The sequence below is a fragment of the Atractosteus spatula genome, chromosome 4 (assembly GCF_055471065.1).
Source record: "Atractosteus spatula isolate fAtrSpa1 chromosome 4, fAtrSpa1.hap1, whole genome shotgun sequence".
Classification (NCBI taxonomy): Eukaryota; Metazoa; Chordata; class Actinopteri; order Semionotiformes; family Lepisosteidae; genus Atractosteus; species Atractosteus spatula.
Genome location: NC_142709.1, coordinates 47,060,767 through 47,200,941, shown reverse-complemented (window position 1 = coordinate 47,200,941; position 140,175 = coordinate 47,060,767). Strand labels below are relative to the sequence as shown.

Genomic DNA, 140,175 nt, shown 5'->3' with positions numbered 1-140,175 from the left:
GTTCTACGTCCTGATGAGGCACCTGATCCAGTGGTCAAACACTGGACCAAAAGCAGAAAAGCAACCAGAGACCTACACCCACGCTGTCAACTGGAGCCAGAGGTACGAGGCTACGAGACAGCCAGAGCTCTACACCAACCACAGGGCCCTGTACAAAGAGGTGAAAGAGCAACAGGTCACGGGAGAAACACTGCAGGTTCCCAGAGAAATCTGGAAAAGGACGCTGTCAAAGAAACTGGATAACAAACTAAAGGACCTGATGGATGGCTGTGCACCAGAGGCTGGCGACCAGAGAGGTCCTTTACATGCACTCGATCATCAGGAACCCACATTGCCCCAGGGACACGTGTTTCATCGAGGAGACACAGGAGCACGCGTTCTGGAGCTGCTCCTTCACAAGGAGGTGTGGGGCAAGACTACTGTATGCAACACCTGGGAGTAGAAACAGTACTAAACTACTGCTGAGGCTGGCACTAACCGGATTGGACAGAGGGACACAGTACCTTCCATGGGTGCTGGTGTCCCTCACCTCTTTCTCACAGAGTGACACCAGGACTCTACCCACTTCTACCCTCACAGAGTGACCCCAGGACTGTACCACCTCTCTGGTCACAGAGTGACCCCAGGACTGTACCACATCTCCCCTCACAGAGTGACCGCAGGACTGTACCTACCTCTCCCCTCACAGAGTGACCCCAAGACTGTACCACCTCTCCCCCTCACAGCAGCAGCCACACTGCAGAGCAGGAGCACAGAGAGGACTCCCAGCACTGCCCACAGGACTGGACACTGACAGCAGGGCTGGACCACAGCTGCACTGCCTGAGGACAGACCGGGACAGAATCTGTGCTGAGCAGTATTGCGGACAGTGGGAATGGGAGAGACTGGAGTGACTCTGGAAGATTTTAGACAATCAGACTGAGGGACAGAAAGATAATCTACCAGTCATCTGAGAGGAATTCCAGAGGTTTAAACCATCAAACCAGAGAGAGAGAATAATTTCACAATAATTTTGTAGACACACAAATGGACTGAAGGACAGAAATGTAAGGTTTCTGCAACAGTTGCTTTAGAGTACAAGTTTTTAACCAGCATGGCAGAGAGACAGAGTACACCTAAGTGCAATAATTTCTTTTTAAAGCAAAATGTTTTTTGGCTACTAGATTTCAAACTTTAACACCGTTTTCTGTCTAAAATCAAACCTGAATTAACTGAATTAAATTAAAAAATAAAAGCGTTCAAAAAAATAGTTGAATACTAAGGCCTGTCGAGCATGAACTTTACTGTCTCCCTTTCGCAGACTGATGATCTGAAATCAAACTGATTTCCTGCAGAGTTAGAGGTTTTGAAACTAAAACCAAAGATTTAGACTGTTAATTAGGCAGAAGGAAAAGATCAGAGCAGCAGGGAAGGTGTCAAGATGAAAGAATAAGAAATCTAGATAATATTTTTAGAAATTACATTCAAAACTGTAAAACAGTTATTTTTATTACTCAAACTTGTATTTTAATGACTTTCATGAGAGATTTGAATCTTTTATATCTGTGTAATGTTTCCTTCACTTCTGACTTTTGCTTAGATTTCGGTCAAATTAATGTTTCATTAAGATTAATTAAATTGAGATTAATTAAAATAGTGTTATCCCCACTGATACTCACATCACTATGTATCAGTATTCTGGTGCTATTTCAAGGGCCAGAGAGAAACCCTTCATTTAAGATATATACAGTACCAGCTGTAGTGATCTTGTTGCCTGTTGTTGAACAGTGACATTTCAAATTCTTTCTGCTTTTCTTTCACCTGCTTTGTACCACAACTGGATTAATGCCTCAGTGAAGAAATTAACACAAAATTAAGTGTGAAATTAAGTTAAATTTACTGCACTGTGCAAAAAGAAATGCTCATTATCTGTAATCCAGAACATCTGAAAACATAAGATCGTCTTTTCAGGTCTGTCTCATACACAGACATACCAGACATGAATGTATCCATAGTCTATGAAGAAATATTTGTTTTAAAAGGTTTCATCCTTTTTCCATCAAATACTTCTTCTTTTGGTTGTTTGAGTTGCATAACAAATGACCTGTCCTTTATATCGTAACAAGTTGTGCTAGATTTGGGGATGTTATGCATTCTTAGGGATGTGCTGTAAAACATTCTCAAAATCTCACATCAAGGAAGAGATCTTCTGTTTGCAGAATACTCTGAAATTAATAGGTATAATGAAGCTTGTTTGAAGAATCATTCAAACCAGCCTCTATAGCCTGCACCAACACAATATACCTGTGGGCCTGTATTGGTGTGTTAAGTATAAGGCTGGCATCAAAAAGGGGGAAAATAATTACTTTTGGGTTTCTTTTTGCTATCTTGGAATTTCAATAAATCAATAACATAGTTATTTACAGATTATTCTGTGCATATAAAACTAGAGGACTGCAGAAAACAAATGTTTTACTTTTGTTTCTATCATAATTTGTCTGTACAGATGTTTCTATCTGTACTCTGTACAGAAGACAGAGTACAGTCCTGTAGTACATCACTACAGCAGTGATGCAGTCTTTGGAAACCTTTGATAACTAATTTATCTGGACATTTAGAAAAAATATAAAACAGAAATATGCTCATTTTAAATTAAAGACATGTCAAATTTTCAGAAAAAAAGGGAAATGATCTTTATTGTTTGGATTTAAAAATACAACTTTTGTTTTCTGTTAAAAATTATTTTGTTAAAAAAAGTTACAAAGCAAACTGGTTAAATATAGTATCTTATATAGTATAGTATAGTACCATCTTTTTTATGAATTACGAATTATGAAATGTCTCTTATTTTACATGATTAATTCAGAAGATGAATTATTAATCCAACTGAGGCTTTAATTACACATACCGTAAATATAAACCCTAACTGATTAAAGTTTCGTGAGAAGACAGAGGGTGATCTTACCGGTACTACTGATACTCAGTGTGGTGCTGTTGCTGATCACAAGAGCTCTGTTTGGAGCGTCGATCTCTCTCCTAGCACAGTAGTACATTCCTGAATCCTCATGGGAGACATTATGGATGGACAGGCTGCTGTCTGGCCTCAGTGAATGTCGTATTCCAAACCCGTTGTAGTAGATGACTGTTTGAGATTCAGGTCTCAGAACCTGCAGTATGACCAGTGGGGACTGGTCTGGCTGCTGTCTGAGCCAGTAGGTGTGAATCCCTTTGAAAGGACACTGGAGAGTCACAGTCTCCCCAGTGTGAGGAGTCAGTGACACACAGTTAACAAACAGGCTGCAGAAAAACAAACCTGCAACCGAAATCAAACCGTTTCATTTTCCAAGTTGTCAAACAAAACATTTCTTAAAAAGACAAAGATCAATGTTTACACTTCTGGAAATCAGAAATGAAATGTAAAAATTGATTTGTAGGTTCTGTAGTCTTGTAGGATTTTGTAAACACCTAACTCTCTATGCTATTTGTTTTACAAAACCTTTAGTAACACCCTGCTTTTTCCTTGCACAACATAATTCAGTTTTTATTATGCAAGGGTCAGGAAGAGCGCCCCTTGCTGTGTGTACATGGCAGATCTCCTTCCTTCTCCCTGCAGCAGAAACGAGTGAAGCCCAGTAAAGAATTTTCCCCCATACTCACATGTGAAGACCAGAGTAATTTTCATCTTCTTGCAGGGATTAGTAAACATTTTTAAATGACGTCTGCTTTCAGTGTGTAAAGAGAGCACTCCTCTCGGTGCTGATCGGTACCGACTCCGCCTGCAGTAGAAATTGCCTTTCTGTGAAACGGGCAAAGGAAGTTTAGATACACTGTCGACACACTTCTGCTCTGGCAGTGAGCACACAGGCTCTGCTCTTGTTCAGATCAGTACTTCTCCATCGGAGATACTTAATATACAAGCATTTCTCCCACTGATGGACACTCAGATCTCTAAGTATAACGAGTGTGTGACAAACTGAACTTCTGGATGACCTAGTGTCTTGAAGTTTTTTTTTTATTTGAACTCTGTTACATGACTGCTGTAATTATTTCATTAACAGAATAATCTAACGAGACCTGAAGGTGTTTTATAACAAACTGTACTCTACTGAGTTGTATTTTTAGAAAAAATGTTTATGTTTATGTGTAAAATATGTTTATGTCTGATAAAGAAATTAATTAGATTAATTGCTTAGTGGACTACTATGGTTGGATCAAAAACCACCAGACACCAGGCCCTCAACAAACTGAGCTGGACACCTCTGGTATAAATGAGTAGTTCTGTTCTGTTAGGTGTGCTTGAAGAATCTTACCAGACCAGGAATCCCTGCCTCTCCCTCAGGAATTGAGTCTTGATCCTTCAGCCTGTCAGGAAGAGACTTTCTGATTCTTCTGAGCCCAGGAGAGTATCTGCTGCTCTTCTCTGGACTGATTCCAGAGCAGCAATGTTTTTTCTATTACTTGGCGTCCCAAAATTGTGCACTGTTCTGAATCAGAAAAAGAAAAGGTTTATTCCGTGCTGAAAAGAGAAGAAAAAAAACACAACATTTTGACTGTGGAGCCTTCTTCGGACGTGTCCTCCACAGCCAAAACGTGTTTTTCTTCTCTTTTCAGCCATGAATAAACCTGTACTTGCTCCTTTGCGGCCTACGCATGCTGACACAGCCATCTGCTTGCACTATTCTAAATGACCCCTAGCCAGTGTATTATACAACATTAACATAACATCCCTTGTTTTAGAATATACGCTGTTAACTATATATCATAACTTTTGGGGTGCCTTTTTAATTGCTTTCCCAGATTGTCTGCAAGAAGTAAACAATCTCATGTAAATGTCTATTTTGCTCTAGATATGTGATATCTTTATGATGAGCAGACATATACTAGAATGACAATGTGTCAGAGACTCCACCACAGCTGTCATTTCTGCTGGTTTCATCTTAGGTAACACATGTGTTAGTAGCAGCAAACCCTTTGCATTCAATTCATGATGAAATCAAGCAGAAAATTTTACAAATACACAAGCATTTGATGTGTTGTTTTTTTGTCACTGCGACATTTTGACCATGCCCTTGTGATATCTGAAACACAAGTTCAATCCAATCCCTGAATCTGGCGTCTTCATACAATTGATACATGAATCACTTCTCCTGTCTACGTGAAAAGCTGTCTTGAGAAAAGCCGTGGTTTGAGAGTAACAGATAAGAGGAGACAGTGCTGTGATTGAGTGGTAGGTGTTTAATATCAGCAGTTAAAAACACTCCATTCAGCTAATAAAAAAACAGCGCCCTCTAGAGACGGCTGTGCTCAAAGGTTCAGTTTGTGAGGTGAATTCTTCGGTTGCCATGAAGGAAGAATAATAATAATTACTTACACGCTTTACAGGTAATGGACTCCCCTCCACCACCAACAATGTGCAGAATCCACCTGACTCTGTGGATCCTGACAAGTTCATCATTGCGGCCTGTTTCTGCTACATTTTGATTATAAATAATGCCACATATATAAAACAAGTATAGATTTTTTTAAAGTTTGTCTGTTAAGGGTATAAGTACACTATAAAAATCATTTCAAAAGTACTGTAGAAATAATGGAAAATAATTTGTGCCGCAGTTGTATATCAATGAACAAACAGAAGTGTGATAAAGTTCAAAAGTGCGCATTGTCACTCCAAAGCTTCGATAGCCCTGTCAGTATCGGTGAAATAGCATGGCCGTTTTTCCCTACTCCCACAATCCCTTATGCCTCACGCTTTTAATTTCAGACGCGAAGTTTTCACTTTTGGCCTGTTTCTGTCTCTTTTTAATTTGCGTCTTTCAGAAGACATCAGCTTGAGTTAACAGTGTTGGTATCTCCTGAGGATTTAAAATCCCTTGATTTAAATTGTACACTTTTAGCTACATATCCTAACATTATTGTTTACCTTTCCCGATATTTCCTATAAGATGTAAATGAAATACATATTTATTTTTTCCTCTGGATATGTGATATCTTTTCGATGAGCAGACACCACACACACAGGTGGATGCTGCACATTGGTGGTGGTGGAGGGGAGTCCGCATTACCTGTAAAGCGTTTTGAGTGGAGTGTCCAGAAAAGCGCTATATAAGTGTAAGCAATTATTATTAATTATTACACGGAACGTTTTTTTTTTCTTTCTGCCGAGGTTCTCCTGGTTACATCTCGGGTATCTCATCTGAAAGAGTTGTCATACAGCTTCACGCCACTAGAGGGCTGTCTAGTGTTGTTGAGTGACAACGCAGGACTGAAGACTGGATAGCAAGACCGAACTGGTAATATAAGAACATTGCTCTGTGACGTAATGCTGTAAGTTACAAAACGGTGATTACGACTGTGCATTCAAGAAATGCACAGTTAATAATAAATGGAGATAAATACTAATAAAAATAATTAACATAAGTTGCTAGAAAGCTCCGTTAAATAGGATGGTTAATATTTTATTAATGTTCATTTGGCTGTTTGTTTATTTTCATCTATGAAGCTGAAAAGCTCAGCTCTCAGACTTGAAGCCAGCAACATATTTTCTGACACTGTGCTCGCGTGATTCCTATAGTAGTTTTCTGGAATAATAATTTTATTGCAATTGAAATTGAAAGGTGGGAGGTGTGGTGGTGCAGTGGTTAGCTTTGCTGTCTTACAACTCTAGGGCCCTGGGTTCAATTCCAGATGTGGGGTGCTATCTGTGTGGAGTTTGCATGCTCTCCTTGTGTTCATGTGGGGTTTCCTCTGGGTGCTTCAGTTTTCTTCCTCAGTGCAATGAACTTCTGGCAGGTTAATTGACTTCTGGGAAAACTGGGCCTGGTGTGAGTGTGTCTGTGTCTGGATCTGTGTCTGCCCTGCAGTGGACTAGCATCCTGTACAGGGTGTGTCCTGCCTTGTGCCTGTTGCTTGCTGGGATAGGCTCCTGTGACCCTGCACATCTGTACTGGATAAAGCAGTAAGAAAATGAATGGATGGATGTTAATTAGAACTGGCAGCCTAGAGGGGATCCAGCATTTAATTTTAATATTAATACATTTCAGTAGAGTGTTAGAATACCGTTCCTTGATTTTAATTTGACTCAGTTCATTATCTATCCCAGCATTCTGTTATCTTTTCTACCACCCCTCTCTCCTGGGGGAGGATAACGATGAGGCTACCTGATCACTCATGTTCCCTTTCACAGCCACAAGACCTGTGTCACCCATCTTATAATGTGTATTTCTGCTGCTTGGCACTGGTCTGCATCAGGTCCTGCCCAAATTTCCCATTGGCCTTTACAAATCATGGCCTCCTAATAATCTCCATCTATGAATTGGCTTCATTACTCCATTCTCCTCCCCAGTAGCTGGTGTGTGGTGAGCGTACTGGAGCACTATGGCTGCCGTCACATCATCCAGGTGGATGCTGCACACTGGTGGTGGTGGAGGGGAGTCCCCATTACCTGTAGAGCGCTTTGACTGGGGTGTCCAGAAAAGTGCTATATAAGTGTAAGCAATTATTATTATTATCACATTTTATTGGACCTGTATGAGCTGAGCCTGGTTCTGAGGAGTATCCAGTTCTATTCTGATTTGCATTTGCCTTTCCGGGTTCTACAGTATTTGCAGTAGTTCCCAACTTCTTGTATTTGTGAATCCTGAAAAACAAAAACTTACAGGTCTGTTAGGTAAATGTAAATGTAAATGTAAATTATTTATGTAAATTAAGAAAAGCACGGATTTAAACTCACATCTCTGAGGTACCCCACAAATTGGGACAGGCCTGTTTTAATTGTCTCCCCTGATAGTTATTCTGTATCCTTTTATTTATTACCAGTCCATGTGCACATATCTTGCTCAATTTAAGAGCTATTCTTTAATGTGAAACTTAATACATAAAAAAAAACTAAATGTACTACATCATACACTCTAATGGCATCCATTTCTGATGCAAGTCAAAGAAGTGAAATAAGTGAGTTCAACAAGATCTGCCCTTTCTGACTAACCTCTGTAAAACAATTCCTTTTCACTATCAATGGCTCTGGAAAACTTGATGCGAACGTCAAAGGCCTCGCCAACCCGGTGTAAAACTAGCGTGGGCGCTGGACGGACAGTGACACCGAAAGAAACGAGCACGAAGGAAAACTAGGTGGTTTTTTGACAAGAGGTCGCCAGAAACAAAGGAGTTCACCCCCAATCCCAGCAGTAAGTTAAATCAAGAGATGCAAACCCGAAAAGGTGCGATTTATTTTTAGCTTTTTTTGTTCTCTAAAAAAATAGCAATAACAGTTATATTTGGTAATGTGAATGTATGTTTGTAGCGAGGGTCCTGATTCTGAGCAACTCCTGCAAACGAGGGTCCCGTTGTTAGTGTTGGGTCACTATTCTGGTAGATTACATTAATGATGCCAGGACACTTTAGAATATAGAACATCTCAGTACTATAGTCAGCACTGCACATTTAAATAACGTGTTATGGACTGTGTTATGGTTTCTAATACCTGACGCTGTACTCTGCCACGCCCTTCCAGTGAGCTCACATCAGTTTACTTCGAATTACTATGTTTTCACTACAGTGCCCCGTACAGCGGCACAGCGGGTACCGCAAACCAGAATGTGTCCCCAGTGACTCCGCAGGTCTAGCAGGAAGAGTTTTGGCTCTGGTCGCAAGCTGTTAAAGGTTCTGAGGTTTGCATGCCAATAGCGCCGTTTTTAGCATTAATTCATATGCACACAGGGCATTGCACAGTTTAATTTATTCGGAATAATTCGTAAGTTTTTTTTACCGATTTATTTCGTAGGTGCTGTGGCGAAAACGGAAGGAATATTTCAACCCAACAGAATATGACTTTAAAAGAAGAAGCACAACACCAAGCCACCAAAATCGTCGCTGTTACCGGGCAGACTGACGGAGCATGGCTAGGGAGGTGTGACAGGAAGTTCGTGAGGCGCTGCATCAACGCAACTGGGAAACGAAATTGGACGTCATCAGCATGACGGAAAGAGCTGTTGACGGATTTTGGCTAAGGGTCTAACCGAGCTCCCCGTCAGATCTACTTAACACGGCCTTACAGTTGCATATGTCTTTAAGAAAACTGGTCCTGACAGACTACGGTTATTTTTTTCTTTCACGCTGAGTTCCGTTGCAAGCAGAAAGAAAGTGCGACGGGCTCATTCGGGTTGCGCTGTATGTGTTGAGCATCTGGAGGAAGCAGGGGCGGCTCTTGTCGCGGCGGCTCGCTGGGTGGGGAACTGTGCACAGCCTGTGGGGGACGCGTCTGTCCATCCGCCTGCCCGTCATGCTACAGCAGGAGAAGAGCGAGGAGGAGGCCACGGTGGATGTCCATTTCACTGATCTGCCCGACGCGCTGATCGCCTGCAAGGTGGACCAGGACGTCTTTCTGGACCATCAGTTCAGGGTGAGGATGAAACAGCGGTTTTCCTTTTCTGTGCGTCTTATCGTGGTGGTGGGGGTGCACCAACACAAACACGTCTGCGCCTTTGACAGAGACCGGTAAGAGCAGCTGCAGCCAGGAGTGTCACTTAATAACACAACATTCAGTTTCATGCACCACAAAAGGGAGGGGTTAGCCTCCGTTTACAGGGTGTTCTAAGTTATCTACGCATGATAAACCTGAGCTGATCTGCCTGTTGTGCACATTCCTAATAGGTAATCATGCGCTCTCTAATTTTCCAGGGAAAACGCAACTCGTCTGTTTTTTTTTTGTTGGAAAATTGCAGACCCTGAGGTGACGCGCGACTATTTTGAAGGACGAGCACATTTTGCTGTGTCCGGGTTAAGGATAGTGAAACGGCTAACGGTGAAAATAAATGCCTTTATACTGAATGGTTGCACTGAGTGATTCAGGTTCTTAAATATATCTCGCTGTGTGTCAACTTTTTCTGTGCCTGAGTTTTATCTTCCTTTTATATTTTAAAGGACATAGGTGTCACCACACCTACCTTTGACATGGTTTATGACTCAATTCAAGTGCGCATTATCAGAAAGGGTACAAACGAGCAGTGCCTGCCTGTTCCATGTTGTAGTTAGTGCTTAATTGATCCACGAATCTCATCTGCCTGTTTTTTGCAAGAAACCAGGTGATCAGCTTGAACCACATGGGTGGGCAGCTTGTTCCACACTCCCACAACACTTTGTGTAAAGACGTACCCCCTGTTTTCAGTTTTAAGTGCAATTCCACATACGTTCCACTTGTGTCCCCTGTTATGTGCTGTCACTTTCTTAAGACGTCCGCTGGGTTGATCCTGTCAGTGACTCTGAGGATTATGAATACTTGAAGCAGGTCCCCTTGTAGTCTTCTCTGTTCAAGACTAAAAAGGTTCAGTTCCTTCAGCCTGTCAGTGCAGGACACTCCCTTCAGCCCCAGCGTGTATCTGGCAGCTCTTCTCAGGACTGATTCCAGAGTAGCAATATCATTTTTCATAACTTTATAGAAATAGATTTGCTGTCTTTTCTGAACCAGCCGGTGGGGTGGGGGTGGGGGGTAATTTAATCAATTAAGACTCTGTGGCCCCCAGGCAGGATGTGAGCCCCCCCACCCCTGTCTTCAAATCTGGAAGCTCTCTGTCATGCTGTGCCACAGAGGAGCCCTGGGTTAGTGTGTGTCTAGTAGTCTAGTAGTGTGGAGCAGTGATTAGGACTATGGACTCAGGACCAGAGGGTTGTGGGTTCAAGTCCCAGGTTGGACAAAGCTATTGTTCCCTCGAGCAAGGTTATCAAGCCCTGTACCAGTGTAAGATTTCTTTGGATAGAAAAATCAGATGAATACAGTGACATAACCGATGCTTGGTTCTGACACGACACTCAGTGTTTTAACCATATAGGACTACCTGGACTGATTCTTCGTCCTTGGTATACATTGTGTTGGGAGGACCTTCTGTAAATCCTGGAGAACAGATCTGGGCATAAGCTTTGTCCTTTAAACAAAGTTCTGCGGTCCGTGTGCTACCGGGTGCATGCCTTGGGCTACCTGAGGTTTTGTTGGGGGTTTCTCAGTGGTTCTCAAATCGTGTGTGTCACGTGAGCAAACATGTCTCCAAAAAGACCCAGTGAAGTATGTCAGACTCGACCCCAGCACCTGGGCAGAGCTCTGGGTGGGAACTATAAGAAATGGACAACCAACCTTCTGAGCTGCCTGAAAACTCACAGCGTCTGTGGGGAGGAGAGGTGCCGGGCGAGTCGTGTGCTTTCCCTGGGTGAGGCGCGGGAGCAGGGTGCTGAACTGAGGTAGGAAGGGAAAGGATCCACCAGCTCTAGCCCAGAAAGAGCTCCAGAGCCCGGCTTGGATTCTGCATTTCTCCCCTTGCGGGCTCGGGGTGCGAGACGAGTGGTGGCCAGCTATTAATGATAATGTGATAATGATAATGTTTCTTTATTAGCCCTATACAATTTCTTGCATTAGGAATTCGTCTTTTCGCATACCCCAGCTTTTCTCCATGAGACACAGACACACAGACAAGGAGAGAAGCTTGGGGTCAGAGCGCAGGGTCACCCATTGTACGGCGCCCCTGGAGCACTTGGGGTTAAGGGCCTTGCTCAGGGGCCCAACGGTGTAAGATTCCTCTGCCGGCTGCGGGATTACAGACTGGTGCTCTGGGTTCGAGCCTGCCCCTTAACTGAGCAGTCGGTCACCTGCAGCAGCTCCTGCTCTGCCCCTGCTGGGCTCTGTCCCTGGAGCGTGACTACGTCAGGGCAGTGTGGCAGCAGGGCTAGGGTACGAGTAACGGGTACGACCCAGTGTTCAATGTGGTGAAGCAGTGCTTTCCAGTTCCTGACGGAAAACCGAGCCGTGATGACTCAGGAATGGAATGTACTGTGCGGGAGATGGGGGTGCTATCAGTAGACTATCTGCAGAATGGTGGTGACAGCCTGGGATCTGGACTAATTGTTTACAGCAGGATGTTTCAACTCTGAGCCAGGAGGCTCTGGTTGTGATTTCTTCGTCTCTTGAAAGCAGCAGCACCTGAAGAGATGGTGGCAGTTGATCCATTTTTCCAGTTCCAGGTCACTGATTGATTGAGGTCATTAAGAGCTGGGCTGGAATGTAAACCGACAGACACACTGGCCCAGAGGTGGCCTCTCCTGGGTTAAAAGGGGAAAAAGAGAAAGTTCAAGATCACTTACAAGAAAGCTACCAGTGATGTAGTTCTTCATTTGCTGTGCTGGAAATACCGTCATTGAAAAAGTATTATTTGTTGCGTATGCGCACTTAAAACAGAAACACTGAAAGCCAAAACAAGCCCAGGTTAAGTTGTTGTTTCCGCCGTTACTTAATCAGCCGTCTTTTCACAGGTGTCTTCAGTTGTTTTGGCCATTCTTCACGGTTGGACCGTCAAAAGTGTCGGTCTGCGTGCAGCACATTCATTTCTATCCATCAGTTGCTAGTCTGTGCTGTAATCCAGGCGTCGGTATTCAGAGCAAGTGACGTCTCTTCTTCCCGTGTGCGCTGTTCGATTCCGAGCCCACCTGAACCGGCATCGCGGCAGATGTCTTTCAGACTGGTTTAGAATCCGTTACTTAGTTAAATATTGGCTGGCGAAAGAAACGGAGAAGGAGGATGAAACCTTGCAGGAAAACGTGTTTTGTAGGCCGAAGATTTCAGTGGTGCAGGTGAAGAACGTTTATTTCTGTTCCCTTTGACGTTCCCGAATCTGCAGCTGGGACTCCTGATGGAGACGTGTCGGCTATCATTGCTCTTGGAGGGTACAGATCTCTGTCCTGCTGTCTTTAAAAGCGGGTGCCCTTTCAGCACCTCTACACGGTCACAGGGCCACACGTATTTGTGTCTGTCAAGGCAGAGGAAACCAGGTGCCTGCAGTGTTTTCTGGCTGTGCAATGTCTTTAGAAATCCCCAGAAGCTCTATTGGAAAGTTGCTGTGAGCTCGGTTCCTGTGTGGTCGCCGCTGGTCCGATCCCCCTTTTTCGAAAAACACAGTGTTTGCGGTCTCACAGTTTCTGTGCACGGGTCACGTTGTCGGCGCAGTAAACACTTCATCATCTTGCATCTCGCTTGGAGAGACGTGACTCACAGATCCTTATTCCAGGCGGCAAACATCTTTATTTGTCTTTCCAGCAGAGCTGAGGAATCTCATGACCGCGCGGTGAATTGGCCTTTGTTTGTGGAGGGTGTTTTAATCTGGAGTTTCCGGCTGCGCAAGCCGAGACAGAGCGGATCGTTGGCTCACTGGAAGGCACCCTTCCTCCCAGGAACGGGGATCGGGGATGGGGCTGGATGGCCTGGAAACACTAACAGCTGGAATTGGGAATTTTCGCTTGACTATGAGCGAACATGAAATCCTGCACATGCAGCAGGGGGGGTGCAGTATAACCCCTTCTAGCAGGGCGTGCCCCTCGATTCCTCCTCAGAACCTCTCCGGCTCTTGCCACAATCGTCTAGCTCACACCTAGAGAGCCACGGCCCAGCGTCCTTCCTAAAAAACGAAAGGAAGTATAATAATGAAGCAGGTCAATCTTCTTGTGAACTCACAGTGCCTTCTAGCAGTTATGACTTGCTAAATGTTTCAACAACGTGCCACCTCTTACATTTATTGAATAATTTAGCACTATTACACCGGTAAGTGGTGGTGATCTGTAAAATGAACTGGACACCGCATCTGTGTCTCTCCAGGATCTGATAGGTGAACAACGCTGGTAGTTATACTGCCCATTTCCCCTTTTAGCCCCCAGGCAGATATTTATTTATGATGTACATATGAGCGGTGGTATAGTGGTTAAAGTGGCTACCTCACCGGCTGGGGCCCCGGGTTCAGTTCCTAGGGTGCTGTCTGTATAGAGTTTATATTTTCTTCTCGTGTTCACATGGGTTTCCTCCCAGTGCTCAGGTTTCCTCCCAAAGTCCGAAAACATTCTAGTATATTTGCTAGGTTAATTGGATTCTGGGAACAATTGGCCCTGGAAGTGTGTGTAATTGTGTCTGTGAGTGCCCCACCTTGGGCCTGTTGCTTGCTGGGATAGGTTTTTCTTCCCACAACCCTGAATTGAAAGAAACGGTTAGAAAATGGATGGATGGATGGCAGAAAAATAATATGTTAAACACAAGAGGAGGCCATTTTATTTAGTTGGGATGCCAAGTGGTTAATCGACTCCAGAGCGTGGCTGGGTAGTTTGTTCCACACACTTGTGACTCTTTGTGTAAAGCGTAGGCTGACAAAATCCATTTTCTGATGTCCATTTCAGGAGAATTCAGGCAGAAAAAAGTTACGGCCTATGGTGACCTGTCCGTGGAAGAGACAGACTGGGTTTCATGATCGAATGGCTTGGAAAAACATGAGTCAGAGTTACAAGTCACCGGGATCGTGCCAACTTTCTCCACCTCAGCTCATGACTGCTGAGAAGTCCTGAGGCAGAAAGCCCCTAAGATTCCAGCTGCTTAGTTTTCGGAAAATGTTTCAAAGCTGTCTCTTGGACAGAGTTCAGAAGATCATAAAAAGAAGTTGACATCCCTGTTTGCTGAGCACCGGAGATAGGCCGGTGCCCTTTGACCTCGCAGGCGTTGAGGTTGCAAACTGTCTGACACGTGGCCAGACCCGCCAGTGTATGGAAAATCAAAGTGTAAAGTTCAGGATTCAGGTTGTTTGTTACCATTTACTGCCTTCTGTCAATACTGTCTTTGAAGCTGTTTTTTTTAAGTTACATTTTTCAGATGTAATTGTGAATTGAATTTGATTCACTTTCCTGGTTTTTTTTATTCCACATGGGTGTATTGAGGGAGCCTTGTGTATCTGAACTGCAGAGACGTTTTACACAGCACAGGCGTCAACACTCCCAGTATCTCCTGTTAGCTCCCAAAACATGTTTTCTAATTCTAATTCACATAAGAACACAAGAGAGGGTGGCACAGGGGGGCTCAGTTAGCTTTGCTGCCTCACACCACTGGGGCCCGGAGTTACATTCCTGGGGTGCTGTCTGCATGGAGTTTGAATGCTCTCCTCATGTTGATGTGTAACACACAGTCCAAAGACACATTGGGAGGTAAACTGGCTTCTGAGAAAATTGTCTCTGCTGCGAGTGTGTGCATGTTTGTGTCAGTGTCTGTCCTGCGATGGACTGGTGTCCCATCCAGGGTGTATCCTGACTTGTGCCCGGTTGCTTGCTGGGATAGGCTCTGGCTCCCCAACAACCCTGTCAAGAATAAGGTGTCTTAGAAAATGGATGGATAAGAACACAAGGAAGATTATAGATCATTCAGCTTTTTGGTGGAACAAGTTTTATTAGTTATGAGTGAATCAGTTCCAGAAAGTCTTGTAGCTCTTTCTCCAATGATCTCGGCTTCAACAAAACAGCTAGGTGGTTTGTTCCACTCTCCCAACATTCTTTGTGTAAAGCAATAGCATTGGCTGTACAGACCTCTGGCAGTACGGCTCTGTGAGTGGGAACGAGCTGACAGCTCTGCAGCAGAGACAGCATGGTAGGCTCCCCCATAATAAACACAGGCACACATGACCTGTTCTTTCCACTGTGCTGAGTCACGTGCTCCTCGCTCATTTCGGCTCGAAAGCAAATTTGCCGGCGTGCATTGTTGTTGTCTTAAAGAAGCTGTTAAAAGTTCTCCGGGCGATAGGCAGGGCTGGGTCTTTGTTTCTGTGTCTCAGTACCTGTGGTGGAGCTGAGCTCTCGAGATCAGCAAAGAAGGGCCTCTCTGTTTCCACACACACAAAAAAAAATGCAAAACAGTACCCCCTTGTCAAGGTGTCAATAAGCTTTTTCAGTCTGGTTTTGCATTAGGCTGGAATTTTCCACTGCAAGCTCACCTTGCCTAATTATAGCACATGGTTTAAGGTGGTGCTTTAAAAGGTGCATTATAAAATGCAATCTGATGTAATGAGCTGTTGATGGGATTCTTCCACTCGCTCTGTTGTCTTGTGACTCTTCAGTCATTGGCAGTAGTAGAATTGTTTTCCCTTGGAGGTGAACAGGAGCGCCCCAGAGCGCAGCTCCTACAATTGGTTGTAATATTGAGGTTCAGACAGGAGAAAGGGAGGTTTGCCTATAACTGAGTAGCAGCCGGTGTCCGCTCTCAGTCAGAGCTGAACAGTACGGCCAAGAAGTAGCAGGCTGCCAAGATGGGGTTAATCCTGAGTGTTCTTGGTAGGCAAGGTCTTGTAAATCTTTCCCTGGAAACTGCGGGTAGGAAGGAGTGATACAGGAGAGGCAGGCTGGAATGCCTTCCCTCTGAGGACGGGAATCTTGTCTGCCTCCAGTGGATGGTCAGGCGGACTCGCTGAGCTGTCTGGGAATTCTGACACCTCTGATCTGACCTTCTGCTGACATCTTGTAGCTCTGGACCCGGGGGTGCTGTCTGGGTGAAGTTTGCATGTTCTCCCCGTGTTCATACGGGTTTCCTCTGGGGGCACCGGTTTCCTCCCACAGTCCAAAGACGTATTGCTGTGTTAATTGGCTTCTCGGAAAAATTGGCCCTGGTGTGAGTATGTGTGTGTCTGTGTGCCCTGTGATGGACTGGTGTCCTGTCTGGGGTGTATCCTGCCTTTTGCTTGTTTCTTGCCAGGATAGGCTCTGGCTCGCCCACAACCCAGAATTGGATAAAGCAGTTAGAAGATGGATTAAATAGTTATCAGCACATTTCTGCTTTGGCGTGGACCAGAAGGTTCTAGATCTCAGCTTTGTGATTCCAGCCTCAGAGACACGCTGGCAGTTCCATCTCCATTGTTTATGATGCCATATTCACCAGTTTGTTTGCGTTTTCCCTACTAGTGTAACATTTTTCCCAACTTGGAAAAGGCTGAATCCCAGAGCTCAGTTCCCCAAGACTCTGACTGGGAAACGCTTTTCTAGAACAGCTCTGTGCCAGATTAGCATGGCTATAGAATAAACAGCCTCTGCTCTAGAGCAGCAGTGTTACTGGCGTCCTCGGTTAACACTAAATTAAAGTTTGACAAATAAAACCCGTAATTGGTGTCGGTGAGTACCTTAAAAATGGATGTAGTGAAAAGCAGAACATTCTGTCCCTTTATGGAACCTTGGCTGAAAACCTGATTTCTGGAAAGCGTGAGTCCACTGTTTCAGAGCGGTGAGCCGGAAAAAAAAAAAAAAACACCTCAGATTGCTATCCCCTGAGCTGAAGAGTGGACGTCGCTGTTTAAATATATTGTTCACAGTAACCCAATACCACAGAGCTTGATTACCTAGTGGAAAATATTGTTACTGTAAACCGGTCCCTGTGACTCACAGAGGAATTTGGCTCAACATGCCCCAGGGCCAGAGAGAAATGTGCATAGTAATATCCTGACCCGCGGTTTTCACAAATACAGTACTCACGTCTGAGCGAAATCTGAGTGTTGTTTTTGTCAGAGCAGCAGCTCGTGTGGTGACCTGTCTGTGTCGGGGCCCGTTCAGGCTGTATCCCAGCATTCCCCTGCAGCTGAGGCTGATGGGAGCTCCTTCCAGCGCTCCCTCAAGGCAGATGAGATCCTAACTTGGGGAGCCTTAAACAGCGCCCTTAAAAAATGAGTTCATTGTCCTGTGGGAGCTGTGGTAGGGGCAGGGGTGATCATGAGGGGTGTACGTGCGGAGAGCGGCCCATGTTGCGGGATGACACAAGAACAGTCTTCACTCAGTAAAACAGTTATCAGGGCAGCTCAGTTCAGTTTATTTGTCATAAGCACAAGTGCAGTGAAATGTTTATTTGCATATATGCTCCGATACAAAGACATTAAAGGAATCGCCCAAAACATCAACACAGAACAGCAGCAGCAGCAGCAACAACATGTTAAATAACATACAACTTAAAAAAAAAGACAGACAAGCAGTATGAGAAAAAAAAACACATCAGTGTGAGCATGTGGTAGGAGTAGAGTTCAGTAATCTGACTGATTCGTTTTAGGTCTTCCAGTCTACCCGCCCTAAAAAGCAGAAAAGGGCCACATTACTTCAATTTCCCTTGTTGGTCTGTGCAAATTCGCTGAGGAGCACCAGTCAGAACGGCTCTGTGCTCAACTTCTTGCAGCAGGTAGTGATTTGAGCTGCGGTGCTGTGCTGTGAGTCTCCAGAGATCTTTGCCAGCGATGCTTTCCGAACTCTGCCTGGCCAATCCAGCCGAATTGGTTATTCATGCTTGGGGCGAATTCTCCAGCTCAGGAGCGAAGGGTTGAGCTGTTCTTCAGCGGCTCAGATGGATCTGGATGCAGACTGAGAGGAGCGTTGTCGCAGTGGACTAGAAAGGAACGGCAACACTAAACAGGCCCCAGACTTCCTAGGGGCTCCTGGAAAAAAAAAATGGAAAATTTCAAAAGAATTTCCGTGCTTGGAAACGGTACAGAAAATGGAACAAGCCACTCTGGAAAAGTATATGGCAAGTGGTGACAGAAAGCGAGGTATAGCTCGTTAACAGCGGCTGGGGTTGACAGTGCAGACAGGGCTGATAAGGGCTATTTGCTGAGCAGCTGAATATACTTACTGTACTGAAATAGGTGATAAATTAAATAAAATGAAAAGGTGTGATGGGGACCTTATGGAAAACTAAACTTGGAGGGACTAGGAAACCACAGACCCAGGTTATTCATAAATAGAAATAGGTGTACACCGGTATATATTCACATACATACAGTAAATACAGACAGACCTGTCGTTGTGATGGAAATACCCACAGCTTAGGTGCAGCACAAAGGAGGAACAGGCTGTAGACTGAGGAAGTTGAAAACACCTGGACGCTTGCCTGTTGTGAAAACACAAACAGTGGAAAAGAACATTCCTTAGACGGAAGAGGGAAGTGACCTGCGTGTTAGAGCCCAGGTGGAGGCTCCGAGACCGTCGGGTGACAAAGGAAGAAGGAGTGAAGAGATTTGGAGAGGTCATTCTCGGGTTCCGCAGGTCGCCCTGTCCTGTAAGGCTCTGGCCTGCCTGCTCCCTGAGACTGTGGCAGTGGGCAAAGCGGTGATGCCTACAGACTGGCCTGCAAGCTGACCAGTGCCTCACCAGGTCAGTGCTGACCAGTTTAACAACCTCAGAACAGTTGCAAACAAGAAGAGGCCTATCCAGCCCTTTTGGTCATTAGTAGGTAATTGATCCAGGATGTCATCCGGTATTTTCCTGATCAGCTTTAACAGCAAGGTTGAGTAGCTTGTTCCAGATTCCCGCAACCCTTTGGGTACAGGAGGGCCTCCTTGGTTCTTGGTTTCACCTGTAGTTTTCACTCTTGCCCTCCGTCAGGGCCTCTATGCTCATTCTGTTGACTCTGTCCTTGTCTTGGAGGATTTTGAACACTTTTTTGAACAGATTCCCTCGTAATCATCCCCATTGAAGACTCGGTGTGGTTTGTTAAAGGCTTCACAAAGCCTGCAGGCCTGGCCAGGACTGTACAGGAGTGCTGTGTGTTTTGTGTGCTGTGATTTGGCTCAGCCACACGTGTACCAGCAACAGTAATCCGGTTGTCGCCAGCTCCCGGTGATGAGTAAGAGGAGTAATTGTGATAGCACTACAGTGCAGAAGCACTGTGATTTGTGGAAACCTAGAGATAATGGGTCTCAGTACAGTAGGCTGCGCATAGCAAGTTTGGACAGGTTATTCGTTTTTTTGGGGCTGTTTTTATGTTGGTTTTTGCATTTTGCTCATTTTTTCTGTTTTGATGTAGATTTTGTGTTGCGTTCATTTTTTTCCTTGGCTATGTTATCTCACCTGGAGCTGTGCAGTCCTGCTCCACTCTGAACACCACACGAGTCTCGCCCCAAGTCACTGCAGTTTCACTGCACATCACAGTGGTCCTGCCACCAAACTAATCCCACATCACAGGGGTCTCGCTGCACACTGCTGAAGCTAGTCCTGTGCCGCAGGGTCACCCCAGCCGTCTCACTCCCACACCACAGACATCTCACCCCACACCACAGACATCTCACCCCACACCCCAGCCATCTCACCCTACCTCTCAGCCATCTCACCCCACATCCCAGCCATCTCACCCCACACCACAGGGCTCTCACCCCACACCCCAGCCATCTCACCCCACATCCCAGCTGTCTCACCCTACCTCTCAGCCGTCTCACCCCACACCGCAGACATCTCACCCCACACCCCAGCCGTCTCACCCCACACCCCAGCCATCTCACCCCACACCACAGGGCTCTCACCCCACACCCCAGCCATCTCACCCCACCTCTCAGCCATCTCACCTCACGCTACAGACATCTCACCCCACATCCCAGCTGTCTCACCCTACCTCTCAGCCATCTCACCCCACACCACAGACATCTCACCCCACATCCCAGCTGTCTCACCCCACACCCCAGCCATCTCACCACACACCACAGACATCTCACTCCACATCCCAGCTGTCTCACCCTACCTCTCAGCCATCTCACCCCACATCCCAGCCATCTCACCCCACACCACAGGGCTCTCACCCCACATCCCAGCTGTCTCGCCCCACACCACAGCCATCTCACCCCACACCACAGGGCTCTCACCCCACACCCCAGCCATCTCACCCCACATCCCAGCTGTCTCACCCTACCTCTCAGCCGTCTCACCCCACACCCCAGCCATCTCACCCCACACCACAGGGCTCTCACCCCACACCCCAGCCATCTCACTCCACATCCCAGCTGTCTCACCCTACCTCTCAGCCATCTCACCCCACACCGCAGACATCTCACCCCACACCCCAGCCGTCTCACCCCACACCCCAGCCATCTCACCCCACACCACAGGGCTCTCACCCCACACCCCAGCCATCTCACCCCACCTCTCAGCCATCTCACCTCACGCTACAGACATCTCACCCCACATCCCAGCTGTCTCACCCCACACCCCAGCCATCTCACCCCACACCACAGACATCTCACTCCACATCCCAGCTGTCTCACCCTACCTCTCAGCCATCTCACCCCACATCCCAGCCATCTCACCCCACACCACAGGGCTCTCACCCCACATCCCAGCTGTCTCGCCCCACACCACAGCCATCTCACCCCACACCACAGGGCTCTCACCCCACACCCCAGCCATCTCACCCCACATCCCAGCTGTCTCACCCTACCTCTCAGCCGTCTCACCCCACACCCCAGCCATCTCACCCCACACCACAGGGCTCTCACCCCACACCCCAGCCATCTCACTCCACATCCCAGCTGTCTCACCCTACCTCTCAGCCATCTCACCCCACACCGCAGACATCTCACCCCACACCCCAGCCGTCTCACCCCACACCCCAGCCATCTCACCCCACACCACAGGGCTCTCACCCCACACCCCAGCCATCTCACCCCACCTCTCAGCCATCTCACCTCACGCTACAGACATCTCACCCCACATCCCAGCTGTCTCACCCTACCTCTCAGCCATCTCACCCCACACCCCAGCCATCTCACCCCACACCACAGACATCTCACCCCACATCCCAGCTGTCTCACCCCACACCCCAGCCATCTCACCCCACACCCCAGCCATCTCACTCCACATCCCAGCTGTCTCACCCTACCTCTCAGCCATCTCACCCCACATCCCAGCCATCTCACCCCACACCACAGGGCTCTCACCCCACATCCCAGCTATCTCGCCCCACACCACAGCCGTCTCACCCCACACCACAGGGCTCTCACCCCACACCCCAGCCATCTCACCCCACATCCCAGCTGTCTCACCCTACCTCTCAGCCGTCTCACCCCACACCCCAGCCATCTCACCCCACACCACAGGGCTCTCACCCCACACCCCAGCCATCTCACTCCACATCCCAGCTGTCTCACCCTACCTCTCAGCCATCTCACCCCACACCTCAGCCATCTCACCCCACACCACAGACATCTCACTCCACATCCCAGCCATCTCACCCTACCTCTCAGCCATCTCACCCTACCTCTCAGCCATCTCACCCTACCTCTCAGCCGTCTCACCCCACATCCCAGCTGTCTCACCCTACCTCTCAGACATCTCACCCCACACCCCAGCCATCTCACCCCACACCCCAGCCATCTCACCCCACCTCTCAGCCATCTCACCCCACACCACAGCCATCTCACCCCACATCCCAGCTGTCTCACCCTACCTCTCAGCCATCTCACCCCACATCCCAGCTGTCTCACCCCACACCACAGGGCTCTCACCCCACATCCCAGCTGTCTCACCCCACACCACAGGGCTCTCACCCCACATCCCAGCTGTCTCACCCCACACCACAGGGCTCTCACCCATTCTGGGCTTTCTGAGGTTTTGTACCACAACAGCGACACGGTGCTGTCTTGTTCAACCCAGGGGCACAGGGTTTATTTTCTCACCAGAGCAGATGTCCCTTTCCCTCTGTGTTCTTGCTGTGGCAGGGAGCTCGGCTGTTCAGTGAGGAAGAGTTCCAGCACGGGAGCACAGAGACACTGGAGACCATGGAATTTATCTCTCTGTCCGGGAATGGTTAAGGGTCATTGGAACAATGTGCATTCTCTCAGTGGAGATGGTGGCAATCGCTATTTCCTGCTGAGGGAAACAAAGGGCTCTTTGAACGAGAGAGGAGCTGGGCAACGCCTTCTCCTGGCACCTGCCAGCCACAGGGCTTGTGGAGTGTGTGGAAAAGACAGTTGCATTCCTCTCTGGCAGCAGAAAGACCAGGGTGGCTGAAATAGCCCAAGCATGACTGCAGCCCCCTGGAGACTGGATGCCACGAGCTCCTTCTCTCTGTGTGTTTCTTTATTTAGAGCCTAGACCCAGTTCAATCAAAACTTCAGCCCAGCTGCCAATTGCAAACAGCAAAACTCCGAAGCCTGTTTTCTAGAGGCCTTAACCCAAAAGAAATCAAGCAAGGGGATTGCAGTTAACCACTGGGAGGGGGGTTGGAGATTTGGTGGGGTCCCAGTTTTAAGGTTGGGTCAGGAACAGCGATGGTGCAGCAGGACAGTGTCTGAGAGATCTCGGTGGAATTTAGCCATTTATCGCCGTCAGTTTTTCTCTTTGGCAGGTGCTGTCTGCTTCAACTCTGTTGCAGTTTGATGGTATCTTAAAGGAAAACATGCAAAGGAAAAGGTGGTGCCAACAGGGAAAACATGCAGATGGGCAGATTTTCCCATCAGAGAGCTGGTGGCTTGGTGGCGCAGTGGTGAGCATTGCTGCCTCACAGTGCTGGGGTCCTGGGTTCAATTTCGGACCTTGGGCACTGTCTAGATGGAGTTTCTGCATGTTTGCGTGGGTTTCCTCTGGGTGCTCCGGTTTCCTCCTGCAGTCCAAAGCGAAAATTAAATTGGCTTCAGGGAAAATAGGCCCTGGCACAAGTGTGTGTTTATTGTCCCTGCAATGGACTGGTGTCCTGTCCATGGTGTAACCTGCCTTGCACTTTGTTGCTTACTGGGATAGGCTTCCCTCCCTTGGATGGATGGATGAACTTGGAGTCATGCAACTGAAAACGCAGACGATAACTTTAAATAAAAGTTTAATAATGAATAGAATAAGTAACAATAAATATCCCTCATCTGTACTCACAGCAGTATTTTAGTTAATATTGCTCACTGTTATACTTTTAAACTCATCTGCTAAGTACATATGCAATTCCTTCAGAATTTTCTTTGTAAATAAACCCTAATATTGGACTGCTATGAAGATTTCGCACAATCAGGGTGTTGTGTAAGCAGATGTTTGCTTGTTATTTAGAAAACAGTGCCTTTTTCCACAAAGATGTGCTGGATGCAGCTTTCTTCTGTTAGCATTTAAAAACAGACAAGTCCACTGTGCAGAATCTGTGAAAGACCTGCTCTAGGAAGTGCGCATCACTAGTACGTGGGGATCACCAATAAATGTGGATCCCTAGTAAGTGCGGGTCACTAGTAAGTGTGGATCACCAGTAACTGTGGATCACTAGTAAGTGGAGCCCATCAGCCCAGTTCTGCATCAGTGCCCCTGCAGCGGAATGTGTTTTCCTAAGCCTTGGGCTTGAGGTTATGTAACAGAGTGTGTAGTAAGCTGGTTAATCTTCAGCTGCTGCTGGTTTCAGGTCACTGGTGTGCTGAGAGCTGGGAGTCTGGAGCCTAGCAGTGGGTTGAGTTGTGTTACTCTGTGGCTTGACTTGTCCGACTCCATTGTGCAACTCTGTTCTGACACTGCCGTTTGTAGTGGCCACCTCCTTTTACATCTGACAGTGTTCACCATCTCCATTTTTTTTTTTTGGTTGTAACCTTGCTCGGAATGCCTCTGCTTCTTCTAAATCCGTGTGCAACCGGTTTCATCTTCAAGCCAATGACAGGCGGACCGTGGGGGTTTTTACGTGGGCGTTCCAGTTCGCGTCCCAGCCAGATGGCGGGCAGTGCCACTTTGCGATTGCAGATTCCTTCGGAGAGACCCAATAAGTCTCTGAAAACAACCCTGCATGCTTCAACACCGCCTGTGTGCACTTGCGTGACAATCACATCCTCCTCTGAATCTTCGTATCTTCACACAGCCAATGGAGAGCGGCAGCTGCTTGTGCCAGTGCCAAGCGATTGGGGCAGACAGATGTCAACACTCAGGAGATTGAGGATCCCTTGAAATCTGTTGATGTTTAGGCCTTTAAGGGTTTTTCAAACAACAGCCGTGAATATGATGAAGAGACGTGCTAGTTGTGCCCAGGAACCCAAAGGATCTTGGCTGTTTTCCGAAGTCCACTTTCCTCTTCGGGCCTGGAGTCTGGCCACAGGGCAGACAGGATAATTACCATTTACGCTCCTTCGCTGACCCACGGGGTCCTCTGGTGTGTTGTCAAATTTTCCATCTGAAGGAGCCTGGCTTCTCCATCAGTGCTATATCCAGCCTCACCACCTCTTACAGGGGCAAAATGGAGAAAGGAGCAGGATGAAGTTCCCAAACGGGGCACCGCCCTTGTCCAGAATTGCCACACCAGCACTTTTTCCAGACCACCAGTTTCCTCAGATACTACCTCCTGGCGAAAGAACGTGACAGTGCCTCAGAGAGGAAGACTGCTCTCACCCCCTTGGACAGCTGTCTTGGAGAAGGGCTAATGTTAATGAACAAATCTCCCCTCCGAGAGTGTTTTAGAGGTTTGGAAAAAAAACAGTTGGGGACAGAAATAACCCCGGCTTTGACAGATATTGACAGCGTTGGAGCTGGTTTTAAAAGTAGCCGTGGCCTGGCAGTGGGGGGTCTGGACCACACGTTGACACACACACACACACTCTGTCTTCGAGAGGAGAGAGAAGAGATTGTGTAGCAGGCAGGCACACGCAGAGGGAGAGAGAGAGATGAATGGAAACTATGCTGGCGAGCCAGTTGATAACACAGCTGCTGCTCTGCCCAGCTCAGCTGATTTAGATTTTCCACTTCAGCAGCAAAAAATGCAGAGAGGAGGTGAGCAGCGCTGTGATTAGCGGGCGAGGAAGTGGGCCGCGGAGGGGGTGATGTCACCATTTTCCAGTCCTTGTTTTTCTCTCGGGGTGTGTGTGTGTGTGAGAGAAAGTGTGTCAATGTTTGTGAGCGAATGTTACAGGCAGGCTTGCTGGGATTGGGAGAGAGGAAGGCCCCGCCCACTGGGGGGGTGGTCTCCTGTTGCCAGGCAACAAGCAAGGGGGGCGTGGAGTAGGGCAGTGCTAACAGCCTGTCCTATAAAACAGCAGTGCCTGAGAGCCGGCCTGTGTGTAGCTCTGTCAGAGACACTCATCTCATCCCCGGTGGAGGAGCTGGGGGTTCTGGAACGTTCCGCACACAAAGCCTCGAGATTTGTGTAATCCAAAGCAGCCGGAGACCGCCTGTACTGAGCTTGCAGGAGTTTCATCCGCTGCTGAGACGCATTCTAGCTCTTAATTCCCACACCTCTGTGCCAGCAGGTTTGCGTAAAGCAGGGAAAGAGGCATCTTTTAGACAGGGAAGCCTTTGCTTCTTGCTGTCCTGCCTTTCGAGACGAGAGATTGGACAGTGAAAGATCCGACTGTGCCCTGCCCATACAGGATTATTTTCCAGTGGGTTTCTGGTGTTTATGAGCGAGGCGGCCGATTGCCTGAGAACGGCTGTCCTGTAGCGTAGAGACCACAGGTGGACTTTGTCGAGCAGCTTTTTAGAGACACGGGTCGACCGGGATCTCTCACTGGGGGCATCGCAAGCGGACATCCGCCTTCTCTCGGCCGCGGTTTCAGAAAAGGCTCTGCCCTGCGGTGGCTGTGGGCTCTCCGCTGTTGCGCCATGCACCTGAAGATGCTGAAGTGCAACCCCTTCTCCCTGATCGCCTCGCTCGAGGACCGGGATGTGTTCTGCAGGCTGGAGGCCCGGGTAAGAGCACCTACCTGCCTGGGAACGGCCCTGCGGCACGTTACTGTGATCAATTTGCATGGCTCGGTCTTTCTCTTCTTCTGCAGTGTATGTGGACCTGCCTTGCTTTTACAGCAGGCTAGAACAGGTTTTCTGTCTGAATGCACTGCACTTAATCACAGTATTTCACACGGCAACCGTTTCTCAATCTAATGCTGCAGACCTCACACTCTTTACTCTTTTAATGTGCAAACTGAGACCTTAGATAGTCAGTAGGTCGGTCTGGCAGTACAGAGGGAGAGGGAGCACCAGGGGTGAATTAGCCCTGCTCTATTGGAATAGCGGACTGCAGAGAGTCAGCGTGGAGAGGAACCAGAGCAGGAATGACTACAAACCAGTGTAACCATATTTTGAAGAGCAGCCAGCCTGTGCAGGGAAGGACAGCTGTCACTCCAGGTACTTTAGGAGAGAGTCCACACGGCTGTATGATTTATCGCAGAAGGACTCTTCTCCCTGAGTCCTGGGCTGAGGTTTAACAGCAGGTCACCCCTGTGCTCTGGGGCTCGTTTTAACTGGCAACGCAGTCTCGGGCTTTGACGTGGTTGGTTTTCCTTTTAGCACTTTAAAATACCTAATCCGTGAGTCGCGAAGGCCTGGAGAGATTACTGCACTGCCGCGACGACTGTGCTGGAATAACGCCTCACTCTTGACCCACCTTACGGGTTTGGGTTTTTTCTGAAGAGCTCTCTCTGCTTGCGATTTGGTAAAGTGTTTCTAGAGAGCCGTTGGCTCCGGGTACCAGGGGCAGACTTGAGCTCCGGCAGGGAGGAACTGTGCTGTAGGGCTGTGGACAGGCAGGGAAAGCTGAACACCGCGATAGGTTTTGAATCCAGGGATTGCAGCCCTATAAACCTGTAGGTGTAACTTTAGTATAGACAAGACTGGAGTCATTCTACTTTAAAAAGTACGCGCTTGTCTGTCTTTTGGGATCGACACTTCACAACGCACGGCTTCGTTAAAATGTGCGGTGAGGCGTATTGCTGGTCTTATGCTTAATGTAGTTTTAAAATGAATGACGTCTGGTTGGCCCAAATCCCTTGAGTTGAGTAAAGACTATTATTTACGCAGAGAGTAGTCATACCTCACGGAAATCTTTTGCATCGCCCGCTGTCGCAACAGAGATACAACGCCTGGATATGAGTCAAGTGCCAAGTGTATTGGAGTTTCTGAGCGAGGTCAGGAGAAAATCCGGGTTGAATCTCTTCTCTCCAGACGGAGTGTGTATCGACACGATCTTTTTGTTTTCCTCCTAGCGAAATGGCAGTGTAAGGCAGTCAGGATGTTTGACCCTATTCCTTTCTGTGTTCAGTATTGTTCAGTCATGAATCATTCGCCATCAATGGTGAAATCACTGGAAACGAGAGCCCGTGAACGCGCTGCTCAGGTCCTGTTAGACCTGGAGCCTCACCGCAGCGCTTGAAGCTATGCTAGGGAAACTCGTAGGCAGGACAGTCGATTTCCTTACTCGGGCTGTTCTTGTTTATCACGTCGGTACGCGTAAGAAGAGGTGTGCCAGGTGAAAGTACATTGTATTTTTAGTCAATAAATCATTTTCAAGCAGCCTCAGTGAAACACCCACATAAACCCCAGTAGTCCCAGTTTGTAAGGGATAGACAACACATTTTAGAGGAGGTCGCAAGGATGTTGAGGATGTTTAACCAAGATAAAAAAAATATTGATTCGAAACCATTTAAATCCCGTAGTCCTCCTTTGACACATGAATGTACACATCGCAGAAGACATGGTTACCTCATGAGCACGCCCGATTTCACAAATTATTTTAAAGATCTTTGTGATGTACAGCGCCATCTAGGGGCCGCGCTGTGTTTGGAACACAGCGGGAGCGCTGCACACAACAGAAACGTGTTTTTTTTTCCTTTCGCACACCCTCTTTTAGAGTTTGATGCTGGGTTTTAATTTAAAACAGATTTAGACTATCACGGGGGCAGGACAACAGCGGTTCCATTTAGGAAGTGAACCTGCTTCCTCACAGTAATTGGCCGAGAATGAGTCTGTGCCTCCTATTTTTTGGCATGACAGACCGCCCTTCGCTCTCCGTCTTCTTCTTCGGAGTCATAAACCGCCTCTGCCCCTCTTTCTCGCAGGCCGGTTTTGAGGCCCTGTTCCGCTCCTTCGACAGCGATGCCACCTTCCAGTATTTCAAGAGCTTCCGCCGCGTCCGAATCAACTTCACCGACACCGTGGCTGCGGCTGAGGCCCGGGTGAGGCTTCACAAGAGCGACTTCAACGGAAAGGAGATACGCCTGTACTTCGCTCAGGTAAGGCAGGAGCCTGTAGATCTCCACTGCAGTACAGTCCTGTAGATCTCCACTGCAGGGCCTGGTGCCCCAGTACAGTTCTATAGGTCTCTACTGCAGGGTCTGCTCCCCAGTACGGTCCTGTAGATCTCCACTGCAGGGCCTGCTCTCCAGTACAGTCCTATAGATCTCCACTGCAGGGCCTGCTCTCCAGTACAGTCCTATAGATCTCCACTGCAGGGCCTGCTCTCCAGTACAGTCCTATAGATCTCCAGTGCAGGGCCTGGTGCACCAGTACAGTCCTGTAGATCTCCACTGCAGGGCCTGGGGAGTTTGACTGCGTGGTTGGCACAGTAAGCGGTACTCACAGCCGAGTTCAGTGTCATTGGCAATGAACAGCAGTAGTGATCTTTAATTATTATAAGTTGTTTGGAAAATTTGAACAAAAAATACAAAAAAACAGCCAGACAGCGAACGAATGCCTTTGAAGTTTTCTTTTGAGACAAGAATAATGACAAAATCTGTGATGTGACCTCAAAATGATTGGATGTATAGAACAATCAGGGATGAAACGGCAGTGGTGATCTTACCTGGCTAAAATGGTTTCGAGCTTATTTGAACAGAACACTGCCTCTCAGCTCCATTGTGAGGAATACAGGTCTGTGCATTGCCAGCCATTGCTCTCCTGGGGTTTCTAAGGACTCTGGTGTCTAGGATGTTAGGGAACTGATGGGTGTTCCTCCCTTTACCTCTCTCTGCAGTCTCTGCACATTGGCAGCCCCCGCCTGGAGCCCCCCAAACCGGAGAAGCAATACCTAATCTCCCCGCCTGCCTCTCCCCCAGTGGGCTGGAGTCAGTCGTCAGACGCCACCCCCGTCATCAACTACGACCTGCTGTGCGCCATCTCCAAGCTGGGGCCAGGTGAGACTCCGTCTCCTCTGTGCTGGGATCCGATGATCTGGACTCCACTGTCCACAAGATTCACTCAGGGACGCATGAGAGCACAAAAAAGTTTAGATCAGGCCAGTCAGCACCCATCTAGCCCATTTGGTAGCAAGGAGTTAATTCATCTAAAGATCTCCTCCAGTAGTTTCTTGAAAGAAACCAGGGTAGCAGCTTCAACAGCACAGCTGGGTTGTTTGTTCCATGCTACTACCACTCTCCGTGTAAACACTGGACCCAATCACAGCAAGCGCACCAGAAGTGAGATAGTGTAGTCAAAAGCCAGCAGTACCCATATTTGGTCCTTTCTTTACACCTCAACATGGTGACAAACTGGTTGCAACAGGCCAACCTCTCGGCAGGCCTGAGCTCATGGAAATCAGAACAGAAAGCCAAGGTCTTTGTACCAGGAGGATTTCTTTAACCACAACCTTTCAGTATACTCAAAAGGAAAAATCGACTTGTCAACAACCCAATACCAGCTACCCCCCTGTGTCCTTTAATATACCAAGCTACTAAAATAAAATCCATGTGACAGTGTGACTCTACTACTGGCCTGCCACACTGGTCACTAGCAATCTGATTATTGGGTTAATTAGTGCTGCTCATTAAGGATCTGGTGGTTTAAGGAAACCTTGCTGTCCAGGACTGTGTGTGTGACACCTGACCTCTGACCTCTGACCTCTTACCTCTCATCAGGTGAGAAGTACGAGCTGCACGCCGGCACCTCCACCACCCCCAGCGTGGTGGTGCACGTGTGCGAAAGCGACCACGACAGCTCGGGCTCCGAAGAGGAGGAGCCGCGCCGGGCCCGCCCCCGCATCATCCAGACGCGCCGCCCCGAGTACGCCCCCCCGCCCCTGCACTGAGCCGTGTGTGCGCGCCACGCATTTTGCCAAGGGCAGGGGGGGCCTCTCCTGCTGCCGCCTCCTCCCCCTCCCCCCCTCATTCAGTACTTCTTTCGCCCCAGAGGGAAGGGAACCCAGCCCTGGCAGCTGGGACTGACCGACTGACTGGGACAGCGGCGTCGAGCCGGGGTTCGAGGTACCCGCCCGGAGGCGGGACGGACGAGCGGAAAAGGAAAGGGGTGGGGAGGGTGGGATCTTCGTTTTTTGTGACGTTTTCCGGTTCTTGCATGTGGAGCTGTCTGTCCGGAGAGGAGGCGGACGTTTGGATGGTGGGGCGAGGGCTTCTTTTTCTACACTGCTGACGACCACAAAACTGTTCGCCTTTTCGTTGTAGATCTTCATTGCCTCGAAACGGCTTTTCGGGAGGGGGCTTGTATGAGATAGTGTGTCCTCTCCCCACCCCCCCGCCTTAGCCAGCACTCACCTCTCAGTCTGTTGCTGTGGGAGTTGGGCCAGGGCTTTCAGAGACAGAAGAGGGGCGGGCAGGGCAGTGAGTGCTGGCACGGAGCTGGTTTTGGGGGCAATGTGGAACCTGGGGGCTTTGTACTGTAATACTATGTTGTGCGTGACTATGTATTTTTGTAAATATTTCTCCGGGATGCGGTCGGATTCCCCGTGTTTGCAGTGCCTGCGCTGCCTGTGTCAGGTTCAAGGTCTCCCCAGTCCCGTTCACAGCCCCCCCCAGATCCAAAACTACGGTCTGCGCCTGCTTCGCTCTGCCCCAGGGTGGCTGAGGGCTCCGGCTTTTCCACTGGTGTGAAGGAGAGACTCGTGCAGCCCTGAGTGTTGAACAAACCTCCTTGTGTCGCCATCCTCAACACCTGCCGCACTGCGTCCTTCCCCTACTCCAGCAGCAGGCACTTAGTACGAATATACACAGTGTGCTGTGCAGGTTCAGATCCATTCACGGTTTTGAACCTCCCCCAGTCCCCCAAAAATGCCCTTGTTCTTTTGGTGCTGTCTGAGGAGCAGTCAAAGCTGTTGTCACAAAGAGGCCTTAGTGCCACCGCCTCTATCCCAGCAGCCCCTGGGGCTCTCGCTTGCTCGCCCTCAGCGGTCTCGAGATGTATGGTAGAGGGGAAGGGCTTCTCATGTGTCAACAGTGGGCATGTATTTTGCAGTTACCGGGGGCTCAGGGGAGGGGGGATGGAGGGGGGGGAGCTGACCGTTTTTTGCTAGAAAGTATTTAACAGCAATTCCTGGGAGCAGCAAATGCTCGAGTTTAATCACCCCAAGAATCCTCGAAGCGGTAAAGTCTCGCTCTGCAAAATATCGTCCTGGCCCTGCTGAAGTGTCGTTCCTCAACAAGCATTGCCACATATCAGACCTGACAATTCACGTTACTTTGGTTAATCGTGGTATTAACTGTTAATGCATTCAGTTGTAATTAAGTTATAGTTAAGGGGCTGGCTGCACCAGAGGCCTGTACTGAAACAGACGGGAAGACCCTGGAATTTCACATCCCGTGGCTCCAGAACAAGGAAGTCCCCATTTGCTTCTTCTAGAAGCAGGTGGTCCGGTCCTGGTTCCGGAGGGTTGGTCTGTAGGTTTTCACTTCAACTCGGCTCTTAATACCATAAACCGAGTCTCAGTTGGCTTCACTGGAGCAATATCCCAACTTCCTCCAGCTTGGAAAAGAGACGGAGGAAACCCACGGATACTCCAGCACTCTGGGACTGGGATGGGTCCGTCCTGTCCTGCAGTGGTGAGATTCTAGCGGTCTAGCACACTGGAGTGAAATCTCTGTCCGATCACTGTAAGCCACGATGTAGCAATTTCTTTGTTTTCTTTCCTGGCCTTTTTCTGCAAGTGGACACCAGCTGACCTTTCCTGCAGCCTGCAGTCTGTGAAACGGTGTGTTTTGTAAATGTGTCATTGTGAGGTACCGCGGCGTGACACGGCCATTAGTCCAGTGACAGCCCAGATCGGCCGGGGCCCCGGGACGAGCCGTGACTGTGCGGAGAGCCTTTTTGTTTCGAAAAAGCTCCCCTGCTCCCCTCCTCCACACTTATTTGGAAGAGGGGCCCAGCCTCGTTGTCTTGGACGTGCGCATGTCCTTTTTTGCGGATGAAGACTAAAACCAAAGGCGACGGACCAGTGGCTGTAGCCACAGGTGTGACTGAGAGACGGGGGTCCGCCGTCTCCTTCGACGACGCTCTGCCGAGAGACAGCGTGGCCAGGAGCTGTTGCCTTTGAGCAACACAGCGGGACGCCTGCAGCTCCTGGCTCCTGCGCCAGGCTGAAGCCTTCAGGACCTCCTCTGGAATGGGGAACTGGGCGTTCATCCTGTGCTGTGACCCCCGGAGTCTGTCCGCCGCAGCGCAGGAGAGTGGCTCTCTGTACCGCTACAGCAGAGCGTCGCTGTAAGGCCTCCGCCTACATGCAGCTCGTATCCGATTTTATCTGCAGAGTGGTTTTTTTTCAAGATCTTAGTCTGTAAAATGATGTCAATAAACCCAAACTTTCCGTTAACCATTCTTCTTTTTGTCATTTTTTTTTTAATCAGACTTGAAGTGTTTAGTTGCCTCCTGTTCTCGGTGTTAAATACACTGCCACACAATTTGCACTTGTGTCCTCTGGTTCTTGTTTCACTGTTGATTCGGAAGAAATATGCTGACTTCAGATGTAAATCTGAAAGGCGTGTTGAAGTGACAGTCGAGCAAGCTCCAGTCTGTGAGCCCTGACTGCTGTGTGCGGTGCAGATAGGGGGTGACGTGAGTCCACCTTGCACTACTCGGGTCTGCCACTAGAGGGCGATATAGGTTGATTTTGCGTCAGCCTGTGCAGCCTTTGAGGCCGGGCGTGTACATTCATTATAACAGCGGCTCCCTGTCTGGGTCCTGCAGGTTAACCGTGTTATTTGTTCAAGCTGAGCTTCAAGTTTTTTCCCATCAGACTTTACATAATACATGATTGGACCTTTTAAGAGCTCCCTATTCAGATGTTAGATATGAAACTTTTTATGTTAAAAGGCAACACGTTTAAGAGCTGAAAACAATTGAAGAGTTTAAATTAATACTAAATTAAGAATTAAATTCTATTACAAAACTCAAGTGGAACAAAAACCCAGCTCTCCCAGAGATTGGGAACCCCCTGTTTAAGGGACACAAAAACGTACAAATATACATAGATTCAGAAATAGGATTCAATGCATTTAAGAACCAAATTTTGAGGAGGGTGGAACAAGTACTGTACTCCTGAACACTGAAATCTGAAATAAGAAGAGAAACAAGTCTGTAGAAGCAGGAAAAGAGAAAGAAAGAGCCCCGCTATCTTAAAGTTGGCCGACTTGACTCTGAGGTATGTATAAGCGACACAACACTGAGCACAAAAACGGAGCAGGCATAAACACCACGTGTCTGGCACCTCGGCATTGCGAATTTTAATGTGGAAAGAAGCTCTCTGCTGACACACATCACACGCTGCTGTTTACCTCACTGGAGACAGAAAAAAACTGAAACATCCTCTTTATAACCTCCAGTGACGCAATGCAGAACCCAGCTGTCAGCCAGTGCCCTCCCTGACTCCACCATTGGAGCCTGCATCTGGATCTGGAACACTTGACAGGCTAATGGGAGCTCTCAACTTCTGACCTTTCCTGCCACAGCCAGACTCCTCTGCTCCGTTCTATCTGTTATATTCTTAATCTTACTGTAAAGGAGCGACGGCCATTTTTTGCATTTAGGGATTTAAAAATACGTAAAACTAAAATTTATCCAGATAAATATTTTAATAAAGGCACTGCAAAACCCCGTTCTGCCTGAAAATGGAACATTTCCTTGTCTTCGGACAAGCACTGTAATTTTTCTTAGCTGCTGTTGTACCATGAATCTTTATAGACGTTTTGCTGTTTTCTTAAGCTACATCTAACCACGACTGACGAAGATGTGCTTCCCTTGCCATGTCCTATTACTGAAGTGGCACTGTAGCTTGTACCACTGTCTCACTATTCCAGGGTCCTGGGTTCGAGTCTGGCCCTCAGGTTGACTCTGTTCTCCTGGTGTTCATGTAGGTTTTCAGCAAAGTGTTCCAGTTTCCACCTGAGCGTTGGTACTAGCTCTGTTGGTAGAGCATAAGACTCATGATCTCAGGGTAGTGGGTCCGTGTCCCACGTCGGGCGCCAGGTCCTTCATGTTGTAGGTTGGGCACAAAATAATGTTACGGAAACAGCAACGGGATGTTGCTGCCCCTACATGCAGGAAGGCATAACTGGGGAAAAAACAACAACAACCTCAGTGTTGGTTCCTGGTACCTATTCGGAAAGTGGCTGCGCTCTGGCTACTGGCCTATGAGGTGAGTTGAGTGGCTTCGGTGCTTATTCTGTTTATGGGACTGTGTGCAAGATGTGCCCCTACGAGATTCACTACAGTGAAATTCCCCGAGAGCAGTTCCCCAGAGAAACCTGCTCCTTGGCTCATCTTTCCACTAGATGTCACCTGAGTACCCAGGACAGCCTTTCCCCTGCTGATTTCTGTATGTTTCGCACGCCACTTTACTCCATTCCAAGCAGCAGACCATAATGCAGCTTTAATGTATTTAGCGCAATGTATTCGGGAGACGTCAGTTTTCTCCAGAAGGATTTCGTGAAGGTGAATGATTTTTCCTGGCACTGCAGTGTGGCCGCGCTGTTGACTAACTTCTCTGGGCCTGCCCGTCTGTCTGCTTTAATCCCTTCCTCAATGGCTGGGCTGTTATCTCAGGCCCTTTGCCATCAGCACAGGGAGATGGATTGCTGGGAACAAAGCCAATCTCTTAATGCAAAAACGTCTCCTCGAGATCTCTTCGAGATAAGAGCCTTGCTGTCAGCAACTGCAATTTAGCTCTGTTTCCAGAGCTCTCCTTGCTGCCTCTGCCTCCTCCTCTGTTTCTTGGCTTTGAGGGCTCCCACTAATGTGCAGAGGTCAGACAGGCTGCAGTGTGCCTCTCTTTGCTGAGGAAATGTCCCGGGAGTTAGATCTCACCCCAGTTCTGACTGGCTGCGTCCGAGGATGAGCTTTCTGGGAAGGGAGACAGCAGGTTTAGCCTGCTGCATGGGTAACTTACAGTACTTTGTGAGTAAGACCTGTACGGTTAAGGATAATTGTAGCCAGCTATTTTCCAACTCAAGTTACAGAGCTTAGGTTCATCCCTCTGTTTTCAATAACCACAATAGTCCAGTACTGGGTCATGTGAGCCAGAGTCTAACCCAGCCGATAAGGCGCCCAAGACATGACACTCTGGGTACTGGGGATAATTTAGAGACGCCAAGTACCCCAGCCAGCATGTTTTTGGACTATGGGAGGAAACCGGAGCACCTGGGGAAAATCCATACAGCGTAGGAAAAGAACATGCAAGCTCCACACAGAAGGGCCAAAACATCACAATTGAATCCAGAAGTGAAGAGCAGTGAGGCAGCCCCCCCTTAGTTCAATGCCATTATGCTGCTCCATGGAAGTTACCATTAACTCATTTTTTAAAAATAAAACAAATCTTGGTTTGCTGGTGCAGTCTGGGTAAATTACCTTGGTCAAGACTACAGCTGCTGTGTCCCCACCTAGGATTTCAACCCTTGACCCTAACCATCATTCCACACTGTCAGTCCCTCGACTACTCCCATTACAGAGATCCTCAACACATACTCGCCCACTGTTCCCCTGTATAATCAGTGACTTCCTGGGGTCTGAGCAGTGTCGGAGTCTCACCTCCTGCACAGAACAGGGTACTTTTGCAGCCAAACACACAGCAATTTCCACACACAAATTCATTAAAATGTGAAGGGCTTGTGGGCCTGCACTTTTTAATGCTTTGTTATTCACCAAATAAAATGTAAAGGGTTAAGGAATGCCAGACATCTGTCACGGACGTCCAAAGGGACTAACCGTGGGGAGCAGGAGAGCGGAAAAAGACCCATATGCGTAGCGGCGAGACGGGAAAAAGGCCCGGGCTCATAGTGCAAAGAGTTCAGGAATGCCGTATAGAAACCAATGCCCTCAGGGAGCGGCCGTGGGGCACCCTGGTGCTAGGCGGGTCTCAGGACATCCGAACGTCAATGCTGAGCGAGGACAGAGTGCAAGACCTGGAAATATATAGCCCAAGGGAAAGAGAGGGACAGGAAGGACAGCAGACCGGAAACTAGGGACAGGACAGAGAAGGAGCGCCCTCTGGCTGCAGAGGGCGTGACAACATCAGGAACTCCACAGTCACTCAAAACATTTCTCTCCTTTGTTGTAGCAACAGAACTTCCCTTTTCCTCTTTTCAGAAAAGAGTAGAACAATTAGTGTTGCACGCAAAGCTCATTCCCAACCCGGACTCAATCCCCATTTCTCCCAGCCCTGAGCTACACGGCAGCTCCAGCAGCAGAAAAGCCCACTATGCAAAAAGGCCAGCCCACCGCTACATGGGAGTGTGATGTCACTGAGTATCCCAGGGGTCACCTCACTAGAACAGGCTCTCCTAATAAACTCTGTTACTTTAACAGGGGTAAGAATGCTGCCCACGATGTCCTGTCCCATAGGATAACCAACCCAGAGCAGGGTGCTTAGCTTAGCCCCACCAGCCTGTGACTCTGGGAAGCAGGAATAGGTGTGCAAGCACTGCCAATCCCTCATTGGGAGAGTGTGCCAAACTGCTTGTCCTCTGTCAGGCCAGGCGACCTTGGTCTGTCATCTCCTGCTCATTAAACAGGCAGAATGTGGAGGTCACAGGAGAGGCTGTGATTTACTCTGTGAGAGTGAGAGTTGTACAGTCATGGCTCGGGCAAGAGTCTTGCTTTTCCGCAGATGAAAATTGGGCAATCTGGAGGCAATGACTCCCACTCCCACCAAAAACAAACTGTTACTGGTCAGACTGACTTGATCTGGGTCCAGTAAGAAAAATGAGATCGTTTCTTGTTAAGATGAGGTAAAAGTAGCCCAGGAAAAACAAACTCCAATAGAAAATTAGCACAGAGCTCAAGGTTAACCATTCTGGATCTACATTACATGGTCTAAACTATCATACAATATTCCAAACTGCACTTATCCCACCTACGTTTTGTATTTGTTTTTTTAAAGAGGTTCCACGCTGTAGGGGTTAACATGAAAAGTCATTTCTTTGAACAGAGCGCGAACAGGAGCAAGGTGAGGTTCCAACAAGGAAATTTACACCCTCGGTCTTGTCTGCATCGATTTTAAACTCGTTTAAAAAGGTCACTCGATTCGTAACTCTGCTCGTACACCGCTGAATGTACACCTTCAGAATGATGTCGCGGACCTTGTCGTGGCTGAAATTTCGAGGGAGATGGTGTGGGGTGTCTACAAGCGTTCACAGCTGGGGTAGTTACGGCGAAGTCTGGATGTTCAGAACTAACAAAAACAATTCCGAGCAGCCGGGCGAAGCAGATGGACAACAGCTCTTTAGCATAGCGTGTGAAACCGGCGAAAGTGGTCGGCTCCACATCCTGTCACAGTCCGGACAATGTGCGAAATATACTGTAGAAGAAGCTTGCGTGTCAACGCCTACGGGTTATTTCAATTAGAAATGAATTGAGTTCTACCCAAAACCAGACTCGCTGTTAGCACATAAATCTTATTTGAATGTTCTAAACGAGACCCTTCAGAGCTGGAGGCATGCCCCACACTAACTACGTCATAGGCCATCAGTTGCAAAGTTATTGCGGCGTAACTACTGTAAACTAGCTTGGAAAAAAAGTTAGCCGGTGGAAAAAATGGCGAACACAAGCTGAGACAGGGACAAATTTCGAAAATACTACAGTGGGTGCAAGAAAAGAAGAAGGAAGCAGAAAAGGGGGGGGGTGCAAATGTGGCACTTAAAGGCTCTTTGGAAAGGTTCGTTGTAAAAAACCAGGAGCGAAGAAGAAACGGACTCGGGTGGTGATCTCGACGACGACAAGGATGCTAGCATTGAGACACCTGAAGGTGCCGATAGCATTAGCAACAACGGCGATTCGTAGTTCTGTTCGGTTCTGTGTCTGTTTGCGCAGGCCCATTAGGTAGCTACTTCATCACCTCAATGCGGCTCCCTGCAGCCACCACTACACACAAGAACCCCCCACCCCCACCACCACCCTGGGCCCCGCGCCCCGCCCACCCCTTGAGACGGCCCTGTCTGGAGAAGCAGCGCATCTCTCTCTACTGTCCCCGCAAGCGCCCAGGAAGTTCAAAGGCGTTCTGCATCACTGCCGGTGTGATCTCCGTCACAGTCGGCTAGTAGCATGAGCCAAGCTCGAACCCGTGGCATCCGGGCTGCATGCCCGCACTCGATCTGCGAGAGCGCGCTTTTATTGCCTGATTCACTCCGCATTGCTCAAAACCGGATTGTGGGAGCCCTGCTTCAGCTGGCATTACTGGTAGAATTTAAATAAAATTTGTATTATTTCAGTTTTTCAAATTTAAAAGACCAATTACCGGTCTTCAGTTAAGTTACGTCGAGAACATCCATCAGTTTTATCCAATACAGGGCTGCCGGTGGTGGTGGGGGAGGTGCCCAGCCTATCCCAGCAAGCAAAGGGCACAGGGCACCAGCTCTTCGCAGGGCAGACACACACACAAACACACTTACACCAGGGCCAATATTCCCAGAAGACAATTAACCTGCCCACCTACCATGTTTGTGGACTGTGGGAGGAAATCCACATGAACACACGGAGAACATACAAACTCCTCACAGACAGCACCCCGGGAATTGAATCCAGGGCCCCGGCATCGTGAGGCAGCAATGCAAACCGCTGCTCCCAAATATAGGAAACACTCGGAACAAACCTATTATAAACCTTAAATATTTTTCAGCCTACATGGAACACTGGTTCCCTTCACTGAAACACTACATGCGTAACTGGTCAATTGCTTAAGCAAGTGAATTTAATATTTTTTAAGTAACAGCTAATTCATTGCGACCTATAAGAAAGACTGAATCTGGGGCCATTAACGATCATTTCGGAAGAGCTGTACACGGCGTTTGTGCGTAGGCGGTGCCCTGCACCCGGTCAGGTTATATGACGGAACAACTGCGGCAGAAATCAAATTTCAAGCTGATAATCAACCCGGCGAACTGCTGGAATCATCCCAGGGTGCCTTAAAAGCGTGGTACTGTCTGGACAAGTAGCTCTCCTCCTTGCTAGTTTTTCTTTCTGCTTTGCGTCATTGGGCCGATTGAGGAAGGGAAAGAGCTGAACGACAAAGCCTGGCTTGAATAAAATCCATTTCGGGTGGAGGTGGGCCGACAGACGGGGCAGAGGAGGAGCCCCAAGACGGCCTGTGGGGAGGCGGGGGTCACACAGAGTCAGATCACCCTAAGGCCTGCCTTATCTTCCTTCTGACCCCCCCTACAGGACTGGCTGTTCTGTCCTCCCACAGCTCGGTTCAATAAAAGCGGAGGGGATACATTTCAGAAGAAGCAAGAGAAGGGAGACGTTGAAACAATCGTTTAGCCAGAGATAATTTGCACTCCTGCATGAAGTTTGCAGGAAAAAAAAACAACGAAAACGACTTCTCTGATCCCAACTGATTAAGGCTCACTAAGCAAAGGACAGTCTTCTGTATGAAAACTGACCGCTAGAAAACTCTTTGCCACATCTCGGATCACGTCAATGGTGTAACTTCCAAATTTGTCTCCGCCGGAATGTGATTTCCATCTTACATTTGGAAACGTTGTTTAGAAATTACAGCTCCCCGTCTTCCCAGCTAGACGCGGTGTAACGCGAAGGAACTGATCGCCTTACATCGGGACAACTGAAAGAAACAAAGCGGGGGGCTTCACTCTGCGGGGAAAAGACGAACAGGCTGGAACAAGCCAGTCCGGGCGTACACGTGGACTTGAAGCCCAGGCGAGCGGTGTACAAAGAGAGAGGCACTGATGCCGAACTATCGGTGAGCGGACGGCGGTAACATCCTGTACAGCCATTGCTCATTACAGCCATCAGCCTCGCCGGGAGAAGATGCGGGACACGGCAAGTTGCGCCCGGTTTCTGAGCCGTCTGTGACGCGGGGCGGTCTGCTACAGAAGGCAGGTCTGTAAAAGAGTTTTTAAAGAGTTTTTTTCGATGTTTTTCTCTCTCGACGTTTTGATTCTCGGTTTTACTAAAAGGCGTTGGAATTGTTGAAAGATGTAGCCGGGTATGCCAGGTTATCGTTATTTTCCCTGCCCTCCGATTTTCCCTGCCCTCCGATTTTGGAACCCGGGTACGAGCGACTCGTACCCGGGTTCCAAACGGCCTGACGGAAGGACGGATGGAGATCCTAAGTGAGTGAAGCAAAACACATTATACCTCGAAGCCAATTCGTTTTGAGTGCAAGGTTTCACCTATGTATGGAATGTGTTACCTATGCGTTACATGTAGGATTGTAAATCAAGGATAATAAAATGTCTGGACTGTTTAAAAATCTTAATTACTATGTTCGGCTGCACACTCGTCTCGACTCTCACAGCGAAGCGCAGGTCTCATTTCTTTCTAAACAAGTGCTGACAGGTACGTAGATTAACTGCGCTCAGAAGAATTCACACCTGGAGGCGGTTTAGACTACATTATGAGAATCCTCTCATCTATCAAAAATCTTTACAAATTAAACAACATCAACGTGGTACCTGGTAGAATATGGAAACGTTTACGAAAAACAGATGGAATCTAAACTGAACAGAGCAGCATTCCTCTACTTTAACGTGATAACAGCGGAGCTCATAAATCCTGGAACACATCTGGTTTCCTGCTCATTGCTGCGCGGTTTTTTTTATCTCTGTTTTTCAGAAGCGGCGCTGGTTTCATCTGCACGCTACCAAGCCACCGAACCCATTTCCTCTGAGCTCAGTCGGCAAAGAGCTCGCCGCTCGGCGCCCAGGGGACCGCCAGAGAGCGGTGGGGTGAGCTGTGATTATGTTTTGACACCATTTCTGGACGTTTTTCTGGGCTCTGTTCCAACCCGAGCGACTCAAGTTACTCCCATTATCTGAGACCCGCTTAACCCTGCTCTCCAAGCTTTGGGACTTACACAGTGTAGAAGTTCCTTCGCCTTTGTGACTTGTCCGCTGGGGGATACAGTTAACCGAGACGTTTTAGCCCAGTCTTAAGACCCTGCCGCTCAGTTTTCTAGACCTGTACTGTGCACCCCTGCTGGAGAAACACCCACTTTGGGAACACTCGCAGCCCTCTCCCCTCCCTGTAGGAGGTGCTATGCCGTGGGGAAATAGCACTCAGTTGCAGCCCCTGCTGGTCTCCCTGCTCCAGCAGTGCCTGAACCGGACAGCAGGGGAGAGAGAGGCCGCGGCGCCCCGCAGTCCCCCCGCGGACGACAGCCACGGTATCATCTACATCCTGCTGATGGTGGGCCTGTTCAGCGCCTTCACCTTCGCCATCATGCTCAGTTACATCCGGTCCAAGAAGCTGGAGAACTCCGAGGACCCCTACCACCGCTACATCGCACACGACTGGCCGCAGTCCCGACTGGTCGACTCCCCCGGACACGCAAACCCTCTGGAACCTGGGCCAGACGCTCCAGAGGATTCCTGCGTCATTCCCAATCCCAGGGTGCTGGATCGTCCCAAGCAGCACATCCCAGGCTGAGCGTCCGGGACCTCTTTCCGTGCCCATACCCAACCCATCACTGTGGACCATGATCAGTAATATCACAGCGCTACGGTCGCAGAGGGTACCTCCTTTAATAAGAATCCGACACGAGGGAGAACAAGATCCACACCTCATCATCTCGGATCGGTGAATTCCTTCCTCCTCTTTCGGGCCAGTCGATGGCTCCGTCGCCCCCGAACCCCCGACTGTCACCTAGGGGTGCAGTCCGGTTGACGGTGGTGAGGCCAGATTTCTGTCTCTCCGATCTGCTTACATCATTGTCTTTAGGAGTTATTTTATATACTGTAATCCCCAAAACGTCAGTCTCCGAAAACTGGATCGGAACAATAGGAGGAGATGATGTCTGTTCATTTCGAAAGATGTGTCACGATCGTAAACCCCTCTTCTTAAGGGCGCTCCAGCCCTTCCTTGTTTTTTACTCATCCCTTGCACCTGTTCCCTGTTCCAGCCCCCTTTTCAGTTTCCCTTAAAAGCCAGACGCTGGCTCTGTTCTGGGCTCTGCTCTGGGCTCTGCTCTGGGCTCTGCTCTGGTTTCCATACCAGGCGAGTCCGGGACCTGGAAGCGCCTGGTCCCGTTAAGGTCTTAGTTCCTGTATTTGTTCCTGTTCCCGTTCCCGTGCCGGTCCCGACCCGGTTCTTGTTTTTATCTCGTCTGTCTTGGATGGATCGCCTGGCTTTGGACTTTTGCCCCATTTTTGGATTCCCCTTTTGGACTCAGCTCCGGACTGTTTGCCTTGGCCACACCTCCCCCGAACACCAGCGCACCATGGACACATCATTCCCGACTCCCGCATGCTGTTTTCCCCGCGTTTCCTCACTCTACCCCGGATTGTGTCGTCTGCATAGGGTCCGGAAAGAGCACCTTCCTGACAATATGGTTTTACAATCGAGGACAGGGAGAAAAAGAGCAGATCCTGCAACTCGAGGCTCAGAGCTGTCAGCATTCATTCATCCTTTCGGACATTTATGATCTGCCTCCCTAAGACCAGTCTCCTGTTACCAGGAGATAAAGGAGAAATAATGTCCCGGGCAAAGCTTTGCTTCCTTTACCCTGCTTTCAGTTTCACAATAGGGGTTCATAAGAGGACACTGAGAATTAAATTCACCAACCTTGTTTTTGGGAAAGAGGGTTGCACCTCCACATGGACAAATGCGAAAACGTGATCGCTTTGGAAGCAGATCTGGTTTCTTGAAATACAGCTGTATAGGGAAAGGAGCAGTAAATATCTGTTTATTCTGGATTGAATACGTTACGCTGTTTTCCAGAAACATGAACTGTTGCAATGCGCACGGATACTTGCCTCTGACTGAGCGCTCACGTCAGATTCTTAGGCAATGACCTGAAGCCAGCTGATGTTGTCAAGCGTCATTCGGTGGGAGTCGGTTTCCCAGTTTGAAAGGGATTTGTGCTACACTGCTAATGAGTATTTCCTCTCAGGTGCGTTGATATTACCCGATATGTGTTTTTGTTTTTAAAAAAGGGTTTAATTAAGGACCTAATCACTTAATAAGTTTGGTAATTCAGTAAGATCACTTCATTAGCCACACACAATTTCTTGCATTAGGAACTTGTCTTTTCACATACCCCAGCTTGCTCTCCATGAGACACACAGACAGGGAGAGAAGCTTGGGGTCAGAGCACAGAATCAGCTATTTATACGGCGCCCCTGGAGCAGTTGGGGTGAAGGGCCTTGATCAGGGGCCCAATGGAGTAGGATTCCTCTGCCAGCCACAGGATACGAACTGGCAACCTTCCAGTCACAGGCGCAGATCCTTAGCCACAGAGCCACCGCACTGTCCCATAATTAACAGATGGATAACAAAATGTGAGCTACAGTGTTGTGTTCTAAGCACAGATCCGGCATGCTGAGAGGCAGAGACATTTTCCTTTTCTGTGATGGAGGGGCAGACGAGCTGGCAAGCAAGGAAGGCCTGTGCAGGAATTGTTCCCGCATTGTCTCCTGGCACTGCACCTCAGAGGACGGGAGATTTAACCGCCGACCGACACGACCGCCAGTTTTCATTCCTTTTAATTAATTCGCAAGACCCAGAAATTGCACAATCCTTTTTTTTTTATCCTTCCTTGCCGAGGCAAGAGGAGGGAGGGAGCACCACAGCGACGATGTTAGATCTGCGATGTGTGAATTTTGCAAGTGCAATCGGAGCTTGGGGGGGCCCAGCTGAAACTGCAGGAAGCAGGAAATGGGGAAATCTGCCTCCCAGTGTTTTGTTTTCTCAATTCAGGCCAGACTCAAGAAGAATGTGAAACCTGTGCCGGTGTCAGAATGCCTGTTGCTCGAGATATGCCCTGGGTGCCTGGGCCCTGCCAGCTTCTGAGGCACTCTCTCTACAGCCTCTGCCGAATCTGATCAGTTGCGTGAGCGTTGCTAGGGAACACTCCCTTAATCACTTGGGTGTTCGCAGGACATTAGAGCACAGATGCAAAGAGAATTCAAGGTCTTGGAGGCTCACGGCAGGGCAATGGGGGGGGGGGGCGGGGCATGTTGGTGCCGTGGTTAACCTTGCTGGGACTCTGGGTTCAGTTCCTGGGCTGCTATCTGTGTGGAGTTTGCAAGTTCTCGCCGTTGGCATGGGTTTCCCCCATACTTCAGCGACGTACTGGCAGGCTAATCAGCTTCTGGGAAAACTGGCCCTGGTATGGGGGGTTTGTGTGCCCTGAAATGGACTGGTGTCCCATCCAGGATCTTGTGCTCGTTGCTTGCCAAGATACGTTCTGGCTCCCCTGGAAACCTGAATTGGATTCGAAAATGGACAGACAGTGCAATGATCTGGCTTTCCAGCAGCACAGTTTTCCCACCAAACCCTTATTAAAAGGTTCAGGCCGCAAATATGTGCTCCATACTGCACCTTCCAACTTCTAAACCTTTTGTATTAGAGCATTATTTACTGTGTAATAAATGTGTCATATGCATGGTGTTCTACACACAAAAAAAAAAGTGATTTAAGGTCCAGCATTATTATTTATCTGTAGAACTGTAACACTAGTATTTAAAAAAGCAAACTTAGTCATTTCTGTCCTCTGTTAAAAATGAAATACTGCATGAAATATTTTAAATAAAAAGTAGCATCATTGCACAAGCACATTGCTGTGATTTTTCCTTATGCAGCCGCAGCAGTTCCTTGGGTATCTCATTGTAGAGGAAGCAAGGTCTTGTGAACAAAGCCTGTGAAATACGAGTGCTCGCAGAAAAGGTATCTGATGTGCTTCAGGGCTGAACCCTGAGCATCCACCATCAAGTCTGTGCAGCCAGCGTTCAGCCTTTACAGGGACATAGTGAGAGCCTGGGCAGAGAAAACCCAGGACCAGTCACCTGTATGACTGACAGCACAGCTCAGCCAGGTCAAAGGTAAGAAACTGCAGGTGGCCGTGACCGCAGACAAGACATAATAAAATTACGCAGCACTGCCATCTAGCGGCAACTATATGCCTTACAACATCATCTATATCGGGTCTTGGAGCAGAAGGGGAGGGCGGTAGTGACGAAAGGATTTTGTTCCACAGTGAGCACTTAACTATCGAACGATTTTCATCAACCTATCAGGTTTTCCCGTTCTTCCTGGTTTTAGCTGAAGAAATAAACAGACTCAGAACTAAGACACGATGGATTCTATTCCTCTAGGTTTTGGTGTTGCATGTCCTCTCATTTTCAGGGTTTATTTCTGAACACCTTTACACACCTCGTGAGTAATGTGCAGCCACATATATCATCGAAACTGCATGAAAATGCAGTCTAGAACTCGAAACATTTCAGTAAGGGCTGATCGAGTATTCTTCTGTAAAACCTTCAAACACACATGAGCCCACCCCAAACACTACAGAGCTAGGTGAAGGGAAAGGTGCAAAAAAAATTGTAAAAAATAACTTTATTTAAAAACATTGAGGAAAAATAAAGTTGCTAAAAAAAAAATCACAGTTCCCCCCCCAACAATCGACCCACAGCCAGCGGTCCGGTCCAGCCCAGGGCCCGTCTGTCTCTGCGGACCCTCATGCGACTCCTCGGCCAGCACTGTCCACTACAGTCCAGCAGGAGCGGCGCCTTCACTGACCGCTCGCGCCCACGTCTGCCAGGGAGAGAAGACGGGCAGCGTGAGACCCGCGCTGCCCAGAGGATGTGGCCTCCACGCTCTCTCAAGCCACAGACCCCTGGGGGACCGTTCCTTTCGTAGAGCAGGGATGCAAGATTCTCTGGCCAGACATACTGACACTTTGGTCAAGAACCCACCCCTGATATCCTGGTCTACTGGCTCATTTTTAACCCTAAAGGCAGGATACCTTCCAATAGCACAAAACCGTTGTGTAAACCAGAGCTCTCCATCCTGGACAGTCACACTCCAGCAAGTCCCACGGGTTATGTATTTTTTAAGGAGCTGTAATATTATTGATCAATTAAGCAGGTCATTTGTTCCATTAAAGGCAAGAGCTGAAGGTAATTCACAGTTTGGTGCCAAATCCCTAAACAGGCAGCATGGTGGACTGGCAGTTAACACAGGAGCTGGGTTACCAAGTTTGATTCTGGTCAAGGGCTTGTCAGTCTGTGAGGAGACTGCATGTTCTCAAGGCTTGCATGGGTTTTCACGGGTGCTGTGGTGCCCTTCTCCCCCTGCCGAAGACATGCTCTCTAGCTGGATTGGCAGTGTATGCGCGCTCTGATGTACTAGTGTTCAGTCCAGGGTGGAGATTGTTCCAGAAGCATACAATGTAAGCTTAAACTCAGGGGAGCAGTGACCATGACCATAATTCATATACTCTGTGCTCAGAAATGAGTGTTGTGTACAGTTTTTGGTTTTTATTTATAATTTCAGAAACTATAATTACATAATATAAATTTAATTTACAATTTTCATTAAAATATTTTAAGACAGCAGTTACCAAATAGCCAAGAGGACACTGGATGAAGAGCCAGTACTGTGATACAGGAGCTGTAATATTCACTCTCAGCACAGGGACAGAAATGTCTCCATACTGCATTGGCTAAGTCACTGTGTTTGTGTCCCGCAGTGGGCTGGTGTCCTGCACAGGAGGGAGTCACACCTCCTGCCCTGGATAGACTCCAGACTGCCTCAAGCCTGAAATAATATCTCCTCGACAGTATCGTTTCAAAATTCACCATTGAATGGTTACTTATAAAAAATGTTGGACTGGTTTTCTACAGGACTAGAACTGGAGGCCACAGGTTTGGACTATAGGCACGTAGCGACAGGCTGAAGAGATGGCTTTCTCCTTGCTCATGCAGATGGTGTGAGCAGGGAGCGTCCAGCACAGCTCCTGGTCGGCCAGTGGGTCTGTAGGCTTTCCTTCCAGCTCTGCTCTTACTCCAGGGCAGCTCCTCCAGAGCTCTATATTATACACCTAGATCTCTCTCTGTTTTATACCCCTTTGCTCCTCCCATATTCTGTGGTGCTGCTGCTTCGCAGGGTCCAGGAAAACCTGGTCTGTCCGGAAAACCCAGACACGCCAGCCCTCCAGAACCAGGACTGGACACCTCTGGGCTGTAGAGGCTCTACTGTGTTTAAAAGGCCCTCCCTACCTCTCTCGCCCCCCGGACTCTCTCCCTCAGTCCTCCTTTTTGTCTGGCTCGGCTCTGGCTGCCTCCTCCTGCTGCTGCTGCTGCTGCTGCTGCTGCTGCTGCTGCTGCCTCTCGAGTTCCCGCTGCTTCTTGAGGGCTGCCTCGGCTCGCTTGCTCTGGTAGATCTTGACCCCAGCAAACCCCAGGCACAGGAGCAGGGTCTTGGCGGCCAGGATGTACAGCAGCAGGGGGAAGTTCTCCAGGGCCTGCAGAGAGAGGTCAGAGGTCAGCTAGCAAGGACCGAGCCAGTGAAAGACTCCAAGAGGTAGTCACACAATCCATGCGCCGATAGGTTCCATTTCCCAGAAAAAGAATCCAGCTGCATAGCACTCGGATCCAGTTCGGGTTTTACCAGGAAAAAAACTCAAATTAAAATCTTAACCTCCGATTTCTTTATCCAAAGGGTTGTAGGAGTACTGTATGTAACAAGCTCCCCAGCTGTGTGGCTGAAGCCGATACCCTGGTTTCATTCAAGAAACAGCTGGATAATACACCAAATCCTATAAAAAATACCAATCGGGCTACATCGTTTGGATCGACTTTTGATTACAACGGTTCTTATGTTGTTCAAGAGTCAGATATTCCCCCTACATGCCTCTTCACAACTCACTCCCCTCAGTGAAGCTGGGATACAGGTCCACTCGTGCACTGAAGTCTCCAGCACGAAAGTTACTGCAGTAAACCCACACAGTACTTCAGCACTGGGTACTAAGCAGTGGTTCCGTATGCCTCTAAAGTTGCCATCAGTCATAGTTTGAGCTGGCAGACAAACTCCCTAAACACCCCGTTTTAAAAATGAGTGTCACTATCTGTGTCTGTGACAGAACTGACCACAAGATGACCCCACCGGGTGATCCAACTACCACCACCTCACCATGGCGACATGCAATACACTCACACTAAGCAAGATATGTTTGTCCAGGTCTTGTGTGTGGCGAACATACCGCCCCTGCCCGTTTGCACCAAGTCAGTATTTTACTTTGTGCTGAGTAAACCACAGCAAGCCTTCAGAAAGGCCGCTGTCGCAGTTCACTTCAGCCCCTGCACTCACTCAGCTCTCCGTCCCCCCCGCCTTCCACAGCCCGGAGCAGCTGCTGTTGACCCGAGGCTAGGTGGAGCGGAGTCAAGCCTCTGGGCCTGTCGGTGTCACTCACCAGTCCAACAGGACACAGGGCACAGGGCAGACCCCCCCTCCCCCCAGACCGACACGCTGGTGCCCGCGGCGGCCAGGAAGACCCGATTTGATCAAGTCATACAAAAATATCACACATGGGCCACCGGCAGAACCTGATGTAGAATTAAAGTCCTGCACAGAATTGGACAGTTGTCATGAACTGATCTGGTTAAACAGAAAAAAAAAATGTCCCTCTACAAGCAACTGGCCACCCCAACAGCTCTCTGGAATGGGGGGGCTTACAGTCCATCGCTGTCTGGTTTCTATTTTAAAATCACAGGAGACACGACGTGCTCGCTTTACGATGCTGTAGGAAAAATCGCGATCAGTGCGCCTTTTATCTTTAACGTGTAAAAGCCCAGTAAAAGAGACGACACATCTACAGTTACAACAAAGTGCATTTCTAAATATAAAGCACCACAGACACAGACAGCGCCGGGGGTCTGTCACACGCCCGCAGTATACCAACTGCCCATGCGGCTTAGTAAACAATTTTACAAAGGGCTAATAGAGCTACTTTACTAAAGCCAAGTACTGATCCCGTAATGGCAAATTCAGCGTGTGCCCATTGCTAACGGAGGTGTGTGACATAAAAATGACAGCGGCGCTCACTCACCCTCCAGTTCACTTCCATCTTTGCCTCGAATCAGACGTCACTTGTCTCGTCTCAAGTTAGCCCTGCCTAGAGGCAGGAGGTTTAAGTGCTGGGAGGCGGAAACAGAGGAGTGCAGGCCAATCCGAAAGCAAGTTAAGATTGAGTGGCAGAGACCTTGGCCACTCGAAATTTAAAGAATCCTTCCTGAATCTTCTGGTGAACGGTGGATTGGCTTCCCTGAACCTGAAGGCATGCTTATAGTCGTTTGTTTTGGCACGGATAGATAGCGAATGAGTCTTATTTTAAAGCACCTTCCAGAAAAATCTAGATCAGAAGTGTTGTGTACACAAGCATGTCAGGGAACAGGCTACACTCGTCCCAGTAAGTCGTCCTAAAGCACTTGCCTTTTGAGACTGGGAACACCGGTAAATTAGTTAACCAGAGCATCTGTTTAAGAGAACTCCGATCCTTGAAGGGTGAAAGAAATTCAGTTTTGTTCCAAATGGAATTTAATTTATTTTGCTTATTTAATTTAAAAACTGGATTATTTTTTTTTAAATCATAATATGCTTAGCCGGTCATAAAATAGAGTGAAGTAGTTCACGTAGGCTGCAAAGGAACATATAAGGGTTTATTGCATGCTGAAAAGGAAAAAAAAAACAAAGTTTCGGCTGTTTAGAATGTTATTCTATCATTAAATTCTAACATCATTTTTAAAATGTGGCTCTGGTATGCTCTGATCCAGGACAACCAACAAAATATGGAGTAATGTAAAGAAATAAGTCATTCACGAAAAAGGAACAATACAAGTGACAAGAAAAACAATTATGTAAACAACTCTATGTGTATGCATATATCCTCAAATTTGGAGTCCCAGGGAGTTAAGAAGGAAGTCTTCCGTCTCAGAAAGACAAGCAAAACAAATTTCACTCTTTCCTGCAAAAACAAAGACACAGACTTACAATTTTAACCAGAGAATTCACTGGGGAAAAAACACATGATGCTCCCATTATACACCATTCCCCTCAAGACAGCAGACATCCAGAGCTGACATTCCTGTCCAGGAGACATAGGACCTATAGCAAACCATACGTGGAGCACAATTGCCTAAAAGTGAGTATTATTTTTGGTAGTGTTAGAAGTTATATATTTAAATTAAATTTGAAATACAAAATAAAGAGGGTGGGCAAATCCCAGGGCTGAGCAATCTGCTGTGACAAGCTTTATAGATTTCTTCATAGCACCAGCAACTGAAGAACTGGCAACAGTTAATAATAATTGCTTACACTTATATAGCACTTTTCTGGACACTCCACTCAAAGCGCTTTACAGGTAATGGAGACTCCCCTCCACCACCACCAGTGTGCAGCCCCACTGGGATGATGCAACGGCAGCCATAGTGCGCCAGAACGCTCACCACACATCAGCTATCAGTGGGAGGGAGAGCAGAGTAATGAAGCCAATTCATAGATGGGGATTATTAGGAGGCCATGACTGGTAAGGGCCAATGGGTAATTTGGCCAGGACACCGGGGTTACACCCCTACTCTTTTCGAGAAATGCCCTGGGATTTTTAATGACCACGGAGAGTCAGGACCTCAGTTTTACGTCTCATCCGAAGGACGGCGCCTTTTGACAGGGGACGCTCTACTGTAACTATACTGGGGCATTAGGACCCACGCAGACCGCAGGGTGAGCACCCCCTACTGGCCCCACTAACACCTCTTCCAGCAGCAACCTTAGTTTTTCCCAGGAGGTCTCCCATCCAGGTACTGACCAGGCTCACACCTGCTTAGCTTCAGTGGGTTGCCAGTTGTGGCTGCTGGCAATTGTGCACTTGGTCCTGTTCAGCCTCTAATGAGATAACTGAGCTCATTCAGTCCCAGCTGGACTGAAAACCTGGCTGCTGGGGTTTATTCCCATAAGCCAGGGGTATCAGTCTTGCTTCTTGGAGGGCTGTAGTGTCCCCTAACTTTCAGGCCACACTCGCAGCAACTGAATCAGTCTAATCACCTAATTAAATGGATTAATTTAATTCTCCCCTCCAGGCTCCAAAATATTCCGTAGACTGTATTCTCACTCAACCACATTATTTCTGCCCTCCAATATAAAAATGGCTAAAAGTCTAGAAACAGTCTTGATCTAGTGCTATAGTTTTTGTTCCGTGTCTCAGCGGAAAAGCAGCTGATACTGAGGGCCGGCAGCCCACATCAGTGGAAGACTAAAATTGCCCCTGACCTCAAGAGTATTGGCCACAGTAGACATGCCCATAATATCCCATCTCATTAGAATCGTTCTGCCGTGTGACCTACACAGAATTAATTTACTGATTTTCTTTCAAGTAGTACCAGGCGAAGTGTGAAACAGCATTTTTAAGAACACAAATAAGTCTCCTTCTGGGGTGGATTATTTTGCTCTCATCTCGAAAAAATGCCACATAAAACCTGGTCACAAAAAGCCAGTTTTAAGTGGCCACCATCACATCTGTAAGTTTGGGAGAGTGTTTCTTATTTATGCATGAAAAAGAACTTGGTCAATGAGTACTATACACATAATACAGTATGTGTTTTCATATACAGTATTTCACCAGTTCCAGTTTGGTTTACTTGGAAAAGGTTTATCAAAGTGGGGGTTCCAGTCCTGGTTCGGTTAAGGTCACTACATCCACAGGATCACTAAGTGTATTTAATTAAAACACCAGCTGATGTACAGTTAAGCAACTTCAGTGATTAAGACCCAAGATTGCTAAAAAATTTGCAGACACACCAGTCTTCCAAGGACTGTAAGAAAACAGGATTCGCTATTGACTAGCCATCTTTAGTCACAACACTTATTTTAATTAAGATCTGACAAGCTTGACTTCTAGCTTTTAATGCACTTTGTATAAAATCTGACCTGGCAGTCAAAAGCAACACAGCATTAGGGGAGAGTAAAGAATCGATAAAATCAGGGTGTGCTTTGATTGCTCATTAACAACCAATCTAGTTTTTAAATCCATGGGGGGAAAGCAGAGATTTGGATTTCAGGTCTATTAATAATGTTTCTGTAAATCGAGTTATTTGGGTCTATTAATAATAAGAATTCTCAGATTCCTGTTCACTGTCAAATTCCTGCTTATTCACTTTCCGTTGTTTCTGAAAAGTGTCCGAATTTTCACACGTTAATGGCTGAAAACCTGTCTCTCCACTACAAGGGTGTCCTAGACCAGCTAGTTACTGGTTTAACTGGAACCCTTCAAGGGCTTCGCCCATCTCTTCGGGCACTTTAAAGACCTCTTGAAAACCTTGAACAGGATAGGTTACCCTCGCTCTACAAGGCCCACGAAACCCGCACAGAATAATGTTGTGAAGTACATAAAAAACAGCTTGACCCTCCTTTCCCATTTTTTTTTAATACAATGTATTAGAAAGCCAAAAACAAACCAACGCACAAAAAATATACAGAACACAGTATTGAAGATGCTGTGTTGTTTGGGATAGGGGACCTTTGTTTGCCCCAGAGAGGTGTGCACAAGTACAGCACCCAGAAACTGGAACTGACTGCCTCCAGCACTGCAGACTGTCTGTGAAACCCGGAGAGCAGGCCCTGACTGCAGACGCTCCAGCACAGAGACCATCTGAGCCCAAGTGCTAGGGCACAGGGTCCCCCACTGACACAGCGGGGCAGCTGGCTGAGCTACACCTCAGGTGCAGGCGTGGGCGCCTGGGGGGGTGTGGCACTGGGCACTGGGGGTACCTCCACCTACGGAGAGAGAGCGACAGACCAAGAGAGTTAGAAAAGGTTTCACGCGAGAAGGAAAAAGGTCAAATGTTGTGACACTATCTATAAAAAAGGCCAACGGAGACTCTTCTTTCTTAGATAACTCAGGTACTTTAAAGTGGATAAAACTATTCTTACACTTTTCTACAAATCATTTATTGAAAGTGTCTTAACATACTGCTTCACTTGTTGGTTTGGCAACATAAGTACCGGTAACTGTAATAGGCTGGGTAAATTAGTGAATATAAGTGGCAAAATAATCGGGATTAATCAAATCAACTTAAGCATTCTTTACAAACAGAGAGTGACTAAGAAAGCCAAAAGCATCAGGGAGTGTGTGTCTCACCCCCTCCATTGTGAATTCACACTTCTCCCAACTGGGAGACGCCTCTGTGTCCCCAGGTGTAAAACCAACAGACTCAGGAAATCTTTCATCCCCACTGCAATCACACTCTTAAACAATGCAAAGTAACTACCTTGTCTCTTGCTTCTTTTCTCCTGTTACACCTCTGTATTCTCTTCCCTTTTGATAGTATTGTCATTGTGTTGTGTTTGACTGTGCCGTAAAACAAATGTCCCCTCGGGGACAATAAAGCTTGAATTGAATTGAATTGAAACGTGGACCGCGACATGAGTGAGGGAGGGAAGGAGGGAGATATGGCGAAGGAACTTCAGAAAGATTACACACGCGAGAAGACCCACTGCTGGCTGCTAATCCCCACAATGCAATGCAACAAAAGAATCTGCACGACTCCACCTTAACAAGATAAATGGGTTTGCCCGAGACTTGTACAACTTACAGCACAATTTTTGTACCGTCTTTGCTACTGCTAAAGTGTTTTTTAACCCATATATTCTAGTTTAATCTCTAAATGTGTGCTGAGAAACAATTTATTTTGGAGTACTGCAAGTGCACTGAAGTTGAACAGACATAACAGGTAAAGCCAATAAACGGATTAACACGTGACATGAAATTCACAGGCTAGTGGCGTGTTTAGCCACTGGTAGAAGCAGTGCCAGCTGTATATCCAACGATGGCTTACGCCAGGTTACAGATGTTGCCTTGTAGGATTCTGTCTCATTCCTCTTGTGGGCCTGAAGCCTAGCCAAGCACATGCCTTTTTACTGACCCCTGTATACTACTGTCATCACAGCTCATGGGACTCAGGTCTGCAGAAAAGTGCATGTCACATTCACCCCTTTCAGCAAGTGAGGTCCTAGGAAGGGATGAATGTAGCACCTTGCAGTAAGGTTGACATCACAGATCTGAAGGCACCAGACACACTTGTGTCCAGATCATCACACTTGGACCTCCACTTTGACTGGCCTGTTGTCCACAACAATATCACATCTGCCCCACATTCACCTTTCACAGAGGTCTCCACAAAACTCTGATTCGTCAATAAAAAGTACTTGGTTCTACTGCAGGCAAATCCACCTGAGGGGTTTTTCCATATATGGCACAAACCTGTTGTTCTCTTGATAAGCAGGGTTTGACTGCTGACTTCTGCTAACTTCCCTTTGTCTTCCTTGATTTTCACCAGCCTTGAGAATCGGCAGGCTAAATCACCTCGTTATTTGTGCCTTCCATCCAACTCTCTGACTAATGAGGTGATTTAGTGCTTATTCAACAGTCAGTCAGTTGCGTAGGTCGCAGTCAACCATGAATGACCAAAAGCGTTTTATCAATATCCAAAATCTGTATACTCTATTTCTCTAAATTTAGATCATGTATACTGTATATAAAATGATATATTAGCGTGGCAGAAAAGCTACAGCCAGGGCTAGATTTAAATATTCTAATTGTTCTTGAGCAGTTTTCTTGTTTTGGAAGTAAATCCAGGAAGTGGTTGGGTTCTCTGAGCCAGCTTTTTAGGATATTTTTCCAAGATACTGGTCTCTGATAACTACGAGGCCCAGGCGTTCCAATATCCAAGCAAGGACAGCATAAACTGTGATATTAATCCAGTGATACAATGACAAATCCGATTCCATTTCATTCTGTACTCACACCCTGACTGGACATCACCAGTCATAAACCCTGAGATACAGCTGGAACGGCTTGCCAATTGGAAATGGGAGACAAGAGTTTTGCCACTACACCTATAGTGTAATCAACAGCTTTCAATCTGAGGCTCAATGCATGATGAACTTTATCAGAAGACTTGCATAAAAACCTTGTCCAAATAAACCCTATCACAGTACTAAAATTACTTACATTATACAGATATCCGACTTCTGCTTGTTCAAAGGAACCTCAATAATATCTGAGGAACCTCAGTAGCACACTATCCCCACAGAGAGAGTGTCATTTGCCTTTCCATTCACAAAGAAAACATTCTTATTTCTGTAGGCTAATTCTGATATAATAAGCTGCGCTGCCTAATGTTGTTTTCCAGTGGCATCTAGCTCTAGCTAGATCTTCTGGTACTGTGATAAAGGCATCTAAGCAGGTTTGCTCATGATTCAATTTCCTTGAAAGCTGTCACTCCTCTCTCTCCCACGGCCCAGTCAGGTTTACTTACGTGTGTACCTCTTCAATTTTTACTGACTTTCCTCTAGGATGACCGGTATTAGCAGTGATTTAGAGCTGTGGCATAGAGACTGATGCCCCTTTAACTCTATGTAATTAATGCAGCAGAAAGAGAAGGAAGAGGCAGTTATTTCTTACCAGTCGTTCTGCTCTCTTCTTCAGCCTCCTCCAGATAGTGTGGTGAGCCTGAGAGAAACAGAGAGCACTGATAACACTGCAATGTCAAGACACACTGCACCAGGCCATCAGAGTGGCGGCCCGTCGCAGGGTCTCGGCGCGGCAGAGCGCTAGTAGCGGCCTGTAGCGGCACGTCAGACCGCTAGAGGCGGCCTGTTGTAGCATCTGAGTGCGCCAAGCAGACAGTCTGGTCGTCGGTAATACCTGTAGCTGCAGTGGCAGAGACAGACCCTGCGCTCGGCGGTGTAGGCCCCAAGGCCCTGGTCCCAGATTGTGCAGCGCTGTCACCTCATACTGAGAGCACAGCCCTGTCCTGGCCACCAGGGGGCCTCCGCTCACATCCACATGGTCCCCACACCTGGGAGAGACAGAGAGAGGGGGGCTGACCCTCCTGACAGACTGCAGGACTCACAGGAGGACAATCTCTCATGCAGAGCCGACTCATGTAGTATAGTCTGCTAACAGCATTAACAGTGGCAATGAAAACAGTAAACAGAGGAAAAACTGAACTAAAACAAGGAATGATAAGCCAGGAGGGAAACAAGTACACTGGAACCCGCAATGTCAGACATCAGCCGTGTCTGTACAGGGACACACAGGAAAGATACGGCCCTGTTCCCGTCTTCTGGTACCCAGCTTGAGGAGAAGAGAACACAAGCTCTGTTTTTAAGAGTATAAGAAAAGAAAGACTACAATCAAAAAGACACCATTCAGCCCATCTAGCCTCTGTTGACAGACGTCTGGAACCAACAGCTAGACTAAAACCCTCTTCTTTGTTCTTTGTTTCAAATGATCTTCCACTTATGTCCTCTGGTTTGTGCTAAAAACCAAGAAATATCACAGGCCTAGCATGGAGACAAGGTCATAGGCAACTTCTATCTATTCTATCCAGTTGTTCCTGACTGTGAAGAGTATTTACAGTTTCCTACCTGCCTTGTTTAATGTTATCCGTGCATGTTTAGTTGTTCATGGATTTACACTATTAGATTGTGTTTGTCTTTTTATCTGTCTGCAAAGCACATTTCCCCATCTGGGACAGTACGGGAAGGAAAGGAAAGGGTAAAAGGAAAATCTAAAGGCAAAGCAGAGATTGGAATTGTAAGAGTAATATCTGAAATAAAAGATTTCAAGGGCTTGCGGTCTGAACTGCTGTTGCACATACCGGGTGAGAGTGTGGGACAGAGAGGGACTGTCTTCTCACCTGTACAGTGTCACTATGCCTCTGGGGCTCTCAGCTGCCCTCTGCTCCACCTCCTCCTGTTTAGTCCTGAAACACACAGTCCTGAATTCAGCACAGGGCTGGCGCCCACGATGCACATCTCACAGAGCAGCACCAAGGTCTTAAAGCAGGCAGGAAACAGGAAGCAGAAAGGAAGAGGGGCGGGCGGAGAGGACAGCTTTACCTGCTGTGAGTGAAGATCTCCATGGCGACGGCAGGCTGTACTTCCAGCGGCTCCCAGGGCAGGTCCTGCTGGATGAGCCGCTGGGCGTCGCAGCCGAGAGAACGCAGGTCCTCCTGACAGAGGGATCGACAAGCGCTTGTGAGTGACACCGGAACAAACTACCTGCACCCCCCCCGAACGCGGCTGCAGAACGAGACGGGGAGACCGACCGACCTCTGAGGGCGTCCAGGAGTCCAGCCGAGAGTCCAGGACCACGTCGCAGCAGAAAGCCCCCGAGATCACTGGCCACACAGAAGAGGAAAAGGGGTCTTAAATCGGACTGCATAGCTGACCTCTGCCCCGAGACACAGACGCCCAATGTTGTGTACCTGGCAGCTCCGGGCTCCTCAGCAGCTCCACCAGGAATTCCTCCTTGAAGGCAGCCTGCAGGACCTGTCCCAGCAGCATAGCACACGACCGCCAGTAAGCCTGCACGCACACACACACAGACGCACAAGGTCAAGGCACGGAGCCCGGCTGGGGGTCGACAAGAGTCGAGGAACACGGACGGGCCCGGAAGGCCCACGGGGTACCTGGTTGACCTCCTGGGGGTCCTGGTCCTTGAAGGAGAGCAGGGAGAGGGTGCAGGACTGGGTGAGGGGCCGGTGCAGGGGCCAAGGCTGCCCGTCGACCAGGGCCAAGGCAGCAGTGCTGACGTGCCACTCGGTCAGATCTGAGAGGGAGGGGCAATTCAGTGTCACTCAGGGATCACATCAGTTAACAGTGCTGCAGTGCAGAAGAGCCTGTGACATTCCTGGTGCTCATTCTGTGTGATCCCACTGTGTGGCATTTAACTACCCTGATCTCACCGTACATGTTGGTCAATTGTACATGTGAAACTTTACCCTGTGAGGGAACTGGTGTGTTAAGAAAGCATCTGTTTTATAATAATAATAATAATAATAATAAACTGTGTCCGGACGGGCAGAGGGAAATACCACTGTGTGGCCAACAACGGTGTGGGGGATCCCAAAAGCTGCACTGGGAAACACATGCAGATCGGTGAGCCCCCGTCTGCGGTGTGTGTTTGTGTAGTCGTGTGTGAGGACCCAATCTTCTATTCAGTGTAAAAAACTGATAGTGGGCAACCTTTAAGATAAGATCACTTTATTGGCCATATACAATTTCTTGCATTAGGAATTTGTCTTTTCAAATACCCCAACTTGCTCTCCATGAGACACACAGACAGGGAGAGAAGCTTGGGGTCAGAGCACAGGGCCAGCCATTTATACGGCACCCCTGGAGCAGGTGGGGTTAAGGGCCTTGCTCAGGGGCCCAACGGAGTAGGATTCCTCTGCCGGCTGCGGGATTTGAACTGGCAACAGATCCTTAGCCACAGAGCCACCACACCGCCCAGTCCTTTGCAGTCAATAGCAATAATAATAATCATCATCATCATCATCTTTATTTTATATGGCACCTTTAAAGGTGGTTTCTCAAAGCGCTTTACAGAACAACAATAAAAAAGAAATGACAATACACAATAAGAGGAGACAGTAGATGGTGCTACTGAATACATTTGGAGCACAGAGGTCAAGAACAGAACAAGTTAAGTAAAGGCTCTTCTACAGAAGAAGGTTTTGAGTCTGAATTTGAAGGTGTGTAGAGAAGGTGACTCTCTCATATCCTTGTGGAGAGAGTTCCAAAGCTTGGGGGGTAGCAGGAGAAGGCCCTGTCACCCACAGAGCGTAGACGGGCACGGGTTACTCACGCCGGGCACAGCTGTAGGGAGTGGACACGCCTCGGTTCATGATGAGCAGTGTGCCCTGAAGCCCCGGCCCCTCCAGCGTCACCTCGATCTTCTCCGTGCGCGGGTACAGCGCCCGCTGCTTCGCCTGCTCCCGGGAAAAGAGCTGGCTGCGCCACCCCAGCAGCTCCGCGACCGACGGCCGGGACACCGCCGCGTTGGACGCCAACCCTGACCGGACAGGGACAAGGGGGGCAGAGTCCGTGTGAGGGAAGACGAGTGAGTGAGGAGATGAGGATGAAGAAGGGGAAAGGAGGGAGAGAATGGAGAATGAAAGGGTGAATTCCTGCGAGATACCTAAACTGTTACTGTCTGTAGCTCCATCTGACAGATCATATTGTTCCTTCAGTACTACTCACACAGCAGTGGTATAGAAACGTCTAAACGATAACCTACTAAACAAGACCAAAATATGCTTTTTCCAAACCTCGCTTGCACGTTCTGTGAATATTTGACGAGCCTCATTAAAGTTGATAAAGAGAGATAGGGGAATATCAAGGTCAGAGCAGCTGGTCTCATTAGATTTATGCTACAGTATGATAGCGGCTGGTAACACAGCGGTACTCACTGACTGGAAAGACTCGGCACACAGAGCGACAAGCCATGCTGGGTCCGAGGTCCAGTGAGTATTCGGATTCAGCTCAACTCCAGTGCGTTTCTACTACGCTATACACTTGCTTTGGTTAGCGTGAACTGTACCACCTCTCTCATCTGTAGAGTACGGCCATGCTTATTTTCCGTCGTGGTGCAGCGGTGAAATAAGTCCTTCACACTCCTATGGAAACTCGGCATCGTACAGAAAGGTTCCCAGTTGTATTCTTGCGGTGCTTTCCAGTAAAACGTACCTTTCGGGTTGTTCTTGATGTGATTTGATTCCCACTGGTTCTATAGAATCTGTTAAATTATTAATAGACTAAATCACTAATTACAACTTAGAGAAAATGATAATATTGGCTAATTAAATAAATAATTAGATTAATGAAGCTAAGCTATTAAAGCCAGTTCTAGGTTTAGTAGATGACTTCGCTGTGATTCCCTAGGTGAAATAGACGGTTCTAGTTTAGCTCGTTAGTTACTAAGTAACTTTGTAAATACTATCTAAAAATGTAGTATACCACAGTGATTCTGCACAAAACAACAGTTATGGTTACATAATTGTTTACCATAGCCTTCTCATTAAAATTACTGTAGTACTATTGTCCTGCCTTTGCTATTGTGTTTGTGCTCACGTGTGAAGTGTTATCTTATTATTCTTTATCTGCTGAGCAGACAGCTTCACACATCTTATAAAAATGCAAAACGGTTATCGGCAAGTTACTTATGTGTCAGAAATACACCACAAGAAATGAAATATATTTCTCCCAAATTCAAAACTCTCAGAAACTGACATTTCTGCTCTATTGCAGAATTCGAATATCCTGAAAAAACTGATGCTCAGGGACATGCTCAGGAATGCTCAGGAAAATCAACACGTCCAGTTAACTGTCAGTTGAGAGTGCTTTTTTATCTCCTCCTGGCCAGCCAGACACTGCTAATTGAGTAACCGTGTTGCTAAGGGCCTCCCTGTCTGTTTCTGACATGCTGTGCAGTAGGGCTGCCATTCATTCCCCAGGGAGACCAGAGCCTGGCTCAGACAAAGGCAGCAGCTGTGAGGGCCCCCGACAGAGGGGACACAGCTGTTGGTGGGGGGGCTCCTGAGACAGGTGCAGGGTGGGGTGTGTGAGAGGGCAGGGCATAAGCTGTGTGTCCTCTCAGAGTTAGGGTTACAGCAGGGACAGCTTGTGATCTGGCAGAGTGTATAGACCAACTGGGCTCCTTCCACTGGCATGGTGCTCGCGTTCTCTGTTCCCTGCTGCAGCCTGCGACCCCAGCTGTACAGCACACACTGAGCTGAGCACATTAACCTTTTCAGAACACAAGGAAGATGTTTTTTCTTGCTCTCTTGTTGCACTGAATGTGCACATTATCTGCTGCTACACACATTATCTGCTGCTACACACTGTACTGCATCACACTGGACTGTACTACACTGGACTGTACTACATCACACTGTACTGTACTACACTGTACTACTGCACTGGACTGTACTGCACTACGCTGTACTGCATCACACTGTACTGCACTAGACAGTATTGTACTACACTGTACTGCATCACACTGTACTGCACTACACTACATTGTACTGCACTACGCTGTACTGTACTACACTGTACTACTGCACTGGACTGTACTGAACTACACTGTACTGTATCACACTGTACTGTACTAGACTCTACTGTACTACTGTACTGTACTACTGTACTATGCTGTACTGCATCACACTGTACTGCACTAGACTGTATTGTACTACACTGTACTTCATCACACTGTACTGCCCTATACTATACTACACTGTACTGCATCATACTGTACTGTATCACACTGTACTGTACTGCACTATACTATACTGTACTACGCTGTGCTGTATCACACTGTACTGCACTAGACTGTACTGTACTTCACTGTACTGTATTGCACTATTTTGTACTGCACCTTACTGTAATGTATTATACTACTTAAATGTGTATTGTACTAAAGTATTTTGTATTATATTATACTGCTTTATACATATTAAGATAAGAAAGGTTCCAAATGAGAAGAAGCCACGTGGTCCATTGATTTATAGTACCTGAGTGATCCAAGAATGTCTTCTAGCTGTTTTTGAATGAAGCCTGGGTACTGGTTTCAACAGCAGGGCTGTAGTTCCCAACACAGCCCTGTAGTTTTAAGTGTGTCCCCAGTTCACATTTCACTGTTGCTTCTGAAAAGCCTACTGAATATTGACTTTGAGGATGTCATATGCAGCTCCTCACAGCCTTCACTGTTCAGAACTAAGAGGATAAAATTCTTTCAGACTGTCAGAATAAGGTATTCCGTTATCCCTGGTAATGTATCTGGTAATGACATTTCAGAGCAGCATTATCTTTGTTGTAATATATATATATAGATAACATAACATCTCTTGATTTAAACTCCGTGCTTTTAATTCTATATCCTATATCCTTTGCCTTTTTTATTGCTTCCTCATAGTCCTGGTCCTGGGATCTCTCTGTGTCCTCTGGATTTTCTTGCAAGTAAAATTTGTCAGCTTGGCTCAACATGCTCTCAAATTGAACACTTTTTTGTATTTATAAACCATTCCTGTTCTTAAATGGTAATAATGGTCAGAAATTAGCACGATACATGTGGCAATTTCTGAGTTTCAACTCATTTTTCACTTTGGTTTACTCTTTCAATGATTTGGATGGACGGAACAAGGAGCTCACAAAGCATTAGGAACTCTAATTAAAATAATATAGTTATTAGTTAGTAACTAATTGATCTGAGGATTCTCATTCAGACATTTCTTGAAAGACACCAAGGTATAAGGTTACAAAACATGGCTGTGTACCTTGTTCCACACTCCCACCACCCTTGGTGTAAAGAAGTATCTTCTGTTATAAATTTAAAATGTACTTCCATGCATGAAGTCAAGATCCAGAAAACATTTATGTCATATAAAGGCATTATGTCATTTGTCTATACTGTATATATATTATGCACTGAAACCTGCCTATCTTTCAAGAAGCCTTTTTGACTGTTCTGTCAAGAAAAGGGTTTCTTCCAGCGCTGTAATATATTTGTTTGACTGCATTTTCACCTTGTTGTTGGCCTGATTATTTCTACTCCTCTAAAAGGGACATTTTCCTGTACCCAAGCCTTCATGTGCCAGTATTGTACTATACTATATTGTACTATTATATTGTTACAGCTAGAGCTGACTACATGTCTACATGTCTGTGAGAGTTTAGATAAAGTGTGGGACACCTGGCAGTGTAAATATTTCCAGCTTCAAAGCAGAGGGGATGTTTACTGAGATATGGGGAGTCCCCTGATCAAAAACAATCGTAAAGTTTACCTAGGTGTACTTCGTGGGTTAATGATTGTCAAGGAGCAGTCCAGAAACACACCATATAAGATCACATTAAAGACCACAGAAGAAAGGACAAGAACAGAGAGAAGAGAGGGTGAGGAGAAAAAAAAGGTAAGACCACAAGAGAGGAGTTGGAACTTGAAGCTTGTGAGCGTTAGGCAAGAGCCCCTACTTCATGATCATCCAAACCAAACCTGACTGGAGCTCAGTATTTGACCCTTGCTAGAGAGAGAGTGCTGTTCTGTGTTTTTCGGGAACTTGGGTTTCCTGAGTAAAAGATACCTTGGTTAAAGACATCTTTCCTGCTTGTGGGCTTGGGTTTCCTGAGTAAAAGATACCTTGGTTAAAGACATCTTTCCTGCTTGTGGGCGCATTTATTTTGTGGCATCCTGAGTTACAGAGAGGAAGATTTACTGTAACTGCAGGTGGTATTGCATGTATTTAGAAGGCAGCTGATCTCTTATTGTGCCTCTCTGTGGGCTTTATTTAAGAGTCCAATACTTTGTAGCAGTCTGGGGTTTTCTGGATGATTAGGATTTTAGGCCTCTGAAACACCTTGTCTGTAAATACTGTACATAAAGGAGCTTGTATGTTGCATGTTTGTTGTGCCTCTAGTGTTTGTCTTGTTATTGTTAATAAATATTAGTTTAACCAAGTGTGCCTGGATTATTGCTCTTTTCACCAAAGCTGTGCCAAAATTACAAAGAGTTCACATGCCTCTAATTATACCAGCCACTCACATATATTCTGGAAAATCACTTACATGTCGGGGTTATGAATATTTATTTTACTTATTGACTAATCCACTTGGTCGATTCCTGATTTTCACCATTTTCATAACCCCCTCATTTGTAACAATATTTCTATACTATAGTAATAGTACTATACTATATTGTAGTAGTATATGTGTTGCGTCGTTCTGCACTGTTCTACATCATATGTCATGTGCTGTGTCATACTATCATAGTGCAGCACAGTCCTAAGCAAGCATAATATACTACATACTATTTTCATTACACTCTATACTACTAATAATAAATTTTATTTATATAATGCCTTTGAAGGTAGCATCTCAAAGCACTTTACAGTAGGTTTTAAAACAGTTACAGCAAAAAAAAACAGTTAATTAAGGATACACATTTTAAAAAAAAAATCCTTATAAGAAAGACAAGTGCTCAACAGTTCAGCAGAAGATACTTAATCATTACCATATGGAGCAGACACAGACACTAATTTAAATAAAAACCCTCCTGAAAAAGAAGGTCCTGTGTCTGGATTTGAAAGTGCTCAGGAAAGGTGATTCTCGGATTTCCTTGGGAATAGAATTCCAGAGCCTTGGGACATAGCAGGAGAAGGCCCTGTCCCCCATAGAATGTAAATGAGATTGGGGACATATAGAAAACCAAAGTCAGATGAATGAATGTTGTGAGGTGGGGAGTAGACAGATAATAAGTCTGATAGATACTGAGGTGCCAAACCATTTAGAGACAGCCTTAAAGGTGAGCATGAGGATTTTGACATCAGCTCGAAACCTGATAGAAAGCAAGGACTCCAGAAGTGAATATATCACTAGGTACCCCAGCAGGTAGGGCGTTACAGTAATAAATTCTAGGACAGAAATATGTTAATGAGCTTGTATGCAATAGTCAAAGATAACAAGACATAATCTGGCACTATTTCCGAGATGGAAGAATATTCTGCACATGAGGATCAAAAGTCACTGCTATATTCTTCATTTTAGATTGAAATTCAAGCACAGTGCCATCCATAGATAGGGTTACTACATTGGTTTAGGTAGGTAATAGGTGATGCTGAATACCATGACCTCAGTCTTGTAGGAGTTTAAGTGAGGGGAATTTTGAGTCATCCAGGTTCTTACTGTATATCAGAGATGAAATTAGAGAGGGAAGAAACAGCTACTTCACTGTCAGGTTTACTATGGACATAGATTTTAGTAATTTATCATGAATTACGAATTGATATTTAGGACCATGTGATCTTAGCATCTGACCTAGTGGGAACATGTAGATGCTGAATAGCAGACAAACTTAATGAACCCGACTTCACAACTGAAACCCCCAAGAGAGAGAAAAAAATGTCAGCGATCAAAAGGTAAGAGTGGAACCATTTGAGAGAAATGTCAGAAACTCCAAAACACAGTCTCAAGACAAGAAAGTAGAAGCCATGGTTAATAGTGCCAAAAGCAGCACTGAGGTTTAGGAGAATACAAATAGAGAAACGGAATCAGTAGCCATAAGAAGATCGTTAATGACTTTAACCAGAGCAGTTTCTGTGCTGTGTAATTGTCTGAAACCAGATTGGAAGGGTTCAAAGAGGATACATTTTTTGGAGAAAAAAGACGGGTTAGATATATTACAAAAATTGTTTAGCTATTCCAGAGCCATGTTTGTTTGTTTTTTGGCACAGGCGAATCGTTCAACATTTTACAGTACCACCATACTGTACATACATCATACATATAGAGCACCGTATACTGTACAATACTCCCACAATTGTGTCACCCCACAATTACCACCGACAGCGAAACACACCTGTTTGATGTCAACACTACAACTTACACTACAAACCTGCCAGGCTCTGGGTCCAAGTGTTGATACTTCTGGAAATCGGGAAATTGCCGTAGCAGATCATCTCGGAAAAAAAAAAACTACGTGATCCACAGGATTGCTTTGATGGGGTTACGTTTTACGATCACTAGGACCCTGTGGAGCCCTCCTACGCCCCCCCGCCCCCAACCCGGGAGAAACAGTGGAGAGAGCTGCGGGCAGGGTCCACTCCACAGTAACACCCCGCCGCTGACAGACGGACGCCGGAGAAAGGGAGAGTTCGCCCGCAGAACCGCTCGGGTCACTCGCAAACGCGGCGAACCTTACTCCGGAGGGAACCCGAAAATAAACTTGTGGGATAAAGAAGCCGGGATTTCAGGCTCGGTCAGCTATAGGAGGAAGATTAGTTCGTTTTCATTGTTTCTTTTCCCACCAAAGAGTTCTGCATATTTATTTACTTTCAGCACATTTAACTAAACTACGGGAAAACTCTGTTTTAAACGAACTCTGTGAAGATGGCGAGTTTGCAACTGGTTTATCTCTCAGCTTTTCTACTCTTGCAGCACTGTGAGTAACAATGATTACTAATTATTCTCTTTTTTATTAGTCGAATTCATTCTTTTACGGAAATCTTGATTCCAAAGCGTGCCGCTCCTTCTACCCCGTTATTTGGAGCTCGTGCCCAGGGGATGTTGCGTATCCGTGTCTTCGGTGTCACTTTCCAAACAAAGGCGAACTTTCCCGTGAAGTTCTCTTAACTCCAGATCTGCAGTTTGTCTATGTGGTTTCTCTCTTCTGAGATTTTACTGTGGTCCTCTGAGAACAAAAAACAGCGTTCCGTCTTTGTTCATTAAGTCCAGTTGACACACAGGGCTGCCTCAAAGAGAGAGCCGTATAATGCATTCTCCCATAAGTGCATTATGGGGAGTCGCACTGCAGATCAGGTTGAGAAATCGCGTCACCACTTACATTAAAGGAAAGATTTGGGGAGGCCAGAGTGGAATTTAACTCAGGACTATAGGGTGAACATACCTTCTCTTACGAGCAGGATCATTAATACTCGAGCTGGCAGGACCACCGTTTAATTGTCTCCTCCAAAGGATGTCGGCTCTTATAGCATGAGATTCCTGGCCATCGTTCTGGGGTTTGTAGTCGAGAGGGGAAGAGCTCCACCTACTGGTCCACTGCGTCATTTATTAGTTGTAGTAAATTACTCTGTGTGTGTTATCCAGACTGTATGACTGCACAGCGGCGTTGTGTAGCACAGTTGACAGCATGGTGTCTGTCCGTGTGTCGTGTGCACAGGTATGTAACTTTCCTGGGAATCCGGCTCCCTGGTGTGTTAGTGATGTATTCCGCATCTGCTGCATTTTAGTCAGTCCGCCATCGAAACTTACTTGTGAAAAGCTGCTGAGGCGCGTTGTTCAAAAGTGTCAGTCTGGATGCCGAAAGAGGTCACGTGTTGCATGGCGTGCGATATCTATATAATATGTAGCTGTGCTTTGCACGCTGGCATAGAACGATCACCTACTGTATTTTAAGGGTCTGACACAAGCTGCCCTGGTTTCCTTTAAGAAACAACTGGATGAGATCAGAGCTCCTCACAATCAAACAGGCAAGGTGGGCCAGTGGTCTCAACCTGTTCGTCGCGCCTTTTCGGTTTGTCAGTTTTGGCCCAGTCTTAATCTCTGCCCACTGAAGTGTGCCTCAGAGTTCGCCGCACTGGAAGAAGTCAGAGGTGCTAGTTCAGGCTCGGTCCAAGTCAAGTCCCTGTTTTAGCTAGGTAGTTCCCACAAATGCGTTCTTATATTTTCAAGGTCAGTGTAGCTGTGTGTTCCAGAGAAGATACAAATGTTAAATCCAGGGTGACTGACGTTCGAGAGAGTCAGGTCAAGGTTCCAGCGTGTGCAGTGGCTGTCAGGGAAGGACACACTCTTGTGTCTCGTGTTCCGTAAACAGCACTGCCAGTCCCAACAGCGCTGAGGCGGACTGTAGCAGCGGTCGCTATGGAAATTCCCCCCCGGTGACCGAGGAGACCGGGACCCGGGGCGACACTCGGTGAATGCATGCCGAACTGGTGCAGTTCTCAGCCAGCTGCTGCGACTCCCCTCAGGCCCGGGGTGAGAGGAGTGTGGTGTGGATTACCTTACAGACACAGGCCGGCTTTGTTCTGCCTGGATGGGGGTGGGTGGGGGAGTGGACCACCTGACACGTCCCAGCTGGGCCATCAGGCAGGTGACTCCAGGACAGGTTGGAGTCGCATTCGGGCAGAGAGCAACAAAACAAGAAGACAAGGGGAAAGCTGTTTGCATTCTGACCCCCCCCCCCAACCAAAAAAAAAAAAGCCCTTGAAGATTTGTCTTACAGCAGGAGACCCCTGCCATATCAGCAGGAACGTGTAAGAACTGTAGGCTGCTGAATCCTGTTCAGAACTGGGTTTCTGCCATGTGTCCCCCAGGACATGTCTGGAAGGAGTCCTGTGTGTCTGTTCTGTGTGGCAGGGCTGCACGTTTGTGGAAAGTCTGAGGAGTGACCACAGTTTTGTGGATTTGGAGCTGCCAAGTTGGAATTCAGAACTGAAATGGGAAGGAAGTTTGAGTCACTTGTCACATCTTTATAGGCCTGACCTGTCTGCTGAATGTGGCCTTTTTGACTGATGTCACATTGGTCCTGTACTTGTCTGTACAAGTCGCATATCCGTTGTGGGTGGAAGTGAAATACTTTTCCTTACCCTTTAAGGTCTCGCGGGACCTGCAAGACTCTGTGCTCTGCATCTGGGCTTCTGGCCTGGTGAGGCTGCAAAGTCGTGTCCGATGCCGTTAGACTGCAAAATCGAGGTGGACACTGGCCAGAGCTCGTCTCCTGAAGTGACCGGCTCGTCAGAAAAAAAACAACTGAATCTCGGCCACATTCAAGGCACACGCTGTGCAGTTTCAACAGACATGATTATTTTCCCTTTGAATTCTAGACTATTGTAGCAGAATCACTATCCTATGAACGTGTCTCCCCCATCACCCGTGAAAAAGGTGTAAAACTGTCAATTTTATGTAGGCCTGTCTAATAAAACAATATGTAAGGCAACACCCATTCATCCATTTTATAAATGCTGTATCCAGTGCTTGATCGCAGGAGAGCCGGAGCCTATCTCAGCAAGTAACAAGGAGGGATACAGCCTGGACGGGATGCCAGTCCATAGCAGGGCACACAACCAGCACAGTCACGCACACACTCGCACCAGGGCCAGTTTTCCCAGAAGTCAATTGAGACTGTGGACAGTGAGTGGAAACCGGACTAAAATCCATACAAACACGGGGGAGAACTTACAAACCCCATGCAAACAGTGCCCCAGGAATTGAACCCAGGGCCCCAGCGCTGCCAGACATCAATGCTAACCACTGCAAATATAATAAACCAATAACACACACCTAGTATAAAAAAAAATCATCTGACAACCTTATAACATCAGAAAATGCAGCACAGTTCCAGAGAGACCTGCTGTGGCTTCTGAGTCCCACTGTCTGTAAAGTTTTTTTTGAGTAATTTTTCGAAAATTTGGTCCGGGAAGGGTTAAGGTAAGAAGCTTTTCTTCAGACTGCAGCTGTGGTGCCGAGCAGCGTCTTTGCGCGTGTGTGCGTTTGACCCAGAATGCCTTGACTTGTCTCTGTAATGGCTTCCAGAGAGCTCCAGCCAGCTGGTTGGTGAAAGATCCCAGAGCCCCTGCATTCCAATATTGAGAAATGGGCCTGTCGACAACACCGAGCACTGCAAAAACACGACTCTCTCCCTCCTCCCACGGTGCCCTCTCCCTTCAAACCGAGACGTCGCACTGGAATTGAGGAGGGGGAACAGAATGACCATTTTTTTCAAAGGGCTCGATCATGAAATGTCAACTAACAGGCACCCCTCCCCTGTCAATAGAACCCCCTCCTGTTCCTTCCTCTGTCTCCAAACCCCTGTTTGTCTTTTTGTGGACTTCCTGTTTTCAGACTAGCAATCTATTTTTTCTGAATGTCACTGTGCGGCTCTCTCTTCGGAGTTTGTACTGTAGGATGTATATCTCTTAGCAGAGTGACTATTGTTCAGTAGTTTGTCTCTCTCTAGGTCCTTTGTACAGAAGACTGTCCGTCTGGAGGGTGTGTACGTGTTGTACTGTAGGCCTCTCTGGAGGGTGTCTGTTGAATAGTATTGTCTGTTTAATTCCCTTAGGTGTGTCTGTCCATTGTACAGTAGTATCTGCCTCTCGCTGAAGGGAGTGTGTGTACTGTACAGCAGTGTGAGAATGTCTCTGTGGTGTGTGTGTATGCTATACATCACTGTACACGCCATTTTCGGCACGGTGGCGTAGTGGGTAGCATTATCTCGCAGTTCTGGAGCCCTGGGTTCGATTGGGGTACTATCTGTGTGGAGTTTGTATGTGCTCCTCATGTTCATATGGCTTTCCTCCAAGTGCACCGGCTTTCTCCCACAGTCCAAAGATGTAATGATAGGTTAATTGGCTTCTGGGAAAACTGGCCCTTGTTGTGGGTGTGTGTATGTCCTGTGATGGACTGGCATGCTGTCCAGGGTGTCTTGTGCCCATTTCTTGCCATGATAGGCTCCGGCTCTCTTGCGGCCCTGAATTGGGTAAAGTGGTTAGAAAACAGATGGATGTACATGCAATCTTATCTTCTAAACAGGGGAGCGTGGATTCAGGAAACAACTTTGCACACATCCTGAGGCAGTGATATGAAAACTTTGTATAAAATATCAGAAACATAAGGCAGGTTAAGTTGCTAATACCTATAAACATATTTGACAGATTGGGGTAACTCAAACTGCTGAAATACTTTAGTGCCTGTGGAATTTGAGAGAATTGCTAATATAGCTGTCTGATTGTCTTGCATCCTGTTTTTTTAAAAACAGTAATCAAGATGTTCTAATTGGAATGAGCTTTGTTTTGACCTCACAGAACTTGTTTTTTTCTGTTGAGGGAAAATGTGGCCACTGGCAGAGTTCCTTAGATCACAGCCGATGGCATCCTCACTGTTTATGCTAGAGGGAATTTTTGAAAAGTTCATTTGTAGTCATCTGGTTTTGGGCAGGACGACCAGACTGAAACGCTGTGGGCTATTAGGGTGGGAAGCAGTGCCCAGTCCATCCATGCTCGGGCCAGTCCCTTCTTGTCCAGTCCAGTCCACTCACGATCAGCCCCGCCCCTCCTTGTCCAGTCCAGTCCAGTCCACTCAGGGTCAGGCCAGCTCCTCCTTGTCCATTCAAGTCCAGTCCAGTCCACTCAGGGTCAGGCCAGCTCCTCCTTGTCCAGTCCACTCCAGTCCAGTCCACTCAGGGTCAGGTCAGCCCCTCCTCGTCCAGTCCAGTCCAGACCTGTGTTGTGCTAGTATGAAATGGCGAGCTTGTCACTGTATCCCTCTTTCCAGAAATAAGAGGCTCAGTGCTTATTACTGGCTCCTCTTAACAGAAAACAGCAGAATAGGGAGCCCAGCGGCAGGAAGGGCAGCTCCTGTTTCCTCTTCCTGCCCGAAGAGTCGTGTTGTTGCAGAAGAGCAGGGGAGTCGTTCCGGACCTCTGAAGCCCTCACAGCGCCCGGTGCTGTTTCTACCAGGGGAACCGGGCCACAGGCTCACAGATGGACTGTCCAGCAAGACTGAGACTTCACCCAGTGGAAGTTCCTCATGCAGACAAAGACATGGGAACTCAAAACCTAGAGTTAGATGTAAATCCCTGCCAGTCACCATTCTTGAAAATTGAACGTCATAATCTCGACACAGCCCTGCCATAGTGCAGTAAGTTTTCTTTGGCTCAGGTGATGGTAACAGACAGGACAGAGACGCAAACCCTGGGTGGTCTTGTGCAGGGCTGGAGTTTATGGGGCGCGGGTTTATTGCAGGAATGAGGCACAGTTTTTAGGAGGCAAGTTGGCTCTCATTTCCATGAGTCCCCTGCTATGCCCATGATCCTCAATGTGCGGTAGAGAAAGTGAACAGAGCCAGCCAGCGGCAGCAGCAGTCGGTCAGCACAGGACTAGGGCAGAGCCACAGAAGGACATCGTCTGTCCACCCTTTAGAAATTCGTGCACCACGGCCAACCAGCTGAAGGAGACAACCGCTACTGAGTTGTTGGCCAACTTCACACGAAACTTTGAAGATCGACCCCCTGAAGCAGGAGCTCCTTCCTGGCACACTGCAAGCCCCATCAGCTTGCATCACTTGGTGTGTTGTTTGTCTGGGAGGGGGCCGGCATTATTTACTGCACCCAACCGTCACTGAGACACACAGAGCGTGTGAAGATAAGCATGTCAGGCAGGGTCTGCCTATACGAAAGCATCTGTGGCGCAGTTTGAATTTGTGCCAGCAGCCATATCACCCGGCAACTCACAACTGGCAACCCACTGAAGCTAAGCAGGTGTGAGGTCGCATCATCCAGGTGAATGCTGCACATTGGTGGTGGTGGAGGGGAGTCCCCATTACCTGTAAAGCGCTTTGAATTGAGTGTCCAGAAAAGCGCTATATAAGTGTAAGCAATTATTATTATTATTATTATTATTATTATTATTATTATTATTATTATTATTATTATTATTTGCTGTGCTTTGGATTTCAGCAGGTTGCATTGCCAGACCCCATCAATCTCCAGGCTCCAGGTGAAATCGGGCAGGTTCATATGAATTTGCAGACACTGTTGGCAGAACTGCAGAGTTCCCTCTTCACCACTCACGCCTCGCGTTCGGTTAAGTCAGCTCAGTCTCACTCAAGAGCTCAGCTTCTGAGGCTGACGGTTCTCAGGTGGGCGAGAAGAACTTCCAGCAGGGGGAGTCTGGTCGAGCCGAACCAGTGGAGATGAGCAGAGCTCACCTGGATGAACAGGGGTGACGCGCTGCTAAAATGATTTGAACAGCGTTCGCAAATGCATATGAACCCTCGTCCCTGTCGCAGAGCAGACGTGAGGGTGCTTCAAGACACAAGCCACGGGCCACAGAGAGCTCTGGTCCTCCTTCCTTTTTCGTGACCTTAAATACTAAAACTCGGAGTCAAATAATTTGTTCCCCCAACTGTGTCTTGTAACATTTCTGATAAAGCTTGCAGCATTGATCTGGACAACAGAAACCATCAGCTCTGTATCTTCCAGCCACAGGAGAGAGCCTCACGCTTGCTTCAGAGATGTGATTACAGTGCAGTTTAGGTTGCGCCAGACGCGACTTAAAAGCGCCAGTGACATTCTGCTTTGGGACCATGAGGGTGAGGCTGCCTGCTGTCCGTCCTGGGCACTTCTGTAACCAGGCTCTGTCCCCGCAGGCCCGTGGATTGTCCCCGTCGCCGTGTCCACCGACAGGCCTGTCGTGGAGGTCCAGGAGCACAAAGGTTAGCGGGGGACGAGGGAGGAGGGGACAGGGAGAGTACATGTGTGAGGGCGAAGGACGCAGGAGAGAGGAATGAGAGGCAGACAGGGGTAGGGGGATGTGAAATTGGGTACAGGGGTGAGAGAGAAGCAGACAGAGTGTGGAAATGTGAAGGTTTTGGGGGAGGGGGGGGATGAAAGTGACTGAGGGCAGCTATATTCGCTCTCCATTTCTCCCTATTTAAAGGGGAACTGCAACACTATTTTCCCACTTTGGGGTGAGAAAGAATCAGCATTGATGGGCATATTTCAAACCACAATAAAAGTCAAATGTACACTGTGAACTTGTAAAACCTCCAATTCACATTGCTAAGTAGATGAAATTTCCTGGTATGTGCAGCACCATGTTCTGCGATTCAGAATGAGGCAACAGAATTTCTGGTGAAGTGTTGCAGCCCTGTGACATTGTAAACAAGCAGGCTTGGGAATACATCTCTTTCAATCCAATAGAAATATTGCTTTTGATTTTGAGACAGTTTGCCTACAAATGATACTTACAGTGAACTCTGCATGCAGATCATGTTGGAATATTTCTGCGGTGAAATGTCTGCTGCACAAGCTTTACTTATTTGCTCGTACATCACAGTACATCACTCATCACAGTGACTAGTGAGCAGGAAGGGCTGCTCCACATCGCAATTAGTGGAAACTCAAAATGCTGGTTTGCAACAGCATGGCGACTTACAGTACTTTCCCGATTTTGTGCTTAATTCGAAATTTGTCATTTAAAAAATTTTTTCCCCTTTAACTTTTCCTCTCCGTCCCCGGGCAGACGCTGTGCTGTCCTGCCTGTTTCGCACAGAAAAGGACCACTCCCCACGGATCGAGTGGAAGAAGGTGCAGAGGAAAGACGTGTCCTTTGTGTACTACAACGGCGAGTTCGTAGGTGAGAACCGGGCGGGTGGGGAGGCGTTCGCTGGGCCCTTCTTGTCTTCCAGGTGCCTCGGCCCAGAAATAGGGCCTGTACTAACTCCCGTCTACTGGCTTTGTTCCCACGGAATGGTTAATTATACAACTGATCCTCAGGTTGAATTAATTCATTTATCAATTAAGACACAGTCTTCCACTCTGTAAGGATAGGGGATTTGTAATTCCAAATAAGTTGAAACCGGCAGGACTGTAGAAGTAGGAAACAGTTTTAAAGGCATCTAACTTTTCCCAAAGCCAACAGCTCCAGATGGATCTGCTCTGAGAATGCCTGTGGTGGGATTGGTTGACCCGCAGTTCTGCTTTGAATATTTTGAATATCTGATTCACCAATCCCTCAGTCACACTTTACCGTGATCACTCTGACTCGCTGTGCATTTCCTACCTGGTTTTTCAATGAGACATTGCGATAGTATGCTTTTGAACACGGGACACAGATGAAGGTAGCCCACAATAACGATGAAGTATTAAATAGTTAGAATTAGGTGGGGCATGGTGGGGCAGTGGTTAGCATCACTTCCTTGCGGTACGGAGGCCCTGGGTTTAATTCCAGACCTGGGGTGCTGTCTGCTCCTTTCAGAAATATCTTTCTGAAGTTCATGTGGGTTTTCTCCCTACACTGGTAGGCTAATTGGCTTCAGGGAAAATGAACCTTGGTGTGAGTGTGTGTGTCCTGCGATGGACTGGTGTCCCATCCAGGGTGTAGCCTGCCTTGTGCCCATTGCTTGTAGGAATAGGCTCCAGCTCCCCTCGACCCTGATTTGGAAGAAGCAGTTAGAAAATGTTCTTGTTGTATCCATCCATCCCAGCTTCCCGTAGTCCAGATGTCCATGAATCGGTTTTGATAACCAGAGATCTGGCGAAGGTGCAGTGACTCAGGATGTGTGTGTATGTGTGTGTGTGACCTGGCTGCTCACTGTCCCCTCAGGAGACTTCAAGGGCCGTGCGAATATCACTGGGGCCACAGTCACCCTGCACCAGGTGACCGTGCAAGACACTGGGGACTATCGCTGTGAGGTCAGCGCCCCACTGGACACAAAGAATCTGGGGGAGACCAACATCACGCTGAATGTGCTCGGTGAGCCTGTCGTTCTTTCTGTCTCGGTGTCAGATTAAAAGCTGCTCTACTGATGGTTTTTAAGTACAATATTGCCCGTGTAGTATGCCATGTGCTAACAGATTCATACTGAGTGACATAGCCAAATAAATTGGATTTTGTATAAATCATATGCGAAATAGAAATGCGTCACGGCAGATGTGCTTTTAATAACATGCGCATGAGCATACAGACCATGACATGGGTATGAATGTTATCATTTTATCCACTTATGGTGCTACAGGAGATGGAATTGTCTTGCAACTTTTCGTGCTGTCAGTTTGCACCTATAAACCCAAGGTTAGCAGTTCTGTCTCATTTAGCATTGTGATTGGATGATTGATTAATTAATATTCATACCCAAAACTCATTGCAGTTTTCCTTATGATTATGTCTATATACAGTGTATATGTAGTATTCAAATGTCTTCTGTTTTTGCATTTTTGCCATCCATCTGAGACATCTTCTTACTAGTTCAGTGCAGCATGCCCAGTGTGTCTGGGTTAACCATTTCCTCTCTGTCCTGTTGTCACCCCCAGTTCCCCCCAACGTGCCCATGTGTGAGATCCCCAGCTCTGCTCTGACGGGCACAGTGGTGGAGCTGCGCTGTGAGGATGTACACAGTGTTCCCCCCGCAACATACTCGTGGTACAAGGATGGCAAGCCCCTGCCTCAGTTCTCTCTGCAGGATTCCCGCCCTGCCAACGCCACCTTCACGCAGAACCCCCGGACCGGCACGCTGGTGAGACGCTCCACCTCTCTCAATGCTGCACACCTAGTGTAGATGGTGAGAAGGGCACCCCCTTGTGGAGAGTCAGTGAGCAGCAGCCTGTGACACAACTCTAGGGCAGAAACAACGTGGCTCCTCTCCGGATGGGTTGAAAGGGGCAGTCAGTGCAGGGTGGTGTTGGATCTCCCATGACTTCTCACATGTTCTCCTGCTATCTCTCCCCGGAGCAGCAGTTCAACCCCGTCTCCCGGACGGACACAGGGAAGTACCACTGTGTGGCCAACAACGGCGTGGGGGATCCCAAAAGCTGCATTGGGAAACACATGCAGATCGGTGAGCCCCCGTCTGCGGTGTGTGTTTGTGTAGTCGTGTGTGAGGACCCAATCTTCTTTTCAATGTTAGAACAGGTAGTGGGCAACCTTTGCAGTCAGTAACAATAAACTGTATTTTATATAGTGCCTTTAAAGGTGGCTTCTCAAAGCGCCTTACAGAATGACAACAACAACAACAATAAAAAAAAACACAAGATAAGCAGGATGAGATCACACAATGAGAGGAGACAGTAGATTGTGGTACTAATTACAGTCGGAGCAGAGGGGTAAAGAATGGAACCGGTTAAGTTAAGGCTCTTCTACAGAAGAAGGTTTTGAGTCTGGATTTGAAGGAGTTTAGAGAAGGTGACTCTTTGATATCCTTGGGGAGAGAGCTCCAAAGCTTGGGGGCATAACAGGAGAAGGCCCTGTCACCCATAGAGTGTAGACGGGCTTGGGGGACAGTTAGGAGACCAGAATTAGAAGAACGAAGGTTGCGAGGTGGGGAGTAGGGCGATAATAGCTCTGACAGGTACTGAGGTGCCAAGCCACGCAGAGCCTTGTAGGTGAGCATGAGGATTTTGAAGTCGACACGAAACATGACAGGAAGCCAGTGCAAGGACTCAATGGTCTGTCTGTGGAGAGTTTTAAACATCTGGGAACACATATAAATCAGAGGCTGAGTTACACTGAGAAAATAGACAACAGTTTTTTAAGAAAGCAAGTCAGAGGCTGTTTTTAATTCAAAGCCTAAAGAACTTGAATGTTAAGTCAAAATGTCTTGGCATATTAAGAGCATCTTGGCATGTAACATGACAGTTTGGTATGGAAACCTTGAAAAGCCAACTGTCCAGGATTGTGAAAATGCCAGGAGAAATAATTGGGGAAACAGCAGCCCCAGCTCAGCAATCTATATCATAATACAGGTCTCAGAATGGTATAGAACATCACAGCTGGTTTCACACACACTCTGCTCTCAATTCAGAATACGGTAGAGGGTACCAAAATTCAAACAAAAACATTTATAAGTAGTCCTTTGTCCCCTGTGCAGTAAAACTGCTCAATGAATGTATGGAAATGTAGTCCCTTCACTAGCTATTTATCCATTTGTTTATGTTACATACTGTGATTTCATGTACTTTGTGATTTTCTGTGACTTTTATGTTTTGCTTGTGTCTTTTGTACTTTTATGGGAGAAGATAAATTTTCCCTGGTGGACAATTAAGTATCTATCTGAGCAAGCGTCCTCATGAAGGTAGTACCTCCTGCAAAAGAGGCATTGCGAGGACAGTGAGGACCAGATTTTATATTCCAGAAGGCGTCGTCTTGAAAATCTAGACATGCCAAAACAGTTGGTTTTCACCCTGTAAAGAGCGTCCAGTAAAAACAGAAAGACGGACAAGTGTGGAAGTACTGTACACGTGTGTGTGGCTGTTTCAAGTGTTGAAGTGTGTGAGAGCCCTGCGACAATGCGTTTTGCTCAGGGCTTGCTGTGCAGATGATGAGCTCTCTCCTCTCTCCCTCTCTCCCAGACGACCTGAACGTGTCGGGGATCGTGGCTGCTGTAGTGGTGGTGTTCCTGGTGGTGTCCCTGTGTGGGCTCGGGGTCTGCTATGCCCACCGGCAGGGCTACTTCAACAGTGAGTCTGCTTGTGCCTTACAGACTGCCCATCTGTCCTCCCTGCTGCTGCTTCGTCCACTCGCCTGTCCTCCTTGCTTGCCTGTCCAGCTGTCTGCTGCCGGCCTGTGCGACCATCTGCCTTTCTTTTCTGCTTGTCCAACTGCCTGCCTGAGAATGAGAGCAACTCGGCTCTGACTCCACCTAAACCACAGCCGCCGCCACCCCCTCTCATCCCCTGCCCAGCCCTGGTATTCCTGTGGGCATCTCTGCTGTCCTCCTTGGCTATTCTCTCCTCCAGGACTGGCACAGAGTCACCAGGCAGAGGGCATTGAGAAGAGCCCCGGGATCTGCCTTGGCACATACTGCAATTGTATTGCCATACTGATGGGAGCAGCCGAAATTCCTAACTCGGCCTGATCAGCTGTACGGTGCAGCTGACAAGGCTGAGTCTGCTCCAGTTTGGGTCCTGGAGAGCCAAGCTAGTGGGTTTATGTAATCTGAAGTGATTTCAGTAGCTTTAGATGATCTCTGAACTACCTCATTGAACAGAGCACCTGTTCTTTAAGGGTTTAGAAAGGCGTCCTGTACCTCCTGCGGGTTGTGGCTGTCCACCCCAGGAATAGGCCTTGACCGAATAAGTTGCGATGATCCAAACATGTGTTCCCAACCTCCAGGGGGGGAGAAGAAGTGGTACACAGGGGGGCAAAGGGTCATAGGTTGGGATTGGGGAGACGCCCTCTGGAAAACCTATTGGGAATGTGGGCTTTTCAGCCCTGTTGACATTCGGAAATCTGATTAGATCAGGGCTGCAGGGTGGCCAAGCAAGCTTTTGTTCAGATCCGAAAAATACCACAGTGTCAAAGGTGGATCACAGAAACTGAGAAAATCTAAGAAAAAGGCAAAAGAAGCAAAAAATGGAGTAAAAAGGGTTACAGAAGCAAGTTATGTCTGTCCAAGCACTGAAGGTCACGGATTTCTTTCTAATTTTAGGAGACTTGCAGAGTGACACTTCAGAATACTACAGCAATTACTACACTTACTACAGGCCACAATACCAGAGTGAGTGACCATAGCTTGGGCTCAGAAATGGGCGGCAAAAGAGTGCAGAGGAGACCTAGGCCAGACCCTCTCTTTTTACAGACTCCCTCCACTGTGGGGAAAACCTGAAGCTGAGAGGGCAGCAGACCTTTGGACGGGCTCACGGGACAGGGGGAGCCCTGGTCCAGCGCTTGCAGGAGAAACTGCAGCTCGTTCTAGGAGAGAGCAGGGATTAAGCCAGGACACACACAGCTGAGAAGGCGGGAGTATAACAGAGGGGGGAGCTATTTGGGAGGGGGTTCAAAAGAAATTTGAACGTGATCGCCTGTTCGTCTGTCCATCTGCCTGCCTGATCATCTTGTTTGTCAGGGTCTCTGTTACACCCACTTGCCACATGCCCCTGTGGTCTGTGTCGCTGTGTGCTCAGAACTGAGCCCCCCTAACTGACTCCTCGACTAACTCTTTCTCTCTCTCTCTTTCTTATTCCAGAGGGCCACCGGGGAAGGTGAGTGTCTTTTATTTACCAACCTCCCAGTCTCCTGGGGTCACTCGCTTATGAGTGATGGATGCAGTGCCGTGGAATGAGACCAGATCAGTGTGTCTGTAACTAACCTTTCCCGGCGTGTTTCGGACATGCTATGGTAAATACCGGGAGGCTCCGGAAGAACCAGCTAACGACCGAGGGTTTCTGTTTGGTGCATGTGTGCGTCCATTGGGAGTGGTTGAAGTACAAGCCCCCCGAGCTCTCTGCTCCCACTCTGTGTGAGTGACCAGAAGAGAGTGGGAGACTCTGGCCGTGACATTGCCGGGCACGCTGAGCCAGGAACGAGGCGCATAGCCAGGAATGTGAGCAGCACAGACGGACGAAGGACTCGGGGAGATGGAGAGAGATTTTAGGAGGTCGAGAGGGATGGATGAAAGTGCTAAGAGAGAGTGATCAAGAGATGGGGAGAGAGAGGCTAAAATGAAGATGTGTACCCCAAAGAAGGGGAGCAAGGCAGATCACCAGATAGTAGTGGAGTGTTTTCTTCCTGTGTATCTGCACTAACAGCACTCTGTGTGAGGCATCTGGTTTGCTAACCATGAGTAACAGCATGCAGATCGTGACCATGGAGGAGGCAGTCTTGAAGTGGAGCATCAGAGTGTGAGGTATCAACGCTGGCCTATATCCATCACCCTGGACACTGAGGACATTAAACCCACACTGGGGAGCCACTCACTTAAGCCCTGATGTCTTGTACATCATGTCTCCGATGTGCCTAATGTTCAGCGAAAATATGGCTACCTGCAGAGCTTGTATGTTTCAGTGGAGCAACCTCTCCTCCTCCTCACTCTTGGCTGGTCCCAGACTCTCTGCATGCTCTTAAGGCCAAGGTCAAAACTCAAATTCTGGTTAAAATAAAGGAACAATCTGAGAAAGATCACCTGCAACATGATTGGCTAACAAGCAGAAAAGTATGTGTTCTGATTGGCTAAATCAGTTCTACACTCTCGTCCTTAACTTACTAACTGCTACTAAAGCCTGGATTGTGATTGGCTAACAGCCAGAGAAGAGCGATCTGTGAAAGGATAACCCTCAGCATGGTCTCTAGTGGCCTTGGCCATGCTCTGTGTGTGTGTCCACCCATTGGGCTGAAACTCTGTGAACCCCCACCTCCCTCCACAGGTCCTTCTGGATCCCACAGTGCCATGGCGTCACCCATATCAGCAGCCAGAACCTCCACAGGACTGACGATATGTGAGTGAGGGAGGGAGAGAGAGGCAGGAAGAGAGAAGTGGTGGGGAGAGCAAAATACAGAGAGAGAGAGGGGGAACATGGAGGAGTGGAGACGGACGCAGTCAAGGGAGGGGTGCAGCGATGCAGGGGAGAGAAAAGAGAAGAGCCGGAGGCCACCTTGTGAATTTAGCTTCTCCCGAAGAGGACAGATGGTGGTTGTGATACCCGCCAATGGTCTCAAACCAACATGCCCGCTATGCTGTGTTGTGAGAGGACGGTGAATTCTGTTGCCAGCTCTAGCAGGTTTAATGTGTGTGACAGGAGTGCTTCTATATTGGCAGAGCCTTTAAAAGCAAAGCACGTGCCCTCCTCCTCAGTTCCTAATATGCACAGTTGTCTCTCTCCCACCCCCCAATTCTGGCTATCAAGCTTACAATTACAATTTGTGGGGGCAACAAACATTCTGCCATCTTTTATTTACTCAATAGCAGTGCAGTTACAGAATGACAGTATTTATAGTTCTACCATTTCATTGGTTAGTGACTTAAGTTGAGTGATCTTTAGCCAAATACCCTTACTATCTTAAAAGTCTTTAAGAAAGTTTGCAGTTTATGAATGTTAAACTGGTAGGCTTGTGGGGCCACAAGGTCCTCAGCTAATAGGTTTAGAGCTGCAAATTATTTATAGAGTGGACCGGAATTTCTCAGTTTCCTCTCTTCCTTCTCCTTGCAGGAATGGAGCGGGTTACGGCATCCCTCCACAGGAAGTAAGTAAGAGAAAATGGTTTTGTTTGTCCTCTCTCATTAAAAAAATCCGTAGTGTTAGGAATATAATTTTGTGAACAGGAATACTTGCCACTGCAGTCTGGAAAGTCTTCTGGACTTCAGCACCCCGGTTAACTTCTAATCATTTATCTATTGAAAGTCTCAATGTGTGAAGGAGGGCTAACCGCAGATACTAATTAGTTCAGTCTGTTCAGATGTTAAGTTACTGATCAGTCTGTTAGGCTAGATAACTAATTGTCGGCGATCTTTCTTTTACTAGGATTTCAAACACGCCCAGTCCTTCATGCTCTGAGACATGAGCAGACTGGACAGTGCAATAGTGCCACTGGACAAGGAAGACTTGAGTAGACACTGCCTTCAAAATACAGTGCCACTGGATGGGACTGGACACTGCAAGAAGAACACTTAACGACTGGACTGCACTGGACACCACAGTGGACTGGACTTGACTGCAATATACGCTTCAGACTAGAGATGGTCTGAACAGAATACTGCAGTCAGATAACCTTCGAACTGGACTGGACACTGCATTCGAACCACTAATGTTATGGGGTAAACTGGATTAGACTAGATGAGAGTGCAGTGGTCACAGGACTCAGACGACTGGATTTGAGCGGAGTGAATATAGAGCACCGCCCGACTGGACAGGACAAGACTAGATGGCTGAATTTACATTTCGGGCTACTGGGCTCACATGGACATTGCACTCAAAACCCTGCAGTCAGGTCAGGCCCTACACTACTCTTTGCTCTGTGAGTGGGTTTAGTTCTCCAGAGAAGTAAGAGAGAAGACACCCACCATCATCATACAGCACTTTGCTTGGTGTCTACTGTTACACCAGAATTCTTGATGTCTTCGTTGAACTTATACTTGATTAGTTTTCAAATCAGACAATTGTACATGCTACCAGTTTCCAGCTCATATTTAGACCAGACTGCGCAGACACACTGCCACATGTACCTGTTTACCAGTGTACGTCCGAACACCTGAATGCCCCTTGCTCCAGCTCTGCTGCTGTAGCCCAGAGGTGGGAAAACAGGTTCAGTGGTCAAGGCATCAAAATAACCAACAGGACAGCTGCAGACAATTCAGAAGACATTAAGCATTTAATTAAATGTACACCAGAACACAGTGTTAGGGAGCCCAGTCTGATGCAGGAGTTCATACCTATCTCTGGCTTTCAATCTAGCTGGATTTTTGAACCAGTACGGCTTTTTGTTTTCTGTTCCTAACGTTTTAGTTTTTAATGACAAGGATTTAGGTGGATGGGTAAAATCTTAACTGCAGAACTTAAAACAATTACAAGAATGTTTCATTAGTACGGTATTGGTTAAATCTGGTGAGGGAATCAATCAAATAATCAAGAGCTCAACTAAAGCCAGCTGAGAGTGGGGTCACGATGCCTTTGACCCTGGATTCTGGTTCATGGCCCCAGCTTGTAAGTCTGAAGTAAGACTGGTACCAGAGTGGACAGCTCCCTGTACAGTATGAGTAGGTTTAAAAGCTCTCAACTCAAACTAGGTGAGGAGGCTGAGAGATGTCATCCAAGTTGCAGGCTATAAGACAGAGTGGACCCCACTCTGGACTCCACAAGCAGTCACTCAGGATCCGTTAACCGAGAAGCTGCGTTCCCCCTCACTCCTGCAGTTGGGAGAGTCGCAGTGCTACAGGCTTTGTAAGGACCTCGAGTCCCAGAGTTCTGGCCAACGGTGAGAAGGTCAGGCTGAAGTCCCGAATTGATTTCGGTTCAGTCACGCAGAGCCCTGTACAGGATGAAAAGCAGAGAGACCCTGTGGCCCTCCAGGTCTGAGGGTGAAGGCCTCTGCCCTGCTGGAGCGCCACACACTCCTCTGGTTTCTGCTGTACCAACGTTCACTGCAAAGAGAGGGACGTGCCTAGTTTATCCCCAGTACGGAGCAGTGCAGACTGCTCAGACGGGCCCCTCCAGCACCAGACACTCCTGACGATCAGCACAGCTGCCTGCCAAGAAGGATCAAATAGCAGGCAAAATGTTCAGATGAGTGTTGTACAAAAGGGATTTTTTTTTTACTCATAGAGTTGCTTTTTGTATTTTTTTGTTACATGATGATTAATGAGGATTTGCATTTTTTTTTAAACTGAAGTATCTATTCTCTTGCTATTTGGCTCTGAATGTATGACCTGGAATTGTATGATTTTATTTTCTTGCACGGATGGTATGTTGTGGAACCAATATAAAACAAAACTTAAAACTTTTCTCCTCTTGCACGGCGTGAGTGTTGATGCTGTCACTTTGTTCATTAAGCAGGTGTGTTGAAGCTATAGGAGGAGCTTTGCATGGGCTATGCATATGCTGCTGTGTCTGTCATGCGGCACTATCTACTGGGACAGAGTACTGCGAGACCATATGGTAGACATGTCAGGGCTGGCACTCTCTCAACAAGGGACTGCGGGAACCACTTTATCCAACATCATTTATTAAATATCTACACAGCGTGTGGACACAGGAACAGAGAGAATGAAGAGAGGGGGTTTTCACTTGGGTGACACTTCTTCAAACTTGGGCTCTGAAAAAGAGAGAGAAGGACAGCGAGATGAGTTTAACAGAGAAGATGATCACCATTTTCCTGTAACTGGATGTGCGAAGTGTTCCGATATGGTGGGACATCACAGGCCAAGTCTGACACGCACTACCTTACTATGGGAAGGGTCCGAGTGTCCTGTCTCGCACTGAAATTCATCAGTGTACAAGCTGCAGACTCTACAGGGCCATCATAGGCTGCTGGTTACTGCATGTATGAATGACAAAATTCTGACTGTGTAGTTAGATATCCAGTACCCCCACAGCGTACACACAGAGCCTTAACAGAGCGTATGCTGGCGCAGCCGGGCGGCTGACTCACCGGGGAACTTGAAGTCGGGGAATTTGGTGAGGTCCCCGCCTCCGTACAGCCGCTGCAGTTTGGCCAGCTCATCTGCCATGTTCTTTTGATATTCCGGACCGGCACCCACCACGCCCCCTGCTGCCCTGGAGGGGGAAGGCAGATCGTTAGATCTGGGGGCAGGACAGGAAGAGAACGGGGGTGGAGGTCAGGTCCGCACTCACTTGCTCTTGGTGTTGTACTCGCGGATCTTGTCCAGGAAGAGCTTCTGCACGGGGTCCAGATCTTTGGCCCGGTTCATCGCCACGGCCGACAGCCCGATGTTGCGCCGCGCCTGCTGGGAAAGGGCGGACCGCAGGAGCGAGGAGAGCCGGAATAAGCGCTGCACGGTCATTCTGAGGATGGGGAGAAGAAGGAGAGAAAAGTCATGAGCTACTGGGGCTCCAGGGACAGAGATTAGACCAAGGACTCGTCTCTAACTCCAGTTCTGGAGGATCTGGTGGCTTGCTGAGCTCTTGCCGATATATTGAACCTCATCACTAGAATACTCGCAGTCAGGCTGCTAGAGGTTTTACATGATACTGTATCTTCACCACTGAGAATCTTTGGAGTGAAAAAAGACTAAGAAAAATCCTGCATATGTCTAGGAAAACTAAGTTAACTAACTTGTCAGGTTGGTATGAAAACCAGATTAAATTTGAAGAATACCCAAATCAAGAACCAATTTTTTAACCTCCAGAAAATACTGGGACCCTGGAGACATGTGGACTTTGTTTTCTGGTACTGGGCAGTCCCATCCCAGTGAGCCTCACAGGTCACCTTGAATCACACATTTCTCACTCAATTAAGCAAGCAATTCCATCAATGAAGGTAACTGTAGTCCCTGAAATCACAAAGGCTATTCCGATCTCCGTTCCCAGTGATCCCTAACTTGCTGGGCGTAACCAGCTACCTGCTTAATTGATCACAACTAAATCGCTGCAAGTCTGATTTAATGGGTATCTATAAAGTACAGATCTGTCTCCAGTCAAACATTTCTAGCTTAGCTGCCGGGCGGCAGTGTTACCAATCAACTTCATGATCACTTCAAGGAAAGGCAGCTTGTTAAAAATGAAATTTCAGTCAAGGTTTCACTCAACACTGTGAATGTGCAAATCCGTAAAGATTCTCATACTGGCATTTTGTCCCCTTTTTAATCCTGCCCAACTCATGCACACAGCAGATTGAAACGCTGTTGTAAACTGCTAACTGTCTGACTCTGCTTACCATCCACGAGGGTGTCTTCTTCCAAAAATTTAAGACTGATCTGGACGCCATACAATCCACTACTCTACTGGGCTGCAGTACATGCTACCTCTTGAAGGTAAGAATAAGGAATAACATCTCTTTCAAGTCTATATTAGAAGAACACAGGCTTCCAAAAAATGTTCCCAGAGTCAAGCACAGACAGTATTAATGGCTGTTTAATAAATTAAGGATGAAGTCTTGTAAAGTGCCCAGATAAAAAAAAACAAACAAGTCCCTTTAGGATGACAACAGCTATAGAGCCGCATCAAAGCACTAATGTATCGAACAATTTGAATACACAGCAATGGTTAAAATTATCTGGGTCTGAGCAAAAAAAATGTCATTAGTTCTAGTCTGTCCATCACAGTGGCTCACAGGCGGAGCGGTGGCTCTGTGGCTAAGGATCCGCGCCTGTGGCTGGAAGGCTGCCGGTTGAAATCCTGCGGCCAGCAGAGGAATCCTACTCTGTTGGGCCACTGATCAAGGCCCTTAACCCCAGCTGCTCCAGGGGCACCGTATAAATGGTTGACCCTGCACTCTGACCCCAAGCTTCTCTCCCCGTCTGTGTGTCTCATGGAGAGCAAGTTGGGGTATGTGAAAAGACACATTCCTAATGCAAGAAAATGCATATGTCCAATAAAGTCATCTCTTCTCTCACTCTCTCTCTCTGGACCACCAGAATGAGCACAGAGCTCTTACTGACCAATGAGATTGCAGTATTTTCCTTGACACTCACAGTGGCACTGTGGACTAAGAAGTGAGCAGCATTTTTCCTTTGGCATTTTGGTTTTAAATTGCACAATCACAAACGTTCGCGTTTGGATAGCTTAGGTCAGAATCAGACCATCCTGCCCTGCAAAAAATTGTGAGTCACAACATATCGATGCAAAAATCTGCATCTGAATGCTGAAAATTGCTTTAATTCAATTGTAATTGAACAGTGAATTTCAGCAACATCTCTAAGTAGGAAACTAAAATACTCACACAATGAAATTCTTGTATTTCAATAGGTACAACAGAAAACTAGTGCTACCACAAAGTCATAAGCTCCATGATATATTTATACGAAATGGCAGTGCCACAGAACTGGGTAGGTCACAAACACACAAAACCGGCAGGAGAAATCCTACCAGTTCGTCTTCCTCGATGCATATCGACAGTAGTGCTGATCAGCATCGAGGGTCTGTCTTGGCTTGTGAACACCAATGAGGTGACATAGGAACACACATTTGACTGATATACCCAGAGAACGCAATGCGATCACTGTCAAGTAAGACACCTTTAGGGACAAAATATAGCAATACGCATTTTATCTTTCATGAGGAACTAAGCTGACAGTACGACACCCATCGTTACAAACAGTAACGTGCAATTTTGCTTTTAAGACAGAGATGGCCAACAGAAATTTATGTTTCTATTTACAATGTGGCTAAAAGTGTCTACTTTTCAAGGATTTCTTTTGCATTGTGTGAAAATCAAAGGCATTAAGAAAAAACGATGCAGCATTAGTGAAAATACCACCATTGTTACAGTGCTAATTTCATGGCAATGACAGTGTTTTATCATTAACGTATAAGGAAAGTGAGAATCACTGTGAACTCTGAGCTTCCTTTTGACCTACTTGGGTATCTCAGAGAACTAGAAATTCAGATTATCATGGGAGATCCACTGCGGAGCTCAAATCACTTTCTTGTGCAGAGCCACAGGACAGCAGCTATTTTAGTTCAATTTGTGAAGACTAAGAACAAGTGATCTTTAATCAATGCAGGCTTTTCCAGGGAAGTCAGGATTGGTTAAAGGAGACCCTTGAGTGAACGCTGAAGGTCTCTCTCCCTGTTTTAGTGCGGAAAATCATATCCAAGAGCAGGGCTGAGCACTTTCATTCTGTAGTCTGAACAAGCTGGCTGACTGAGCAGAAAGACAGGCAGTCCTCTTTGCAGTGCAAACTACAACAGGAGAAGGATCTATAGGTTTAGTGAAATGATCCCTAATTGATTCATTAAATTGATCCCTTTAATAATTTAGGACTTTCAGGAGCACGCAATTGTAAAGGCTGTCTCTTTAAAATTGGAATCGGCATGCCTTCTCTCATGCTGAAAAGGTGTTGTCCTGCTAAACAGCTGAACATAGATTCGCAAAGACTGGCACAATCCAGCGAATGAGTCTTATGTGTAATACGTTGGAAATAATTGAAACAGGCACCATTACACGTCCGAATTTAAAGTCCCCTTTCGAAAGAGCGTTATCATGCAGGCGAAGGTCATTTCAGCAGCGGAACAAGCGAGCTGCAAGAGTAGTAAAGGAGGAGGGCATAAACCTGAAGTAAAGACCAGGTTTCTTTTTAAAATTGGGTTTAACGTAGTCAAACACGCAAAATTACATATTTACCCAGCTAATACTAGCAAACTCTTGCGTATGGAAACCTTTCAGCATGCAGCCTCGCACAGAGCCGGACCTCCCTCAGTGTTAAGGATTAACATTAAACGTCCTGGCAGGACAAATCACAGTGGACCCACTATTAAAAACTGAAGTTACGCACAACAGGGATCCCCAAAATACAGTGCGTCCAGCTCGCATACTAGCTCGAGAAACTGCGTGGCCAGTCATGGTGACCGTTTCTACCGTCTCAGTCGTCCTGAACACAAGAAACGTCTTGTACAAGATCGATGAACTGTAATACAGTGTTATGCTGAACTATGCCCTGGCTCTATTCCTGCATTTGAATCGCCACAATTACAGGCAACCGCACTTGTGACATTTAAGGAGCTGCGACTTCTTGTACTTTATTACGTTACCCACTTATTGACAGCAGGCAACCGTAATCCGGCCTGGATTCGGGCATCAGATAAACACATACAATGTAATAACCAGCATTACAGTAACTCCCGCAAACCCCTGCTTCTCTCTCTGGTTGGGAATGCGGAGCAGCCCAGTCCGGACTCCCTTCAGTCACCTTGCCTTCCCCGAGAGAACCAACCCCGGCAATCAGTTCTTCCCTAGCTCTTCAATAAATGAACACCAACGCATTGTATGTAGTCGTTCCCGCTCTGTGCATCGGCCCTGACAGCGGCCAGAGCAGGCGAATAAAGAAATAAAAATTCAGTCACCTTGTACTTGACACTCCTCTACGCGCTCCGAGCAATGGCGGACTTCAAAGAGCAGAGCACTCTGGGTAGTAAAAAAAAAAACACCGGAAAGACATTTAATTTGCTCCTATGCACAACATTTTTAAGTTGCTTAAAAACACATACAATTGCATTGCGTTTACATTTTTACGAGCCCTTCTTTGTTGATTATAATTTTCGTAATGTTCAGGACCTAATTAATATTTGTATCTCGTATTTTTAAAGGACTACAGGCGCCATGTTGGAAGTGGAACACTACTAATTTGACAAACACGAGACAACGCAAAGGCCTTCGGGGGATGTAGTCCAATTCTACTGTATCGTCTCAATATATCTTTCTAAGATACGAGTAATGGTAATCCACATTTATCTGAATCTCGAAAGCTTTATAGACCCCCCGGTGCTCATTCAATCTTTTAAAAGAAATTTCGATTTTTATTATTACGGTATATTTTAATGGACACGGTTCTCTCAACCCCCTCCCCCCCGTCCCTTCCCCAATTCAGGCCGACCAGTTTAAGCACAGCTTTCGGAGACTGACGAGCGGCACTGTGGTGTCTGAATAACGCAACCAGTTAGAGGCTCGTTCTGAAGGTAGGTACACTAGGCGCCCGATACGGTTAAACGATAATTTTGTGGTTTTCTAGACCTTGATTCGATGCTGGAGTTTACTAAATGTGTGGCTTAAGCGCAGTTAAGAGACTCAATGCAGTGCTTAAAAAGCCTAGGGGGTTCCCACTTAAGTTCTTGGTATCCCAGCACAGGGCTGTGCCGCCCTGTAGTGCACAGGCTTGCCTAATCTGTTTTGAGTTTGTCAGGCACATACTGGCCACAGACTACCGTGATACCCATTTGGTTAAGTATTGAATATGAACCAGTATCCCTTAGAAAAGCACTCGCTTGGTTTATTCGAAGTCCCTGGTTCGTTGTGTACAAAAACGGTAAACAGATCGCGCTGCTATCGATACGTATCCAACTGCTTCGAGTGACGGTATGTAGTTTTCGCATGCATAACTTTTCAGATGATGAGAAAGTGGTAGTTATGCTGAAGCACTGACTCGCCATCCTCGCGCTAAAAGAGGCACACCAGGCACGTCTGCGCTTCCCCACCCAGATACCGCTCATTGCTTGTAAACCGCTGACAAACCGAGCGGGTAGTGTTTAAAATCCACCATCTACTCAGTTACAATACCAAAGCTGTCGATGAACGGTAACACAAAAAATGGTAACCCAGGGAAGCGACCTCCTCCTGCCTGTGGCCCGGGACAGTTCCCCAGTTTGCGTGATTTTACCTGGGTGCTGCAGTCAGTCCGGCTCGGAGAGCCGTGTGTGTTATTGTTCAGTACACAGCAAGCTTCTACACCTTTCTGATTTCCGACCTCGTTTTTCCCTCTCTCGGGGGTTTATGTATATTAATGCAGTATGTTGGCGTCTGCCTCTCTCCACCGATCTTCACTAATAAATCTCTCTATACCACCTTCGCCAGGATTTCCGGCCTGTTTTACATTACCCGTCTTTTGTTTTGTTTCCGTTTCTCCCCATTTCCGTTTGAAGTTTTCCACATTTGAAAGAAAAGTCCGGTAAACGGCGGACCGCGTTTTTATTCCGGCGGCAGAGGATATTTTTCACTGTATTTTTTATAACCGATCACATAATAACTTCATTTCGCTCTCGGTACACTTTCGATCTCTGGGTGCGGTTTATTATTTTTTCTAACATTAGTGTTACACTCTAAAGCTGGTAAGCTCCGAGAAAGACAGCCGATAAGGGGTTTGAAATAAAGGTTTTTCTACAATTAAAAGACATTTATTGACTAGCTTTGGGAAGAACGATAGAAAAAACAGTGAGACAGCTGAGGCCTAGTACGGAGCGCTAAGGCCTCGGCGTTGCGTGATGAGCTTTCCGGGTCCCATGACCTGAAATACTAACATCCTGCGCACTCGATCCTTCCATCTCTCAAAGTCTCCCGAGACTTGTTATACCCTTTCATTCCATGATTGCAGAATCACAAACTCAAACTGTTAAAGTTTATGCTTGAAACGTTTTCTTCATAAATATGTCAACTTTAATTGCTTTTATATTTTCCGTTTCAGGCAGCCTTACGACCAATGGACTTGAAACATTTTCTACATTGACACTTTTAGTTTTCTTGAACTAAAAAAGTTATCCACATTGGTTTATTTTACTTTGCCTCTATGCAAATTCAAAATTAACATTTGAACTGAAATGCAGTAATAAAATACTGTAAAAAAATCTAATGCATAGCAACGTCAGCTAAAACGGTTAATACAGTAATTTTGGGTGGGTAACCTTGGTCGTGGATAGCCACATTCAAGGATCTAAGATTTGATTAATATTAATTTATTAGATACACTTATTTATGAATGATGTAAAGAAACCTCAAGGTCTGCACATACCTTTAAAAGATTTAATGTATACTAAGGCTAATGCTGTCAATTCCTGTTCTGTTGCAATGCTCCCTAGAGATGTGCACATGGTCTGTCTGGAGAATGTCTCTCGAGAATCTGAGTAAACAAAGTGAAGTACCCTGTATTCAGAACAAGAAAGGCAGCTGGAATTAAAATAAGGTCATTAAATTATTATGATGTGAAGAATGCGTGTCTGATGGTGTCTCTTAAATTGAAGGAATCCAGCAGAAACTTCAAACAACTCGAGGAAGTGTATTTAAAACTGACAATGGAAGGAACTTATTTACACAAAGAGTGGCAGGAGACCCAGCAGTGATGCTGAAGCTGACTCTGCCACATTTTTCCAGGAATCTGCCTTTGGATCCCAGATCCTTGAATCAGTTGGCTACCCAATCGAGCTAGACGACGCATCTGTATTAACCTGCAACTCACAAGGGACCAGTAAGGGGTGCCCACCCTGTGGTCTGTGTGGGTCCTAATGCCCCAGTATAGTGACGGGGACACTATACTGTAAAAAGGGCGCTGTCCTTTGGATGAGATGTAAAACTGAGGTCCTGATAAAAGGTGCTCATAAAAATCTTAGGGTGTTTCTTGAGAAGAATTTGGTGTCCTGACCAAATTCCCCCCTGGCCTTTACCAATCATGGCCTCCTAATAATCCCCATCTGTGAACTGGGTGGTGTGTGGTGAGTGTACCGGTGCACTATGGCTGCCGTCGCATCATCCAGGTGGATGCTGCACATTGGTGGTGGTGGAGGGGAGTAACCATTACCTGTAAAGCGCTTTGAGTGGAGTGTCCAGAGAAGTGTAAGGAATTATTAATAATAATAATCTTTTACCAGCATTAGAACAACTCATAGATAATTTGTCGTTGATATTTGCAAAACAGTGTGCTCTGGGAGACAGATATAAACTGAAAAGGTCTTCTATTGAAACAGACCCAGAATAGACCTCAGGGCTGACAATGCAGGTGCCCAGGCCATCTCTGATTAAATGTATAGTTTAGCTGGGTTAAGTGTAGTGTTTCTGATTTTTGTGGTGCAGCAGGATCTCTTGATGCTGCATTGGCCCCCCCACCCCCTTTTTTTAGCGATTCCATTTGACAGCCCTTGTCCTGCCTGTCTCGGAGGTCTAGCCACTCCTTTCCTCAGAGAAGGAGGGCCAGGGGACGCTGTGGCTCCGCCGGAGTCGCTGAGCCTGTGATGGCTGGTGTCGGAGAGATGCTTGCAGGGATATCTCTCAGGTCAGCTGTGCAGCGTTGGGTGTGGTGGTGCAACCGGCGCTGTTACATTCAGCGTGTGTCTGTTTGGTCAAGTGACTACCAGGATGTGTGTGCGTGCTTCACATTCTGCCTCTATACCAGTAAATTTAAATTCAAACAGTATAAGTGGCATGACTGGTATATTACAGTTTTGCATACATGTATAATACAAGTACAGCACTGGAAAGTTATATTAGAAATTAGAATATTATTGAGAGACAGGCTCGCTGTTCCTCAGGCTGTGACAGGAGATCACGTAGTGATCTCAGTTGAATTCCCTCCCCCCCTCTCCCAGGATTGGGAGCTGTTCTGATTCTGGCAGGTGTGGGAATTCTGGGATTAGAATTTTATTTTTTTGGGGGGGGGGGGGGAGAATGTTTGTCTAATCCCAGATTATGTCTCCCAGTGCAGTAGAAAGTGCACCTCTGTCTCTGTTTCTTCCCCACAGCCAGTGAGAACACAACCTGTCCTCTCTGGGCAGCCTGGTCTGTCTGTGCTGACCAGTTTCTATGGCCCGATTGTGGTCACTGAGCCTGTACCGCTGTCAGGATCTGTTTCTCCTTTCTGTTTTTTACCCTGGTCAGATATTCAGCTAGTGTGTATGTTTACAGGTTCTAGTTTGTGCCCCAGTGGGTAAGGTAGTGTTGTTTGGTTTGTGTTGTGATTTGGTTGATTTTGATTTGTGTTGTTTTAGCTGTGCTGTCCTGAGGCTGGTTGGTGTCAGTGAGCTTTAGGACCAGTTGGCTGAAGGACCTCTTCTCTGGGTTCAGCCCTTGGCTCAGCAGGGCCTTGTGGTGGTATGAATTCTGCTCACCCTCTCTGAGGAGTAACCAATGTTTGATTGTTCTCTTCTGTATGCTGATAAGTAATAGGTATTGCAAAGGAACAAGTAAAGGTTAAGAAACGCACCGTTTCGGCTGTGGAGCCTTCTTCAGATGTCACACCTGAAGAAGGATCCACAGCAAAAAATGTTGTTTCTTTTCTTCTCTTTTCAGCATGGAATAAACCTTTACTTGTTCCTTTGCAGCCTACGCATGCTGACCCAGCTACCTACATGAACTAGTAATAGGCATTGGCCTGCTTTGGCACTGCATGCATTGTTAGGAGTTTTTCTCTGCACATGCAGGATGTTTTTACAGAATTGTGTGCAGAGTTTCTATGGTTTCTTTGTCCCATTGAGTGTAATCCTGGTCTATGAGGGGACCCCACACTTCACTGCCATATAGGGCAATGGGTTGGATTCCACTTTCGAATTTTTGATGTTGTAGAGCCGAGCCTCCTTCTAATGGCATTGAAACTCTGCATGCCTTCTCCTTCAGTGCCTTCACTGGCAGGTTAAAACTCCCAGATGAACTGATTGTCAGTCTGCGGTATGTACAGTTGGTTGTGTGCTTCATTGTGTTGTTCTTCAGTGTGAAGTTCCACTTGTTCCCTGAGATCTGGTTTTCTTCTGGTAAACCATGACTCGGGTCTTATCCAGATTGACTGTCAGCGCCCAGGTCTGACCGCACTGCTTACTGTCGTCGTGACATCGTAGCGTTTAACTCCTACACCACTTTGAAGGAGTTTGTAAAACAATCCTTCATGCCAAATTGAGTCTGATGCTTTTTTGAAATTGATAAAGCAGGCAAATATTTTTCCCTTTATTTTATTTTTTTTGGTGGACACGTTTGTTTATGAGTGTGTGTAGGGTGTAAATGTGATCGGATGCGTGGCAGTTTGGTAGGAAGCCAGTTTGACTCTCACTCAGGACATTGTGCTCGGTAAGGAAGGCCAGTAGTCGGGTATTCATCATACTGCAATGTGTTGTTGTTGAGTGTGAAGTGGTGCTTGTTTCCCCGAGATTCACCGGGTTACTGTTCACACAGGTGCCCTGGTAGTTGTTCGGGTCAAGGCTGTCTCCACTCTTATAGAGGGGGGCGTGATCAGTCCTTGATTCCAGGCCTCAGGGATAATATCCAGCTCTCCGGATGAGGTTGAAGAGTTTGAGCAACTCTTGAGCTACTGTGATGTCGTTTTTCAGTATCTCTGTCTCTTTTTTTTTCTTTTCAGCATGGAATAAACATTTATCTGTTCCTCTATACCAGCAGATAGTTGTTTAAAGCACAGCGTAGCATGGGATCCTGGGATCTAAATATAGAATCCTGAAATGCATGGGTTTGTGAGGGTGTTGAGGATTGTGCCTGACCTCTTCCCTTCCCTATTCATGTGATCCCTCCCTATACCTCTGTCCCTTCCCATCGGACCTGTGGGATCATCAGAAAGTTCCCAATCCAGCTCTTTTCCCAGATGGATCACTGGGAATCGGCTTCGACAGTCCAGTTTCCTGTCCACCTCTCTTTCTCACTGCTGCTCTCCCTCTTCCCAGTCTGTCTCAGATTTGTTCGGAACGCCATTCGGGATGTCGAAAGGAGAGACGGAGGAGCTCATTGAAATCGAGATCGATGGCCAGGAGAAACAGGAGTGCATGGAAGAGGGGTAAAATCTCAGTTTCTCTCGTCGAGTTGAGCCCTATTGAATGTCACCGGGTATTATGTTCTGTATCTAAACAAGCTTAAAAAAGCATTTTATTTTTCAAGCAAACATTTATTCTCCCCAACTCCACTACTGACTCTTTGTCACTCTTCGTGTAGGTTAAACAAGTCACCTGCTCACTCTACATTGCACCAAATGCAAATAATATTACATGGGTATGCAGACTGAAGCAAACAGAATTAATTGCTTGAGGTCATTGTGTCAGACCAGCAGTAATTGGGGTGGAGCAGTGGCTCTGTGGCTAAGGATCTGCGCCTGTGGCTAGAAGGTTGCTGGTTCAAATCCTGCAGCCGGCAGAGGAATCCTACTCCGGTGGGCTCCTGAGCAAGGCCCTTAACCCCAACTGCTCCAGGGGCGCCATACAATGGCAGACCCTGCGCTCTGACCCCAGGTTCTCTCCCTATCTGTCTGTGTGTCTCATGGAGAGCAAGATATTCCTAATTCCTAATTAGATAATTCCTAATGCAAGACATTTTAAAGGGTTAATAAAGTGATGTTAAAGTTAATGAGGATAGTAGATTCACCAGACTGACCACTAGGGGGCGTTAAGGCCTATTGTCTGTACACAGTTTTGCTTGTGGTGTATTAATTGATTAATTGGCAAGCTGTCGAAGGGCTGAGATATTTTCAGATGAGGTTAATTTAGACTAGTTTGGTACATAAAGGGACTCATAGTGGTAGTTGGTGTAGGGTTAGTTTGGAGCAACTATTTGTATAATGCGACCATAAGACTTCAGATGACCTTGGTCTCCTGGCACTTCATCTTTGCTGCCCATTGTGATTTCCATGTGCTCGGGCCTCATGATCCCCCAGTTCAGAGGAAGGTCTGTCACAGAAAAGCCCCTGGGGTCTAACATGATCACATATCAGGTGATCAGATACACACTTGTTATTTAGTGTTTTTCCGTCACTCCTGAGCACTGATAGTAGAGTCTCTGACTGCTGCCTATGGAGTTTAGAGTTCTGGTTGGGACTCGTACCCGAACCCTGGAGGGTCGGGGTTGGGATTTGTACCCAAGCACTGGAGGGTCAGGGTTAGGATTGCACCAAACTGGTGGAGGGTCTTGGAGCTTTCTGTTGAAGTCATCTCGGTTAGCTTTATTGTTTAATTACCTTGCCAGCTTTTAACACCCCTCTCCAGGTTCTGTCATTTAACATCTCCCCGGTCTGTCTGCCCTGCAGGATCGTGGAGCAGACCATCACCACGGCAGAGTTTGTCACGCAGGCCATAGACATCAACGAGCCAATCGGAAACCTCAAAAAGCTGCTGGAGCCCCGCCTCCAGTGTTCATTGGATGACCATGAGATCTGTCTGCAGGACATCCAGGTACTGTCACCAGCGCTTCCTCTTCTTGCACGCCGGTGTCTCTCAATGCCAGGGTTACTGCGTGTACGCGTGGGTCTGTCGTCGCTAACCGACGTTCTCTCTGTCCAGCTGGACCCCAACTTCAGCCTGTTTGACCAGGGGGTGAAGACCGACGGTACGGTCCAGCTCAGTGTGCAGGTCATCTCCAGGCAAGGTAACCCCCATGTAGTCCTGCTCTGTGTGTACCCCATCTCCGTGGACCCCCGTTCTCGGCCTCGTCCTCGCTCACCGCATCCCCCCCCATCCCCCTTGTCGCTCTACCCCAGGAGTGGAGCCCCGGCTGAACATCCTGGAGATCGTGAAGCCGGTGGAGACGGTGGAGGTGGTGATTGACCCAGATGCACCGGCGGGGATGGCCGAGGAGACGCAGCTGGTGGAGGATGGGCAGGTGATCACGCTGGACGGCTCGCAGACGGTGGGCGGCGCCTTGGTGGCCGACGAGACCTCGGAGCAGGTGACCCGCTGGGCCGCTGCCCTCGAGGGCTACCGCAAGGAGCAGGTGCGCCTGGGCATCCCCTACGGTGAGTGCGCATCCCGGGATAGGCTTCCCCGAACGGGATCTCTCCCCCTCCCACTCTCCCACTGCTGGCGGTTGTGGTCTCTGTTCGCTTTCACCTCAGAGGGGCTCTCTAGAAAGCGTACCCCCGAGCTGTGACGAGGTGCCAAGGACTGACGCCACGCTCCCCCCCCTCCCCCCAGATCCAGTGCAGTGGACGGCGGACCAGGTGATCCACTGGGCGATGTGGGTGATGAAGGAGTTCGGCATGCTGGACGTGGATGTGTCGGGCATCCACATTGCGGGCCGGGAGCTCTGCAGCCTGACGCAGGAGGACTTCCTGCAGCGCGTCCCGCACGGGGAGATCCTGTGGAGCCACCTGGAGCTGCTGCGCAAATGTGAGAGGAGGGGGAGAGGGGGAGGCACGGGGGGAGGGGGCGACGGAGAGATCCCTTGTTCCTTCCTGGTGTTAACACTGCCCTGCTCCTGTCCACAGACGTGCTGGCCAGCCAGGAGCAGTCCGGACAGATTGCTACCGTCACCATCGATCAGCGTGAGTGCGCGATAGCCTGGCCCGACGACGCACGAGACTGGGTTAGCCGTGTCTGGGGAGAGGAGCTTCCCGCGCTGCTCTGTTCTCCTTGAGTTGAACGCTCTGCAGTTATTTAATTTTCTTGAGCCTGGTCTCTACCTCAGCCTAGCAACCTAGCCTACCCTGAACCTGAGCTCAGCTGTTGGCCCGTCTGTCTTCCTCTTCATCTGCCTGACCCTGCCTCTCAGAATCGCAATCCGGTTGGCTGTGTTAGCTTGCCGAACCTCTGCAGAGCTGACCGAGCCGTTGCGTCTCGTCACACGCGTAGTAAATCGGTGTCTCTGCCTATCCTCTCCCCCACCAGCGGTGCAGATCATCCCGGCCTCCGTGCAGCAAACCGCTCCGACCGCCATCAAGGTCCTGAGCAGCAGCGCCAAGCAGAACAAGGTGCAGCGGGCGCCGCGCATCTCCGGGGGCGAGGACCGCAGCTCCCCCGGCAACCGCACCGGTAAGGGGGGTGGGGAGGGGGACAGAGAGAGCGCGGGAGTGTGTCTGCGCGCTTGGGGTCGGGCCTCACTCTTTCCCTCTCCCTCCCAGGCAACAACGGCCAGATCCAGCTGTGGCAGTTCCTGCTGGAGCTGCTGACGGACAAGGACGCACGCGACTGCATCTCCTGGGTGGGTGACGATGGCGAGTTCAAGCTGAACCAGCCCGAGCTGGTGGCGCACAAGTGGGGGCAGCGCAAGAACAAGCCCACCATGAACTACGAGAAGCTCAGCCGGGCGCTGCGGTAAGCTGGCCTCTCCGTCTCTCTCCGTTCGGCCCGGGGACTGGGCGTCTGCAGCAGGAAGCCAGGACTCCGTGAGAACCCGCCTCAGTCTTGCGCTTCCCCCCCCTGCAGGTATTACTACGACGGGGACATGATCTGCAAGGTGCAGGGCAAGCGCTTTGTGTACAAGTTTGTGTGTGACCTCAAGACGCTGATCGGGTACAGTGCGGCCGAGCTCAACCACCTGGTGACGGAGTGCGAGCAGAAGAAGCTGGCCAGGATGCAGCTGCACGGGCTGGGCCAGCCACTCACCACCGTCACTCTGGCAACCGCAGCCCTGCACGGGGATAAAGATAGCAGCTGAGGGGGCACTGGGGAGACTGGGGGGGGGGGATAGAGAGATAGGGGGACTGTGGGACAGGGAGTGACTGGAGGACTGTGGGACAGGGGGAGACTGGGGGATTCTGGGTAAGGGAGTGACTGGAGGACTGTGGGACAGGGAGAGACTGGGGGCTTCTGGGACAGGGAGACTGGAGGACTGTGGGACTGGGAGCGACCGGGGGGGGGGAGCAGTTAAAAGTGTGTGACTGGAGGGGTGAGAGACAGGGGGGCTTGGGGATAGAGAGACTGAGGAAACTGGAGAGACTGAAGCCTGAGAATTGGGAGACCAGGAAATTTAGGGATAAGGAGATTGGTTGGGGCAAATGAATGAGGGCAACAGGGCTTGTCTGTAAAAATATGAAGGACACATTTGTTAGTGCTGCCCTGTAGGGAGACCCTGGGATTATATTTAGGGAAATACGAGCGAGGACTGGGGGGCCATAGTGGCCAGGACAGCCTGTAAATAGAGGTTCTTTATTAGGGGGCATTGGGGAGGGGGGGCAGGTGAGGGACGGGGAGTGTGCGAGTGTGAATGGGTTTGAGTGCGTGTACAGCCATCTTTCTGTGGAGCACAGAGCCCATCGTCTTAATCGGACTCGGCTGATCCTGTATCCTGGTCAGACCGCTACAGGATACTGATCCTGTATCCTGGTCAGGCCGAGTCCCAGGCAGGGTCTGGCTGTGACAGCTGAACGGACGGCGGACTGGGCTGGTCTGAACTCCAGTATGCAGGGCTCAGCTCCACGCACTGGGATGGCGGCACGCTGTTCCTGAGTGAGGCTCGTATAGGGGTCCGTGTAGACTCACCTCTGTACCAGCTAGCATTTCCACTGTATATAGCTTCTGTTTTTGATAGCCACCATGAAAGCGTATCCTCTGCTGTTTGTAAAGCTCTACCAATTTTTTTCCGCCGGTGTCGGTTCCCTTTACAAGCAATAAAGCAGAATATTTTTTATCTTAAAGAGGAGTGTTTTTGTCCTTTTTTTTTTTCCTGTTCACTTTAGCAGCCTCATGCTGTTGGTCCTTTTTCTCAGCCCATCTCTTCCCCTCGCTCAGATTCAGTACAGGGGGGTCGATCACGCTGCTCTAACAAACACGCTAAGGCTCAGGTGTTGCTTTGCTTGAACTGCTGCTGTGCTTTTGAGCCGGATTTCCAGGAGGCTCGAGGGGCGCCCTTGCCACTTCTGGTCGCATTTATTTAGCACCACCACCAATGTGCAGCATCCACCTGGATGATGTGACGGCAGCCATAGTGCGCCAGAACGCTCACCACACATCAGCTATCAGTGGGGAGGCGAGCAGAGTAATGAAGCCAGTTCATAGATGAGGATTATTAGGAGGCCATGACTGGTAAGGGCCAATGGGAAATTTGGCCAGGACACCGGGTTAACACCCCTACTCTTTTCGAGAAACGCCCTGGGATTTTTAATGACCACAGAGAGTCAGGACCTCGGTTTTACGTCTCATCTGAAGGACGGCGCCTGTTTACAGTATAGTGTCCCCGTCACTATACTGGTTCATTAGGACCCACATGGACCACAGGGTGGGCGCCCCCTGCTGGCCCCACTAACACCTCTTCCAGCAGCAACCTTAGTTTCTCCCAGGAGGTCTCCCATCCAGGTACTGACCAGGCTCACACCTGCTTAGCTTCAGTGGGTTGCCAGTTGAGTTGCAGAGTGATATAGCAAAGTGAATGGTCAATGCTGTCCATACCTGGTCTGCATGCCAGCCGGAGATGGGGAGCCTGGCTGCCCAACCCCAGTTTGCACTGCAACGCCTTACTACTGATGCTTTTATTAGTTACAGTGATTCTCTGTTTACAAAACGTTAGCACCCTATTGTTTAGAGCCAGCTTTAACTACATTCTTTCAAGAGTACAACACCCGTGTCCACTTCCCTCGCAGGGAGGGGAGAACATACTTAACCACTCACCCCCCCCCCCCCCCAATACTGCAGAAATAAAAATCCTGCATTTTGTTTCTGGCAGCTTTTCCTTCACCCTTTCAAGTGATTAAGGTGGAGTGTGGTGGTGGCGGCACTAATCGCTCAATTTTATCCAACTTCCACTGCCAAACACCAACAGGAATGCAAAAAAAACGCAGACGTGCTGTAACACACACACACCACAACAGCACACACGTGTACCACAGACATCCACAGAAGACCCAGAGCACAGGACAGTGTATTTTTGAAGTTTATTTATGTAATACAGTGTAGAAAGCTTTCCCAGTCAAAGCAATGTTTGTACAATCACACAGAGATACAGAGAAGACCCTACTGTCTCCACTCCCTTCTGCTCCCTGCACCCTCTTCCCCACCCATGGATGTCTCGCACCACAGGAGAGGGGAGTAAGTCACCACAATTCATCATCAAGAATGACTGAAGCATCAAAACACAAGCCTCTGCAATCCACACAGTGCAGGTGAATCCTATGAGTATATTGCCACTTTCTGCAATTCCCTCCCCATGTGCTTTGGGACAGGCCTGAAAGGCTGTGCCAAAAGACCCCACCCACTGCTGAGGGTCAAATCACACATGAGGGTGGGGCTTCGGCTTCTGATTGGATCCCAGACTGGAAGGGGATACGCCCACTCCAAGGTACCTACAACCCGAGCAGACAGCTGATAAGTTCCATCTGAGGAGGACGGCAGGGTCTTCTGGCCTTTATAATTCCTGCTTAAAACTCTACACGAGCTTGAACTCGCTCTAGTTAGCGGCTCCACCGAGCCGAAGCCATATCTTCCTTCTGCCATTTTGTTTTAGCACTGATGATGAAAAAACATAACATGCTCCATTCCCGATGGAAGTAGCTATTACAAAAGGTTCTCGAGCCTGGACAACAGTATTTCAGTTGTTCCGAGTTATGTCCTGATAAGCAGTCCAATTAACCCCATGAGGGCCTTGAGGGGCAGAGAGGGAGAGGGAAGGTTAGGGATCAGAGGGGTGGTCACTGGCCTCCCATCCAATTATTGTTCAGGGAGCACTTGAACTTGCTGCCTCACTTGCCTTACACCCCTGCATTTGTCTGAGCCACACCAAACCTGAACCCAACTCATCCCCAGCGTAACACAGCCCTCCACTGACGCCTGGGGCAGACAGAAGTCTCCCCTCTCAAACACACACTAGGCTTGATGCACCCCTGCTTTGCACGACCACTGCAACCAACTCCTTCACACCCAACACGGCCACGTCGTCGCCCTGCATGCACCTTAAAACTACCTGTAAAGTCCTCACTTCACAGAACTGCCACACCCCCAGTTTTTCCAACAGGCCCACAATGCATGTCCTGCCACAAAGGTGCTGGACTGAGGGCTGAGGTCGTTCGAGACGAGCCCCCCCCACCACCCACCCACGCCAGAGGGTGAGCCATTTTCGCACCTAGACTTCCCAACAGACACCTTGCTGCCTACAGGGGTGTGGGGTGTGGAGCAACAGCAGAAAGATCAAGACACAGCTTGTCTACACCCTCTGATAGCATGGGGGGGAGGGAGACACGAGGTGGCCCCAGTACTCCAGTCCTGGTCATGGGGGGTCCCAGGTTGCGGGGCAGGGGCTGGGCTAGACTGACCTCTGGGTGGGGGTAAAGAACACAGGTAGAGAGGGGGGGCAGCAGAAGAGAGAGTGAGACAGGAGGAGGAGGGGGAAATAGGGCCTCTTTCCCATCAGAACTCCCTCACTCCTCCCACCCACCCCAAATACTTGTCGATATCACAGACACGGAGAGAGAGGAAGAAAAGACAAAGGGAGGAAAATCAGAAGAAGGACATCTTCCTCTTTTTTTTCTCTTTACATTAGTGTGAAATGCACAAAGACAGAGACAACTAGGATGGAGAATGTAAACTGGACAATTCCCCCACCCCGACACTCACAAATCCCACCCCCTTGCCAAAACAAAATGAAAATAAAAGATCCCCTAAATGATAATCTCTCAGAGAATGCATAGTAAGCCAACAAAATCATTCAGATAATGAGACACACAGCTAGTCTAGGTTTACCCCCCCACGGCCCCGCCTCCTGTACGATACCAGCTCTGGCCAGCAGGGGGGGCTCCTGCATAGAAAAAACAAAATCACGATGCGCTGATTTCTTAAAGCACGTCTCCATGGAAACAACAGCGGACTGGATTCAGAATTGGTTGAAATCACGTGATCACAAGAAGATAACTAGCTTTACGATCCTGCTAAAAGTACACAGTCTATACAGGAGAAAGTACGAGTCCAGAGAGCAGAACAAAAACCGTTTTATCAGTATTTTTTTTCTGACATGCACTAAATAGTTACAGCTAGCCTCGGTCATTAATTTAATACGTTTACACACAAATAAAAAACATTCAGTTTGGATTCTCTTTTTTACTTTCAGTGTTTTTTTTTTCCTGTTTGTTTTTTTCATTTTTATTTTTTTGGAAAAACAAACCAACATTAACAAAATAAAAAGCTCGTTGAAGAGTACATTACTTTTTTTTCCATTGAGAACCTTGCATGGTCGAATACAGCACAGCTGTCACCAAGAGAAGGACAAGAGAGAGGGAGGGAGAGGGAAATGGGGCAGGAGAGGGAACAGGTAGAGAGGCTGTAGTGCTAATGAGTGTTTCTGACCAACCCCTGACCTTTCCCCCCAGAGTGCCAGGCCAGGCTGGACAGGCCAGTGTGGACTACACAAGCCCTGACGCAGAGACGCACTCACTGCCACAGAACTGGCGCACCCCTGTGGGTGGTGGAGGAGGGGGGAGGGGGGTGGGCGGATGGGCGTGGCTTTAGAACCGCGAGGCTGCTGCGATTGGACAGGCCTGAGAAGCCGCTGCGTTGGCAGGGACGTTTCTGTGACACATCTCCATAGAGACAAGGAGGATAGGGAGTGGTCTGCTGCTGTGGGGGGGAGGAGGCACCGGCCTATCAGAAGAGCCTCTCGGAACCCATCCAATCACCACAGACGTGCAGCTGGGAAGCCATGCCCCCCGGACAACGGGGTAGTCGAGCCTCTGTCAGAGGAGAGAGGGGGAACAGTCCGACTGACGCACTGCAAGGTCAGCCAGCTCACGGGTGGCCGATACTGACCGATTGACTAACGGTGCGGCTGGCTGACGCTGGCGGACTCCAGGACAGTTCGGCCACAGTGAGTGTGCTGTGAGCCAGAGCTGCCCACGCTGCCCTGCACACAGAGGTCAGTCTGGGGGTCGGGGGAAGAGGAAGGCTGGGGGCTAGAGGGAGAGGAGGATAATTAGGATATTCAAGCGGGAAGGGGGATTAGGGCATCGGGAAAGGGGAAGAGGTCCCCCTCTGCCCAGTGCAGGGCATCAGGGGGTCACATAGAGGCGAGAGGAGGGCTCGAGAGATGGCCTCAGTTCTGCATCTGCTCAAAGAACTTGTAGGTGGGATTCTCGTAGCCGTTCTGCTGCATCTTGGAGAGGTGGCGCTCCTCGGGGGTTACTGCAGCATCCACCTGAGACGGTAGGAGGACAGGAAAAGCAGAGCTTGACTCAGACTGCCCCTCTGATGTCTCAGATGTCAACATCGCAAAGGCCTGATCACAGGGCAACACCAGGTACAGGCTAGAGCTCACTCCCTCACCTCTACAACCCCGTGGTGGATGGAGGTGTACTGCTTCTTCCTCAGCATCACCAGAGTGATGACGATCACAGTCGCGATGACAACGCCTCCCACCATCAGGCCAATGATCGCACCCTTGTTGGAGCCCACGTCCTCAGCGAAGAACACCTGGGAGAGGCAGAGTGAGAGATCGGACATGAATGCACACAGCTCGTGGAGACACCGCTGAAAGAGCACAGCAGAGTACGTTACGACTGCGCCGAGCAAGGAAGAGCACACAGTGGGATGAGGGTGTCTTAGTGGGCCACAGTTGCCGTGACAACTCTCCCTAGCAACCAGGGCTGTAGAACTCCCCTTGCCTCACGAACCAATCAGGAAGCAGACTGTCTAGCTCCAGTAATACTGGGCTACTCTCGCACACAGACTGGGAGTGACTGTGATCAAATGATGTTAGGATGCCTTTGGAGGCGAGAGAGGTGGAGGGGGGTCCGGCTCTTCACACACAGCAGTCAGACTCTCCTGGCCTGTTCTCCATGCCTGGCTGCACCCCTGCAATCTGGCCTCATCATGCAGCCTAGGTGCTGATGGGTAATGGCAGTGTGTGCGTCTGTACTGCACTCACCAGCTTCTGGTGACGCACTTCGTATCCGGTGCTGTGTCTCTCTTCTGTTTCTATCCGCATCTCCGGCACCTCCCCGATCTTCACTCCTGGCAGCCCTGACCCTGGGGAAGAGGGAGGAGAGAGAGGGGTTCCCATTGAGCCCGAGAGAGAGAGGGGTTCCCACTGGGCCCGAGAGAGAGAGAGAGGGGTTCCCACTGGGCCCGAGAGAGAGAGAGGGGTTCCCACTGGGCCCTAGAGAGAGAGAGAGGGGTTCCCACTGGGCCCGAGAGAGAGAGAGGAGAGAGAGAGGGGTTCCCACTGAGCCCTAGAGAGAGAGAGAGGGGTTCCCACTGAGCCCGAGAGAGAGAGAGGAGAGAGAGAGGGGTTCCCACTGAGCCCGAGAGAGAGAGAGGAGAGAGAGAGGGGTTCCCACTGAGCCCGAGAGAGAGAGGGGTTCCTACTGAACCCGAGACAGGAGAAAGAGAGGTTCCCACTGAGCACGAGAAAGAGACGTTCCCACTGAGCGTGAGAAAGAGACGTTCCCACTGAGCGCGAGAAAGAGAAAGGGGAGTGAGAGGGGTTCCACTAAGCCCGAGAGAGACAGAAGAGACGCACTGAGTCTAAGAGAAAAGGGAGAGAGGTAGGAGCGATGCCCACTAATCCCAGGAGAGAGGAGAGAGAGAGAGACAGGAGAGGTGTCCCCCTGAGCCCAAGAGAGCATGACAGGAAACTGATAAGCAGGGGGGGGCGAGACAGGAGCAGGCAGTACCTGGCCGTGTGGGAAGTCCTCTGTCAGCGGGGGCAGGACGGACATCAACAGGCTCGACTGAGAAAGAGGGGAGGAGGGGGATCGGACAGGTTAGTTAAGCGTGCTGAAGAGCAGCAGGGAAGGCAGCGAGGATTTATTCAAAGAGCTGAAAGCGTTGTACAATGGGCTCAGAAAACACAGCGCTGCTCACAATGAAACCTAGACTGTCACATTGTCACGGGACACACCGAGAGACAAGGGCAGCATGCCAGTCGAGGGTTCAAAAACGTTGAGTTCAACTCACACTCACACAGACCTGGATTCTAGTGGTCCAATCGCTCACCAGCCAGGCAGGACTCTGTGTTTCCTGCAGGGTACTTACCCTGGTTCTGGGTGTTGGCAGGTCCAAAGCCAGCGGGGTGGATGTAGCCCAGGCCCTCGCGCCCGATGCCCCCTTCCTCGGGGGGCAGCAGGTCCAGGGGGGAGGTGCTGATGGACAGCGAGGGCATCAGGGCGTCGTTCCCGTAGCTCACCCGGCCCTCGCTCTGCAGGGAGGACAGCTGCTCCGCCACCTCCACCTGCTCCTTCTGGACCAGGTCGTCTGAGAGCGGGGCAGGGAGGAGAGACCAGGGAGAGGGCCGGGGCAGCGACAGGAAGAGGGGAGGTCACGCGCCGGCGCCAAAAACGGAAGGAAGGGGCGATTGCATGGGAAATGAAAGAAGGACGGTAATCAATTGGAGGCCTCTATACAGCACTTTTCACTGCAGGGTGCTTTAAATTTAGGAGGAGACCCACATCACTAAATTTAACATTAAGAGTCTGATTTAATGTGTCATCCGAAGCACAGCACTCTATATCACCATACAGGGTACAGGGTACAGGTCTGGAAATCCCGGTCCAGAGGGGAGATCGCCACCTACTGGTCCACCAATATCACTTACAGCAGCAATCTAGTTTTCCTCAAAGGTCTCCCATCCTAGTACTGACCAGGCGCAGCCTTGCCTGGCATCTGAGATCCGACAAACTGAGGCTACAGCAGGTAAAGCTGCTATTTTCTGCTAGAGATCCATTTTGCAGCAGGTTTGGCAATGCAATCATGCGTGTACGAAAGGAATACACGAAAGAGAGAGAGATCCAGTCAGATGGAGGGAAAGGCCCAGACAGGGAGAGGGCGAGAGGAAGAGATGAGGACGGGAAGAGATCTAGATAAGAAGAGTGCGAAATCTGGCCGAAGAGAGCTGAAGGCAGAGGACAAGAGTGCGCAGACTCACCCACTTGCTCCTGGATGTCCTCTGCAATGCCCGGCACCTTGTACAGCAGCCCCAGGCTCTGGTTCATCCTCTCCTCGATCACCCGCAGGTGAGTCAGCACCTGCACCCAGCCCGGGGGAGGGGGGGGAGAGACAGACCGTCAGGCAGAGGGAACCCGACTCCCCTCGGCTCGGCGCGAAAGCCTGGCCAAGACTGTATCTGAGGACATCACAACAGGAGAGGCACAGCTCGGCTGGGTCTCCCGTCGCCAGTGACGAGGTGGTCGAGGGGTTCAGGCGATGGACTGCTAATCCATTGCGCTCTGCCCATGTGGGTTCGAATCCCACCCTCGTCGACCACAACTTCCTTTTGGGCGGAGCGGTGGCACTGTGGCTAAGGATCCGCACCTGTGGCTGGAAGGTTGCCGATTCAAATCCCGCAGCCAGCAGAGGAATTCTACTCCGCTGGGCCCCTTAACCCCAGCTGCTCCAGGGGCGCCGTATAAATGGCTGACCCTGCGCTCTGACCCCAGGCTTCTCTCTCCCTGTCTGTGTGTCTCATGGAGAACAAGCTGGGGTATGTGAATAGACAAATTCCTAATACAAGAAATTGTATATGGCTAATAAAGTGATCTGATCTTATCACTCTTCTGTCTCTCTTGTATCTTTTAGATTAGCTCTGTGAAGAGGGGCGTAACTTTCCTTTCCTGCAGGTCAACAAGTGGGGGGGCCATGCTTGTGTTAAATGGGTCAGACCCAGCCCAAGCCTATACGAATGGAGGGGGGTGTGACTGGAAGACAGACTGCTACTGCACAGCCATGAAAACGACCCAAGGGAGAAACTGGCAGGGAGAGGGCCAAGTACCTGGGGTCTGATCTGTGCAGCCTTCTTGGGATCCACCATGCGGACGTGCTCGAAGTGCTTCAGAGTGTGCTGTCTGTCCTTCTGCTCGGCCCGCACGTACTTCTTCAACAGGCTGAACACGTGGCGTGGCTGGAGGTGGGGGGGGAGGGAGGAGAGAGCGCGGTGAGAGCACGCGGGGGGGCGGGACAGACCTGCGGGCGCCCCCTCGGAGGGCCGGCCCAGCGACAGAGCGGCTACCTTGGGCGGGTCGGCCTGCAGGGCGGTGAGGTAGTTCTCCAGGGCCAGCCGGCGCCGGTCGTTCAGCAGGGCCTCCACCCGGGCCATGTGCGTCTCCACCAGCTGCTGGCGCTCGCTGGCCGCCTCCTGCTCCAGAGACTCCACCTTCTCCTGGAAATGCTGAGGGGGCGAGACGTGGGGAGAGAGGGGCGGTGAAGAAGACCACCACATCACACCGTTCTTGGGATCAAAGCTTCCGAATCATTTATGAAGCTCAGTTAAAGAAAACACCCGCGAGCACAGGAGTCTTGAGAAGCTCTCATGTATGGTACGAGGAAAGTCTGGGTACAGAGTGAGTAAGGTGTGAGCAGCACAAGTGAGAACAGTGTGCAAGTCATACGAGTACAGTAAAATGTGAGTAAAGAATGAGTATACTGGAAGCACAGAGTGCAGTCTGAGTCCAGTAGTGGGACGGGCAGTATCTATAGTGTGAGTTCAGTTGGGTAGCTGCGTCAGCATGCATAGGCTCACACCTAAAGAAGGCTCCACGGCCGAAACATTGTGTTTTCTTTCTTCTCTTTTCAGCATGGAATGAACCTATTACTTGTTCCTTTATAGTGAGTACAGCTCAGGTGCAGTCTGTTTAGCGCAGCTGTAGTCAAGTCCAGGCTTCACAACAGCATCAGACATGATTCCATAGCAACAAGCCGTCAGTGGGCAGATGAGCCCCCTGAGATGCGTACCCCTGCGCTGGGCGTGGCGTCCCCTCAGCAATGCTGTACCCGTTTATACTGCTGGGGGGACTGGAACAGCCGAGGGGTAAATTTTGCTGAAGGGGACACATGCAGTGGCAGTACTGATCAACCAGGACTCAGTGCTCCACCCAGCAGGCGGAAAGAGAGAGGTGAACTGTGTACAGTGCCAACACAGAGCGAGTCTCACCTGGATGACCGCTTTCTTGTCGGCCCTGGGCAGATTCTTGGCCTGTCGCTCAGCCTCCTCCCACTCCCGCATCACCTGGAGGGCACAGAGAGGACGAGAGCTATAGCAAGCACAGTGGGGGGGGCACACACAAATTGTAACACTCACCCCCCCCCCCCCACAAATATCCCCCCCTCTCGGACCTGTGACATCCTCTCCCTGTGTTTGGCCTCCAGGCTCTCCTTGGCCTTCTGGAAGTGGGCGTGTTCGTTCTCATCGCCAGGGGTCTCCAGGTAACGGTCCACTGCATCTGGTGGGCTGGGGGCAGTAGTGGGCACTGCGAGTGGGCAAGAGGGAAGAGGAACAGATGAGTTAATTCAATTAAGGTTTCCAATAAGGTCTCCCTTCTAACCACTAGTCCACAGTGCCTCCCTCTCTCTCTCCCAGTGCCTCAGCTCTAACCACTAGCCCACACTGCCTCCCTCTCTCTCCCAGTGCCTCAGCTCTAACCACTAGCCCACACTGCCTCCCTCTCTCTCTCCCAGTGTCTCAGCTCTAACCACTAGCCCACACTGCCCCTCTCTCTCTCCCAGTGCCTCAGCTCTAACCATTAGCCCACACTGCCTCCCTCTCTCTCTCCCAGTGCCTCAACTCTAACCACTAGCCCACACTACCTCCCTCTCTCTCCCAGTCCTTGGGCTATTATGACTAGAAAACACCTAACTTCCTCTCCTAACTCCTCTCCCAAGTGCCAATATCTCTGCCCACAAACACTCAGAGGAACACAGCTCAGCTATTAGTAGGCTGCCCTGCCTGTCGGAGATTAGAAACAGACAAGTGGCTTCAGAATCATGCAACAGATTGTTAGTGCAGCAGACTGGTTAAACTTTCTGGGTTGGGGGCCTGTGTGTTTTGAGAGGTTGGTGAAGTGGTGTAACTCTGGCTGAATACTGAAGGCAGTGATGAAGGGTAACTGCCCTCCGATACCCCCTGTTGACTGGGTCACTACAGCAACGTGCATGTATATTCATGTCTAGCTGACAGTGTCCAGAGCAGCTCGCTTTATAGAGAAGCCACTTCTGCGATACAAGTTCACAAAAAACTGAAGAGTTTCAACGCAATACCGAGTCACCTCACTGCACGCCTGATTCAACTGCAGATAACAGCTGATCCCACACTATTACACACTGCACATTGGAAATGATACTGGGGAACTAAAATAATACATTTCCCATACTTGGAAACATGGCCTTCACGGCAGGCATCCCAAGTGTATAATGTACCTTATTTCTGCACCACCCGTGTTCAAAATTCATTAGGCTTCTGTCGCCTCTGCGACAGCTTTAATTGAGAACGAGGAGGACTAATTACAAGCTGCTGGTGGTACAGAAGTGTAGCATATGAGCACAACGATAACCCCACATGACTATTCACCCCGGAGTATTTCATATACGTCAGATAAAACAGGTGCTGATGCTGGACTGACATTCATTTCCTTCATGGGAGAGCGACTGATGCGAAATGCCAGTGAAGATGAGGATGACTGAACCTGTCCTGTCTCTATGTTGCCTTCAAGCGCCAGAGGGAGCGATCTGAGCAGCTACAGTCTTCTGCCTCTCCAGCCCAGCTCAGGCCAGATCCCAGGCTGTGGAGAGTCATCAGACTAGAGGCAGTGCAGTGTCTCTGTGGTTAAGGATCTGTGCCTGTGGCTGGAAGGTTGCCGGTTTGTATCCCGCGGCTGGCAGAGGAATCCTATTCTGTTGGGCCCCTGAGCAAGGCCCTTAACCCCAACTACTCCAGGGGCGGCGTATAAAAACCCCCCAAGCTTCTGTCCCTGTCTGTGTGTCTCATGGAAAGCAAGTTGGGGTATGCGAAAAGACAAATACAAGAAATTGTATATGACCAATAAAGCGATCTTATCAGAAAGCGGGACAGGGCCCCACAGCCACGTCTCCCCACGCATCGCGGCACTTTTCCATACGGGTCGCCAAGAAAGAAAAAAAAACGCTGACTAAGTCTCGCCTTGTTTGTTTTGGAGAATCTGCAGTGGTGTGTGATGACCCCACCCCCAGCCCAGCGACCCAGAGACACGACGCAGCTACACACTACAGACAGCAGGGCGAGAGAGGACCGAGCGCAGCAGGTCAGGACACACACACGCACGCGCATGCAGGGCGCCCACGGCCAGTTAATTCACACGCGGACCCCGGCACACGGACTGGACTGAGGGGCCCGCAGCCGGTTAGTGACACAGCAGAGCGCCCGGTGACACAGGGGCCGCACCGCCCCCACCCCCACACCCCGCGGCGGGGAGAGGGGGGGCAGAGAGAGGGCAGCGCTCCGGCGCCCCCGGCTCAGCGAACTTACGCACGCTGCCGCACACGGACAGGCAGTAGTCCTCCGACTCGAAGTTGTTGCGGTTGCCGCCGCAGCCCCCGTAGATGAACTGCGCGCAGCGGCCCTCGCTGCTGTCGAAGTACCAGCGCGGCAGCATGGCGCGGCACGGGCCCGTCTCCGCCTCCTCCGAGCACACCTCTGCCAGGGGGGGAGGAGGGGGACAGACAGGCTGAGACTCCCTGCGCAGGCCGCAGGACAGGACGGGAAATTCTCCCGGCTGCTCCTTGAGACCTTCGGCTCTCCTCGTTGGGGGGGGGGGGGGGGGGGGGGCGTCCGTCACCCCTCTTCCGCTAAGTACCGCACCACCCGGGGCAGCGCAAGAGCGCTCTGCGCGCCAAGAGACACCGGGGGTTGTGATGTGAAAACACGCTTTTGTCTGTACGGCCCCCTGTGCTGCTCATCAAGGTCTACCTTTCAATTTCCATCTGTATATTAGGACTTCTCCCTAACATGACGACAGATCCACTGTGAACGGGAGAACGAGAAGACCAGGATCTGGAAATACTCACTTGTCCTTCCTCTTCCTCTTTTCCCACAATGCACTTTGGGAATGTCATGCTCCAGGCCTGTTATTACCATCCGCCTGGAGCGGTGCTTATTCCAGAGTCTGCTGTAGGCGTCATACTCACACTGACAGCAGACCTGTCACCCCACACCTCTCCCACAATTAACCAATAGGAAGCTCTCCTGCACAATCTCATTCGGTGTACTTCCTGTTTTTCATTTTCAACTTACCTCGGACTACTTCCTCTACCGACTCAGTGGTTGTGGTGGTGGTGGTGGTCATGGCGACATTGGTGGTGCGTTCGCTGGCCTCGGGCTCCTCGGCATCGTCCTCGTCGTCGTCTATGTTCTCTTCGTCGTTGACGTCCTCGTCGTCCTCCCCTAGGGCGGTCTCCACCTCCTCCCTATCCCCTGGCCCTGCCTCCTGGGGCTCGCTGACAGAGAGAGAGATTGAACGAGGCGAGAGAGGGAAATTAGCAGCCGGGACGGGGCTGGTGTAGCAGCGGCCGACAGGATCGGGGGGCACGACAGTACCTGTTGTCGGTGTAGTCCGCGTCGGCGCCGCCCCACCACACGTCGGAGTCGTCCTCCTCCAACTGGGCGCTGTCGTCCCGCTCCGCCTCCGAGGGGCAGCACACAAACTCGACACCGCGGAAACGGTCTATGCCACACGGCAACAGCATCCCATAGTCATGGAGATTCATGGAGCGATCGCCACAGGACTGCACGGTGAGAGAGAGAGAGAGAGAGAGAGAGAGAGGAGGAAGAGGGGGAAGATAGAGAACAGGTGAACGATCTGATAGAGAGTCACTGCACCGTGTGTCTACTGATAGCGGTAATGTATGGCTCTGTGTCCTCACCTCCTTGGCCACTGTGTGCCAGTGCAGGTGGCTCTCACACATGTCCATACGCTCCTGGTGCAGGAACTTACACTTGTCTGGGACCAGTAAAGCATCGCTCACAAACTCCCCCACTGCAGAAACAAAACACAGAGTCAGACGCAGGCACGCTGTGAATGCAGAGCCAGACAAAAGAAAACAGCGAGTACACAATCAAAAAGGCTGATACTGCAAACGCAGACATTAACAATGCCGGCTACCAGACAATAGAGGCTGGTACTACTGAGACAGATTAACAGCACAAAACAACTCACACCGAAAAATAACAAAGAAGATGGGTTAATACTGTGCACACAATTTCAGACAGATACAAACGTACAGGTTAAGAGTATACAAAGACAAATAGGTTCAAACTACACCTACACTGATGAGCTTTGACTGCTCACACAATCAGGCAAGTCAGAGGTTTTACAATTCCCTAAAACCCCTCCATCAGCTCTCTCGCTAGGTTCCCAACTGATGACCCAGCTGAGCATGTTTTTTAGATCTTTATAAACACAAAAGATCTCTGACAGACCGACTGCTAAACTTGGACGCACAACAATCAGAATGACTATTATCATGGGGCAAATTAGCATTTGTGTTTAAAGTAAAGGATGCCTTTGAACCCATTACAGTGGAGCAATCCAACTGGAGCTCCTGGCTCAAGGCTACAACAGCACAGTCCCCATCTGGGACTGGATCGACAAGCTTCCAGATTTGTGGCAAGACCTCTGCCCTGCTGAGGTGTCTGCTGTAACATCTGCAGCATGTGTGGTGATGACAATCCAGCCCAACGTGATCCACACGGACAGGTTGACCCTGATCCATACCCAGGCAGCGGTAGGGCACCACGATGTGCAGGTGGCTGCGGCACTGCTTGCGGCCTTTCTTGCACCAGTTCTGGATGCTGACGGGCTGGTTGGCTTCTACTACGTTGGTGATCTGGAGCTCTGGGTACACCTGGAGAGAGGGGCAAACAGTGAGGTCAGGAAGGGAGGTGGAGGTATGGAGGTCGTGCGTGTGCGTGTGTGGTGCCTCTCGTGCTCTCTCTTTCTGCCAGTATTGCGGGTTGCCCTCCACTCTCGGGATTCCTTACCTCCTGGCAGTACTGCAGGATGCCCTCCTTGGTGCCAATGCAGCTCTTGGTGCCACTGGGGTCGGTCTCCCACTTGCCTGTCTGGACGTTGATGTGCATGTTGAGTTTCCCACAGAACATGGCCACCTGGGGCTCGGCAAGGAGGCCCACTGAGCCATCCGTGGGCACCTGAGAGAGAGAGAAAGAAAGTCCCTTTAGACATGCTACTGAGGTGTATGCCATTTCTCAGTGAAGATCTCATCATCGAGAGTATCCTGATTCTGGAGAACCACACGGCTCTCTTGTTGATAGTCCCTCCATCCATGTTCTAAGCGCTTTATCCAATCCAGGGTCACAGGGAAGCTGAAGCCTACCTGGGCAAACAACGGGCACAAGACAGGGTACACCCTGGACAGGACGCCAGTCTACTGCAAGACCACTCACACCTGGGCCATTATTACCAGAAACTAATTAACCTACAAGTATCCCTTTGGACTGTGGAAGAACACGTGACGGACACTCGAGTGAATACAGGGAGAACATGCGAACTCCACACAGACAGCACCTCAGGAACTGAACCCAGGGCCCCAGTTCTGCAAGACAGACGCTATCCACCACCGAGCTGCCATTTTTTTAGTCCACTTATGTTCTTATTGATTGGTCTTAATCACAGCAGCTTCCAAGTAGTGCACTCAGCACTCGTCTAAGACCTGCCGGACTGCGCCACTCCAGTCCCAGGGGTGAAGATCACCGCTCTCGTTTGTAAAACGACACACCAGGCCGTTCTGCGGCTGTCAGCAAATGGCACGGTGCCACAGCAGGCTCGAACCTGACCCCGCGAACCCCCCCCCCGTCCTCTTCTGCTATGATTTACAAGACCACTGCACAGGTCTGGAGGCAGCACAGTGCCGCAGCACAGACGCACAACAACAGTTGAAACGCCGTGATCTGTGCGACTGTAAATTGTCCATTGTTTTATTTATTTTTTTAATTTCCAAGCCTTTATTTGCCCTTGATTTTGTTTGTAGTTTGTGCGTCACTCCCTCCCCTAACCTGCATATCACCGAGCTTCACGAGAGATAAGCATTCTTTCGCAGGCACTGTTGTTATGCGTTAGTACCCTCATGTGCATAAACAAACTACAGTGATTACTATTCCAAGTGCTGAATAGTGAAAATATTAATATTAGCTGCTTCTGAAAACTACGAAACATTTTCTGTTACGTGATTCGTGCCATTTGGACAAACGGACTTCGCTACAACGGCTCTGCGTCTGCCGCTTGCAATGGCACAGGGTGCGACGCAGCTTCAAAAGTGTGCCAAGAACACGCTGACCTTGGCACAAAAAGACGATTTAAAAAGCAGCCCGCAAACCCTGATCCGCGTCTGCGGGAGGTAAACAGAAAAGCTGGAGAAATTCCACAGTTCAGCCTGGAAACTCCGTACCAGGACCAAGACGGACTAGAAGCTGAGAAGTGGCAGAATGGAACGAGCTGGTTGACCCAGGGGCCCCCTACTGTGTCTCCTAGATTGAAGTCAGCGCGGGTCGTTAAATTCCTCAGGAATGGGAGCTTTAAATGCCTGAAATGATTGTCTAGGTGGTATGCTGAGCAGCTCCGAGCCATACCCTGAGCTCGACTCCCGTGTACAACCCATTAAAGACCACAGTCTAATCCAAGCGATCCAATCTAACCAGCTACAAAGGTGAACCTGACAGCACAGCACACGGAGGAGGACATGTACAGAGGAGGGCGTCAGCTTTCCTTGCCACCAGAGACATTTCCACGGTCACCTCCGCACAGATCTGTACCCGTGCGACGGAGGGAGAGACGACCTGACTTTGAAGCGACGTTCCGATTTAAAGACGCGCGGCTCTCTGCAACTTACTACACCATTTTTTTTTCTAAGTGGGCAGAGCTTTATAGGAGTGTAACCAGTCTGATGATGATAAAGTGCACATAGATCAGTTTAAAATGCTTTATAGTAAAGCAAAATTGTTTTAAAGGTGCTAAATATGGTGGATTTATTGCTGTTAATGTGTGGGCCTCACCATATGTTTCAATTCAGACAAGAGAAGAGTACATATGGTTTACTAAAGGCGTTATTTAGGCCTATTATGCCAATAGGTAAACTGCTTTGAATAGTTTTCTGTTGTATTTCACCTGTACAAGTTAACGTGGGTCATGTTAGGAAGTAGTTTTCTTACTATCATTATTGTTCTAGGTGGGAAATTCGCAGGCAGACGAGACAATACATTTAACACAGAAACAAACCCTTGAACAAATAAGAAAAATACATGCGTCAGACAAAACGGCAAAAATAACTCATGATGGAAGGAGCTCAACTTTCCTGTGCGCGACGTGGTCGTGACAATCGATGACACTGGCCACCCACGCTTCCTTTGCTATGGATGTCTGCCAGCTGTAGCCGTTGTGCACAGATAACTGTGAAGGTGGCCTGCAGCAAGCTTCGCTGTCTGTTTGTATCGCATGTATTCAGGTGACCAAACCAGGCCGCTACAGTTTCTGTGGCGCGTTTAAAATCCGCAGAGCGGCAGAGCGCCAGGTTGACATACTGATTGAGGGTGGGCTTTGTCATCTTTGTTTTTATGTTTCATTGATCGGGTTGAAAATGCAGAGGGGGCATTTACCAAGACCTTCATGCATTATTCCAGAGCGGGCCGGGAGCAAATTGATCCGGTAAACGGTATAACGGTCCATTATACTCCCTGCCGTGTTTTCAAACTTGCATGTGAAAACCACGCCTGATCCCAACAAAAAAAAAAAAATGCGATCGACTTAAATTATATTGTTTTATGTATCAAGCAATGGCTTGCAAGTGCAAAAGGTTTGCCACAATCGATGCTGTCGATACAGCCCCATTTATCAGAGTGTCCTGATTCTGCAATTCTGCAGCCTGGTATTTCTTCCTAGCTTTGCAGAGCTGACATTCGGCAGCAGGTAACTCAAGACTGAAGTGCCCGAAAACCCTATTAGTGGCATTTATCCTGGGTCATTTATCTGTGGAGCTGCAAACGTTGACCCTACAGATTCTAAGCAGTGCTGTGAACAGATTTCTCCCCTTTCATTCTGAAACCGTGCCAGACCTTAGTGGGTTTTCTCCAGCTCATCGTGATCGATCCGACAGTTTATAGGACACATTTGACTAAAATCACTCCATTCACGTGATTTGGAAACTTCCTTCTGGAAGAGCTTTAGTCCTACACGTGTACTGGGAGTGGTTGATATACACGTCAAATTAAAATATTAAATGTGTGGTTTAACATGGTAAATGTAAGGAAAAGTCTGGTGAAACAGGTTATTCATATTTTATGAAATTTAAAATCCCCACCCCTGCTAGAGGAATTAAGGACAAGTCTCTGAATATATTTATAAAAAGCTGAAATCTCTCATTTACATATTTAATAAATTTGCAAAACTTCCTAAAAACTTGTTTTCGCTTTGTCTTTATGGGGTATTGTGTGTCAACTGATGGCAAAAAGGAATCAATTCAATCCATTTTGAAATAAGTCTACAACACAACAAAGAGTGGAAAAAGTGGAGGGGTCTGAATACTCTCTGAAGGCACTGGATATACACGTGTACAGAGTTCAATATGGGTATGAAAGGCTTTAAAATCTCCCCTAATATTAGAGGAACACTGGTGAAAAGACAAACCAATCTTAATACTGAAGTAAGGGTCCAAAACATTTAAGAAAAAAGGTTTACAATCCCCGAGACTATTTAAGAGAACGAGAATGGGACTGGGTGAATATAGAATAAGTAGAAAAGGGATGGAATCGGTTTAAAATATCCTGCTTGATGTGCAGCTCATGTCACAAGTCAACCCAAAGCAGAGGCCCAAACAGCTAAATAAAGGATCAACTAAGGAACAGATACAAAGAAAGGAAGCACTTGCCGAAATGATTTGAAACGCACAGGTCAGAATGGATATTGCAAAGGCTAAGAGACTGAAAATAAAACCACAAAAGAGGCTTGTTTTGCCATTCCACCCCCCAACAGCAAAAGCACAGTAAATGGACAAAAGAAAAATGCTTTGGAAGTGAAGCTGGTCAACTTTTCAGAGGATAAAAGGAAATGGAACAATAATACTGGAAGGTGTTTATTAGGACAGATTCAGTGGCCGCTGAGGAAAGGAGAGCCTATGTTAATACTAACACGGAACAGGCAGACGTCTTGCAGATAACACGACTGCTTAGGACAAAGAAAATGCCAGGGCCTGATGGGTTTCAGCCTGTACTTAAGTAAACTACTTACTCATACAAATATTAAAACTCTTCCAACAGTCACTTAAGGCACGGATAATACCCTGTGGAAAAATCTCAAGTAGTGCCAACCATTAAAAAGATAACAACAGTGAACCACAATACCACAGACCAATATGTCTATATTGTATTATGTGACATGAGGAATCATTGGTATGGCATTAACATGCTAGGGGATAGTCAGAATGGATTTAGAAAAGGTTGGCCTTTCTAGAGGGTTTTGAACAAACAAAAGCAAAAAATGGGAATGGTACAAAACAGTGATTTAATTTTAATTTTTAGCAGACTTTTGCTACAATTCCTCATTAAATATTAAAAAAAACATTACAGAACGGGTGAAAACTTTGATTGGAGTTGTATGAACGTTGGAGTACATCAATCTGTATCAAGCCGACTGCTCTTATTTATAGCAATCAGGATTCCGATATAGTAAGTAGTCAAGAGTTAAACAGGAGGAGTACAAAACACTAAAAGATGCTTAGGATAGTCCAAAAGGCTCAACCTAGACCATGTGTCATGAATTTATCAGTGTTATTAATACAAAGGCACATAAAACATTGAGACAGTTAATAACACAAAGTTTTAATTTAATACTCGGATGTTAAAACTGTACAACACACCTCATTAAGGGTAGTGTACAATTTTGATCATGTTTCAAAAAGCATTCAAATTCCTCTGGATGGGCTCCAGACAGGAACAACAAAGCACATTCCAAGGCTCAAAGGAACAGCCTCCACGGACAGGCTATAAAAGGGAACCTTTGTAGTCACGAACAGAGAAGGAAAGTACATTCAATCAAGACTGAGAAGGTGGCACTTTACACAAAGAGTGGCAGGAGTATGGAATAATCCGTCGGGCCACGATATTCAAGTCGATACCCTGGCTTCTTTCAGAAAGTGGTTAAATGAGTGCCTCAGACCAATCAGCAATTTAACGAGCTAGATGACACCCCCTTGTCAGTTACCTTTCCTTATCATTCTAGCTATGATGGGGTGGGTACCATCAGAGTTCAGCCCGTTCAGTGCCGTCAGTGTGCAGAACTGCTGATCACAGCAAGCAGGAGTGCAGCTGCTCCAGATTCGACACCCCCTGGAGAAACGCCTCCTCTGCTCACATCCCAGCACCTCCGCGCCTCAGGGGGATCGGTCCAGAAAACTAATTCCGCTTCATCTGGGACGCCACCGAGCTAAAAAGAAACCCTCCACTCACGGCCGCAGATAGCAGTGGCGTGGGTGTCGTGTGCTAAATTACTGGCAATTAAAAGACATCGGAGGGCACACAGGCTTCTTAAGGAATGCCTGTAAGGCTGAATGCAGTCTGTGTGCCACGAGTAGCGCTGAAGGGGTTAAAAGAGGGAGCTGGTAGGGGCCTAGGGGGCCAAAATCTCATTATCTACCCAATTACTTTGACACAGAACGTGAAGTAGGTTTCCATTTTAACAGCTGCTTATTATCTCGGGGATCTGAGGGAATGGGAAAGGCGACCTGGTGCCATTCGGAGACGCGCACTGTCATACCCTCACTGCACACCAGGTGGCAGCGCTCAGCTACACTGGCTCCCAGAAGCCCCGCTGTCCCGGTGATCGCGGATCAGCCAGAGAGGGCAGAAAAGCCGATGGCGGCGCTCTCTCTCTCCAGCTCTTAAGCACTAGCCCACAGTGCCTCCCTCCCCGCGCACGTGTGTAAGCAGCTCTTTCTTCCAGCACCGCGTCAGAGCCGAGAGGTGGGGAGGAGTCCGGCACAAAGACCGCATTGTGCTGGAGATCAGGGGACGACAAAGCCAGGGGCAAAAGGGAGAGATGGGGTGGGGCAGAGAGGGCACCAGGGGAATCCAAGGTGGGCAAGAGCTGAGAAAGCAGCAGACCGAGACGCACAGCGCGAGGACGGGTGGGGGCAGATACTGTTCATCATTTCGGGGTTGGGAGGGGGTAGCGTGTGGGTCCTAATGCCCCAGTATAGTGACGGGGACACTATACTGTAAAAAGGCGCTGTCCTTCAGATGAGATGTAAAACCGAGGTCCTGACTCGCTGTGATTATTAAAAATCCCAGAGTGTTTCTCAAGGAGTAGGGGTGTAACCCTGGCGTCCTGGCCAAATTTCCTCCTAGCCTTTACCAATCACGGGCTCCTAATAATACCCATCTATGAACTGGCTTCATCACTCTGTTCTCCCTCCTGATGTGGAGGAGACAACTCATCATCCAGGTGGGTCCTTATATAAGGAATAATGATCTACTGCTACAATGTTTTTACTTCAGCACAGAGGCTCATGAGGCCTGAACTTACCCCGGTTTAATCGCGATTAGGGTTATCTCCTGGCGATGCTGGCAGCCAAGTAAAAATCTAGGCTGACTGGGGGGGTAAATCAAGCATTTGGGGGGAAAGTTAATGGGGTAACAGCATTGTTAACAATGGGCACTCTAACCCACAACCTCCTGAGTGTTGTCACTGGTCAAGCCCTAATAAGGGCGAAACAGCTGTCCATGGCTGCTAACTTATCTTATACACGTGAAGCGGATTTAGTCGTTTCATGGTTCTGGCACTCACAGTATTGCAAGATGGCACAAGCTAGTTAATACTGATTACCATCACTGATAGTGACTTCCTGCTCTTAAACCAGCCTAAGCATGAAAGGTGTTCTTTGGACTGCCTCATAAACATTCACCAATATTTGGAGTGAAGACAAAAACCTCTGACCAGAGTACAGCATAAACTGTTCCCTGTCCGCCGTCAGGCTACACTGGGCACAGTGGGAAGGGTCTTGGCAGGACCTCTAGGATGCGAGCATTCAGACAAAGTGCTTGTGTGACCAGCACAGCCCAAGAGAACACGAGCCGCTAATAAGACCGCCTTCAGAATATTTAGCTGTGGTCGCCACACCTACAAAACATTACATAAGAGTTTAAGGAAGAACAATCACAATAATTCTTCAGCTCGGGTGCTTTATAGCTGGCCTCCTTTGTAAATTGCTGCCATCACACCCGTTTCCACGCCAAGCAGCAGGGACAAGGGACACCCCAACAGGCAAAGCTGGTCGCAGCGACTGGCTGGCGCTGTCCCGAGGCTCAGGGATGTGAGAAACACGAGCACGCCCAGCTCCGACACCCGACTCCCCGTTTACCACGGGAGCGAGCCAGGACACCCGATCCCCCCGCCCCTGAAGAGGAAATCAGGAGATCCGGCCGCTCGCATAGCGGGAGCCGCGCCAGGAGGGGGAGAACGCCGCGCGGAGAAAGTGATCGAGCCAGGCGGACTGCCACGGAAAACGCACGAGCTGGCCTGGGCTAACCATCATCCTCCAGCCATATCTCACACACTGGGGGACTCACACAAACACAACAGAAACTGGAATGCTACAGTACCCTAAACAGACAATACACACTAGCCGAATATTTGAGCAAGATAAGAAACAGCAAAAAAGAAACAGCAAAAAAGGTTCAGTGACCACAGCCTGGCCAAAGAAACTGGACACAGGCAGACCTGGCTGCCCAGAGAGGACAGGCTATGCTCCCACTGCCAGCGGGGAGAAATAGAGACAGAGGTGCACTTCCTACTGCACTGTGACAGATACTCTGGGATTAGAGAAACATTAGAGTTAAACGTAGAGATGTCCACACCCTCAGCCGCATCTAGCCATGACAGAAACACTTGCTAAAGTAGATCTGAACTGTGCTGAAGAAGGGGTGTGATCCTGTCCTCTGCTCCCTTCTCCACAGCGACAGGTCACAGGCCACAGCGGCTAGGAGACCAAACAGGTTGTCAGGACATATATACCAATATCGGCCTACAGATCTGCTGGCTTCCCCCTGAACTACATTCCAATTTAAAACAGATTTATTGGCATGGCCGATGGATAATGCATTTGTTGGTCTACAAACTAGGTTTCTATTTTTTCCTGGAAATACCGCATCTACATATAGTATAACAAAGCTCCATGTTACTGAGAAGTTCAGGTCTCTGCCCTGGTGTCCTGTTGCTCTCAAATCCTTGGCTGAACCTGTAACGCAATTATTAACTCACTTATTTCGTCACTGCTTTATTCTAGCTCTGAAAGCCACGAGCAGTGCCCTTGGTGGACAGTTGGGTGACAAGCAGCGCTAGTCTGACAGCACACCCCCCCCACTCCACTGGACACTGCCCAGCAAGAGGGGCCCAGTAAGGTCCAGTCCAAGGCCGGGCGTGGGCTGCAGACCGGCTCACTGCTGATTTTGAAGCTCACCGTGTGTAGAGAGAGCAGTATCCAGGCCTGAGCAAATTTCAGCCCAGCAGAAACGGAGTGGTCACAGGTGGTGCCTAATCACAACATACAGCACAGCTCCCCTCCGGGGACGCCTGGCGACGCCGCCAGTCACTACGAAGACAAAACGGGCTCAGGAAGGCCGACTTCGCCCCAGATGTCGCACGCTGCGCTCCCGTGCCCGGCATCCCCCCTGTGCCCTGTCTAAATTAATTAAAACACGACGTTGATTACTCGCACACTAATGTCCAACAGCTGGTCTCAAGCAGTACAGGGGCGTGAGGGCTCCTGTTGCCTCTCACCGTGTGCGTGTTAACACCAAGTCTAATTGCAGGAATTCGCACAGAACAGAGGGCACCAGGCACGAGGTGATGCTCTAGGGCTGAGAGCTCGTGGAGGGGTGTCAGGATGGCCCTACTGATCGGTCTTGTCCAGTCCAGTGGGAAACTCCGCACAACCACTACAAACACCTGAGGCGCCTCCCTGAGCCTCACGCCCTCAAATCTTTCGTGGCACCAAGCTGGGAAAAGAGCCAAAACCACAGCGCAGGCCAGAATACATCACAGGCTCAGTGGAGTGCCGGGGACACAGGGGGGAAGGGGGAGAGGGGGCGCAAGAAGAGCTGACCAGACCGGTTAACACTCAGCTTCACGGGGAGCTGACAAAGAGCTTTTCCTGCTGCACTACGAAGGTGTTGGGAGACATTTTTCCTCGCTTACCCTCAGAAGTCCGTCTTATTTCATGCCCATGGGAGCAAAACACACAGAGATGCTCGGTGTACTTTTCTCTAGGACAGTTAACTAAAACAGTCCTTAAATATTTTTCTGTTATCTGTCCCGCTTTCCTAAGCTTACAAGATTGGCAGCGTTCCGAAATCACAGACAGTCTCCTACCTCCCTATTTGCTAAAGAGCGCTTCATCTAATACAATTGGTCACTTAGGTTCGTAACATGCATTCCTTTATAACGGTGTAGAATTACATAGCAGCCCTTGTGTCCAGCATTCTTCCCATCCAGTTCAAACCAGTTCTGAATGTCCACCTTAGAAAATATTGCATCTCCTGAAGGAAAAGCGTTTACAAAGTTCACAGAGACCCTCTCAACAAACGGCTTCATGTTGAACGTCAACCAGTTCGCCTCCTAACAGGTAGGGAACGTGTTCGTAGCACAGCTACATCGGCAGTCTCCAGAAACATGCTGTCCAACGAAAAACACACCCTCAAAAATTTAATTCCCCTCCTGGTGCAGTTAAGTGTTGCCCCAGTCCTATCCCCCGTTCTTCAGTGCGGAACGGGCAGCAGGCTGGACCAGGGGGGCTGAGGACGTTGGCAGCCGCCAACCCAACACAAAACTCTTCCCATCTGCCCCTCCTGCCCCTCAGTCCACAAGAAGCAGGGGAGGCACATCAAGACTTCCTGTGTTCGTCAGGACCGTGCTTCCCATCAAGAGCTGCGATAACGAGGAACGCCAGTCCAACCACGGACCCTCCCAAAGCAAGAGGCACATTCCCCGGAATCTGGGCTTCGATGAGATAAGTAGCAGCTTGGCAGACAGCTTTGTTGACTCAATTACTTTTGCTTTCAGTCCCACTCTCTCTGTCTCTCTCTCACTTCCCTAAATGAATCCGGGTATGACGAGTTGAGAGAGGTTGAGAGGTACTAGACACAAGAAAAAAGAACAAAATCCCCCAGCACTTCCCCCTGCAGCTTCTGAAAATACACATCAGGGGAGCAGCTTTGCTGTATGTTATTCTTCTGACTGGCCTATGCTGCAACCCCACAGAGCGAGCGAGTGAGCAGACACAGGGCTACAGGCCAGCAGGTAGACCCACACAGATCTATGCAACACACAGGCTCACCTGACAGCACAGGCGCAATCTGAGGTTTGGACGGCCCTCTCACCACGTGCCAGTTCTGCAGAGTCCATCTTCTGCCTCTTATAATAATAATAAGAAGAAGAATTGCTTACACTTATATAGCACTTTTCTGGACACTCCACTCAAAGCGCTTTACAGGTAATGGGGACTCCCCTCCACCACCACCAATGTGCAGCATCCACCTGGATGACCTACTGACCTAATGCACTGCTACAGCATTGAGAGCAGGACAAGCTTCTCTCAAGACACTGAGGGGCAGAAACCAGAATGCAGCAGTTCTCCACACACATTTTAAATGCTTCTACATCCTCAGATCTTAAGCCTCTGTCATACTGCAGGACTCGACGCAACCTCTAGCCGGAGAGCATGTCAAATTCAACGACTCTCGCTGCCTTTTCTGTCCTAGAGGGTGTCAAATTATACGACTAGGAATCGCAGGGGGTGACTAATTGCGCGATTCCCTCACGACTTTTCATCACGGTTCCAAATCTCGCAGTGGGCTGCGAAAAATACCACGAGGTCGCCTCGTTTTGGCAGCCAATCAATGTGGAGCACACCGGAATAAGAGGAGGAGCACCGCACGAAAGTAAACAAACACAAAACGACATCTGTGCCGGCTCCACAGTTCGACGAGCCCTCTCCTCCATTTCCACAGTCCACAACACTCGCTTTCCTTCTTTCCTTGCAGCTGCACTGTACGCATTGCGCTTCCGGTTGAACGCCCATCGGCTGTTGACTGTCGCAGACACAAGCACCCACCCCTATGACTGGCGACTCGCTACGAGAAAACCGGACCTGTTTTGACTTCATCATAGCGAGTCGCAGAGAGCCATAGGGGCTGTTAAGAGCACTGTGACCGAGTCGCCGGGGGTAGGGCGTTACACAACTGATGGTAACGAGCATGCGCTGCCACTCTCTACAACTCGCTGTGATTTTCTTACGATTACGTGAATGAAGGCTACGACAGAAAATCCTAGGAAAAGTCGTGTAGTGTGCTGCCGGCATTAGGACCCCTTGTATAGTGCTTCTGTACTACGACAAGTTGCATCAGAGTCGTCGTCTGGCAGCCAGTAACCACTCTCCTCCTGACCCAGTGACCCTCCGACCCTCAGCGGGGAGGGGGAAGGGGGCTTCACAGCTGCCAAGGAGGGTCCTCTGTTACTGCCTGCCAGAACATACGGAGCCCAGGTTCAGGGTATGGACTAAAGGAGGTTGTGGGCATTAAGATAAAACAAGAGGAAACCACAGCACACACGCACGACAGCTTCAGTCTGACATCAGAGCTTGGTTCTGCGCCCAGCTGGCTCAAGAGGAGTGTGGGAACACTCGAATGGCCTTGCCAGAGGCTCTTACTGCCCAACCTCCCCCCAGACCAACTTACAGTTGCCATCAACGAACATCCGAACTATTCACCGTGTGCATCTTCACCATGCAACAAGGGACCACTTGGCACCACTCGGCTCTGGCCTGCGAGTACGCTCTTCAGTACCACTGGTCGTTGAAAGCAGAAGGGGTAACATGGTGCTCGTTCTGCTCTTCACTCAATCAAGTAGATCCTCAACTGGTAAAACTCCCCCATATTTGCAGATCCCCACCCGCACCGCTGAAGACTCAAAGATGCTTACCGATGCCCATAGGTCAGGTGCTCTGTAGGGCCAGGGCTGGCGCTGTGCTATTTCTTGCTTCCTCTAGGACACTGCATTCCTTATTCTTCACCTCTTTAATAAGGACACTGGGGTTCAGAAAGAAAGGTACACAGGCTCGCTGCCAGGAAATGCACATTTCCAGGTCCGGATCTCCACCCGATGAAATACACAGTGTTGAACCCACTGCCAGTGACTGACCGCAGTTCTGAAATTCCAAGCTGAGGCTGCGCACAATTTATCACCACTCTACAGAAAAGAAATAAAATAACGCCATTCTGCTCCAGAATAAGTCCAGAGGAAAGCAACCAGATGCGTTCTTAGGCTTTAAGAGATGTGTTAAGCTGACAGGCTAAAAAAAAGCCTCTTTTATCAGAAAAAGAAAACAAAGAGAAAACCTCTGAATATAATTATTAACTGCCCCGATGATTACATGTGCTGTGGGGTTGAAACAACAAATTCAGTGACTTACTAGCAAAAGGCCTGTTTCCCACATGGTGTAAACAAGATGGATTCAGCCCCAGGGTGGCACTGTGGTGCAGTGGTTAGCATTGCAGCCTTGCAGCTCTGGGGCCCTGGGTACAAGTCTGGATCAGGGTTGCTATCTGTGTGGAGTCTGCATGCTCTCCCCATGTTCATGTGGGTTTCCTCTGGGTGCTCTAGTTTCCTCCCACAAGCCAAAAACATGACTGTAATTTTTCAGCTTCTGGGAAAACCGGCCCTGATGTGAGTGGGTCTGGTTCTGTCTGCCCTGTGATGGACTGGCGTCCCGTCAAGGGTATATCCAGCCTTACCCTCTTTGCTTGCCAGGATAGCCTCTGCCTCCCCCTCCACCCTGAACTGGAAGAACTGGAGAGAAAATGGGTGGATGGATGCGTTCCACCACTACAGTGCCCGTTTACAGGAACGCAAAAATTCCTGTGGAGAATCCCAGTATTTCATCAGCGCTACACGGTCCAATGCCTCAACAAAATGCTTTGTTTTCTGTAGAGTCTTACTGAAGGCCTATTAATGGGAGATAAACTGACAACAGTTAACAGCTTTTTAATTAATAAAGAAACCGTGGGAGCTCAACATCTGTTCATAGCTATCGATTTAGCATCCCCATAAAAAAAACTACCAAGGAGCGACACTGTCTCAAGCCGACACAGCCGTCTGGGGAAGGGGAACACCTCTTCCTCCCAGGAAAAGCCGACGCATGGAAAAGATCTGTGCGGAACTTTTCAGGAGTTATGGGCTCTTCACGTTGTATAACAGGGGCACAATTCATGAAAACTAAACTGTTCTGTTTACAAGAGCCAGCAAGAATTTCCTGGTAAACTCCCGGACGAGACCTGCCGTTCCACTATGAAAACAAAACGGCACTCCTAGTCTCGGGAGTCTCCCCCACCCTGGACTGCACATAGGCACCAAAAACGAGTTTTCCGCACCCTGCTGGGAGTGGAATGGGACACAAAGCAGCACATCTACTCGAGCCTTACAGCACACTCAGGGAACAATACAGCAGCAGGAGGGCAAACACTGAACAAAGACACCCTCCCAGCTGCCAGCCTGCGACATTTACACAGCTGCTGGGGAGAGGAGAGCGCTCCTGGATGCTTGGAGGAATCGAGAGAACACCTAGGCTCCGCACGGCACACTGTCACTAGGGGCTGACAGCACCTTGGATTCATGGGTGTCTGGAACGTGCCAGCTCAGCAACACGGCGGAAGCCGATCCCAGACTGGGACAATCACCAATTCTGGGATTAATAAGTCAACTGAGCAACCAAGGCAGGAGCTGAACACACTGTGCTCTTAACATCTGCGTGCACACGCACCACACCAGTCAATCTGAGCAATACACCTGCAGACGCCTCTCGATTTCACACAAGCAGCCCACAGTATCCCCCCGGAATAAAACCGCAGACTTCTACGACCCCACCCTGGTCTTTCCTCGACTGGCACTTCCTTAGGCTCTGGCTGTTGCTGAGCAACCTAGCCCCCTGAGCGCACGGCCCTCTTCCACCTACTTCTCCTCCCTGTTGACTGGCCCACGTGACCCACCTGCAGCCTGGGAGGCAGAGCGCGCGCCTTGGCTCCCCTCGGCTTCACACTTCACGTGAAAAGCGGCCAAGAAGACAAAAAAAACGAGCGAGAGAGAGGTACAGAAAATGTCAAAGTGGGTCAAACAATGAACACAACGCTGAAATCTCTTCGGTTCTCTTCGCCAATCACAGAGTGAGCTCTGAAATCCTCCACGTTGGACATCTTGAGATTTTCTTCAATGAGGAGCAAGAAGGGCGTCCAGAGGGGCTCAGAGCAGGTGGCAGAGGGTGACAGATGTGAGGGAAAAGTAGCGACTGAAGGGGCAACAGCTGACCTCCACGCCGACCAACACTGTCCAAGCACCTGCTGGCATGATTTTACTTGGGTTACCTCTCCTCACTGAGGGAGCAGGGGGTAGCACACCGCTGACCGCTGGCCTCGGCCACTACTCCTGGAGTGACATCCAGAATGAAAAGAGACTGTTCTGCCAGTCGCCGACTGAGGGGGTGGGGAGGGGCACACCCAGCGGGTGGAAGTCTCAGATGTCCGCTGGCAGGAAAGCGATAAGAATCAGCCGGGCGTGCCAGGCGTCGGTCTGTGCAAGCTGTGGTCTCATGCCCACCCTCCCAAGCCGACGTGCCTCTTTCACCTTGTGTAGATGAGCGTTTTGGGGACAGGAGCGGCTGGGCCAGGGACCCTAGGTCCTGGGACCCCGCCTCCATCCAGCAGGGCCTCCGCGTGTTCGGGCAAGGAGAGAGGAGAGGCACAGCGCTGATCAAGCACAACTGTGCCTCTAACCTTATGCTACAGGAGCTTGGCGGTGCGGTGACTCTGTGGCTAAGCGCCTGTGGCTGGAAGGTTGCCAGTTTGTATCCTGCGGCCGGAAGAAGAATCCTACCCCATTGGGCCCCCATGCAAGGCCCTTAGCCCAAACTGCTCCAGGGGTGATGTATAAATGGCTGACCCTGCGCTCTGACCCCAAGCTTCTCTCCCTGCCTGTGTGTCTCATGGAGAGCAAGTTGGGGTATGCAAAAAGACAAAATCCTAAAACAAGAAATTGTATATGGCCAATAAAGTGATCTTATCTCAAAAACATGGTTGCATAACAATGGCTTAAAGACTTTTAAAAAATTACGTGGACTTTTAAACCGCCACACTCCACCCTAATTAAAAGGATGTTGACAAAGGTGAAAGTCAGTGCACTTGGGAGCTAATGAAAATGTACTTCCCTCACAAATCCCTAAATTACAGCCACCTCACATTCTCCAGGTCTCTGTGTTTTAATCACACGGGCCTGAGGTGACCACTTGGCACAGTTTTTAACAGGTGCGTGGCCACGCAGGGCACACACAATTCTCAAAGGCCCAGTTGGGCCGCAGGGTAGTGCTTTTTTGTAACTGCTGCCATGTCACTCGCAGAATAAAAACAGACCCCGACGCCCGGACAGGAATGTGAACTCCCTCATCACCACCACCCTGCCCGACGCCCTTTTTTCAGGGACGGACGGCTAATTATAGCCCCAAGAACTCCACAACGCAGCGCGGGCAGTCCCCAGCAAGCTAGGGCTAATGAGCGAGGGGTGAGAGGGAGGGCAGAGCGATGGCCGAATATCACACCCCGGCCTCTGAGCAGGGCGCTCACCAGAATGGAATTCAGACGCCCAGAATTCAGAGCTCAAAGTAGAACATTTCTCTGTAGCCTCTGTTGCTGTGTGCCTGAGATACAGCAGTAGAAGGACGCAGGCTACACATGATCTGCATTACCAGGAGCCTATGGAGCTGCATGGCTCAGTCACACACCGGCTCTGCAGAGCTCTGCATGACTCCGCTGGACTGACTGCATGTGGAACAAGCTGGAAGTAACAGGCTTTCCAGGTGTGTGGAGGGAGGCCCTGTGGTAAGGTGATTTCTACAGAACAGAGGCTCTCAGTCCCGGTCCTCAGAGACCCCCGTATCCCCGATTTGTCAGCAGAGGTGTGACCAATTACTGAAATGGAAGGAAAACCCCGTGTGACGACGCTTGAACCAGTCCCATCGACACATCGCTTCCTCATAAACGGACCAGGTCACGTACAGTACCGAGAGCTGTTTAGCCACAAATAAAGGATTAATTCCTTAATTTGAAAGTTGAAAAGAGACTGCAAGCTGTAGCAAAGAATGGACTTTAGCTGGTGTTGAAACCAAGGCCTGAGTACAGAAAGTCTGAACAGGCTGAGAGATTAGTACCAGGCACTGGATCAGGTCCAGCTGCAATGACGCTGCTGCAGGAGTTATCTGGGGTTTTACAACAGGAGGCATACAGGGCTCTCCCACTGTCTTCTATCCTTTTTCACAACTGCACTCCTTTCTGGCTTAATCACAGGGGATGAACAGCAGTCTCCCTGCCATTATCCTTTCAAGAAGGTTCTTGGCATCATGACCCGTCAGGTCCGCACACCTTCTCTAAAACACTGGACAAAGGGCTCACATGAAACGGACAAAGCTATCAAACCGCATTAATGGCCACATAAAACAGAAACCTTTATTAATAAGACATCCCACATACACTAGCAGCAAACCATGTAATGACAATCTGAACTAAGTCAAGGCTCTGCTTAACACTGCCTTATGTCATGCACTGGACATTGATACAAGATTAAACCTGTGCATCCTACAGGTGTTGTAATTATGCTTAAAAGATCTGCTTAATCAGTGTACTATAAATCAAGACTGCTGGGCTACCACATAAGCTGATATCACCCCCTTGATATCACCCCGTTCATTTCTTGTCATGTTTGAAGAAGAAACCACAATTTTTTAATTCAAAAGGTAAATATTCTTGAAAAGCATGCCATTTAGTGAGAAGTATTTTTTTTACTCAAGACGGATAGAAATCCTACAGAGGCTCCTGTATGACATTCTGTAGGGACCTGCAATGTGATTGTGGATGGGACACTACAAGATCTTACATGATCCTACAAGATCCTTATAGATTGGAGCCAGATTTTCATCAGGGAAACTCGTTTGATGAGAACAGAAAATGGTGTGGACCACATATGGGAAATGGGGTGCCCACCACACATACAATATTACTTTATGCAACAAACCTCATAAACAAATAAATATCACGACTAAAAAAACAAGCACACAAATAGAAAACATCCAATAATTAAGCAACAGATCCTGCAATTAACATTTTAAATGCGATTTTTAAAGCAAAACCTGTTGTCAAGAGTTTTAAAGGAGAACTTCAAAAATGGCAATATTGAGACACTTGTTTGAACAGGACAAAGAGCTGCTCCTCCAAGCCATGCCTGAATTTAAAAAAAAAAACATAAGACTGGAGATCATGCGTGAACCTGAACCAGGGAGTGTACACTGATGAGTACAGAACCGCACAATCTCTCTGCTGGAATGCAGATACTGGTGTGACATGACTCCTGATAGAAAGCAAAAGATAAAGAATTGAGAAAATAAACTTGAAAGGAGTGCCTTGCAATGTCATTATAGATATTAAGCACAAGGCCAGGCTGCACACAGCTGGACTGCTGCTCAAGCCCCCCATTTCGCTGCCTCCGACAGCTGCGCACAGCTGGACCGCTACGCAAGCCCCCCATTTCGCTGCCTCCGACAGCTGCGCACAGCTGGACCGCTGCTCAAGCCCCCCATTTTGCTGCCTCTGACAGCTGCGCACAGCTGGACCGCTGCTCAAGCCCCCCATTTCGCTGCCTCTGACAGCTGCGTACAGCTGGACCGCTGCTCAAACATCCATTTAATTGTAAATAATATAACCGCATACCTTGCCTGTAGCTAAAATTTCATGCCTTAACCCCAAGAAAATACCCTTGTAACCTCTCCAACCAATTCTAACAGAATTGTGTTCTGATCAGGACCTTACTCGCTCATCTGTTATTGAACAGGCTCAATCTAGCCATTTAAGTGTTGCAACGGGGTAGACAGTAAGGATTGTACAGCAAGATATTTTGGATCAATATTCAATTTTCCAGCTTGCAGCAACAATGCTAAGGCTCTACTACTGCAGCCACCTTAAAAGGAGAGTGAATTGTAAAGTACTGTATATAGGATGCATTGCATATATTCCCATAGCATATAAACTGAGCATCAGAAGGAATTTGCATATGTATGCATGCTTTTCAGAAAATTCTGGATCTATTTTTAAATTTTGCTTAAATGCTTTCAACACGGTTTTCATTGATTTCAACCTTTTTTGTTTTGCGACACCGAAGTGACTGTTGCGTTAGCACTAGCACCTCATTAACGAGAAAGCCGACAGGGTGACAAGGCGATTTAACTTGTTCAATGTCAAGCTTTGTGCAAATCGAGAACGGGAAAAGCCACATGGGGACCAATGTGCTCCACACTGCCAGGAGGACAGGAACACAAAGAAACTGGGATGCTGGAAATGGCCCTAAATCAGCACACCATCAACTCACCATTCAGTTGAGCCCTCTTTAACAATGAAGCCAGGTTAAGTGCAGATTACTCTGATGGACACAAATGTGCAGAATGACTAGAAAATTGGATGGGAGACCTTCTGGGAAAAACTAAGATTGCTGCTAGAAGTGGTGTTAGTGGGGCCAGCAGGTCCTGACTCTCTATGGTTATTAAAAATCCCAGGGTGTTTCTTGTAAAGAGTAGGGGTGTAACCCCCGGCGTCCCGGCCAACATTTCCCATTGGCCCTTACCAATCATGGCCTCCTAATAATCCCTATCTACGAACTGGCTTCATTACTCTGCTCTCCTCCCCACTAATAGCTGATGTGTGGTGAGGGTTCTGGCGCACTATGGCTGCCATCGCATTGTCCAGGTGGATGCTGCACATTGGTGGTTGTGGTGGAGGGGAGTCCCCATTACCTATAAAGTGCTTTGAGTGGAGTGTCCAGAAAAGCGCTATATAAGTGTAAGCAATTATTATTATTATTACATAAAACAAACTGACAGGGAGGTCCAGCTCTACTAGGTCTGGGTAGGTTGGTAGTTTAAGAGTGTCTGTTCATAGTGATTGATAGCAACCTAGTGTAACCACACAGCACTGACTGATCAAACCCTCAGCCTTACTCGCTGCTCTTGTTATGGGCTCATCTCCACGCAGCTCATGAAACAATGATTTTCTTGAGAGGCAAGAAGATGATAGTGATCTTACAGATAACCTACCCGCTGACTTGAGCCCCTTGAGACGGGCTGGGAGAAAGCACAAACCTGGCATGTGCTTGTTAGGACTCTACAGCTGGTGGGGAATCTGTCCAGTACAGGACAGCATCAGTAACCACTCAGAACCCCTGTGGGTGACACATCTTACCTGGCCTGAGGATTGTATCATACACCACTGCTTAAGAAGAGGTACTGGAAGAGAAAATGGATGGAGACATATACCTGGAGGTAGGGCTGGGCGATATGGCCAAAAACATTATCACGATACAAATGTTCATATCAGTCGATATCGAGAATTATCACGATAAATGTCAAATCGTTACTTCTTTCAAGTTTAAAGGCAGATTTTTTCTCCTGAGTGAAAGTCGAAGAAACCAGACAGTTAATTGGTAAATTAAACAACTCTTTATTTTAAGAACACAACAAACACTTGCCAAACAGCAGAAACATTAAACAAATCTGAGGTAGAGAGTATTCAAGTCTTTTTTATGTCAAAATATGCATGAGTAAAATTTACTAAATAAATATCTTAATAGAAAAATTAAATACTGCAGTGTGATAAAACACACATAGAAGATGGCTCAGACAGACTGCAAAGTTTAAAGTGCTCTGATTTATGTTTGATCGTAAAAAGCCAAAATATCTTCAAATTACTGAAGTTGAATGACCTTTTGTGTCGACGATGTCATCGTCCTTCCAGCTGGTCGTTGGCAGCACTACATTTGCTTCAGTGTCGCTCATTTCTCCACTCTAACTACAGTCCTGTCAGCCACCACCGTGTGGGTAAACACCATCACGTTAGCTGCCCAGTCTGCAACACACACGCGCACTCGCGCAGTATTTTGTGCACACATGCGCAAAGCATAAACATATATATCGAACATTTATCGAACTTTTGTTAAAATTATATCGAGGAAAATTATATCGTGATAATTATTGTTATCGAATTATCACCCAGCACTACCTGGAGGGATCTGTGAAAGCCTCAAGCACACAGTACAGTACCATAGCAGTGTCCTCACCCTGCAACAGGACACCCCTCACCCCACCATTCTCATTTTGGCAGATAACTACCGTGCGTCATCGTCAGACAGTATATAAGATAAGATAAGATCACTTTACTGGCCATATACAATATCAGATTAGGAATTTGTCTTTTCGCATACCCCAACTTGCTCTCCATGAGACACACAGGCACAGGGAGGGAGAAGCTTGGGGTCAGAGCGCAGGGTCAGCCATTTATACGGCGCCCATGGCAGTCAGGGTTAAGGGCCTTGCTCAGTGGCCCAACAGATTAATAATAATAATAATAATTACTACACTTATATAGCGCTTTTCTGGACACTCCACTCAAAGCACTTTGCAGGTAATGGGGACTCCCCTCCTCCACCACCAATGTGCAGCATCCACCTGGATGATGCAACGGCAGCCATAGTGCGCCAGAACGCTCACCACACATCAGCTATTAGTGGGGAGGAGAGCAGAGTAATGAAACCAATTTATAGAGGGGGATTATTAGGAGGCCATGATTGGTAAGGGCCAATGGGAAATTTGGGAATTAGAAACGCCCTGGGATTTTTAATGACCACAGAGAGTCAGGACCTCGGTTTTACATCTCATCCGAAAGACGGCACCTGTTTACAGTATACTGTCCCCGTTACTATACTAGGGCATTAGGACCCACATGGACCGCAGGGTGAGCGCCCCCTGCTGGCCCCACTAACACCTCTTCCAGCAGCAACCTTAGTTTTCCCCAGGAGGTCTCCCATCCAGATACTGACCAGGCTCACACCTGCTTAGCTTCAGTGGGTTGCCAGTTGTGAGTTGCAGGGTGATATGGCTACTGGCATAGATTAGGATTCCTCTGCCGGCTGCGGGATTTGAACCAGCAACCTTCCAGCCACCGGCGTAGATCCTTAGCCACAGAGCCACCGCATCGCCTATATCAGGGATGGGCATCTCTAGTGCTCATGGGCAGCTGGGTGCTCCAACTTTGCACTGGTACACTCATTATTCTGATATGAAGTCAAACCGCCTTCTGTCTTATTCAGTTGCCCGCTTAAAGTGTAAATCTCTGGCACGTCAGGACTGCAATTGACCATCCTGGTACTACTTAAAACAAAAACTCCCCGGAAAGGCATCATGGGGGTCTTCAGTGGGGTTGCCATGACAGCAGCAGGGATGCCGTGAGCCAGGGGGTGGGGGGGTGGGATGGGTCAGGCACAGGCTGAGAAATGAGCATCTTCAGCACTAAGCCATGGCGAAATATAGCTGGTATCTACAGACACCAGCTATAAATTCCTGCTGCTCTGCTAAAGGCATCCTGACCTTTGTTAGTCAAAGCACTGCATTTGTGTTGGGGGGGGTGTATTGTTAGACAAAATAGCTGAGAACCCACAAGTAGTGTACATATCCTCTGCTTGTTTAATGTCAAACAAAACCTTTACACCAAAAAGGTTCTCCTGACTTCACTGGAGAATCAGCAGTGGGGTACACACTGCTCATCCGCAGGGGACCCAATTAGTGGCATTGGTGTACCTAATGAAAGTGATAAAATGATATAGTATTGTTTCTTCACATTGATTGTTTAATTAAAGTGGGTTTATATGCTCACAGAACTTCATGTTTGGAGAAAAAACAAACATGTATCCTCAAGCATTTGTGGGACCACACCAGCACAGACAAACGTTGAGTAATAAAAACGAGATTCCTTTGGTGCTAAGTGTTTAATCCCTGTTGGGTGTTTTACCACAAACAGAGATTCAATTAAATTGAAGGCCTGTCTATATCTGCCCTGTCCATGACTGCCCTGCTCTAAATCACTCAGCTACGATATTAAGGCGTTTCCACATGGCCACCCATCACGGAGGGAATGACATCTTCCACAGAGCGCCATCTGTCCCGAGTCAGGTAATGAAACGAGTCACCTGAGCGGTTTCAGAAAATTACAACCCAGATTCCACATTGGCTCTTTTCACAGCGCACTTCAATCCCCAATCTCGCTCAGAAGTGAATAGAGAATTCATTTAAAATATTTTAATAATATTATTTTTCATCAATTAGCCCTTCATTTCACGTATGCCATTAAAAAGATCAGTGTTTCGTTGTGGGGTTTTTTTTTGCCGGAGCAAATAGGATCGTGCGGCTCCTTCCTTTCGCTCCGTTGCGAAGGGCACTTATTTTTAATTTGCCCCCTTGTTTTGAACACAAAAGCATTGCGTTTTGCGTGCGTGCGCCCGTCTGTCCCGGCAAAGCGCCTGCCCTCCCCTCTGGCAGTGCGGGGGAGCGCTGCTACTGCGGCAGAGCACCGCCGCCATCTTACCTCTGTGTCTCTACAGCCCTTCCTTCCTCTTTCGCATCCACCTCCTCTCCTCGGTAAAGACATCCACCACCTCACACACACAGCACACGGCCCCCCCCCCCATCGCCCCCCTTCCCCCGCCGTCTGGGCGTCTATTTCTGCACGCCTCTGGGTGTCATATTCTGTCTTTGTTTTTACTTCGGACCGGCGAGGCTAGCGATACAACAAACATTAAATCTCTCTTTTCCCACCGAAAATCACCGAGAATCGCATTTAGCTCGAACGCCACCGCAAACGGGGGAAAAATAATCCCAACCCGCCCACAATAACGAGATCAAAACAGCATTGCATCTGTCTCCACGACATTACCATTTCGCAGAATGGACAATATTAAGGGGAAGACTACATCATTTACCATAAAACAACTAAAAGTATGGGTCATTTCTTCATTCTCAAAAGAAGGTTTAGACTGGGCTAATCTGCGAATCAATCTGGTCTGCGCCTACCAGAAATCACGCAGATTTGCATAGCAATCCCATATGCACTCACGCGTTGCTGTTAGCCTCCAGATGCTAAAGGCAACGTTTTTAACGCCTTAGTAAAAGAAAAATATTATGCCTTTTCCTTCCTTAATTTTTGGCCAGGCAGCTGTCCGTATCCAACATGTCCTGGAAATCCCGTGCAATGTTCTGGAAAACGCAGGACCCAGGAAAACCGCGATCAGCAATTTCACCATAAATCAACAGAAACCCTCCTGCTAAACGCAGGACGCATCGTTGCCTGGTTAGCCAGATTCCGCCTTGTTTTTTCTAGCTACCTCTATAAGAAAAGACATGGATAAAGGACAAATAATCAGCCCACCAGGACCCCTGAGTCCCCACCATCCACGAATGCGTGTAATTATCAAGCTCTTAGAAACAATAACTGCAGGTATTGCAGCCATCAATAATGCAGGTCAGTCCACGCAGCACAGCCGTGCTCCCGGCTGAACGGGATTTTTTAGGTCAGTGCTTTACATAAAAGACTGTCGATCCAGAACAGCCGCGGAAAGGAACACCCCCGAACGCCAAACGGGCTCAACCTCAACCATAAATAAAACGGCTGTAAAAAACCCGAAACGTCAGCAGATCGCTCGCTGCGTTTCTGCCTCGTCCGCCGCCCAGCCAGACCAGCCGCACTCGCCATGTCGAGGACTGTCTGGATCCGTGCGCTGTAGCCGCGCCGGGGTGGGATCGGCTCGGCTCCCCCGCGGCCGGAGACGCAACAACAGAGCCCGTTTGGGAACCGGGAGCCACAGCTAGGAGACAGCCCCCCTCCGGCCATCGGGAAACATCCACCCCCTTTTTCCTACCTCCGCTGTCCAAGCCGAGGAAGCCGCGATGAGCAGCAGGAAAGCCGGGAAGTCCCACATATCGTGCGCTCCCGTCGCGGATGCGTCCCTAAGCTACAAGGCTGGGTTTTCGCTGCGCCTCTGGCGTCGCTCGACTCTCCGAGAGTCAGTCCGGAGCTGCGTGTCGTGTCGCTGCGCGTCTTGCTCTGAGTCTGGAGCACTGTGATGGAGAAGGAGCGAAGCTGCACAGCTGCTCCGGCTCCACAGTCACCTGACCGGCCGGCGAGAGAATGGGAAAGGGGAAGAGCCAGTCGGATTGGAGAGAGAGAGAGAGCAGGGGAAGGGGGGCGTGTAGACACTATATTTTTGAAGCGAGTGCCCCCTGCTGGGCCATGACGGAATTACCAACTGGAAATTGCAGAAGTTTCCAGTTCAGGATTGTTTTGCACTCATCTTTTCAAAAACGCCAGAATCTCAACGCCAGCGTCCCCCTTCCTCTTCCTGTAGATTCACTTTTCCACACCGTGACACTGCGGTATGAGCGGTCTAGAAATGTGCAGGAATGACGGACTGTTAGCTGTGTGTTCTGTCTTATTTTATCCAGCCGTCGTCGGGTTAGGTCTGGGTGGTCTGGCTTCACCGATACTCTGCGAGTTTGGTCAGGAACCGATCTTGCACTCTGGGGGAGTTTTACCTTAACTCCAGATACAAAGCCTCTAAAATTTCTGAAAACTGTTATGGATTAAGCGATGGCTGCTGCCTGGATATCCTGATAACGCGTTGTGCACATTCTGAATTTTTTTTAATTGACCTCAGGTCAGTCTTGGGAGTATTTCGTTGAATTTTCTGGCTGTGAACGGAACGCCAGGTTAGACCAGACAGTTCGTGTCAAATTGGTGTTACCCTGAAGTGAGAAATTCATTCGCTCGCTGGCCGCAACATCAGCATTTAAACTCGACTTCCCTGTGGGTCCCATTTTGTTACTAACATAACAAAAACCTCCCCTCCCCCAAATTGTGTAACCGCCCCCACCCTGGATCAATTCGATTGACGCTTTATTACACCCTAGGGTCAAACATCACCTACAAAGAGTCAAGGACAAGAAGAGACTTTCAGGAGCTAAGAGGGCTACTTTCCATTATTTAAGACAGACGGCAGAGGGTAGGAATGATTTCTTATGTCTTACTTTTCCAGAATGGAGTAATGTGAATTCACAGTAGAGGGGGTGAGCCACAGCTTGGTAATGTTCTTGGCCTTCTTTACAGCTCTCTGCAGAGAATATTTTAGTTGATTTGATTTGTTCCCGTTATGTTGCTACTTCACTAATTTTCCCAACTTATATACCTTATTGTAGGGTACTGCTGTTGCCACATCAATGGGTGAGACAGTATTTTAAAACACTTGATATAAAAGATTTGTAGAAAAGTTGAATATTTCTTTTTTTTGCCTTATAGAAGCTGATTTTGAGTTTTTATAAATGGTCTCACAACATTACTCCTATCTTAGGTATTACATATGACCAGTCCCAGATCCTTGTACCCATCAACAGTCAGTACGATCTGATCATTAATTACAGTGGGTAGGAGAGGGGCTGCATTTGTCCTAAACTCAATGATTAGTTTTCATAACATTTAACTACAACGAGAGCTCAGCGCACCGTTCAGTAACATCATTTAGACAGGCCTATGATGTCCAACTGCATTTTCTAATAAGCCAGCGCTGTCCATCCATACTAACTGCTTTATTCAATTCAGTTCCATACTAACTGCTTTATTCAATTCAATTCAGGGTCACAGGGGAGCCGAAGTTCCTCCCAGCAAACAGTGGGCAGAAGGCAGGGTACACCCTGGGCATGACACCAGTCCATTGCAGGGCAAACGCAGACACAGACACAGTCACACCAGGGTCAATTTTCCCAGAAGCCCTTTCGCCTACCAGGATGTCTTTGAACTGTAGGAGCTCCCAGAGGAAACCCCATGCAAACAAGGGGAGAACATGCAAACTCCACACAGATAGCACCCCAGGTAAGGAATTGAACTCTGGGCCTCCATGCAGTGAAGCAGGAATACTAACCGCTGCGCCAACATACAGCTTGACCTGAGCTATGCAAGTGTGCGCTTTCAGCAAAAGAACAAGTGCAGGACAGTTCTAAGGTGAAAAGTCCAGAGAAAATTAAGCTTCTTCAGGCATGTAAGAGAGAGGAAGGTGGCAGGTTTCTAAAGCACAGGGGAACTGTCGACAGAGCAGGTGTGAATGGGCACACAAAAGAAAGGACAGTCCACAAGAGGCAGGATGTAGGGGAGAGGTGCGAAAAGCTCAGCTCTGTAAATGAAAGGAGCGGTTTAGAAAACCTTTAGAAAGAAGGAAGGTGTGATCCACGTTTAGGGATTGTTTTAGCGATTGATCTTTCTAAAACAGGAGTCCTGAAATCCCTGTGAAAGGATCCAGACAGAAAGGTGAGTGAAGCGGCGAAATGGATCTTTAACCCGCACTGCACTGACATGTTCCCTGAAGCGGTTAATCTGTCTTCTTCCTGTCTCACGGATGTAAATGTCAGGGCATTTGCTAAAAGAGATGCAGTAAATAAAGTTACTCAACACACATGACATTCTCTGGGTGATTTTGAAGTGGCCCACGGTGCCATGTACAGTATATACAATACGAGCATTGCGTCATCTTTTTTCACCTGCTTTTCCCACACGCAAATCACAGAACGTCAAAAAAGTGTATTCTTTCGTAATATGTCGCCTAACGCTTCCCTCCAGAGACAAGAGACAGAGCCACTGGCCTGTAGTTATTGAGCTTACTGTACTTGGATATTTGTGGCCACGTCCTCCGAAAAAGCTTTGTTTCCAAACAAAGAGACAGATTTCTGGGAGCTCGAACCCGCAGGTGTAGGGGACTGATAACGCATCGCAGCACCTAACAATAAACAACGCCAGAGAAGGGGGGGTCGGGTATAGCATTACTCATTCCGTTACGGTTAGACGCTGAATTATTCATCTTTACACCTCTGAATTTAATGTGAATCCTTATTCAGAACGTACGGCAAATATCGATGTGAACCGGGCAACGTCATTTCTGGATTGAATATGGGAGATTGAATATTCCCCTTGACAAATGAAGTCTAGGCGTCTTTAATGTGCTGACGTTTTAAAAGGAGAGCACTGTCGCTCCCTCAGGCCACCTGCACGTTGCCTGTGTCTTCCGAGCTTTCAAATGGCGCTTTAAATGTAGCGAATGTAG

At 48.4% G+C, this 140,175-nt stretch overlaps 8 protein-coding genes across 21 annotated transcripts; 4 read left to right on the top strand and 4 right to left on the bottom strand.

The window, feature by feature from the left end:
• Positions 1-8,912: 8,912 nt before the first annotated feature.
• On the top strand, positions 8,913-32,797 carry rcan1a (regulator of calcineurin 1a). Of its 2 annotated transcripts, none has more exons than XM_088913892.1 (4): positions 8,913-9,376; positions 28,326-28,499; positions 29,240-29,399; positions 30,120-32,797. In XM_088913892.1, the coding sequence occupies exons 1-4, from the start codon at positions 9,257-9,259 to the stop codon at positions 30,287-30,289; spliced, it is 624 nt and encodes a 207-aa protein (XP_088770018.1). In that variant the 5' UTR covers positions 8,913-9,256; the 3' UTR covers positions 30,290-32,797. The 2 variants fall into 2 exon arrangements, with proteins under 2 accessions (XP_088770018.1, XP_088770019.1); XM_088913893.1 differs by lacking the exon at positions 8,913-9,376 and adding an exon at positions 25,549-26,181.
• Positions 32,798-39,689: 6,892 nt separating this feature from the next.
• LOC148836439 (potassium voltage-gated channel subfamily E member 1) lies at positions 39,690-44,984 on the top strand. The gene is made up of 2 exons (XM_088913895.1): positions 39,690-40,314; positions 41,050-44,984. Exon 2 carries the CDS (start codon positions 41,473-41,475, stop codon positions 41,860-41,862), a length of 390 nt encoding a protein of 129 aa, XP_088770021.1. The 5' UTR covers positions 39,690-40,314; positions 41,050-41,472; the 3' UTR covers positions 41,863-44,984.
• A 774-nt stretch (positions 44,985-45,758) lies between these two features.
• On the bottom strand, positions 45,759-49,350 carry smim11 (small integral membrane protein 11). The gene is made up of 3 exons (XM_088913629.1): positions 49,265-49,350; positions 47,436-47,680; positions 45,759-45,969 (listed from the first exon to the last, which is right to left on the bottom strand). The coding sequence occupies exons 1-2, from the start codon at positions 49,280-49,282 to the stop codon at positions 47,462-47,464; spliced, it is 237 nt and encodes a 78-aa protein (XP_088769755.1). The 5' UTR covers positions 49,283-49,350; the 3' UTR covers positions 45,759-45,969; positions 47,436-47,461.
• A 3,264-nt stretch (positions 49,351-52,614) lies between these two features.
• Positions 52,615-59,660, bottom strand: mrpl39 (mitochondrial ribosomal protein L39). Its single transcript, XM_088914648.1, has 10 exons — positions 59,469-59,660; positions 58,865-59,071; positions 57,687-57,826; positions 57,483-57,582; positions 57,328-57,395; positions 57,115-57,227; positions 56,913-56,978; positions 55,916-56,069; positions 55,673-55,720; positions 52,615-52,983 (listed from the first exon to the last, which is right to left on the bottom strand). The coding sequence occupies exons 1-10, from the start codon at positions 59,503-59,505 to the stop codon at positions 52,918-52,920; spliced, it is 999 nt and encodes a 332-aa protein (XP_088770774.1). The 5' UTR covers positions 59,506-59,660; the 3' UTR covers positions 52,615-52,917.
• Positions 59,661-65,651: 5,991 nt separating this feature from the next.
• On the top strand, positions 65,652-83,275 carry jam2a (junctional adhesion molecule 2a). 2 transcript variants are annotated; one of them, XM_088913886.1, is made up of 11 exons: positions 65,652-65,986; positions 72,712-72,777; positions 73,587-73,700; positions 74,670-74,819; positions 75,377-75,579; positions 75,798-75,900; positions 77,411-77,518; positions 79,027-79,042; positions 80,204-80,275; positions 80,987-81,020; positions 81,299-83,275. In XM_088913886.1, exons 1-11 carry the CDS (start codon positions 65,935-65,937, stop codon positions 81,329-81,331), a joined length of 951 nt encoding a protein of 316 aa, XP_088770012.1. In that variant the 5' UTR covers positions 65,652-65,934; the 3' UTR covers positions 81,332-83,275. The 2 variants fall into 2 exon arrangements, with proteins under 2 accessions (XP_088770012.1, XP_088770013.1); XM_088913887.1 differs by lacking the exon at positions 80,204-80,275.
• A 203-nt stretch (positions 83,276-83,478) lies between these two features.
• atp5pf (ATP synthase peripheral stalk subunit F6) lies at positions 83,479-89,819 on the bottom strand. 3 transcript variants are annotated; one of them, XM_088913889.1, is made up of 5 exons: positions 89,605-89,819; positions 88,295-88,355; positions 84,125-84,295; positions 83,922-84,046; positions 83,479-83,585 (listed from the first exon to the last, which is right to left on the bottom strand). In XM_088913889.1, the coding sequence occupies exons 3-5, from the start codon at positions 84,292-84,294 to the stop codon at positions 83,554-83,556; spliced, it is 327 nt and encodes a 108-aa protein (XP_088770015.1). In that variant the 5' UTR covers position 84,295; positions 88,295-88,355; positions 89,605-89,819; the 3' UTR covers positions 83,479-83,553. The 3 variants fall into 3 exon arrangements, with proteins under 3 accessions (XP_088770015.1, XP_088770017.1, XP_088770016.1); XM_088913891.1 differs by lacking the exon at positions 88,295-88,355 and having other exon boundaries at positions 89,605-89,752; XM_088913890.1 differs by lacking the exons at positions 88,295-88,355; positions 89,605-89,819 and adding an exon at positions 88,141-88,269.
• gabpa (GA binding protein transcription factor subunit alpha) lies at positions 88,378-99,037 on the top strand. 7 transcript variants are annotated; one of them, XM_088913880.1, is made up of 11 exons: positions 90,082-91,983; positions 92,696-92,798; positions 94,370-94,479; positions 95,719-95,863; positions 95,972-96,056; positions 96,169-96,423; positions 96,602-96,796; positions 96,895-96,951; positions 97,295-97,438; positions 97,528-97,720; positions 97,832-99,037. In XM_088913880.1, the coding sequence occupies exons 3-11, from the start codon at positions 94,403-94,405 to the stop codon at positions 98,061-98,063; spliced, it is 1,383 nt and encodes a 460-aa protein (XP_088770006.1). In that variant the 5' UTR covers positions 90,082-91,983; positions 92,696-92,798; positions 94,370-94,402; the 3' UTR covers positions 98,064-99,037. The 7 variants fall into 7 exon arrangements, with proteins under 7 accessions (XP_088770003.1, XP_088770004.1, XP_088770011.1 ...); XM_088913877.1 differs by lacking the exons at positions 90,082-91,983; positions 92,696-92,798 and adding an exon at positions 88,378-88,906; XM_088913878.1 differs by lacking the exons at positions 90,082-91,983; positions 92,696-92,798 and adding an exon at positions 88,378-89,303.
• Positions 99,038-100,261: 1,224 nt separating this feature from the next.
• LOC148836433 (amyloid-beta precursor protein-like) lies at positions 100,262-137,222 on the bottom strand. 4 transcript variants are annotated; one of them, XM_088913873.1, is made up of 17 exons: positions 136,951-137,221; positions 113,106-113,273; positions 112,840-112,969; positions 111,989-112,101; positions 111,663-111,850; positions 111,360-111,562; positions 110,595-110,762; positions 108,431-108,564; positions 108,249-108,323; positions 107,328-107,486; positions 107,091-107,219; positions 106,248-106,347; positions 105,359-105,577; positions 104,998-105,054; positions 104,250-104,350; positions 103,649-103,795; positions 100,262-103,520 (listed from the first exon to the last, which is right to left on the bottom strand). In XM_088913873.1, exons 1-17 carry the CDS (start codon positions 137,008-137,010, stop codon positions 103,419-103,421), a joined length of 2,253 nt encoding a protein of 750 aa, XP_088769999.1. In that variant the 5' UTR covers positions 137,011-137,221; the 3' UTR covers positions 100,262-103,418. The 4 variants fall into 4 exon arrangements, with proteins under 4 accessions (XP_088769999.1, XP_088770001.1, XP_088770000.1 ...); XM_088913875.1 differs by lacking the exon at positions 110,595-110,762 and having other exon boundaries at positions 136,951-137,222; XM_088913874.1 differs by lacking the exon at positions 104,998-105,054.
• Between the last annotated feature and the right edge of the window lie 2,953 nt (positions 137,223-140,175).

Excerpts from the sequence above, each read along its gene's own strand:
- atp5pf (XM_088913889.1), bottom strand. The coding sequence starts at position 84,294 with ATGACCGTGCAGCGCTTATTCCGGCTCTCCTCGCTCCTGCGGTCCGCC. Across the intron at positions 84,047-84,124 it reads GAGTACAACACCAAGAGCAA|GGCAGCAGGGGGCGTGGTGG; the intron begins GTGAGTGCGGAC and ends TTCCCCCTCCAG. Across the intron at positions 83,586-83,921 it reads CCCCGACTTCAAGTTCCCCG|AGCCCAAGTTTGAAGAAGTG; the intron begins GTGAGTCAGCCG and ends TCTCTTTTTCAG.
- LOC148836439 (XM_088913895.1), top strand. The coding sequence starts at position 41,473 with ATGCCGTGGGGAAATAGCACTCAGTTGCAGCCCCTGCTGGTCTCCCTG.
- gabpa (XM_088913877.1), top strand. The coding sequence starts at position 94,403 with ATGTCGAAAGGAGAGACGGAGGAGCTCATTGAAATCGAGATCGATGGC. Across the intron at positions 96,797-96,894 it reads CCTGGAGCTGCTGCGCAAAT|ACGTGCTGGCCAGCCAGGAG; the intron begins GTGAGAGGAGGG and ends TCCTGTCCACAG. Across the intron at positions 96,952-97,294 it reads TACCGTCACCATCGATCAGC|CGGTGCAGATCATCCCGGCC; the intron begins GTGAGTGCGCGA and ends CTCCCCCACCAG.
- rcan1a (XM_088913892.1), top strand. The coding sequence starts at position 9,257 with ATGCTACAGCAGGAGAAGAGCGAGGAGGAGGCCACGGTGGATGTCCAT. Across the intron at positions 9,377-28,325 it reads TTCTGGACCATCAGTTCAGG|GCCGGTTTTGAGGCCCTGTT; the intron begins GTGAGGATGAAA and ends TCTTTCTCGCAG. Across the intron at positions 29,400-30,119 it reads CATCTCCAAGCTGGGGCCAG|GTGAGAAGTACGAGCTGCAC; the intron begins GTGAGACTCCGT and ends ACCTCTCATCAG.
- LOC148836433 (XM_088913873.1), bottom strand. The coding sequence starts at position 137,010 with ATGTGGGACTTCCCGGCTTTCCTGCTGCTCATCGCGGCTTCCTCGGCT. Across the intron at positions 111,563-111,662 it reads GCGGACTACACCGACAACAG|CGAGCCCCAGGAGGCAGGGC; the intron begins GTACTGTCGTGC and ends TCTCTCTGTCAG. Across the intron at positions 104,351-104,997 it reads AGGACTTCCCACACGGCCAG|GGTCAGGGCTGCCAGGAGTG; the intron begins GTACTGCCTGCT and ends CCTCTTCCCCAG.
- jam2a (XM_088913886.1), top strand. The coding sequence starts at position 65,935 with ATGGCGAGTTTGCAACTGGTTTATCTCTCAGCTTTTCTACTCTTGCAG. Across the intron at positions 65,987-72,711 it reads TTTTCTACTCTTGCAGCACT|GCCCGTGGATTGTCCCCGTC; the intron begins GTGAGTAACAAT and ends CTGTCCCCGCAG. Across the intron at positions 81,021-81,298 it reads ACGGCATCCCTCCACAGGAA|GATTTCAAACACGCCCAGTC; the intron begins GTAAGTAAGAGA and ends TTCTTTTACTAG.
- mrpl39 (XM_088914648.1), bottom strand. The coding sequence starts at position 59,505 with ATGGCTTGTCGCTCTGTGTGCCGAGTCTTTCCAGTCA. Across the intron at positions 57,583-57,686 it reads ACCCCCAGGAGGTCAACCAG|GCTTACTGGCGGTCGTGTGC; the intron begins GTACCCCGTGGG and ends GTGTGCGTGCAG. Across the intron at positions 56,979-57,114 it reads GAGATCTTCACTCACAGCAG|GACTAAACAGGAGGAGGTGG; the intron begins GTAAAGCTGTCC and ends TGTGTGTTTCAG.